Raw genomic sequence first — 144,179 nt, 5'->3', positions numbered from 1 at the left:
GCAGATGAGTTTAGCACATTTGGGTCCTAGTTAGCTTTTGTATCTTGCTTTCTCTCCTCTTTTCCACTTCATGTGTTTATGTTTATCTATCTGTTATCTAGCTCAATCGAGGTTTTTCATCTGTGTGAGTTAAGGGCTGACCTCCGCCCGAACAGCTGTCTTGAATCCCTGTTTTTCTTGGTCTTATTTTTCTTCCCCCACCCTCCGTTGCATTCTCAGCTCCTGGATTATATGGCCTGGGCGATGTCAGAAATGCACCATGGGGGCTGAAATTACGCGAAGCTGGGAGATGATGGCTCTCGGGGACTCTGCGGGTTCAAGGTCTGTGTAAGACCTTCGTCTTCCACGCGGGTTCTCGTGAAGCTGAAGCAGAGGATAGAGGCAGAGCTGTGGTCCTTGCGTTGCGCGGGTTAAGGGGCTCTTGCACATTCCCAACTGGAAGGTGGCAGCCGTGGCTTATGAGGATTTTGAAGTTTCTTGGCGTCTTTCTCACAGGATGGTGTGTGCTTCATTATAGCAAAAGTTGCACTCATTAAATAAGTTTCTTGACTGCAAGATGCCTGCCTCGTGCTGTGCCCGTTGTGTGCTTGCTGATTCTTCTGTAAGGCAAGTTGTGCTGTAAGTCGGTTTTTTGGAGCCATTGGTTTATGGACCAAAGCTGCAGAGCTGTGTTACTAACTGAACTAGTTTTAGAGCATGTTATAGGAGTACTTTGACCAGTGTACTTGGTGACCTTTTTCGCTTTCATTTAAGAGGTTATATGAAGAAAAATGGGTGGACATGGGTTGACAAACTGCAAAGTGAAAAAGAGCTGTAGGAAGTCTGTGGTGCAGTGCTGCCTTGTCACAGATGTCCTTGGTGTTTTCTGAGAAGTCAGCTACATGTGTTATCAGTGAAATGCTTGTATACTTCTTCATGTTTGATGTCATGTAAATTTGTTCACCAAGATTTCGGAGCAGGTCAGTCGTACTGTAGTGAAGAACAAAAAACGAGCCAAGGCAAGTGTTGAATGCTGTGTAAGATGAAAAACAGAAAGATAAGAAGGAATACTGAATCTTTGCCTTAGCGATGTGAGCGCAGTCCACCCTGCTTGCTGAAGGAGTGGGAGGTTCTGCAGGAGAAATTGTTCAATTATATAGAGAACCTGAGGATTACGTTTGTACCTCCTTTGAATGATACTGTCATTTTGTAAATGTGATACTGTATTTCAGTCTCTGTTTCCAAAATACTCTTCAGCATAGATTTATGGCAGGGCTTAACACCAGGTGGAGATCCTGTGTCAGAAGGTTGTATCAGAGCACTTGAAGGCCATCAGCAATGAATGAAGATGCTTTAGTGGAAAAAAACTTGCCTTTACATAGAAACATTAAGGTGAATGACTCCGTGTCTGGAAGTACCCTGAAAATTTCTCAGCAAAAGCAATTGGCAGGAAAACGGATGTTTTTGCTAGAAGGTGCTATTCCATCGGCGTCAGAGGGCTCGGTAAGAAGGGACTGGCTGAGCGGTGGTGGCTGACCTCTGCGTGGAGCAGAGGTGGGGGCAAGCTGGGGTCTCGTTCCTGCCCAGAGAATGGGGAAAGCAGCAGCGACCCGCACTCTGCGAGACAAACCTGCGAGCCGAGGAGCCCGCAGTCAAACCTCTTGTTTTGGGAGGATGATGCTGGCGTTTTAATTTTTGTGTGAAACGTAGCAATAGGGGGCAAGGTGAAGAGATTGCTGAGTATACAGTTATATGTTTGAGTTTACTGAAAGGTGTAAAGGGCTCTTAGGAGTTTTGTCAGGATTAGCAAGAGTGGTGCATTCAAAGTAGATGGAGCGCTGCGTAAGAAATTGCTGCTTGTTTAAAATGGAAGGCCTGTTACCGTAATCATCATGTTTAAGTTTAGAGATAACCACGTGGTTTACCTGATCCTGGAATGTAAGCCGTACACTGCATTTCAAGGAAATACTTGTTTTTGTAAATTCATGTATAAATAGCGTAGTAAAAACAGCGCAACGCGGTGTTTCCCAGTGAATAACGTATGCAAACTTAAACTTGGTTACTTGCTCCACATCCAGCGCACGCTGGGCTGCTGCGGCTTTCCGGCGCCGCATCCTTGCAGCTCGGGAAGCGGCAGCAGCGGAGGAGCCAAACCTGAGGGCTGCTGTTGTGATGCCTGCAGCGAGCAGGCCTTTGTTTCTTGATAGGCATTTCATTATTGATTTCTTGATACAATATTAATGAAAGCAGAATCCCTCTGTAACCTAAAATATAATTTGGTGCCCCGTAATCAAAAGTATTGTAAATTGAATTGATACATTATTAAAGAGTTCTGAATTACGTATTCTTTGTGGAGCATCGTTTATGGGTGCCCTGTATGTGATGCTCGTTTTATGGGTTGAGAGCTGTCTTAGGGAATGATTCCAATATTGCTTTAACTGATTTGTGATGTGATGCAGCAGAATTCAAGCTGAATGAAAAGTGGCTGTAGCCACCAGGCTGCTCTGCGCAGGCTTTCTGCATCCTTTTTAACTGTAATCTTATCTTTTGTTTCTCATTGCCTATGACCTTCTGCACAAGGTTTCATCCAAGTGTCGTCTTTGTCCTGTCTGATAACAATCTGTATTGTATAATCCCAAATGTTATAAGGGTTAATATTTAAAAAAAAAAAAGTGCCTGTATTTATTCCAAACTTTTTGCTGAAATGTAGATATCTTTTAACTATATATGTACAACAGACCGGAAAACTTGTGTAAGCCAGAGCTGAAATGAGCTACTGATAAGATGGGGATTCGGAGAAGCTCGGCAGCAGCAATTTATTGAAGTATTTGTACAGGATTTATTTTTGAGTTATTCACAACATGGAACATATTTTTAAGGCATGTCCATTTTAATTCAGTCGACTTACTGCAGGTATAATAATTCCATCAATGATATCCTTTTGCCTGCCAAAATCCTCTGCGTTGTCTGCAGAGGATGCCTCTGGGAAATGGAAGAATAGATGGGAGATTTTCTTGCTGATAGGAGAGGGTGATGCTGTCGGACTGTATTTCGATTGCAGCGTGCTCAGATTTTTCTTCCTAAGTAAGCCAGCCAACCGATTACCTCCAGTGAAAGAGCTCCCTGAACAAGTGTAGCATTAAAGGCTGCTGTTTTCTGTCCTCCCGGTCTTGGCAGTGAGCGAGGGGACAAGTGGCCTCGCTGACAGTCTGTCCTGGCACCTGCGGCACAGGCACGGGAGCCCTTGTCCTGCCCGGTGCCGTGGCTGTCGGGCACGGGGGGAGCTGCCTCTGCTCAGCCTTGCCCGCTGCTCACCGAGTACATCTCCTGTTGAACAGCGATGCCCTAAAAATGCCCTTTTTCCTTTGACTCCTGGCTGGTGACTCGCTGTTGAAGTGGCAAAGTAAAAAAAGCTGCTTGCAGAGATGTAGTGCGTGCCCACGCAGAAGTGATGTATCTGTGTTCAAAGGTGTTTCCGGGCTAAGGGAAGAAATAAAACAAGAAAGAAATTTGCTGGGGTAGTTTGTTGCTTGCAATGACAGCTTATTGTCACTGGAAAATGCGGCACAACTCAGTTGTGGGGTTTTTTATCCCTTTTATCCCCGCTGTAAAAAGTGCTCAGTCCTGAAAACTTGGGTTATCAGAGATTTTCTTTTTCTAATGTAAAATAGTAGTTTTCGGTAAGAATGAGAGATCCGAGCAGGTAAAACCAAAAAACAAAGCTGTCAGTCAGGTAGAGGTGAGGTGAGATGAGATACAAACTAAAAAAAAAAGTATGAGTAATGGAAACGACAGTTTTTGGATTATTGCTGTTGAGCAGAGGCAGCTATTTCATGCGGGAGAGCCAGGATGCGCCAGCAGCTGGATGAAGCTGTACCAATCGCACTGCTGTTCTCTGAAGATAACACACACAAACAAGGATGCAGCAACATCAAGAATCACTGGGAAGAATGCAGTTTCGAAAAGGCTTTGGGTCAATAGTGCTATGACTTTTTAGAAAAAGCAAATAGGAGGAGATTTACAAGGGAAGCAAGTGAAAAGTGTGTTACTCATGTCACTTAAAAAGATCAGGACAAAATAATTTAGATAAGCTGGAGGATAAACTTTTCTACCACAGCAAGGGAGTTAGATGAACTAAGAGGTCTCCTCCTGCTTCTAGGTTTTGTTGCTCTGGAGGCACTAGAGGATAATTCAGAATGAAATATGCAACTCCACATTCATGACAAGATCTTACTCTTTGGAGACCAATCGGTTTCAGGTTTCCTGATGGTTGGGTGTTTCTTTGATTGTCGTGGTTCTTGAGTTTTCTTCCTCTTCAGTAAAATCAATATCTCTTTCATCTGAAATAACTTTTAAAGCAAGCTTAGCTAAAACGGAGCGCTGCCGTAGTTCGTGACGATGCCCCTTGCAAAGACTGATTGAAGACTAGCAAGGTAATTTTGATTATCGGCCAGCATAACCAGACTGAGATGAATTGTGGGAGCGTGATGCTTTTAAACATCACTTTCCTGTGGATGTGGTGTAACGTGGATTGTAATGAGGACAGAATAGTTTGGTTGTTGGTATGGAGCTAGTACTTCCCTGGCCTGTGGTCTCGCAGCCTAAAGGTCATGGTGCCCCGTGGTCTGCTGGTGTCCTGTCTATGTATCCCCAAGGGTGGGACCGCACTCCATGAGGTTCATGCTGTGTCTTCTTTTGTCTTGGCATTTGCTCCCATAGTTTGTTACCTCTCTTGGTTCTTTTAATGAAAATTTTTGTCAGAAACAAAAGATAACTCTTTGACGAATGAGAGAAAGCCCATGTAATTATAACTTGAAGCCAACGATGAGAATTTCTGGTTAAAGATCCTCTTGTTTTCAGTATATTTGATAAAGGATCTGTAAATATTTCCTTACCAAGAGCTGTAATTCTTTAGCTTCAGAGCAGTTTTCACTACTACATGGGACGCATTTTAATTTGTTTCTTAGAGGGGCAATTCACTTTTCAACCAACCTTTCTGTCTTTTATTTTTGGTATGATGTGGCAATTTGTAAGCATATCTGTGTGTAAAATCTGTGGAGAATTTACCATAACTTATTAGGATACTTTCTTGTCTCACTTGCCTGACTAGTGCTAGGTCTGCTCTCGCTCCTAGTGTGCTTCGGTTGCAATTTTTAGACTTCCAGTGCTGTAAGACTGTGGTTAGAAGAGTGTGAACCTTTCAAAGCGTACTTAAAACACTCTTTTTCCTAACAGATTTTATTGTTAAACATGCTGATTTCTTTACCTGTAGCTGTTTCCCAACTGAATTCCAAACTAACAGTGCAAATTAAAAAATAAACGAGCGAACAAAAACAATCTTGTCCAATACAAATGTATCTATTAACCCTTCCTTTGCCTTGCTTACTGTTTCTTTTAGTAAATTCCATTTTTATTGTCTTTTGCCCTTTAATCTGGTGGTCTTTGCTGTTTGTCCTTTGATTATTTTTCTTTGCATTCCTAGCCTTAGTTTCTGCTCTAATATGCTGTGTATTGCTTCAGCTACAGTGCTGTGCTTTTACATGAGTAGTAGGCTATTGCTTTAAACAAGCAATGAATAATGTTTTTATCCCATGTTCTACGGGTTTAGATGTCTCGGGTACTTTCTGAGGTTTTTTATTTAGATTTGGGTTTCATGAATGTATTTAATCGTACTGCACAATGTCACTTAAAATATTTAATTACTCAACAATGTTAATTTATCTGCTGCCTGTGTTTCTACTAATCTTGTACAATTGGGCAAAGTTTGCAAATTGCTACTGAGAGCACGATCGTGGTAAAAAAGCTTTAATAATGCAGAAGAAAAGCCTTTGTATAACCAAGTTAAAATGATATATGCTTTTCCTGTTAAATATAGGGATGAGTTTAAATGGGTTCACATTATCATTTTGTTTGCAGTTCTCAAAAGCTCATTAATTTTAAGTCAAACTACCTAGCTTGCTGCTTCAAATTGCTTTTAAATTACACACGTGCTGATCAATCTTGAAAAGCCAAATTAAAAACTCAGCTGAGGGCACATTTCAAGGCCACAGATACAACACTTAATTCTAATCTGTTTTTCACAGGCTAACCTCCCACCTCCAGCACCTCTCCGGTTCCCGGCAGAACTGGGGGGAGAGGAAGTTTTAGTGACTTAAATATTTCTAGGAAGGCAAGGGGGAAAGGAAAAGATGGAAACAGGGATCTGTATTTAAATAATGACCTATTTGCATTGCTTAGTTTAAACTGTTAGAAACAAACTTAGGAAATGTGATGTTGAGATAATTGGTACTATCATAATGCGTGATTTTTCAAGGAGACCTGCTCCTTTTCCACTCTAAGTCCCTCTCTGTTTTACCTGAGCACAACATGGCTTGACCTGGGATACAGAATGATGTGCAGTCAGGCAGTCAGGTTCTTCAGTTTTTCTTTTTTTCATATCTTTAACTAGCAAACTGCAGAAGTTATTTAGAAGTTATGTGTACATGTAACTTGGCTGAGTTGTAATTTGTACTGAGAAAGCTTGAGAATTGCTGTACTACATCAAACCCTTGAAATATGGCCTCATTTACCAGGATCTTCACAGGAAGAAACTTGAATAATTTCCTTGAAAAATCACTGAAGCCTCAAAACTTTCTCTGTAAACAGTGTTTTACTTTTCTAAAGGCCCTTGGTTAGCAGTTTATTCTTTAAAATGAAAGCTTAATGCCTTCCAAAAGAGATTACATATTTTGTCTAGTGTAGCTCTGTGTGCAGTTAACATCTTCAGGCTCAGTTCTGCCAGTCTGCTGCTGTCCCGCCAGCGGGTCCGCATACTGCTTTTTCCTCCGGTAGTGTTCTATTTAAATATAGTAAATTTTAGCAGGTTAATTGTGCACAATATCTTTTTTTTTTTTTTCTTTAGCACTCAGTCCTTCCTCATCTACCAGGCTCTTTCACATCAGTTTTAGCAGCTGTAATGTCTATATTCCTGATGTTGGTTTTGCTTTAAAAAAATGGCAAGAAAAGATCCTGCAGTGACTGAGCCTCCGTGGCATCTCCTGTATCTTAGGAGAGAAAACCGGTGTGGAAGTACTACCGTACTGTTCCCTGATAATATACCGACTTCTCTGGGGCATTGACTTTCTAACTGATATTTGACTGCAGCTGATACTTTCATAGCTGTCAGCCTCTGTGGGAAATGGAGATACCTTCTGTTCCTCTTTGGGCATTGTATAAAAGAGAACTGAAACGCCGGGACTGTCAGAAGGAAGAGAGCGCAGAGCCTGGGAATCGTTGCTGGTTTATCTCCAGCCTGCCCCTCTGATCCGTACAGTGCTAATGTTTTCAGTAATTAATACTGTGCAGGATGCTTTGGTGCTGAAGATGTTCTTTAAGGACAGTTTTGCTCTGTGTACTTTTGTTGAAATTGGACTTAAAGGTGGCTGGTTATGAAATGCTGAAGGGAGAAAAAAGATGATGTTAGGAAATTCCCTCTGGGGGAAGGCTGTGATTTTTATTTTTTTAAAGGAGAAATTATCCTGCTTGGAAAATGAGGTGAAAGGTATGCAGTGCTTGCTCTTCCAGCAACAGATCAGCAAAAGAAAAGTCTTTTGGTTTTTGAGACGGGGCATTTATTTACCTTAGCCATTGTGGCAAGGTAGGACCCTCAAACGACTCTATGTTTTTGGAGACAAAGCTTATTTTGGACTTCTTGGAGGGTGGATAAATAAGAATCCACTGTTCCCATCCAGCCTGGCTGTGGTCTGCCGAGACCTGTCGCCTCCGGAGGGAAACTGTTCAGCCCCTTAAGAACGATACAGTGTGATGTGGGGACAGACCGTCCCCTGAGCTTTTCTCCCCAGGGCGCCTCGTTCCGAAAGCCAGGCTGTGGCTGCCTGCCCCGCGGGACGCTGCCATCGCTGGGAGCTGTAATCGGAACCAGCTCCGGAGCGTGGGAAAGGAAGGAACTATCCTGCCGGACGGCGGTTTGCAGAAATATGCCCAGCTGTCAAGGGGCCGGCGGTGGGGAAGGCAATGTTTTGTCCATTTTTCAGCTAGAAATGCATTCACAGCTGTGTACCAGTCTTCAGAGGTGTGTTATATGCTTTTTTTTTGCCTTCATACCTGAATTTATATATATTTCAAACTCTTAAATTTAATGACTTGTACTAAACATAATCTCCTTCAAAACCTCCAGGCTTCCCTGTTCTCTTACAGCTGAGCATAATCCATGCTGTCGTCCTGTGCTGTTATACAGCCCCATATCTATCCAACAGTGCTTTGGGCGGCTTTTAACATCTTAAATGATGATGATGTTATGCAAAGACATGTTGAAAAGTTGGTGGATTTCTGCTTATTCATTTAACATATTGCTCAATGTGCAGTAATGTTTTTCACAGCGTTGGTGTGTGGCTGTCCTGCAGGAGCTCTGCCAATGCTCCGTCCCACTGCTCTCAACCCTTGTTGCATCCAAGTAATTAATATCCTCATCACTGATTGAATCCACCAGGTTTGATTTTTATTAAGGTGCTTGCAAAATATGTTTCTGAAGCTGTGACTCAGATGCGTGACAGTTACTCCCCAAAATACGTGCACTACTGCCTGGAAGTGAATATCTGCGTTCTCGTCCTCAGCCCTGGGCTTTCACCCGTGGTCCTAAACCCCGTAATAACTGTTGCATGACTGATAACGGAAACGTTGTCTTTGGAGCAAACACAAAGTAAGAGCCTGACGTGGTTCAAGTGGTTTTCAAGTGTCTGGGCTGTATTACAGAAAATAGCATATCCTCATTTACTCCTCTGTGTAGGTGTGTGTTGTTATGGCCAAGAAATAGAGGCTCATGATTCAAGGTCAATGGGACAGCAGACCGGCGAGATGTGTTAATAGATATGTTAGTAAAATTTGTGGTAGGATCACGTCATCTACCTGGACTTGTGCAAAGCATTTGACGCTGTCCCGCACGACATCCTTGTCTCTAAATTGGAGAGACGTGGATTTGATGGATGGACCACTCAGTGGATAAGGAATTGGCTGGATGGTCACACTCAGAGAGTTGCGGTCAACGGCTCGATGTCCAAGTGGAGACCAGTGATGAGTGGCATTCCTCAGGGGTCGGTATTGGGGCCGGCGCTGTTTAACATCTTTGTCGGTGACATGGACAGTGGGATTGAGTGCACCCTCAGCAAGTTTGCTGATGACACTGAGCTGGGTGGTGTGGTTGACACGCTGGAGGGAAGGGATGCCATCCAGAGGGACCTGGACAGGTGACCTTGAGAGGTGGGCCTGTGCGAACCTCATGAAGTTCAACAAGGCCAAGTGCAAGGTCCTGCACATGGGTCAGGGCAATCCCAAGCACAAATACAGGCTGGGCGATGAGTGGATTGGAGCAGCCCTGAGGAGAAGGACTTGGGGGTGTTGGTTGACGAGAAGCTCAACATGACCCGGCAATGTGCGCTCACAGCCCAGAAAGCCAGCCATATCCTGGGCCGCATCAAAAGAAGCGTGGCCGGCAGGTCGAGGGAGGTGATTCTCCCCCTCTGCTCTGCTCTCGTGAGACCCCACCTGGAGTCCTGCGTTCAGCTGTGGGGCCCCCAACATAAGAAGGACACGGACCTGTAGGAGCAAGTCCAGAGGAGGCCACGAAGATGATCAGAGGGCTGGAGCACCTCTCCTATGAAGAAAGGCTGAGAAAGTTGGGGTTGTTCAGCCTGGAGAAGAGAAGGCTCCGGGAGACCTTGTAGCAGCCTGCCAGTACCTAAAGGGGTCCTACAGGAAAGCCGGAGAGGGACCTTTTACAAGGGCAGGTAGTGATAGGACAAGGGGTAATGGCTTTAAACTGAAAGAGGGTGCATTTAGATGAGATGTAAGGAAGAAGTTCTTCCCTGTGAGGGTGGTGAGGCACTGGAGGAGGTTGCCCAGAGAGGCTGTGGATGCCCCATCCCTGGCAGTGTTCAAGGCCAGGCTGGATGGGGCTTTGAGCAGCCTGGTCTAGTGGAAGGTGTCCCTGCCCATGGCAGGGGGGTTGGAACTAGGTGATCTTTAAGGTCCCTTCCAACCCAAACTATTCTAAGATCACTTTGAAGACATTCCTTTTATAAAAGTACATTTATGGAAAATTTTTGTATTGTGTATTACTTTTAAAAACATTTAAAAAAAACCCCTAAACCTAAAAGGCTTGTCCTGCAAAGAATGATATGCCCTTTAATGGTACTTTAATGCTTAGGTTCACATGCTCTCTTATTAAGTAGATGGACAAATTGAAGTTCAGTGGAGAATAGGTGCTGTGTCGCAGTTCCTCACACATGGAGCATCAGAGTTAAAACTGGAGCTGTGGTATTCTGTCTTCCTGCTAGTAGTCAAGGAGAATGAAACATGCTCTGCACCCCTCAGAGAAATAGCCCTCTTGCACAGTGCGTGGGTGTGAACTTGTATTATTTTTCGGTGTTTGGGGCCAGGTCCAGCTGCTGCGGGGATGGAAGGAGGCTGTGCCCCCGCCTTCTGGCAGAGCAGGCTCAGGCCCTTGGACTGCCTCTCGATGGTCGTTTGGTGTTTGCATACACAGAATGCTGAATTTATGTATATCAGAAATGTGTCTTCACACTGGTTGTATTTTAACACTACTGCTTTTGCCATGATCAGAATGGAAACTTGGTGGTTGGGTAAATTTTCCAACTGTTGTATCTGTATATGAGGCATACTGCTGTTAATACACTTATCAGCCTCAAATCTCCTGTTTAATACTGTGTGTTTTCCAGGATGAATTTAATGTATTCATGTGTTTTCAAAGGCAAGTTGTTTGTGAATGTCATATAATTAAAGCCCCTAGGAACCTAGATACGTTGCTATTTTAATATTACTGGAAATTTGAAAACTTATGTTTCCCAGTTTATAAACTTCGGTATGTGCACTCCCCAGCACTGTACCCCTAAACTAGCAGGCTGGTTTACTTAAGCTCTGTCTTTAGTTGCTAGAGGGAAAATTCTGCAGGGATAATTCAGACAACCTGTGGGCTTCTGCCCTGTACTAAGGGCACTTCTTGTCTCGAGACACTTGTCCTACCTCGTCCCTCTCTCTGAGGGAAGGGAGCATGGGGAGATGAACTGGTCAAGTTCCAGTGTTGGGTAATGTACGTTTTATATATCTCTTTGTGTCTGTAGTTATATAGAGATTGATTCTTACAGCTAAAAGAAACTTATCAAAGCCAACAGAACAAGACAAATAGACTAAAATATTTTTGATGTGTTAATTTCTTGTACATGAATAACAATGATAACCTGATAAAATATTGGTAGACAAAGTTCATGGACAGTTTGAATGGGAATATAACGAGGTGTGATTTTAAGATTTGAAGTGAAACTTCAGCCTGTTGATGTTTAGTTTCCGGGGATGGAGGTGGCTTGTGTCAGGAAACAGAGCTGTTTGGGGAAAGGCAAGATGAAGAGAACAGATAATCGTGAGTTCAAGAGAGGGCTGTGGTGATGCCCGGGTCGAGTGGCAGATGGGTGAGGTTACAGAAAACCCCCAGAAAGGGCAGGGTTTGTAAGGTGGAAGTGGGCTTGTGAGCTCCTCGCTCTGCTGGTCATCACCTTCTCAGTATAACCAGGTGTAGGGCAGAAGTTGCAGCTCGTAAGGGTGATGGGCTTTCCTGTTTCTGTTTTGAATGAGAAGAACCTGAATCCAAAGAACACCTTGCAAATGTATCCTTACGTGCGTTAAAGACTTTGTCAGAAAAATGATTTTTATAGCAAGATCTGCCCTCATTTTTGAATGACTTGAATCTGGCTGTGCTGTAGCTTTCACTTGGGTAAGCACGTTTCCTGATTGCCTTTCATTTCGAGACACTCCGTGGCTTTGATGGTAGTTACTGAAAGTTGCCTCAAAATGCGAGAGTGAAACGAAAAAGCTGAAATTTTTAAGAAAATATTGTATTTCTTTTGAGTATTTTTCACTGGAGGTGATACAAGCACATCTGTTGATGTCTAGTAGGCGGCTGCTCAACCCTGACTTGAGGAACCACAAATAACCATTGTGCTGGACAACATGACTGGCTCCGGAGCTCACTCGTCATACAGCGCCGAACACTGAAGCTATTCACGGTGTCTGATTCAAGGGGCTGACAGCAATCTTTATCTTTGCATAGAAACTAGAATTTTCCTCCGGGACAGAAACAACAAAGCTTGAGGGGAGGAATGGCCGTGTTCAGCACCGATACGTTTCATCCTGTCAACGGCAAGGCTGGAGCGTAGGGAAGTCCCCTCTTCCCTGAGCCAAAGGCAGGTGGTATCACCTCTTTAGTATCTGGGGCTTATGGCTGTGTTTTATATATGTTCATCTTTCTCACAAGTGAGGTTTTTTATTTTTTTTAATCTCATTAGGTCAGAAGGGCATAATACTTTTCTTAAAGATTCCTTGTAGTATTGGTCTTTTTATTATCATCTTATTTTTTAAAAAATATTGTATCGATTATATATGTATTGATGAATTGTATCTATGGAATATAAATGCAGTTTCAAAATATTGTTGTGGTCTCAGGTAGAAGGAAAGAGGAACTTTTTTGGCTAGTTTCAGCATCTAAAATCAACAGTTAGAGTGATACAGCATATAAATATCAGAAGTAGTACTGCATTTGCTGAGACTTGGTGGCACGTCAGAATTTGCCGCTTCGAGGTTTGCAGCAGTTGAGCAGTAGCTAATGAATTTTCAAAAGTATTAAACAGATTCTGTTAATTTTCAGGGCCAAAAGGAAACAAAACTCAGAAACCGCAGAGGCGTTTGTGTAATTTCTGACTCGATGTTTAAGGACTCCCATGGGAACCTCTTAAAACCAACAGGTGTTTTCTAGCTTTTTAGGTCTTTATTGTTTTCTAACTTTTTAGGTCTCCCTGGAAACATACAAACAATTGCGTCATGTGCCTGCTCTTTGATCAGAGTCTTTAAATACCGAAACTCTTGTTTAATTGCAACATACGCTATTTGGTAATAAGAATTTGTGAAACAGTGTATCCTTAAAATAGCTTCATACCTAGGTCATGGTAAATACATAATCAAATTCAAGCTGTACCAGGATAGTAAGTGGTGGCAATTGGTAATTGTTGTAGTAAAACTAATTTTGGAATTGTTGGGACAGCAATGTTGTTGTGGTTTTTTTTTTTGGTTTGGGTTTTTTTTTCCCAGCTTATTTTAATTATGACCAAAGTTAAATAATTGAGCAAGGATGATGTTTATGGCAGCAATTCCCTAGTGTTGCTGGGCCCCAAAATAGGAGATTTCTCCGTACCGAATCCCTGTAGCCCATGTTGCTTCTGGATTGTTCGGCAGCTGTTCGTTTTATTTTATTTTTTCCCAAGGCATGCAAGCAGGTATTGAATACGTTTATGCTGTCCTGTCTTTCTGTAGGAAGAATGGGCAAACGAGGCATTGCCTGTTTATAAGGTTTCTGGAACGTTAGAATCATTTGTCTGCTTTGTTTCCAAGCAAACAAAGTCAGGACAATGGGGAAAGGATATTGTTATCGGGCCTCTGGGACTTTGCTACTGCATTTTATTTTGAAATAGCCTTTAATATTTCTGACCTGATATCCTGAGCAATATAAGAAAATTCCAACTGGACAGCTAGCTTTCCTTATTTTGGAAATGTCTCTGCTTCCCCCCATATTTTTATTTTATTTTTTTTTAACTTAAGATGCAGGTTATTTTCTTAGTGGCAGAAAAGCTTATCTGCTGGTGGTGCAGCACTGTATCTGAAAAGTTCAGCAAAAATTAATTCTCAACACAAATCAAACGAGCTAATGTAGTGTCAGTGTCCTGCCAGAAGGTAAAGCAGAAAGTAAAAAAGGGAAATAAATTATGCAAATAAATATCATCGCCAGAGGGAGCATTGAGCATAGGGTTAGATGATGGATGTTGTTTGAGACTGTCTTGAGTGTCTGTCCATGAGCTTTCGGCCAGGTAGCATCAAGTCTTTCAAAAACCGTTTCAGATATTCCACTTGCATCCGAATGAATGAGGAACCTTTATAGTGCTGGATCCTAGAGGGGACTAAAATTACGTCATGGCATTGTGGTCCGGAGATCCAAATCCGCACTATTTCTCCTTCCACCCTTGAATAATGTTAGCAGGCGTTATTCCGTAGATGTCTGTTAAAACTTTATTTTAAAATGTTGTTTCATGTTAACTGAATGCCCCGGGGCGGGCAGGGATCCCTTGCTCCAGCCTGAAGGAAAGCACTTGAACAGCACTTCAACACAACAGTCTGGTTTGATGCTGTCTGGGTTTAAGTTAGCAGATTTGGGGCATTTTCCAGGGTTATTTTTACAGGAGAAGGAACAACTTTCTTGCTGGAAATGCTGAGCAGTTGTTATTGCGCATGGGTGGGCTGTGTCTGGGCGATGTTACGCTTCATTTCGGTTCATCTCTTGGGGGATACCTTCTCTCCATTTATGTCTTCAATAACATGTTTACTGTTAGCATTAAAAAAAAAAATTGTGCTGGCTTTCATTTTCCTTTTACGATGTTTCTGCATAACAAATTGAACAAATTTATTGCATATTCTCGCCGAGTTAACCTCAGTTGCTGGTAGCCCACGAGGACCAGCCAGGAGCCAACTCAGTCTGTGCAGACTCTATTTCAGCAATACTTCTGCTACCCTTGAAATAAAAAGTTTACTGATATTGTGAAATAATGCATGGTATTGTGAACATACCAAGTATATTATTGCATGGTATTAAGACACTAACAGGGATAGATATCTGAGCTAATGTTGTGGCATTCTATGCTGTTTCCTTTCGAGGCTTAGGCTGTGTAATTTTGAGAGTGCCTTTGATGCCGACCTGGTGGGGGTGGTTTGTGCAGGAGCTTTCTTAAATTTTTGACTGAGGCATAAAGTGATCGTTCCTGGTAACAAAAAAGAGATTTCTGTCGTTCATGTCTGTTAGAGGGACGAGGATGCTTGTCAGATAGGAAATGACCATTAAAAGAAGAGGTAAGAGTTGCTGTCAAAAATCTTTTTCATGATCATGTATGGAATTTGCCACATGTCTGAAGAAATCTCGTTGGCAAACGTAGGTTTTTGGAGAAGAGGAGCTACAGAAAGGTGCTGCTCCTTACAGTAAACGCAGGAGGAATGAAGAGAGAAAAATCCTTCCTTAAATGCACAGATGTTTTTGCTGCCATCAGTAAAAGTGACTTAGACGTTCTGCGTATTGTCTCAAAAAATTAAAAAAAAAATTGTAATAATTAGAGGAGCTTATGACGACTTGGTAATAATCCTCCTCTTCCAGCATGCGTGCCATCCTTATTTCATTTCTGAAGGCTCTGGGCTGGGGTGTGGTTCTTCTCTTTGGTTTTCCCCTCCAGCTGTGGTTTAGCTAGCGAGAAGCTGCTAAACCAGTCAGAGCTCTGAGGGCCCTGAATTTTAGGTTGAAGGATGAGAACAGTCGGAGGTATTTAAAACTAGAGCCCTTCGGTTTCTGTCCCCCGAAACAGATCTCCCTGGGAGCTGCGGTTGCAGCAGGGGCACTTTACGCTCCACAGGGAGATGTGGCAGAGGAATGTGCACGACCCAAGAGACTGCGTGTTGATTTTCCTGCCGCATCCCTGGAGCGCGGACAGGCATTCTTGGTGTGGCCTGTCAGTCTCTTGCGCGATTCACATCGTTGTTGCTGGTTTGTGGACCTGCCTGCCAGGTCCCGTCACCGTCTCTGTCCCTCCTGTAGCTTCAGCCTCGGAGCAAGTGGGAGAGAAGGGCACGTGAGGAGAAAAGGCCTAAGCTGATTGATTTCTAGCTCTGTGGCATTTATCGTTGAATTCATCTGTGTAGGCCTGTCCAACCACCAGTATGGGAGGGAAAGGTTCACCTGAAATCCAGGCGCTGTTATTTGAGCCTTTTGAAGGCCAGCAAGTCACAGAGGGTGTTTTCTTCATGGAAAAATAGACAGCCTGTGCCAAAAGCTGGGCATAACTCTCCACTATTTAAAAAGTGGAAGAGACTGGGGCAGCAGAAGAGCTCATGGGGAGTCAAGTCTACCTCTTGACTTTAAAACCCTGTCATATATGGACTTCACTCTGGAAAAACATGTGTATTATATGCATTGGAAGTTATGGGACCCTGGAGGTGGCAGGAGTCACTGTACTGGTCATCATCCTCAGCCTTGAGCAACTCCTGGAGATCTCGGAAAACGTATCGGTGTTCATTATGTGTTTCAGCTTGGAGTTGTAGAACTCCTTCCTCATATTTTTGCAAAATAGTGAGAGTCCATATGAAATCTCGTATTTTTGAAAGGAGATCTATCTGTTTTCATTTCACCCTCCCACCGGTAGTCTTTGTTTTGCATCTGGATTTCTGGTTGTTTTTCCAATCTTCAAACGTGAACATCTGACATGCTCCTGGAGGCAGTAGTAATAATGACTTAAGGAAGAAAGAAGTTCACCATTTCTTTTCGGATAATCGTATGGAAGAATAGCTGAAATAAGCGAAAAATGATACAAATTTGAGTTTTCATCTCCCACATTAGGCAAATAGTGGTTCTGAGTTTCTACAGGAAGGTCTTAGGATACCAGCATCCAAGCAAAAAGGTCAAGTCCCTGTAGGACATATCCAGTATATTCAAATGAAGGAAATGTTGTATAAATGCAAACATTAAATGCTCCCTGAGGGCAATGGTTTTTATTTATCCCCTCAGTGTTACAGAAAACAAACTTGGAACCAATTTCTACTCTTTAAAGCATCACTGCGAGTCTCTGGAGGATGCTATCCTCCTTCCTGCGCATTTACAGGTCTCCAAGGAAGAGTCCTCGCCAGTCGGCTCAATATGTGAAGTTGGAAGTTTCTTCTGCGCTAAGGCAGAGAAACAGTTTATTCGCATCACATTTGTTCTTAAACAGAAAGGAAGAAAAGGCCATAGGTTAACTTGGCATCAAAGCACATTTATAATGAAAATTGGCAATTGTAAGGGGGGAGAAGGGAAGTCACGTCCCCTGTACTGCAACGTTAGACAACAAAATAGTTACTTGAATCTTACTGATTGATCGTGGAATGGTTAGGGCTAAGGTAAGGCTGTGTGACAATGAAGATGAAGGTGATACTTAAATGTTTCCTGCTGTTGAGGTATATGTGAGAATCCCGTTGTGATAAAACTTAATGCCTCAGAAACAGGAGATTGTATGTGCTTACCTAAAAGTTACCTTTCTTTCAAGCTGATAAAATTCTGAGGAGAATAAAAATAGAAATTGCCGTCCACTGACTTGTGCCATCTCATTTGGAACAGGTTTTCTAGGCACTCTAGTTGATGGAAAAATACATTCTTTAAATAATATTTAATGCAATCTATCACGTTTGTGAAGTAGAGTTGCATTATATGGGCTGTGGAAGAGGGAATTGAAGGAAATAACTTGTTAACTCTTATCAGTGATCTGAGGGTGTAGATCCTGCTCCCAGGCTGCAGACGAGTATCCACTGCAGCAGACGTGACCTGGCAGCGCCGGTCTCCGGGATGGGAGAGAGGTTAATGCTTCTGTTTGCATTACACTGGAAAAAACTATTCTGAAGTCTGCACAAATGATTCACAATTTACTTGAGTGCTAGATGGAGATGACTGCAGGACCCGCAAGCAGAGCCTGTGTTTCCCTGGCTCCGCGGAGGAGCTGCCTCGCTCATCGTCGTCCGTCTTTCTGGTCTGTTTATCTTCCCTTTTGCCCACAGGGAGCCATTACGTGAAGGAGATTTTTGGACAGGAAAAGTTGCAAACTAAACAGAGAAGATAGACAAAGGCTGAAATAAATGAACTGACGGTGGTTTTGTTTTGTCGGTTTGAATGAAGGCTGTTGTGGTTATATCAATGTTGTCTCCCAGCAAAAATTTGTTAATGGGTTTCTGCCTGTCCTCAGTTACTTATTCATGCTCCTGAGCTGCCACTCACTGAAGACGTATAATGTTGTTATTTGCGGGCTGTAAATCAGATCAGGGAAACTTTTCCTTCTGGAGGGCTCTTGCTTTAGTATTTTATTTATTTATTTTAACCTAGAGAGTTTCTCAGGCTGGCTTACAGCAAACAGTTATGCCAACACCAGTGGTGGTGTGGTGCAGAGCGGCTGAGGTGGTCCTCAGCTATGGAGGGAGGGGGAGAAGAGACAAAGGAGGGGGGGAAGGAGCCTCTGATCTTGGACATGGTTTTTATTGCTGTTTGTATTCATGCGCATGCTGCACTCTTGTTTTTCCGATGCCGTGAGCTGTGCTTCCTTTCAGTGTAATGTTGAAAAGAAGATCCCCTATGGCTATAGGGTGTTTTAGGTGGCTACATTGCAGCTGGTTGTCATGTCTTAAAGACACCACATAAAGACAGAAGTGAAAAGAATGACCAGGAAGAATAATAAACTAATTCTTGCTAAATCAGTATGAAACTTGATGAGGAGAACTGTGTTTCTGTAAAAGCACGGATGGCTGTGAAGGAGCTGCGCTTTCCTCGGGCAGTGGCAGTAGGTGCCATAGCCAGTACTGCCCTTGGGGTAGAGGGAATTGGCATTGCCCAGTAACCTGAGATTCTGACTTCAATTTGTTGCTTCCCCTGGATATCCCTGTTTGAGAGTACACTCTTGTACCACTTAGCTTGTCGTGTTTGTGCTTCGTGTGACACTTCTCTGATTGTCCCAGGGGGAAATTGCCTCGGTCTCAGTAATCCTTTCAGAAGGAGCATGTTATCAAACCCTAACGTTGTTGCCGGATGTTGCAAAATAAAGTTGTTTTCAAGACATATATTGCCACATGTTGATGCAGAGCCTAGTCATCAAGTTTTTCTCCTGTTAATTTGTTAAATAACTATTTAAAAATCTTCAATAACAAATACATCTTGGCTATTTAAAAAAGGAAGAAATCTCCTATGTCCTCTGTGTATATCTCCTATTATCTTCTTCAAAATTACGATGCCTCCTCCGATGCAGAGGGTAAATCCAGAGCTTCTAAAGCAGAACCCTAAAATGTTTGCTGCAAACACACATCCCTTGTTAACCAGTATTTACATAAAACATGCTGACACCACTTTGGGGAGATTGAGTAGGATGCTTTCTCAGCTGTTGAAATTTGCACACGAGATGGAAGATGTTTTGATTTAAAAAAAAAAAAAAGGGCTAGCTGAATATTTTTTCCATTTATTCCCATGTGTCAAAATCAAAGCAGCGTTTCTCCAGGCGTTTTGCCCATTTTCTTTTTTTGTTCCTCTTGTTCGGTTGTTTGGATTTTTTCCCTCAAGGTTGGGATTTGGCTTTTTTTTCTCTTAATGGAGGAATTCAATCGCTTAATGAGATAAATACGTGTAAAAATGCCTTTTAGACAAAAATGAACATAATATTACTAGTTTTAGATTCCTGTTTATTTTTAGTAGTATTTGTAAATTCATTCTTTTATTTATTGGTATAGGCAATGGTGAACTAGGGCCAGACGGTGGGAGACCTGTGAGACTTCACCAATAATGTCCTCCTGCTGTAAGAACAGTAATGAAAAAGATTGCAGTTATAATGTCTATTTTACTTCTACACCTTCTTCTACCTTGTGATTTTTCTAATATGAAGCCCTTTCTGGGGTAACATTCTGGTATGTGGTTGCTCAGTTTATTTTTGAGCTATATTGCAAAAGCCTCCTGTTGAGGAAGAGAACTCCCAACTTTCTTAATCAGTGTTGAAATGACTTCTTAAAAGCATAAAATGGAATCTTATCTTTTTTCCCTGCAGTGAGGAAAAACATTCCCGTTCTCACTTCTTTGTTTTTATTTTCTCCGTGTGGATGCTAATGCTTCTGGCCACTCAAAGTAGAGCAAAATCTTTTTTTAGAAACTAGAGCAGAATTCTCATAATAAACCTGATCTCGTGCAGATTCAGAGCCTCCTTTGGGGGGAAGTGAGGGGAAGAAGCTGGAATTAGGGAGGGTTATAAGCAATGTAATTTCAAGGTTCCATATTCTAAAAAGCCTCCACTGATTTGCTACTGCTGCCTGGATTAGTAAGCCCTTTAATTTGCTTTTAATTAAAATGATTTTCATTTATTCTGTGCCTTCTTCAGAGGTCCCAAGGCACCTTTACAAACTTGTGATTATATATATAAAATGCAAAATCCATATTCATGTGATGCTGAGGTTTCACGTTGAAGTATGAAAAAGTTTTACCCTCCTTTTTTCTATTAGTATTTTTAGAACCTCAGTTCCCCATTACAGGGCAACTTTTAAAGCACTGTAGTTGTGTATGTTTGTTTGATCTCAGTGAGATTGCAGTCCAAAGGGTAAACATTGACCTTCCATAAATATCTTATCTGAATAATATGTTTAAAGCCAAGACTTTATTTTTGCAGCCTCACTAAGTTGGAGGAAAAAAATCATGTAAATACCTTTTATTTTTTAAAAAAAGGAAATGGACCTATTGCAGAAAAGTTCAAGCCAAAATGCTATGAAAATGATATAATAAAGGGGAAACTCTTATATAGCTCGTAAATATAGTTAGATTATGCTAGTTTTCTTTTAAATAGCTGATCTTAATACAGTGTAAATATTCGGAAATGAAGAAAAACCTTTCCTAAAGATGACTGTATTGTACTACATTTTACTTGTGTACTCCACACTAACTACTAAAGAACAGAAGAAACAGGGTCATCAACTGGAAAATGCCCATATTTTAAATTACTTTGGTGGTGGTTTCTTTCTTTTTGAGTATTTGCTGTGGAATTAAATCTGATGATCAGCACGGAAACGTGAAGAAGTCCAAGGAGTAGTATGGATAATGCAGTCTCAGGTAGGAATTTGATGCCCTAGCTAAGGTGACGGTGACGGAGCCAGCACTGGGAGAGAGGAGCAGCAGAGAAGGGCAGGCTGGCAGGAGTAAGGATGCACAAATGCTGAATTTTTCCAGAGGCTGGAAAAGTTGCTTTTATGTTGGTTCTTTTTGTTTTGGAAGAAGCATAAACTGTAGTGGCAGAGATGCTAAGTTGGTTTTTTTTGGTTTGGGTGGGTTTTTTTTTTTTCCCCATGCTCATGAGTTTAGACAGCTCTGAATTAACGTTGGGATGTTTTGTAACGACCTGCAGTCTGCTGGAGGCAGAAGTTCTCTGTGTGCTTTTGCACGACGTAGGCAGTTGTACAAATTCAGTAACTGTACCATAAGTTTTTAATATGCGGTAATTAAAATGGAAAAACAGAACAAAGTCCTTAAAACCAATTTAGACATACTTATTTCATAATAAAATCATGTCTTGAAAACATGGGTCTTCTACTGTCAAAGAAGAAAACCTGAAACTTTTGCTTGTTTATAGAGAGCCAGAAATTTCACTGTTCCAGTTAGGGTAAGCAAAATGCCATTTTTAGCATTACACTGTTGTGTGAGGATCTTACACCAGAATTGGGAGCAGCATATTTTCTTATAATACCGTTTTTGTTTTCTAAATGAATACAGCAGTGTTCGTTTCTACGGAGGAGTTATTCATGAGGGGTTCACGGAACTTGCTCAGGATCTGGGAGGAGGGTAGATGGCTGTGCTCAGCAGTTTGACTGAGGATGGGATTTTGGGGGGCTTTGGGGGGTTAACTTTTAAAAGATTGGAATCTTTGTGTGGATATCTAATGTACAATTTTAAAAACCTGATGTAATTGTCTACAGCAGGTACAATTCTGTAGCCTGTTGGCAGTCATCTGCCAAAGAGGTCCGGGTAGGGTAGAGGTGGTGCTGGTGGAGACTGCGGTTGAGTAGCAAGAACTGAGTGATCCCAGTGAACGGACATCTTCAACTTGCAGGATTTCCATCCCTAACACTTGAATGATTCAATTTGAGGCTTATGGATTTTTTTCGTTTGTTTTTCTTCTACCATTATTTCCCAAACCTGTTCCTCATCTCTTGCTCTACAGTTAAAACCATAAAGTCTCAGTGTTATTTTCTGGTATAACTGGTCAATAAAGGTGGCTGAACATGCGAAGGCTGGTATTTGGTGAAGCATTAGTGAAACACGTTGTAAGGCAAAGTGTCTCCTAAGGGCAGGTATGCCGCCTCCTCCCCACTGTGTCCTCTTCTGTCCGCCGTGGTTTATGGAGGCTGTGGATTTCTGGCGGTTGAGTCTTTCTTCAGACCTGGAGTGGCTTGTTTCCGATGAGAAGTTGCTTGCAAACTTTGGCCTGAGAATCCATGGATTTCTGTTTTCTGGAAACATGTTAGGCAGTAGGAAAACTGTATTTTAAAAGTACAAATGACAGTTGCAAAGTAAAGCTGAAAAGGCCTTTCATTTCTTTTCTTTTTTTTTTTTCTTGTTTTTAGTTGACTCTTACCTTGAGTAAGACGTTTGACTGAATTAGAAAGATGGTTATAACCATCTTATGAAACCACTGTGTTCTGTTGCTCTGTAAATACATTATAATAAATCACTGGTTTGGGATTGTGTTCATCTGAGACCAAGAAACATGCTGCTGCAGGGTGATTTCTTGTGAAATTGTAGGCCGTTAAGACGATGGACTTAGCGGCAGCTATCCACATTCAGCTTTATTAAGTGCCAGTTTATGCATTTGTGGTGAAAACCATAGCAGTGGTGTATTTTAAATGACTTTGCAAGCCATCTGTATTGCATCTACTGTGCTTCATTGTTTCATTTAGGCACAGATGTTAGAAAAATGACTGAATGGAGTTATGCAAAACTCCAGTGCGTATTGTTATTCTCTTTGAAATGAGGATGGTGTCGTCTTGTTTTGGCTCTGGGGAGGTTAGATGAAATGGGCTTCCTTAGAGGAACATCAAATACCACAATTTGCAGCTGAGTGTGACCCCAAATGCTTTGTGAGAGCTCGCTGCTCTCCATCCCTTTAGTAGTGCTACCACCATGTGGCATTGGCATGAATTTATGATCCCTGGGAAGATGGCATTAACGCTGCGTGTCGCTGCCCCATGAGAGGACGTCAGCATCAAATAAAGTGCCGTCGTGTTGGAAATCCAGTTGAAGAGATGTATCCTGCTGTCCTGATGTGCTGCTTCAGGACAAAAGAGTGTAGAGAAGTGCCTGTAAATTGTATAGACTTAATGAACAGCCTTATAGGCTTCCCACAAAGCAGTGTTCACTGCTCTAGAGGCAGTGCTGTTGTACTTTGAAGGGGAGGGGAAGGTATGTGGAGGGGGGATTCCCGAGATAACCCATGTAACTGCTGAGGGTTTTGGCTGGGTCTGGTCTGGTGCACCTTCACCTCTCTGCTATGATCAGGAGTTCATCTGTGAGTTTATCTAAAGCTGGATACGCAGCCAATGCTTCAAAGTTGTTGTCATCTCGTTCGTGCATGAAAGGAAGTTCCTTAATGAGCACAGGCTAAAAGTCATTTTCATAATTACTGTTCTAAAATAAATTTAGGAAATACTCATGACTTCGCTTGACGGTCCCTGGAAGACCTAATCTAAGGCCCAGCTTTCCGCAGAAGATTGGACCAGGTGGTCTCCAGAGCTCCTTGCCAACCTCAGCTTTCCTATGATCAATTTTAAAATCACTTGGCATGTTTCTTTCAGGACTTGCAGACTTTTCAGTAGATGCAATTAATTAATTTCAGGTGGAAAAGGGTGCTTAAAAGAAGCCTTTGGGGGGCACATGTAAACTGATTTCAAGCATTTTTCTCTTTTTTTTTTTTTTGGGGGGGGTGTGTGTGTGGACTCTTTTTAATGCATGCATTAATGCAGAGTGAGTAACCAGTGTATTAGAAACAAATGCAGTTGCACACCCGTCAGTGAGCCTGTGAGTTGAGCTGTTGGTATTTCTGCTGCATTGAGGGGTAGTGACGTTTGCAAGTTCGTCTCTCTTGAGTGCTTGTGGCAAATGGTCAAAACATCAGCAATTGAAGTCTGCTGAAATAACTGCAGGTCTTAAAGCATTTTATCTTCATCAAGAAGCAACTTCTGTTGTTTTTTTTTAAGATGCGGTACAAGAGTTGGACGTTAGTTAACGTAGTCCTGATTTTGTATTCTGTATACATCTGAAGCATCCTGACAAACATCCTTTGTACATCAAAAACATAGAAGGCATGCAAAGCCCGACCTCTGAACACAGTGTTTTTTTCCTGTTTATGTTGGCCAAGACCCTTAAAAAAAAAAAATTATTTATTTTGTCCTGAAGAAGACTACCAAATAAGTTCACATCTGTGGAAGCTTGTGTAAGGTAGATAGTGAAACTTGGCATGTTCGGCATGTTCTTGGCCTTCCAGGAGATCATTCGGGACTTTTGTGTGACGTCATCGTCTTATCATTGGAGACACGTGGGATCAAAACGAAATGACTGCTACTGCGCTCTAGCAGGGAGCAAACTCTGAAGTCAGCTTTGCCCAGCAGCGGTTCCTCATTTAATCTGAACAAACACGAGAGCGAAGGTCTTTGTACGTCATTTTCCACTGGATACTCTTCAGCTGTGTATTCATATGTAACCTCTCTGCCAGTGACCTGGATGATGGGATGAAGTGCAAACTCAGCAGCTTGGCAGATGGCTTCGGTTTGGGAGGAGCGGTTGCTGTGCTGGAGGGCAGGGATGCTGTGCAGAGGGACATCAAAAAGCCTCCTGGCGTTGGCCAAAGCCAAATGCAAGGGCGTGAGGACGTGAAGTATGAGCCCAGAGGAGAGGGCTTGCAGGGTGGGGACTGAACTGCAGTCTTCAGCGACCTGGAGGAAGGTAATGGAGAAGACCAAGCCAAGCTCTACCCCGAGGTGCGGAGCGCAAGGACAGGAGGCAGTGGGCACAAGCAACTGGTTATATGGGGGGAAATTGCAACTGGTTATATGGGGAGAAGAAAATTCCCCGTGAGGGTGGTGTGCAGCACTGGAGCAGGAGCCCAGGGGGGCTGCAGCATCCCTTCTCGGAGCCCCACCAGCATGAGCACACGTCCCAGCAGCCTGGAGCTCGGCTCTGCTTTCAGCACGAGGTTAGGCAGGATGAACCCGAAGGTCCTTCTCAGCCTAAGTTATTCCATCTCATTCAGCGTTGATGCCCACCTAAAATCCTTGCCAGGAAGCAGCTGTACGTGCTATGAAGTGACTTGCTATTGTTAATTGTGAATTAAGGAAAAAATGCAAAAAATGAATCCTCTGAATGACTTATGAAAGGGAATTCACATCTGTGTGCAGCTCCAACTGCACTTGGGTATATACAGCGTTATTTCAAAACGCTGGAGATCCTGACACTTTTTATCATCAATCTGCTGAATTTGTTCATTATTATTAATAATTATGGTTAGTCTAAGAAAGCATTTAACATTTCTGTTCAGAGTCTGTATTGACAGAATAGCGTAGCTTATCACAGCAGGTGTTTGTGCTGTTCTGTGGGACTGCACTGCTTTAAAACATCCCCCGGTTACACTTGTTCATTGAGTTATATTTTAAATTGATTTTCATGAAGTAGGTGTACTGTTATGCTTCTGGTTTTAGCCATGCTGTTAGCTGGTGTAATACTGGAAATCAAAAACAATTCTGTTGATTCAAAGGAAAGTAAAATTTTACATTTATGTAATGCTTAAATTATCAGTGCTTGTAACAGACTATAGGGCAAAGTGAGAGCTCAGCTTGAATGTGGAAAGGGTTGTTTTCCTGTAGTGTAAATCTGATCAGTATGCTTGACTTTGTGAAGTAAAAGCATCATTACAGTCCATAGTTTACGGTTTTAAAGAAACTAAGAAGTGAACCCATTTTTCAGTGATGGAAAGATAACATGTTTCAATACTGGTCACTCACCGCCACCCGTCCTCTGGAAAGAGCTTATCTTCTTGAGCCATCCCATCGTGGTAGTATTTATATCAAAAATAGTGCTGTTCCTAGCCCATTAAACCAGGTTGTGTAACGCCAGAAATAGTTTGTAAAGGAAGTAACATATAGATCTATATAGCTTTGTGTGGTAGCTATGATACATGTAGGTATACTTAAATATACGTACATGTATTATAGTTGTACATATATGAAGACTAACACACAGTTCTACTCTGTTTTGAATTTTCAGTGTTGAAAAATAAGTCAGTTTTGGTCAAGTTGGTACAGTTACGTCTTACAATACGTCTACTTTTGTGGTTTTACTGATGCATTTTGCATATGTGGATGAGCATGCACTAATTAAAAGTCAGAGAGTGGTAAAAGTCATGGATCTTTAATGATTTTCTTCAGATCTTTTTGTTGAAGCAGGAAAGGGTTCCCCTCTGCAGAATAGAAGGAGGAACCTCTGCAGGCATCAAGTATCAACAGAAAATGTATTTAGATTTAAATCTTCATAGAAGGAAAAGGTTGGGAGGCTGCACAGGAAGGTATGCAGATAAGTTTCGAATTATATTCTGCTGGGGGAATCATGTTGGTTTAGAAAGGCTGCTGCTGAATGAATCACTAGAAGAGCTCCTGTGACCTCTTTCGGGCAATATTTAGAAAAGTGCTTCCTTAGCAGTGCTGGGAGGTGGAGGGACACAGCGGGCTACAGCCGTAGCTCTCGGCCGTTGCAACCAACTCCCATGGGTACCGTACCGTACATGGTTTAACTGAGCACCAAAACCTCTGCATTTTGGTCGGAAATCGCTCTCTGGTCTAGACAGCACATGGCAGCAGCCCTGCCTGGGGACCTCCTTGCTTTCATCGGTGCTTGCGCAGGTAACTTTGCAGATTGTTTGGGTTTCTGGCAGGGCCGCGAGCCATCGGTGCGCCTGGGTGCAGTGGGTTGGTCCTCGGGGATGGGTAGGAAGCTGGGGGCCTTTTCAGAGCCAGCAAGACCTTCTCAGGATCTTTTTATCTGCTGAGTTTAGAGATGACCAGTTGTGTGTATAGTCAGCATTTCCCCCTATTTTACCAGTTTGCATTGGCCATGATTGAGTGGTGTGATATCTTCCCCCGAAATCTGATCAGGAAATGTTAACTTTGACCAAACTGAGTAACTCCAAACCTGCAGATTTTGTCACCTCCCTATTTATCCTTTTTCCAGATCCCTGAAGAATGGCGTTTCTTTTATTTATGTTGTCCAGGCGCCAGCACAGCTCCTTGTGAAACACCGTTGTGAAAACCAGTAAGTAGTTAGAGCAGAAAGAGTAAAGGGCAGAAAAAGTGATTTACCTGCTAGCAGGTCTTCACCTGTGTCCCATGGTTAAAATACAATGAAATCAAGAACTGCAGTTTTATATTTTTCCGAAAATGATCTTTTGGATGTGTCCTCCATCTCAACGTTATTCTTAGTGATCACTGTTTGTGAAATAAGGAGGAAAAAAAGCCAGTGTCTTGCCGTTCCACCTAACTTCACACTTTTTGTCATTACTCGTGAAGCAAAAGTTTTGCTTTATTACTGAAGAATCGAGTTGTACATTGTTGGGAAAATACTCCCTGCAGGTTCACCTTTCACTAGCTCAAAGGCAGTTTAAAGAAGGCATTGCCTTATCTCATAACACATCTTGGAAAGTCATTGAGTGAGCAAGTTGCCAGATAATTGCATTGATCTGCTGTTGAGAAAAATGCTGAAAACGAACTGTTCTTAATCATGATATCAAAATACTGGTTCTGTTCTGTTAATTAGCATACTGTGAAATAGGATAATTTTTTTTAAGGAAGCAACTTAAGCTGATCTGGTTTGCTTTTTATTTTTAGTTAATGCCTTTAGTTGGTTCCCTGAAAGAATCAAAGCTCTGTGCCTGTGTGTGTGAGAGGGAAAACAAAGTTTCTAGGATGTCAGTGAATGAAAACACTAAAGACTTTTCCATAAAAGAAATTTTGAGGTATATCTTGGGACTTTTTGTAGCTTGGCCGGAACATTTTTCTCTTTCCTTCAACACCGCTGTTTTTCTAAGAGTTGCCCACCAGTGACAGCATGCATTTTGCTTTTGATCCTGTTGTTAGCAGCAAAAAGTCTGCGTTAGGCTGTCGTCGTACGTCTGCATTTTCTTTTGCTGACCTGATCAGAGAAGGTGATGACTGAGCAGCCAGGATATGCAGAAAGGCAAGGAGTTTGGCTCTTTCCATGAAGTTTTCAAGCTTTCTCGGCAGTTTTGGTGACAGCCAGAAAGCTTCTGTTCAGACATGGAGGAGTTCATTTCATAGGATGTTTATGACTTGATTTGCTCTTCTCCCACAAATACACTTTCCTTTATAGTCTTTACTTGACCTGTGGACAAAAGGTCTCTTGGAAGCCAGTGTGTTTTGATTCTTGTATGTTGTTGGGTTTTGTTCTTGTTTTGAAGTGCTTTTTTGCAGAGTGCTATTGACTTAGCATTGACCTAAGTTTAGTTACCATCAATTTTGTTGATAATTAGACTTGGCTCTATGCTCTCCAGCAATCTTTTTGCCCTTTTTTTTTTTTTTTTTAATATCTTTACGTAGCTTAGTTCTGTGATATGGCCAAAAAACTAAGACAGTGAAATACGTGCAAAATGAGTTGGAGCCTGGAAATGAGTTACAATCCCATTATTTTGTCTCATTTATTTTTCAGCAACACGACTATGGTTCTTTGGTGGCCTTTCAGGAAAGGCATGTGGTACGCTTGAGTATGAAGGGACAATAATTGAGGATATGATTTCTTTTGGGAATTGCTCCGGTGCTACTTCTGATAAGGCTAAGATATGTTTTATGAGGCAGCTAACTTGCACTAAATTGTACATTAATGACTTCAGCTGGAAAAGCAGATCATAAGCACAAAATATGCATGCCACAGGGCAGGTTTCTGTAGCTAATGCCTGATGTGATGGGAAAGGAAGGGATACGTTTCAGACACAGACTGCAGAGCTGCTTGTAAATGCAGTTTGGTTCCATTTCTCTCCATCACTGCAGTATGCCATATATAGGATGTGTATATATATGTGGGTGTTTTTGTTTTGTTTTGTTTTGTTTTGTTTTTTTGCTGTTGAAAAGTGTGTGAGATGGGGAGAAACCCTTGGCACCCTGGCAGTACCTCCTGCGGTTGAGGGCTCTGGGATAATCCTCACCACTGCAGGAGCGAGTGGTTCTGCCAGGCGTGCTGTGCTCGGAGCTATATGAGCAAATTATCCTCATTTTCTTCTCTCGATGTAAAGAGGTTGACTTCAATCTAGCAAAATCAGAGCTACCCGTTGTTGGTTTTGCAGCTGCCAGAAAGATTTCTTGCCAAAAAATCAGTTCAGGTCTTCCATCTAATGAGGCTTCAAGTTCTTCATGAGGCTTCCTGAGACTTTATTAACTCAAGTTTACCTGCTGCCTTTCTGAGTTTTCCACAATTAGCAATTGCTAATCGTGCCTAAGAAAAAGACCTTGCTGTTGTTGTTAGGTGAAACACACAGTCCCACAAAGCACATGGGTGAACTCTTACCTTTCCTCTTCCCACCACCCCGCTCGAAATGAGAGTTACACCGTCAGTTGGTGTGGCTTCCCAGAAAGCCATTTCCTTTCTTTTGTACATCTAATAGGCTTTAAATTAGCTTTGCCATCTCACAGGGCACGACTCTTGGTTCTTTCAAATGCCTGTAAAAAGACAGTCCTCCGGAGCCTGCTGAACTCTGAAAACAGAATATGGTTAAAATTACCCTGACTGGGAGACAAAAACCTGGTTACTTTTTCCAAAAGTACCTGCGATCTCAGGTTTGTGCGTCTTTTTCAAACACAAAATTTCGGTTCTTTTTCCTTCTCGTGAGTTGTTTCCCTACACGTATGAAAAAATAAAGTAGTTGGAGATGGGATTTTGAATTTAATCTTGTGCAAATAGGGGGCAGGGAGCGAGGGCACCCGCGCAATGTGAGCAGTGCATCAAAGCCAGCTGTTAACTAGGTTTAAAGAAGTTGCGCCCCAGTTTCCCAAGCTGGGTTTTCCCACGGCGGGGGGGAGGCAGCCGGCGTGGGAGCACGCTGCCGGTGCGCTGGTAGGGAAGAGGGAAAATTGCAGAAAAAAAAAAAATTCCTGCAACTTCCCCTTCCCTTCTCCCCCAGTATTTGTAAGTAGGGTGTAACGAGACTGAGGACTGTCTATTAAATATTTTGTTTACCTGTACCACAAGTAGATTTTTCTCTGTTATTTCCTGGGATAGAAATACAGGGCCAGGCTCTGTTGGAAAAAAAAAAAAAAGAGGGGACTTCACTTTGTTGCGGCTTCAGCCAGTCATTGATCAGCCTGGACGTTTCCTTTTCCAGTCACAGGAGGAAAATTTTGATGTTATAACATGGCCAGAGCCTCTCAGGTTATTCCATTGAGTCTGTGGGATGAGCACATATCACATGCTAAAGCCACAAGCAAAATACTCAGCAATCAGGGTTTCCATCACCAGGGTGGGACTGTACAAACACACTGAATTTATGCTATAAAAAAGCTCACCTTTTTTTTTGGCTGATATATTCTGAAAGACGAGTTTGACAGCCAGCAGCATTCGACTGATCTGAAAAAATGGATCCCGTGGGGCAGTGGCGTTTGTTCTTGGGCATCTCTGCATCAGCTGGAAAGCAGGTAAATAAAAGGAAAATAAAAATGATCAGTCTGTATAATGCAATTTAACAAAATGTGCCTGTATTTCTAGATGCGTGTCGTCTTTGGGACCACAGAGGGGAAATACAGGAGATGTTGTGTGTCTCCTATTTGGCCATGCAGGGGTAAATCTGCCCAAATGCTGCGGAAGAGGAGGGCATGGCTGGGGGCGCAGGGAGGCAGCGAGGGACCGGCAGGGACAGGAGACGGGACTGGGACAGTGGAAACACATCTAATAGGCAGGTCCTGCTGAAATAGAACTCAACTAGTGTTTTTAGATTGAAGGACTGAAAATGAATCAAAATTACTCTTAGTAGGCTGTCCCTTGATTGACCTGAAATAATCTCTCCAGGAATATTAAATAAACAAATAAAAAAATTGGGGGGAGGAGTATAGAACAGCAAAATATTAATTACTTGGGTGAAAAGAGTTGGAAGTATAATTTGGAGGATCTCCTTCCTTAGTCTCTTGGGCCTATATTTTTTTTACCCTAAAAAGGTACATGTGTGTGACTCGTCTCTATGAAGCTGGTACTATGGCTTGGGCTTAAAAGTACGGGTGTGTATTTGTGCTTTGAGTGATTGTAGTCCAGAATGTACAGGGGGAGGAAAACCAAGATAATGTTCCCTGGACCAGGAGACGGAGAACTAGGAAGGTATTTTAAATATTCACTGCTTTGAAAGATTCCTTGTTTTGGAGTAATTAATTTGTTACAATGTGGTAACCGATTACTCATAAGATTAAAATGCAAAGCAAACAAACAAAAGAAGTAAAAATATTAGTACCTATGTGTTTGTAAATTATACTGCTTTTGTACTGGAGATTTTGGTGATGCTATTTTAAACCTGTTTCTTCAGAAAGGGTTATTAAAAGGAAGTCAGGTTGACTGGTTTAGTTTCATATCCTCTGAGGCTAAAGGTGTCATTTAAGTAATTTTAGGGTCTTTTTGTGTCTGACAGACTCAAATTAAGTGTTTGTGTTTCTGTAGCCTAAGGCAATCGGAGCTCATCTGAAAGTTTTATAGTTGTCTTATTAAAAAGTTACTGTTTAATTAGCTATATCATACTGGCAGTGTATACTTATTACGTCAGAAGTAGTAATGGGAACATACTATGATGCATGAAAATCTGGCTGGATACTTGTAAAATTGTACTTCTAGCGAAAACTTCAAGTTCTTTTCCATATGAGAAGAAAATTCATCTTCTGAAATGGGCCTTGAGGTGTATGGTATCTATATGCAGGTGCTCGGTTGTTCTGCAGGTAAGTGGAAGTATGGGGTGGGGGGGGTGAATTTTGGAATAACAACTTATTTGTGTAATTTTCCCCGGTAAAAGCCTGAGAGCAGCCACGCGCCGTGCAAGCGTCAAAGTTGGATTAGCAACCCTGGCGTGTACATGCGTGCTGTGTCTGGGACCTCGGGGACCCCTCTGTGTCCCTGTAATCCCTCAGGGAGGGACAGAGCCATTCCTGGGAACCTCTTGGTGCCTTGGCTCATGCTCCTCCTGTGCTGCGAAACATGCTTTTCACCTGTCCTTGCATTCTCCCCCCAAACACACCCCTGCTTGTATTTTATCCTCAACGTGTAATGTGAAATAAGTGACCTAAACGTCATGTAAGTGAATAACTGGACGCCAAGCCTGTCCGAGGCGCGGGGGAGCGTGTGTTTGTGCATCCTCCACGTGAGTCTGGGCTACCAGCAGGTTTCCAGTAAGCAGAAACAGATGGCTCGGGCAGACACAGAGCTCTTGCCAGCTTCCTTTTTTTCAGAGGATGCCATAATAAACACTGGGGCAGAAAAAAAAAGTCATTTTTTTATTTAAAAAAAAAAATAAAATCTGCCCTTTCAGAAAACAACTGGTTTTACGACGGGAGGAGCTTTCCTACCCCTTTATTTTGGTGGATGCTGCTGGTGCTTGGCACAGAAGGGGAGCAAGGGCAGGACATGTGCCTGCCAGACAGTACCAGGTTGTAGGCTCTGTTCTTGCTGTTGTCTGCTGTTGTGTTTGTGAAAATAAAGCTTGCAGATTTGGAACTGAGTGTCCAATACAAATGCTGGATTTTTTTTTTTTTTTAAGTTAACATACTTCTTTACTTCCAAAAGAGAAATATAATTCTCTTTGATCTTAGGTCCAGGATACAGTCTCAGTCCAAAAAGCTATTCCCATGGTAACAAGCCACATTTGACCACGGGGTATTTTCCACCAAATAATATTTTTGGATGAAATAGGCCAGGATGTCTAAACATGATGGTCAAATACACAACTTTGTTACGTGTTTTGCTCCAAGGAGGTTCCAAAATGGGACCTTCTTCTGTATTTTCTACACATGGTGTCTTAGACAAAGCTGTCAAGGGCTGGTGGGAGACCACTCTGCCTTTTTTCTATCCCTGACCTCAAAGAAAAACATTCCTTTATGCAAAAATCCAACTTACGGAGTAAGGAAGAGAAATAAATGTTTTTAGAAATCCTTGCAAAATTGTGTTTTTGTCGGCTATAACAAAATCTGCTGTAAATACCCCGAGCAGCACTCAGAACTCGCTTGTGCTAAATATTTCCCAAGAGTGTGCTTCTATATTATTGCTATTATTATTGTACTATTAATCACATACAGTTTTTTCTTCTGTTCCTTAGTAAATATGTTCAAGAGTAACAATTCCTTTTAATACCGTGTCTTGAAAAGAATTGATAAGAATTTGAATGCTAACTGGCTGTGGATGTTCAGTGCTTTGCCAGGGATTTAAGATAAATGTACATTTTATCAACAGTAATGCCATCAGGGATTCCGGTGATGATTTTAAAACACATTAAATAATAAAATATCCGTTTATTCTGCAGAAAGTATGACAGTAAATGCATACTGTTGTTGACACCAGCTGTCATTGGAAAGCAAATATTCTTTAGGTTGTTTATTTGTAGGCAGCAGAAGTGATGACAGCAACCTATAGGAAAATCAATAGCTGGATTTTCCATCAGGCACTGCCTCTTGCCAAACTGCTACTCCTGAATGAAACGGCTTCAAATTTGCATATGTTTGCGCACTTCTTTTGTTAATTAATGTTGTCGATATCCGAGCAAAAGAAAAGGGGATTGTGTATTAATAGCGGATGGGGCAAATGGCAAATGTAAGAGTGAGGACTGCTCGTGGCTGGGTCGTGGAGCATCAGTGTTTCGTACCCCGGCGTGCTGCAGCCGTGGGTATCCAGGAGGGTTTGCCTTCCTCGCTGTCAGCCTCCGCTTGTGCTTTGGGGAAGAAATCCCATCATCTCTTGATTTATTTCTCATTGTATTTTCCCAGTTACCATACATTCTGCCAGTTCCTCTTCCTTCCCTTTGAGTGATGCTTTCAACCTTTACTGCTTGAAATTGTCTGCTGATTAAACACTACCTTGCCATTTTTTGATTGAAGTCCAGCCTCTGCCAATGTCTGTCTTGTCTCCTTCCAAAAAAAAAAAAAAAAAAAAAAAAAAGTTGAGAAGGACTTACGGGGACTTCATTCATTAATAAGCAATGGCAAACTGTAGCCTTTTGGCCCTGTCTGCTAATGCTGCTGTGGGGAGTTCTTGTAGAGGCTGTAATTTTTCTCCCAACTTGAGTTGAAAACTGACTTTAAACCTCTGATGCAACGTGGTGTTCGTACCTGGTAAGGTCCCAGAGGAGCCACCAGCCTGCTGGTACCAGAGTTGCCCTGTTTTCTGTGCTGAACTTTTCCTTCAGTGGGTCTTCCTGATTTTCCTTAAATACACACAATTACAGCTGTGTCTCAGAAACTGGCTGGCATCCATCTGGTCCCATCCAGTGCAAGTTTTTCCTTCTCTTAGTCTTGTTTACATGTGTTGGAAATGTATTTTTCTCTCTTCTTTCAGCCACTCACTCCCTTCAAACCATATTTGAAACAAGTGAGGCAGTGGTTTACTGCACTAAGGGTCAGGCAAAAAAAGGGACTATAGGAAAAGGAAGGAAGAACTGTCATTAATTGTGGAAAACAAGCACTTCTTGAAGTTAATTGAGGTGTAAGTGAACTTTTTGCGCACATTAGCATCAGAGAAACTGAATTACGCTATTTGGTAATTGCGGTGAGGGCAAGCAACTCTCTAGATCCAGACTACTTCAGATATTTTTGGTTGTTCCTTTGGTCATCAGCTTCCACTTTTTCTGTTCCAGGCACCGGTGGGAAAATACAGCAGCTCTTTTCTCCACAAGGGTCACGCTGGTCTGAGGCGATATGGTTTCTTTCACTTCTTTTTTGCATGAAGGGAAAATGCAGGGTTTTCAGCTCTTGGAATTATTCTGGTGAATACTTATTCCCATCACAAAATTATAATGTTTCTTTCATTTCTTTCACACTCAAAAGTGTCAACTTTTTGAGGATTACTAGATAGGTGTTAAGCAGGTCTGAGTTGAGATAATGAACCATTGCTCATGATAAGTAGCTGAATATCTCCTCTAATAAATTATCTTCCGTCTGAACTGCAACATTGGGCAAAACACGAAGTAGCACGCCTGGAGCTGTGCCTCCATCTTCTAGCAATCTGCGGGGTTTTGTACTGAACTGGGTAGCTACCAAAAGTCCGAGCAAACTAAACCATTCTTGACAATTTCCAGTGAACGATGGAATTGCTTTAAAATGACTTTACTTTAAAAACTTGTCTGGGTGAGGGCAAGTGTTATATCCAAGAACTGCCTGGTTTATGGGTCTCCATGTGGTTCTGCCTTCTTGTGTGTCTCATTAGATTACGGGGGAAAAGTGTACAGTGAAAAAGCTATAAAGGTTGTAAAACTCTTCCTTAGCTTCTTTCTTTCTGGAAGGACATTCTGCTAATTCTTGAGGAGTCTTGTTAACTGGAGGCAGGAATACGATGCTTTCCTGGAGATGGTGGTGTTGACGTGAGCGTAGAGGGGAGAATCTGGAGGAGGGAGGAGGTTCCTGAGAGCATCTGCAGACATGAGGGAACGTTGGGTTGACTTTCCTTTTCCCTCTGTTGTTGACTTGGACTATGCTTATCTGTATTATGTTAGTGGCACTAAAAACCATGGTGGTGGTGGTCTGAGTGAACTTCTACAGTGAACTCTGCTCATCAGAAGAGTTTGATTCAAAGATCAGTTGTATGCCAAAGCTTTTTGTAGTTCCTTAAATCTACAAGTCAATGTTAAGGTGATGAAGAGGCAATTCAGTATTTTAGCAGAAAGTCTCAGGTACTTGGACACTGATGGGGTCAATGTTTCAGGGCTGAAGCTCTCCCTAGCTGAACAACCATATTGTACTGTGGCTCACCCACAGTACAATAATCTTTATCATTTTTAAAGAACTCTGCTGGTTTTCTTCACGTAAAGTTTTTCAAAATAGTTTGAGGTTGCTGTACAAGTTAATAAACCCATACTGACTGTGATCAGAAGTGAATGGGAGCAAAGATCAGTCACAGCTAAACCTGCGCTGGAATGGAGCGAGAAAATGGCAGAAACAGAAACTCACAGTTTCCCATGTCAAGCTGCAGCAATAATTGAATATAGTCAACTGCGGTCCAAGATCTAAAGCAAGCTTTACAGCTGGCAGGCAAAGTTGGGATGAGAAAGGGGAATGTCACGCACAGAATAACGTACCAGGCGTGTTGAAATGGTGTAAACAAGGTCTGGAGGAAGCAGAACCTGCCATTTTCATTTGCTCTTAGTCTATGGGGTCAGAAAAGACCTTGGTATTGTAAATAAGGGATTACCTACCTTTCAGGTCGTTATTCATGATGATAATCCTGTACAGTGTTTGTCTCCTTCAGAAAAGCAGCTGTAATGTCCACGTGACGTTCATTGATGTGGACGCTTACTGTAACTCAGTTGTGTACAACTGAAATACAAAATAAAAAATATTACAGTTATTATGAAATAACTGTTTAGGCTTCACCGTCTGCATTGGCAGTACTTGAACATATGTTTGCTGTCAGCTTGGCTTGCAGATGAAAACCTTAATGTTTCAAACAAACCGACTCCTGTGGGCTCGGTACGTTAAGGGGAGATGTAGCAGCCCCGAGAGCCTTGTCTGTGGTCGGATTCAGCAGTGGTATTCTTGTTTCAGTGCTGGGAATTCCTTTTCCTTTAGCTTCTTTAGTATTTTCCCAATAACACTTTTTATACCCCATGATTACCAGTATATAATTACATAATAAGTTTATTATTATTTAATTATTTGTATTATTGCTATATTACCTGGTTTGCTAAGCATGTTGCTTTACTCATCGTGCTAAGGCGCAGAAGTCACTTTGCTCAGCAAGCCAAGGCGGGGTTTATGCCGAAGCCCAGCCGGGCATCTGCGCATCGTGCTGACAGTGCTGGATGGGCAGGATAACCTAAATACACAGTTTTAGCCAGCTTCAACTGAATCGATTTGACCTCTTTTTTATTTTTTTAAATGTGAGCAGCAAAAGGAAAGGAGGCAGCTTTTTTTTTTGTTAATTTTTGTTTTCAATCTGTTAAGCCCCCTCACATTTGTATTCGAAGGGCATGACATTAAACAGTCCAGTTTGTTGTTATGTGCAGATTGGTACCAGCGACACGTTGCTGCAAGGAACTGCACACGCAAACCAGTTCATTAAGAATATATAATCAGGTTTAAAATCATTAGATGTTATCTGGATGACTCCACTGGTGTCATATGACTTCTCATTATTATGAAAGGAAGAGAACAAAATGAAAAACCCAGCTTGTTGGGGGCTTTTTGGTTTGTGGGGTTTTTTGAGTTGTAAATTTGTAAGTATGTCTTGGCACACAATTATTTTAAGTTTGGCATCAGGAATTGTTGGAGAAGTTTGCGCTGACTCTGACTTTCCTTAATTTAATAAAATATTTTCTATTGAGAAGGTGTGACTCTAGGATGTAAAGTAGTTTGAGTTATATTTTCATTTTGGACTTCATAGTCTGAAAGACAAATAATCTGTAAATAGTGGGTGGAAATGTACGTGTATGTATGTACAGGCCATGGATCTCAATGCAGTCGTACTTGCAGGATGAGGAAAAGCTGTTGCAGCCTCATTATCTGTCACCCGCCGGAGATCCATCTTCTGCCCCACAATAGCTCCTTCAGGAAACGACAGACCTTGCGTCTGGGGACTTGGGGATGTTGCAGAAGGGAAGCAGCCCTCTCCTCTGCAGAACAAGCCGCCGTCGGGATGCTGTGGAGGTTTGCTCCAGCTGTGATTTGTAACCTGCAGTTTGCTGCTCTCGCCAAATATTCCCATTCAAGAGCAGATAAACCTGTTAGTAAATCAGACTGCTGTCTGCTCATTTCTCTTCCGTGGGGGACAGAGCATGTTTTGAGAGCACCAGCCCCTGTTATACTCTTCCAGAAGTGAAGACAAATGTAGTAGCCAGCTTATATGAGGCTTTACTTCTCCTGAGTAAAGCACTGTGGGTGATGGGACTTTGTACCTTTGTCTGCTGGAATTTGAGTTGAAGCTTGTTGTCCTACGCGAGACCTCTTAGCAATGGTGTGGTCCAAAGTCTTCTGAAAGGAGAAAAGATGCTGCTTAGGGTGCGCTGAAAGCAAGCCTGCCTGGAAGTTAATGTAACATCAATAATGTGAATAAATGCATCTCTTGTTCTGATTCAGCAGTAACTTTGCTGGAATAAATGGAGAATGTTCTCAGGTAAATATTTTACTATGTCCAAGTTGTGCAGAACAACAGGAGCGATGCAGACCTTGTCTTGTCGGTGGGAAATTAGAGGATAAGAAGTGAATGAGGGTTAGTTTCATCTCTTTAGAGGTTTAGGAAGGTGTTGCTACTTGGAGCCTACGTGAAGCCGCTGGAGAGAAACCTCCAATTAACCTGTGCTGCAGGGGCAGAGGTTTCTGCTCGGCGGCATTTCCCTTGCCATTTCACGTATCGGCTCCTGGCAGCAGCTGTAACACCAGTGGGTTGTAGCTCTGTGGTCCTGCCCTGAACCCCCCAGCAGAAGACAGTGGTTCGCTTTTATATTGAGCGGACAGGGCTTGGTGAGGGAGCTGTACCCTGCCAACCAAAGGGCTCCTCTCCCCAGTTTGTACCATGACCAGGTGGGAAGCTACAGAAACCCATAGCAGCTATACTGCAACATCGCCATGGCAACCAGCGAAAATAAGGGCCCCTTCTGGGAAAACGAGAGATTTCAAATTTCGTTGCAGCCAAGAATTATTATTAGTGTTTGGTTGCGGCGCTAGCACATCCTTGTCTCAAAGTTTCTCGTCAATAAAAACAAATGGCAATGGCTGTTTCTCTGATGCTCAGGTGAAGGTACTTGCAAGCCTGTACTGTTGGTTCAAGAAAACTGAGTGGGACTAAGCCAAAAAATATAGAAGAAATACTGCATTAATTACATTTATAAAGCTACTAAGTGCTACATTAAAAACTAAAAAAAAAAAAAGTCTGCTACAGTCCTCTATTCTGTGTGTAGCCCCCATGAAATGTGTGTACCTATGTGTGTAAGGCTGTGTATAAAATCAAAACACCTTGATTCTGTAAGTGAAGTTTAAGGTCTAGTGTTTTGGTTTTATTTTAAGAGAATGGAGGAAGTAGCCATGCATCCAGTCATTTTCTGAATGTGAGAACTCTATTTTTAATATTGGGCTCCTTTGCCAGTCCTCAAGACTCTAGTTCTTTGTACACAGACCTCTGAAATTGTTGGGTTTTGGTGGTTGGTTTGTTTGTTTGTTTGTTTTACCAGGAAGTTACTAAATTATTTAAACTATTTAACAAAACTCAAAAAGTGTAAATAAAAATGCGGAATTTGATAATTACAAAAGCAGTGAGCTGTTGAGTCAGAGCTTATTTTGCATAGAATTACCATTTCATGTCCTCTTTCGCTAAGAAACTGAACTATGTAAGAAAATACCATATGATATTACATATGGCATTTTAATAACACCTATTTTGCATAGCTTCTGCTTAGCGTAACTGACAAATGTGAAATGTAACATTTCAAAGACATCTTTCCGTTTCTAATGGAAAGTCAAGTTCGATTGGCAAGCTTTTTTTTTTTTTCCCCCCCCCCCCCCCCCCCCAATTTCATTTTAATTTTTCTTTGAGCAGAGAGGTGAGTCCTGTGCAACTGGGGGACTGTTGCCCCATCAGCGTAGTTATTTGTTCATCAGCTCTTCCCGAGCCGGGTCGCTGTGCTGTGCCCGCAAGCAGCGGGGCTGTGCTGGGGCGACCTCCTTCCTTTTCTTCCTCCTTTAATCACACTTAGTGACAGCTTCTTCTTAAACATGGGTTCAGGTGAAGGTTAGGGATCTTTTCATGTTATTTCTGGCTCCTGCATTTTAACTATTGATCTGTGTTGATGAGGGAAGGGAGGAAGAAGGAGAGTAGATGAAAGCCAGCAGCCAGCAAATGGAGAAGGCATAGGAGACGGGAGTGATACATGAAGATACTATCCTGCTTGGATTTTTGTGTGTGTCTTATAAATGAAGGCTTAGGTATTTTAACTGATAAAAGTTGGTTTTATTCTAGTTCATAATGTTGGCGTGGGGAAATACATGGGTCTCCCAATAATACTGCCCACCAGTCTGGGTGGTTGGAGTCTTGGGTTTATCTTCTGGCTTTACACAAACTACTCATATGTTTTGGTTTGAAAGCCTAAATCCATACATTTTTAGGTACTTAAAGGCACTAAAAGTTGCCCAATGAAATTTTCCAAAGCATCAAGGCGCCAGACTTCAGATGTAAGATATAGGATTTTTACCCTTCCACAATTCCCATTGTACTTCATTTGAAGACCTGATATGGTGTCTTAATCACACTTATGATATGTAGAAGTAAATATGAACTGTTTTTAAATTATAGATATGGATACTGTGAATTTATCTGTGGGAAAGCTACTTTTCTCATAGAAACTTTAGACTTTGAGGGAACTTGCTGCAATATTTTTAGCCCTCTACATAATTTGGGAAGTACTGCTTCCACTGTGGCATATAAAAAGAGTTTCCAGGATTTACTATGAAGTCAAGAAGATAACGAGCAGTCATTACTCAGAAAAACATACTAACTTTTTTTCATAAGTGTAATCTTAGCATTAGGTTATTTTAAAGAAAAATATTGTGGTCCATTAAATCTGTCTTTCCTAAGGTGGAGAACTTGGAGTCGGCAGTAAAGACCTGACCTCTACCTCTTTCCTCCCATTATTAACATTTGAAGCCTGTGATGGTTTTCCTCTGTTTGTTTATACGTGGAAAAAAGTTGAAAGTGGGATAGATCAGCTCCATAGGGCATTTCCTTCCTGAGAAAGTGGAATGTTTTTTTTTTCTGAATGCATAGATAGGATGAGTATTAACTGTACATCATTTTGATCATTCAAACCTATTATTTTAAAAATTATCATCGCTACTGCGATATTAAACCCAAGGATTAAGTTGCATTTATTGCAAAGTAAGCAGTCACTTAAAACAAATATTGACAATTAAAGAATATTTAAAAATACAGAATCATGCTCAGCTGCAGAGATTCAGCCTTGGCTATTACTTGGGCAAGTAATACACAAGTAAATAAAAACTTTTCCTTTTTAAATCAGAAGTCAATGTGGTTGAACCCTGCCCAGTGTTCCCTTTTGCAGTCCAGTATAGTTCCCTGTCGTTAAGAGACGGAGAAGAATCTCTGGCCACACTTCTAAAAGAAAGTTATTTAATGATTACTGTAATCTTAGGTTGTACTGCATTTGAACAAGCAGGTCTCCAAGGACACTTTACAAGTATGGTAGTGGTAGATATCAGACTTTGCTCGAGTGTTTGAAGTTATATTTTTTTCAGAGAACTGTTCCCAAGTTAACATCAGAACGGAACATTTTCAGATGATCTTGAACATTTCTGAGAATGCTCTGTGAATTTGTAGTTGAGTCCTCAGAATTATTGTAGATTATCACATTACTGATGAGACTATATAAAATACATGTCTAAAACAGCCCCAAAGAAGACTTCAAGATAATTTTAATGCTTTTGGCTTAAATTTCAAGGGCTTTGCTGGGTTTGCATGAAGAATTTCAATAAATATGTATTGGCTGTATTAGCTTAAGTGGTTAGAAAAACACAGTGATGGGAATGGATCGTAATCCTTTGGTTAACAAGAATGGAATAGAAAAGTATTATAGGCTTACTGCTTCCATTGGCAGGAGCATACGCGTATTAGGCTGCTTTTCACAATATGATACAGTCTTTCCCCTAAGTCGATGTACGTGTTGCATATAGGGTATCCCTATTTTGGGGTATATCTAAGTCCATTCCAGCATTCAAAAATTCTGCACGGCTGCCATTTTCCTGAAGTTATTCACAATTAAAATAATATAATTAAATCATTTAAATGTGGTCACAATGAAAATATTTTTTGTACGGTACATTTACTCTCCAGTCTGACTTCAGCGTGGGCTGCAGAGCTATTCTGCAATGCAAATGAATATTCAAGTGTTTCCTGTTCGAACTACCTGGAGATAGCCGCATATGTTCACCTTCCTTGGAAAGCAACAGATTGCCTGGATCAAAGTTTTTGTCCTCATTTCCAATGTAGTCCTTTACCTTTTACCCCTCGTTTCTTTGGTGCCTTGCTTTTCTCGTATGTATGATGCCGCCTTATTACCAAATAAAAATTGGCTTACTTTCAGATGAACAATGTATTTCATGTTGATTAAAAGGAATTAAAGATTATAGGTGTATAAAGACAAATAAAAATCCTGACAATGTCTTAGAAATGAGTGTTCATGCATCATGAAAGTATTCTTTGACAGTTATTTGTATATAAAGACTCATTGTTTTCCAGGTAGTTTTCATTTTGATGAATAAATGAGGCATAAAGCTGTACTTTCAGACCCATATATGCATTTTAGAAATAACATGTGAACATTCTCCTTTTTCAGGGGTTATAGCGAAGTTGAGTCCAACACATTGCAGTTCAAAACACTGATGTGCTAGATTTTGCAGCCGTTACATTTTGGAGGCTGTTTAATTTCTTTGGGATTAATTTTGTTGGTGTATGTGAAATACTAATCCTTGCCTTTTGAGGCAATATCTTAGACTTATTGAAGTGATAAATTTTTGCTTGGAATCATGTGTTTAGCTAACTTAAATGCCAAGAGAGCTAAACCGAAGATTTATCATTTATCACTATAGCTATGATTGAAGAAAAAAAATGTTAGCACCAAGTGCCATAGATACACTTTTAGGAGAAGGATCTAAGCTTCACTTTAGCAGGTCATTATGTGTATCGTACTGTTGTTCAGTTTTCTGAGCCAACAGGATATAAATATCTAGGAAGGAAAACAGAAGGTCAAGTGTAAACCTCTCGCATCAAAGGAGGCCATCCAGCATCTTCCAAGCTTCATTCTGCTGATCTCTGATGAGAAAAACGTATTTTTTTTTCTTTCACAATGCAAACAAAGCAACCAAAAAAAAAGTCTCTGAATTTAATGGGGCTAGGAATAGTAAAAGGTAGGAAGTTAGGAAATGGGTGGATTGAGAAGTGTCAGGGATGCAAGGGTGGTACAGGCCAGGGGCAAGAGCAGTGACTGACACTGGATCCTTATGCCGGATTTTCATGGGAGGGGTTTTTAAGCTATACTCTTTGATACAGCTGTAGATGTAAGTGAGAATGTGCCATGTTTAAATTTTTTTTGCTGCAAATAATATTTCCAAGGAAGCTCAAAATGTTATGACACTCACATAATTATAACTGCAGTGGAAAGAGCTTATTTTCTAAATATAGTGATGGTATTTAATTTATAATTCTTTCCTCTTCTTTGGGGCAAGAAAAGCTCACTCTCCTGCTCAAGTTTCTGAGTTGGTGAATATGACTACTGAATGTGTAGGCAGTGATGGAAATAATTTGTAGGCATGGAGGCTATACATAAATTTTACGTGCTGTTCTCCTACCCTACTAAAATGCTGTGTGATTCTGAGGCTGGGCAATGGGGCAGGGCACACCCTTGCCCAGTTTGCCAGCAGCACCCAACTGGAAGGGTGGCTGGTAGACCTGATGGCTGTGCTGCTGTCCAGAGGGACCTGGACTCGCTGGAGATGTGGACCAGCAGGAACCCAGTGAAGCTCAACAGAGATATGCCAAGTCCTGCTATTGGGGAGGAATCCTGCCTGCGGGAAGGCAGCTGGAGGAATGCCGCTGTATATTTAAATCAGCTTTAGGATCTAAGTTTTGAAAGCTACCCTTTGGTTGACTAACATTATGCATACTTGGCTTAGCCCTGTGCTGTGCATTAGCATTTTAAACCTAGGGTTTTTTAAACAGGAGCTCTTGCAAAAATGGCTGGCATTTAAAATTTGGCTGTGTGTATGCAAATACTCCTTGTGGCTTAATGACTTTGCTCATTTTGAATAAATCAGATTGTGATGGGTTTTTTTCGTGATTTAAACCTGCAAGCAGAACGTATGCGTGCAGTACACTGCTTCTGCATTTGAGTTGGAAGTAAAACTTGTGGGAAGGTGGGTGGTAATAAGCTGCAAAGTCTGCTGTTGTCCAGGGGAAACCTTCTATGTCCCCCAGCAAACTCCTTTTGTTATCTTGACATCTCTTGGACCGAATGGTCCGGCAGTGCTGTAGGATGGCAGTCGCACAAAGATGAATGTAAACGTTGAAATGTCTGTTAAGTGCTATAGGTTGGCTTTGCTGTCAATGCTTATGATTGCTCTTCCCGGCTTTCTTGTTAATAGATTCATGCATTTCAGACAGTTTGCACCCTTTGGCACAATTTTGTCCTTTAAGGATGCATAACGTAGTAGGCTGAAACACTGAATAGTCAAAAGTAAGAGATAACATAGCAATCAACATTTTGGAAGCAGGTCTAAAATGGATGAAGCATGCTCTTTTCTGAATATTCCAGCAATATAAGCCTTGTGAAGGTTGTGCAGTTACCTTGCATATTTATGAGAAGATCGTCTGTCCTTGCTAAAGCAGTGTACGATGGACTTCCATAGCCGTGAGGTCTCTGGCACCTAATCAGATCTCACAAACACAAAATTTGTGGCATAAATGTGTTGGTTTAAGCAGCAGTGAGTAACATGGGTTATTTTCCTGAAGGTTTTTAAGAAGAACCTTGCTACAGAAGTTACAGTATTATTAGTTCACAATAAATATCACAGTTGACCAGAAAACCTGTTTCTGTATTGAAGGTTGCTATTTATATTTAGGTGGCATTGAAGAGAGAAAAATCCTGATGTAATTATTTAGCGAAGCAATCAGAACAGAACAAATAACATGACCTTGGTTGCCTGATCTAATGATACCTTTTCTCAAGAGACGCAGGAGCTCCACCGCAGAGAGATTCCTGTATTTTAGGGAAGTAGCACAATTTTTGGAGAAGGCGGGGAAGCCACTGACCTAAATGCATGTTTATCTGAGAACTATTCCATTACAGGGAGGTTTTCAAATAAGAGCGATCTTAATCTTAGTCCTCTAAATCAGTAGGGGTTTGGAGATTTTTAAGATTATAGGACCCAATAAATTTGCAGGGACTTTTCTGGCATTATTCTGTATTTATTACACAGTTTCTTTAATAATCTTGCAACTTATCATTGTCTTGGATGTTCATATATTAGTAATGTGAACTTAGCGTGAAGGTATGGAACAGATTTAAAGTGCACCATGTTAGACTGAATATTATACCTCATTTTCATTAATTTTTTTGAACGGATATTTTAAAGGAGATGATTTTCTGGCTGTAACAGTTCAAATTCCTTTAAGGCTCAGAAGCACTAGGTAGAGAAACATTTTTCTTTACTCATGAGATGCTGTCAATAATTTTTATATACTATGAACAGCGATTTTTTTTTTTTTTTCCTGATGCTCTCACATTTGAGAGTGGCATCTCTAATGCACTAAAGAGGCTGCAAACGTACCCTCTGTTGTGTGTTTTATTTTTCTTCTGCTTGAACTCGCTTGCGACTGCCTGCCAGCCGCTCTCTCCGGTATGAGCTCTGTAACCTGCCTTTCCCCGGAGGGCCCCGCGGCTGCTGGCTTGAGGTTTGGAGAAGTTGTGGTGATCGGGGAGGTAGAGGAGGCTGGAAAGGAGGGGGCAGAGCAGTGATGGGTGCGTTTGCAAAGGCCTTGTTTCTTCTGCAAAATTACAATAAAAAAAAAATGGGAATATCAGCTGAGGATTCTCTCATTGCCTGCTTCTTCCCTGAGCATGAAGAACCATTTGTCTTACAGGGCATGGCTGTAGGATGCTGTTAATAAAATATTTGTGAAGATGAAAATCAAATTAAATAATAATTTTGGCAAATTGTACTGCCTGCGAAGACTTCTGCAGCCATCAAGGACGAAGAGAGAGATCTTGGAGGCAGAGTAACTTTTTTTTTTTCCTTTAAGCATGAATTGAGTGGAAAGGAGCAGAGGACTATGTAAGGCAGAAACTTTGACTGTCACAAGGCATCCTGTCATCCTGCAGATCTATGGAGAAGAGGTATATATTTGGGGACAGAAGTTTTGTCATGTCACTTCAAGGAGAAAAAGGAAAAACAGTGCAGCCATCAGCCCTTATTTAAGGAAAGCTTTCTGTTGACTTGCATAAGAAATCATGAACGTCGGCTGTACTCTGTAGTGCAGACACTAAGAGCTGCTCACAGATATCAGGAGTCACAACCCTAATTTTTGCAAATATAATAACTATAGCACACTATGTAGCATGTGTTTTACTACTCAGCTTTGTTTCCGATTAATTACTAAGTGGTTAAGTTCTTGCGGATCAGAGCCTAAGGCTGTTGTCATTAACAGCTGGGATGCTCAGACGATGATACTGGTTTTTCAGATAGGAAAATAAAAAAAAGTTTAATAATGTTCCAGTAATGAAATTGATATTTTCATTCAGAAGAAAAAATTAGAAGCCATCCAGCGTTAGACAGAAGAAGTTAGAGAAGAAGAATTATCTGTGTGCTTCTTGATGCATAAAGGCTTCAGCCTTAAGCTTTCTGCCTGAAGTGCACAGCTTTGGGGCAGATTAATTATAGAAGGCAAATGGACCTTTCTGAGTTTGTCTGTATATTTTGAATTACAGCTGAGAATGTAAATAATTTTTCTAATTAACAGAGTTTAAGGTTGCCAGTCTTCACTTAAGATACTCGTTGTCCGGGTGCTCCTAATGGGCAGGGACATTATTACACATTGTCTTTCTGCATCTGGGAGAGCCCATAATTTCTAGCAAATTTGAGATGAAGAGGTAAAAAAAATTGTTGCCGTTGTTGACCTATACGTGCTCTGCAGTTTAGCGAGGGGGCTTAGCATCGTTTGAGAGAGGGTCTTTCTATCCTGGAGATACTGCAGATGCTTTTTAAACATGGTTGGAGGCAACCGCTGCTTAAAAGGCGGTGACGGTGCTGGTGATGGTGCTGGTGATGGCCCGGGCTGCCGAGGACAGCCAGCGTGGGCTGGCACCGGCTCTCAAACGCAGGGCAGGGGCACCCAGCCCACCCTGCAGAGCGGGCGCTGTAGTGGAAGAATTGTGGGCAGGCTGTATTATTTTTTTTTTTTTCTGCATTTAAATTGCTGCTAAATGAGTTAGTGAAGTAGCAGACCTGTGGGTCTGAAATGGAAGTCGAGAAAATTATTATCCTTTCTGCATACGAATGAACTTCTGGTTAGAGTTCTTGAGCTAAGGGTGTTAGGAAAGGGCACTGTGCGTGCAGAAAAAGGGGAGTGAGCACTTTGCTGCTGCTCCTTAGGGGCTTTGCCTCTGGAGATGGAACGGGATGCCCCGGAGGGATGCGGCATGGGCACTGACGTGGGACTCGGTAATTTTTTTTTTTTTTTTTTTTTTTTTTTGAAGAGTTCCTTGCTTATGGTTCCTCCTACCTATTGCCTCATAGACCAGAAACACAGAGTATATTTGGTGTTTATTTTCCCTAAAAATACATTTTTAAAAGATGGTTAAAATGCTATAAGTTGATATTTATTGGGCAGTTAGGTCTCGCATACCTCCCTTGTGAACAGTAGCGCAAAAGCATTGGCCTGTACCAGCTTTTCTGAATGACTAGGAAAATAGGTTTGGGTTAGTATTGTTTATTTTGATAGTGCTTTAAATATGCTTAGGGCCTCAGTGTAAAATGTGGTTCTGCATGTGTTTCATTATTTGATGCTGTGATCCTGCTTTTAGTGACAATTAGCAGAATAATGGAAATACCATCACAGTGTTTATTCTGAAGATAAATTAACTTTTTTCCCAATGTAGTCTTTGAACAGGATTACTGTACCTCTGCTGAGAGCAGATGTGTAACACCAGCTTCCTCAGCGGGGTACTTGACATGGAAGTTAAAGGATTTTGTTCAGCGCACCATTGTCAGATAGCTCAACAAGCTATTGCTTCAGTAACTCCTTGGATTCATAAAAAGAACTGGATGTCTGTCTTACCTCCGTATCAAATATAAGTACAAAAATGTAGTGATTTTTTAATAGAAAAAAAGGCAACCTTACAGTGTTTTAGCAGCTTCTGACCAATATTATGACAACTGTTGCTAAGCCAAAGCAGCGGTGTGCTTGGTGGCGAGCGAAACAAAAACAAAAATTGGAAACCTTCAGTTTCGTTTGGAGCTATTTCCTGTATTAGAATAACAAAAATGCATGAAACTGGAAGGATTGTTTCTGAGAAAACCATTGCTTCGCAAGGCTAGAGGTTTAGAGAGCGCGGCTGGAGAGCGGCTGGGTAGGTGGGTCGGCGGCAGGACGAGAAGGTTTGCAGGGAGTGCTTCAGGAGCGGAAGGGTCAAGCCTAGGAGGAGCGGAGGGCAGCTGAGAAATAAGCACAGGTAACTCAGTGGGGCAACAGGGAACACTGGCAGCAGTAATTTTTTCAAATTTATTTTTTTAGATCTCCTTTTGGTGTTCTTTTCACAGGTTTCTCAGACTGCTTCACTTTTACTCTGTATATTGGACGCTTTACCGTTCTTATTTATTGTATGTCTGTGTAGATTAGGTTTGTACACAGTCCCAAAGTGCGGCCCAAACACGAAGAACAAGGGAGATGGTTAACTGGCTTGTTAGGGTGGGGGGTGTTGGTTTTTGTTTTTGGTTTGTTTTTTTTTTAAACTTTGTTTTAATTTCTTTTTCCCCCCACGTGAATTCTTACCGTTTGATCAGAGCATCATCAACCCGAGGCTCAACCCAGTTTCTCGTGGGAAGGGCACGCTAACTAGGAAAGTGAGCAGAGTGGCCTTGCATGAGAGATGCTTATGCTTTTGCGTTCACCCCAGAGACACCCGAGCTGGCTGTGGTGGTAGCTGTGGAGAAGAGTCCACGCTTCTGGGTATAATTTGGAGGGGTGACAAATCGTCTTTTATAGCTCATCAAGAGCCTGGCTTTGCGATATGAATGTCATTGCCTCAAGGAACTAACATGAATCCATCAATTTGTAGGGCTGTAAAAGCGAGATGATGATGATGAATGGGAGGTGAGTTAGGCACGCGGAAAGGACACGTCCAGCGGTGTAGCTGTCGATAGTTCAGGCAGCTCTGTGTCTGTTATCAGTGCAACCATCAGAGATCATCCTCTTTCTTGGTAGATTTTACCCCAACTCTCTGTATCTTTGATTTCAGAATCATTTATCTGAGATGGTGTTCAGCTGTCGTGTAATTTGAAGGTGATACCTAGCATCATTTCTAACTGTATACAAATTTACAGCTCAAGTTTTAAGCTTAACTGTGCAAGTAGTGGTGTGAAGAAAAACTTGTGCAAAGCTTTATCCTTTTTTCTATGCTTAATGTAAAATTTTTAAAGCTTACTGTCTCTGTCATGCAGCTTATACTAAAGAGTGCCTGTATCCTTTAGTAATCAGTAAGTACAGGGAAAAAGATACGTAGCAGTGCAGGATGTTTCAGGACCCAAAATCTTGCCTAATATTTTCTTAGGGCCTCACCTCCTCCCAGCTACCTGTTTCTTGGTCCCATTGCAAGGAGACTTTGCTAATAGGGTGAAAAGTTATACTTGCCTATGCCTGTTAGTTAATTCAAGAGTATTTTAAAGCCAATTAGATAACACAACAAAACATTTGGCATGTTTAACTCCAGTGCGCTGGGGGGATATTGTAATCTAGGGAAAAAGAGTGAGTGATTGAAGTCATTTGGTTGAATACAGCCTAGGTTGGTCACCTGCTAAGTTGGGCTTGTAAATCCAGCTCGTACCAAACAAGATATTCCGCTGAGTGAAGTCTTCTCTTCAAAGTTAATGCAAGTTATACGACAGAGCGGGGAGAAGGAAAACAAGGTGGTGCGTGTGTATTTTGGGTGAAACGGCTCTGTACGAGAGGAGCAGAGTTACGACACGTGAAGGAGGCTTTGAGAGCCCAAGGACTGCAAAAGCAAGCGCTGTTTGCTTCCCCCCCAGGCGAAGCTTCACGAGGAATCTCTGCACATTTATACTTAGGAGGGGGTTGGTTTTCCTCTCCTACTGACATTTATATACATGTTGTGAAAGTCAAGCTATAATCTTGGGTCAGCTAGAGAAAAGGAAAGATGTTTTTCCCTAGTGATAAAGGCATTGGATCTCTCTACTTAAGGCGTTAAAACAAATATCCAGGTTCTCATACCTTTTTCTTACATTAATTCTGTAAAAAAAAATTAAATTTTTTAAAAAAAAAATCTCTTTTTTTAGGAAGCTTGCTGCCATTGTGCAGTGCTCAAGCTGTGCTTTTTAGATGACCTGTACAAAACTGAAAAATCTCACCCATTCCTTGCAGTTTCGCTGCTGAGCCGCAGGCTGGCATGAGGGGAAGCTCTCCAGTTCTGCCTTGGCATGGCCAGTTCCTGGGGGGTTATCAGCAAAGCCCTGATCGCTTTTCACTTGCTGCCTGTACAGAGATTATCTTTTGGTTTGGGGTTTTCTTGGTGATCATTCTTTTCTTTGAAGTGGTTGATAGATTTTTTTTTTTTTTTTAAGGTATAATGTTACATGAAAAAAGCAGAATTTTGAGTCTTGACTCCTAGAAATGATTCATGTTAATATAAGCAGCTGCAGGCTATGTGCTGCCCTTCAGAGATGTTGCAGTACTTTTTTTATCAGACTCTATTTTCTTTTTTTATCTTAATGGGTTTTATTTTTTTTATTTCCTTTTAAAACAGAGTTGACTGATTTGTGTCCAATGATCTGAACTTGGAAAATATTCTCTGAGCTCCCACTTACTGAAAAATTTTTTTAAGAGTATGTGGCCACCATTATTAATCTTGACTGGTATGCAGGTGTTTTAAATGGAAATTCAAACTCTTAAATTGTGCCTTCCTGCCCTGCCCCTTACTCCGTCATTTTTCTCATTCTATGAAAAAGGTTAATTTTTGGCAGGGTGCCGGAGGGGAGCGGCTGCCCAGGCTCCGAGTACCACACGCGTCTCAGGGAGGACTTCTCTCCAAAAGGATGAAAGTAATTTGGTTTTCTGTTTTAATATCTTTCAATATATTTCTGTTTCTCCAAATCCAGGACAAGCTTAAAGTTCGAGAAGGCTTCAGACTTTGAAAGGTGCTCCAAGGACTTAGCTCAGCCTAACACTGTTTTGTTGGGTTTTCTTGAATTTTCCCAGTCCAATGCTGATCTGAGCTGAAATGATGGAAAATTCACTGCATTCCTACAGAGATGGTTTCAGTGGTGAATTGCCCTCGTGGTCTAGCATCAGTGTTTTGCTGTCACAGACGGTATTACGGGGAGGAGGTAGGAGTTCTTGCTGCATTTAACCTTCCCCGACTGCTGCAGAGCACAGGGTGTTAGAGAGCTTGTTACTAACGTAATTTTTCTATCTGGTGGCTTTTCCAGCCTGCATCAGCATTTTCCTCTTGGGGTTAACTTTTTTTTTCCCCTAGTTGTTGTTCCTCTTTTACGATACTAATTCTTCTTTTTCAGACACGAGCAAAGATAAATGTTCTCCCCCTCGCCAAGAAACCTTAATCTTCTGTTATGTCATGAAAAGTTGCAGATAGCTTATTCAGGAGGGATTTTATTTTCTCAGTGCAGAACACCATGTGTTAACGCTTTCAGCGCTGTTTCTGGTGATGCTGAAGCTGTGCCCGGGGCGATGATCTGTCCTCCTGCAGCGACTCGTCGGGGTGGTGGTGGGGAGTCCCAGGGATGCTGCCCATGGTTTCTGTGGGCAGGCTTGAGTGCCTGCATCCCGGGGACTCAACGCAGGCTCTGAGAGCTGCCTGCACAAACCACGCCGCGGGCTTGGATTTTACATTTCTAATAACTCAGAGGCTTGCTAGTTTAATTTTAATAGTAAATGCAGTTTCTATTTATTTCTTGAGACTCTAGGCTGTAAAAAACTTTACTATCCGTAGAAATTTGCATTGGTAATGATCTTTTTTTGAGATAAATGGCTTATTAGCAGGCCTAGAACTTAATAATGGATGAGAAAATCAGATGCATTTCATGTCCCAAAACCTTATTTCGAATTAAAGCTGCTGCTGTCGATACCATAAATTTAATCATGTAAAGTAAATATATCTGTTAACTTAGTGAATGTCACAGGAGAAGAGAAGTACCGAACACTGGTGACAGATGCTACAATATATATGTAATGCAGGCCCTGCTGTTGCTTTAGTTCTTAGTGCAGGGGAGCTGGAAGAGCAGAGCGCTGCCGTCTGTCCCCGAGACAGCGATGTCTTTCAAATAAATAAGTGGAGTATCAGGCTTTTGATGAATGCTCAGCGAGCAACTAATATAAACCCCGATGTTACCCTTGAATCTCTGTGCGTGTTTCCGCGCGCTGTTACTGTGGTATGACACCAGCCACAGAACAGGTGTTACATGAAATTATCTGGGGCCTAAGTTCAACATCTGGCATAGCTTGCTTCATTAGTTTTGTAATTGTTTCTTATGCATTTAATTTGCCGCGTAGCCTGGCTGGTCAATGGGAAGTGCTTTTGGTTGGAAGGTACAGGTTTTCACAAGTAGCACGTGGCCATCTATTTCATTAACCTTTGATTCGGTTGCTGTTTTGCTGTGACTGCTGTCAGTCTCAGGAGACTACTAGATTGTATGAAGGGTAAACGTTATGGGGTAACTTTTAGTAGTTAAAGTTTTAGTGCTTCTTTGTAAAAAATTGGAGAGATATATATACACGCGCGCACACACACACACACACTTCCTAAGTGGAAGCTGCAGAGGAAAAAAGGCAACAGAGAGTATGGATTTTTATCTGTTGTAAACTGCAATGTGTGCTGTTTTGAAGCTGAGGCTTTCTGCAAGCCCCTGGGATGTACGAAGTGAGCATGGTCCTCTGCTCGCCTTGCGTGATGAGTGGCTTAGTTTGAACGTCAAGAACTCCTGTTGCTTTAGCTTTAAAAATAATCCCCAAAGTGACATTTATCGCATTGCTCTCTTGTATTTTGAAAGATTCTGGTTCCTGCTCTTGTCAGCGTTTGGATCCAGCTGGCTCAGCGTGAGGAAGCTGTATCCAAACACCCCCACAGAGGGGTGTTTTCCTGGGACAGTTTGGGTTCCCGGCCGTGGGGAATGCCCCTGGCTCAGTGGCAGTCACTGTTGCCTGGCTGGCAGCTCGGGATGTGGATGGTGCATCCTCGCTGCTGACACAGGGGTCCACGTTGGCCAGGCCAGAGATACAGACGTACGTCATAACAGGAGTTGAGGAGAGGGTTGAGCATGGTTATAGAAAATACTCTGTGCTTGAAGAAAGGGGAGAGGCTGGGGTGGCCGCCTTGAAGAATAAGGTCTGTTAAGGCCGTATTTGAGCCTGAAGAGCAGGTACCTGTCTGTCTGTCTGTCTGCAGGACATCAGCAAGGTCCAGAGCTGCGCAAGCTCTGCCAAGGAGGTAGCGAAGAAGCAGTCCTTGTCAGCGAGCAGAGTCGTGGAAACCCCCCTGCAGTGTGTGCGTCATCTGCAGGCATGGCCACGCTGCTCCTGAGCGGGCTGGGTCAGACACCGTTCCCAGTCTGCGATGCCCTGTATTTGCTGCTGCTGCTGCTGCTGCTCTGCAGTCCCTTGCCTGTGCTTGCTTTGCAGTACGTGGGCACCTCAGTCTCACTGGCTCAGCCGTTGGTTGGGCTGTGCTTGTGAGTTTAATCATTCAGCTGGTTCAGATTTAAGAAAAAAAAAAACCAACCCAAAACTTTCTTTCCTTCTCCCCCTCGTTTTAACCTGATCGGTTGGCAGTATGATGTATGGTTGTGTTGGCGTAAGTAGGAACAAGTGGGGTGGTAGGAAGACAAAAGGTATGAGAAAGTGTAAAGCCTTGTGCTGTCAAACCCTTTGTATTTTAGAGCAGCAGTCATGAGGCTGATACAGCCCCTCTGGCATTGCCTCCAAGCTGTGCCCGTGTGTGCTGGGAGGAGGAGCTTTCATAGAATCATAGAATGGTTTGGGTTGGAAGGGCCCTTTAAAGGTCATCTAGTCCAACCCCCTGCAGTGAGCAGGGACATCTTCAACGAGATCAGGTTGCTCAGAGCCCCGTCCAACCTGATCTTGAATGTTTCCAGGGATGGGGTGTCTCCCACCTCTCTGGGCAACCTGTGCCAGTGTTTCACCACCCTCATCATAAAAATTTTCTTCCTCTCGGTCTTGGCAGCTCCGTGCCCCAGTGAAGCTGCTGGAGGAGGGTGTCAGCCACGTGCAGATGCGCTGCAGAGCTGATGAGAGTAATTATAAGCATTGAAACACATCGGTGCCATTACTATTTCTCCAGTTATACAATTTTTAAAAATCTGTATTGCTGTACATGGGAAGCAGCTGAAGGCTTAGAACCAAGAACTTATTCTACTCAAAGTACACAGCGCACACGTTAACTGCAGAGCCGGGGAATCCCGGGAAGGGTGCTGAGCAGGAGGAGGAGAGGAGGGCGAGTGGGTTACCTGAAGCAGCTGGTCTGAGCAGCTCTGGAGCTAGCTCCAGCAGTAAATGAGGGGAAGGAGCAGTTCTGAGCTCTCTCAAGCCCTGCCAGCTTTGTGGTGGGGCTGGAGCTCCTGACCTGTCTCACCAGCGAGCTGACCTCCCACACCAGCTGAGGAGAACCTTTACTATTAACTTTAGTGTTGATAGTGTCCATTTCAGTCTTCAGCTTTGAAGAAATACTTCTGTCTTTAAATTTTGCCAAGCGACGGAGTTGACCCTGAATAATATGCCCAAGGCTTGGCTGCTTACCTTTTCTTCAGTCTGACGACTGGTTTACCAGATCAGCTCTGAAGAGTGCCTCTGGTGCTGCCTCCCGCCTGGAGGGGCTGGGGTCTTCACAGTGGGACGTGGGGCTCTCTGCCACCGAGCTCCGAGGACCTGGTGTGGAGGGAGCTCAGGTCATGGTGAAGTTGGAGAAGCAGAAGAAGGATCAGGAGAGAGCTAGCACACTGTCCGTGCGTTATGGCCAAGACCAGTGCCGGCACCGAAAGCAGAGTCTTGAGTTCCCTGTGTCTGGATGCACTGTGAAATCCACCTTTTAACTTGGGAGCTTAAGCGTTGCTTTTGCTGCAGGGACGTTGTTTGGGTTTGAATTTCTGCAGTGCAAAGCCATGCTAGACTTTGGGTATACCCGTAAGGTTTCAGCTTAAAGCTGAACAGCTTTAAGCCATAACGCTGCTACCTTCCTTTCTGTATTACACCTTCTTGATGTGTTACGAATGAATTCTCAAACATCCAGATGTCATGTTCTCCTTCTCTGCTTTTTCTGAATATGTAGACAGGGCACACACTTGTGCTTTTGTTTTTTCCCTTTCTCCCCTTCTCTCCTCCAAAATGAAATACTTTGCTGCTGAAACACAAGCATTTAATCTGGCCATTATGCGGTATATAATTCTTCTGTATGTATTTTCCATCTTATATAATTAGCTTTCGTTTTCAAGAAGCAATTTTAAATATTCATATAGATCTATTACTAGGGAGCATCTGTATGATGATATGTTTTCTGCAACTGAAGAATAAAAGGACCACTGGGATGGAACAAAAGGCAACTTCTCAAGTTAATTGCAAGATTTTATTGGTATTTCACTCCGCTGCTCGAGGGTTTCTCCTGCGAATCAATCGCTGACTGCCTAATTTATGTATGAGCCCTGGTTGAAAGGCGTCGCAGATTGATTTGCTGACAATGCATGGGGAAAGGTGACCCTAAATTGTGACTTCAGTCACCAGCACAGGCCTGTTGAGAGAGGGGGATGCTGGAAACCTGCAAAAATGTAAATGCAAATTTCTGTGTTTGCTTGAAAGGTTCTCCGTCTGTGTTGAGTAAAACATAATTAATTTGGGGTATGGGTAGCAATTGTTTAGTATTGTGGAAGATATTAATGAGATTTTAAAATCAGTCGAGGTGTTTTTGCTGAAATGTTTGTTCCTGTAAGATTTTATAAGGAAGTCCTGGAACTTTTTTGTTCACCAATGTTGAATTGTTTGATTAGTGCCCTGAAAATACTAGCCTGATAAGTCTCTTTTCCTTCTCCATGTTTCTGTGTTAATGAACTCACTCCTTTGGTGACCTTGCAGGTAAAATAGTAAATAATTCAAAATAGAGCCTTGCTGCGGAGATCTTTATTTATCTAAAATGAGACCAAGAAGGATGGACAATGAATATTTATGCAGCGAGACACACATTTGGATATGAAATAGGAATGCAAAATGGCTGTGGCATACACCTAATGCTAGACAACGTGTCTTTTTAAAGTATCCAGTGTTTTTTCTTTCACCATAATAATTTTCTGTGCTTTAATCTCAACTCAGTCTTTCATGGCTTGATCCTCCGCTTGGGTGTTGGGCGAGTCTTAACGCCGGGGCTGGTGCAAGCATCCCCTGGGGACCGTGGCTGCCGCGAGGCGAGCTGGGGCGTGGGTGTGCGGTTGTGACACAGGTTGTGCGGTCAGGAGTCGGAGCTGCTGTGCGAGGTGGGCCACCACCAGCCCAGGAGTCACAATCGCTTCCTTTCTGTGCGCTGCTCCGGGCCGCGGGGACGGTGGCAGTGGCCGGAGCGTGGGCTTCCTGCTGACTCAGCACCGGCATCCTGCCTGCGCTGCTCACCCCGCCGCTGCCCCTCTCATTAACCGTGAGTTAGAGCACGTCCTCGCGACAGATTTGCCCAGGGTTTTTCACTTTCAAGTTGTAACTCATTATCTGGATGTAATTTCTTCTGCGCTGAGTATCTGTCTCTAAGGCGTCTTTTAGGATTTAGCCTCTGATCTAGAGTTTCTAGTGATTCGGGGTAGGAAAGGGATTGGCGAGGCAAGCAGTGAGAGCCCAGGCAATTTATAAATCTCCTCTGCCAAAAATAAGATGAGGCCTTTTCTCCCACACTGTCTTTTGAATAGATTAGCTCCTCTTTGTACACTCCAAAAGCTGGGGTTATTCAATCGTTCATCAAAACGCTGATATAATGCTCTCCTGTGCCGAGGAATGGGGGCCAGGGGAGGGCTGGCTCCTCGGTGATTATAAGCTTTTCTGTATATAAAATTGTGTGACTGGCTCATGATACCGCTAATACGATATGAAAAATTCTGTTAACTGTTTCATAAGTTCTGCCATCAGCAGTAGCTAAAGCATATATTGCTAGCTTTCCATAAGTCGTTTTGCTAATGACTAAGAGCAAGGCGTAGTTCTTAATTTTCATGCACGCAGCCCTGCGTTGCAGAAACCGCTGCTGCAACTGGGTACGTTAGCAAGAAGGAAATGGTGAAAGTGGTCGTAAAAAAAGGGAATAAGTCCAAGCCCAACTGCACGGTAGAAGTAAGAAAACGGCAATAAACTGAAGATAGTTTGTTCTTCCTGTAAAAATGTCATACAATGGAGATTCACATTAGAGGATTATCTGATGAGCCTGCAGAAATACTGCAATTTAAATACTGCAGGCAACTAATTCAGCTCTTTCTTTAGCTCAAGAAATATCCTTTAGCCCAAGAAATACTTTTACAGCAGCTTTTGGGCTTTGCATGGAAGTAGTTGGTCGAGAATCGCGCCTGCGTATGGAGTCACCTGCCAGCGGCTGGCGTGTGACGCTGAGCATGGACGGTGGGTAAGATGAGGTTATGGCGGTGGTGACACTGGGACATGTACAGGTGGAGTGATGGTGGCATCGAGCTCCAGGATTTGCTGTTCTAGTTTCCAGTTTCTGCCTCTTCTGCTCCGGCTGAAGCTGTCATGCGGTGGAATTTGGGCTCAGACCTGGCATTTCAGGTCAAGGTTGTTACTGCAGCGAGGAGCTCTCTCCCCAGAGTTGCAGTTTGCTGTTTGAGGGCAGGACTGGGCATTGCAGTTAAGAGGCGAGGGAGAGCGTCTCTCCCTGGGACCAAAAAGAGAAGAATCAACTTCTCGTGTATTTTCTGGTTTCTGAAAAGACTTCTGGTTTTGCAGAGTTGATGTCGTTCTGCTCCTTTACAGCTGTACTTTCATGAGATGACTGAGAGTGGTTGGGCTTAAGCGTCGCTGAAAGAAATGGTCCTTCAGGGGCTGCAGATGTGAATGCTGAAGGTACGTGAGAAAGAACGTATGGAAGAGCAGTGGATTAGCTCTCCTCCCTGGCAGAGGATGCTCAGTGCGTCAGGCTCCTGCCCTGCCTGGGGACAAGCGGGGAACAGGCAACTAAACGCAACGGGGGTGCAGGGATGGGAACTCGGGCTGCGACAAGGGAAGGACAAATTCGCATTCAGATGAAGTTAGGTTATTTTCAAACTAGGTGGCTTGTGTGAAATTCTCATCTGAGAACAGGCTGGAGCGATCTCCAGGTTTGTGTTTGGGAGCTCGCAGGGACCAGGAGACGTTGTGTGAGCGGGCAGAGGGCTTTATGTGAGTCCACTTTGGGAAGGAGACGAGGAGGAGCTGGAGGTTTCACAGCTTAACTCTGTTTCCAGGAAAAATACTGAAACAATTAACTATCAGTACTGGAAACTGTTGGAAAGATGCGTAGGGAGTGACATGTCCTGTCGCATCAGGCTTTTTCCTGTGACAGTGTAACATGCCTCATGGATTTCAGCAGAGTCTGTAGATGTTGTAGTGGGGTTTTGACCCTGTCTCAAAGAGACGATGCTTTCTCAGAAGCATGTTAGGAAAAGATGGATGTGATGAAACCGATGCTTTCAGAGCAGCTATTAACTGGAAGAACTCTACCCTGAAGAGTGCAGGTGTGTGGCCTTCACAGCAGCCTGTATGGGATTACGTATTGTGTCTATTAATGGCTTGGCTTGCATGGGAAGTATTGAATTAATGGCATTCAAAGCAATCTTGACTAATTAGGGAAACACTGTGGAGAGGACGGCATGCAGATGCAGAGCAGTCGCAAAGTCTGAAGCAGGAGTCATCAGCTGCAGCGTGCGAGTTGGTGAAGTAGTTTGCCTCCACAGGAGAACTTAGGAAAGGACCTGCCTGATCCCTTCCCATGCCACAATGCGTAAAATATATGAACTTATGAGATAGCAAACTGATCGTACCCCTGCATTTTGGGCTGAGGAGGCCTTACCCAGAGCATCAGGGCTTTGGGAAGGATCTTGGGCTGAGAGAGTCCAGAAGAGAGTAATGAGAATTACTGGGGTTTAGAAGCGATCTGTTTGGAGAGGCTGAAAGAATTGCTGCTGTTAATGGGTTTACAGAAGAGATGATTAATGGGAGATGCCTGTCTTCAAGCATAGGAAGCTCAAATGGGTATAGTTTGTAATCCGTCTTTCCGGGTGGGGGGAGAAGGAGCAGTGAGCGGACTCTACACAGGGAGAACAGATTTAAAAAAAAAAAAAAAAGGCAAAAAAGTGAAGGACTGGAATACAGGGCTTGAGGGATGCTGAAGAACTGGAGATTTGGATGCGCACTTCAGAGTGCCATGAAGAACGGGGTAGGTGTAGTCAGTCCAGCCTATGGTGAGGGAATGGCCTCGGTGACTTGTCAAGCACCTTTTGCAAAGAGGGCCCTTTTTGCTCCGCCGTATTATTGAGCGCTTTACAGCTATATTGGTTGTATTTAGGATTAATCCTCTTGCAGTTGTGTAAACACCTAAATAAAACATGACTCATTTAATGAATTACACTGGAATCACGGGACTTTACGCTTAGCTTTAGATAGGAGTTATTTTAACTTCCTCCTTAATGATTGAGGCCTCAGTTCATGACATAACAGGTATGAATCTTTTAAAAATATATTATTAAGGGATTTTTTTAGTTAACATAGGTATTTGCGTTTTTTTTTTTTTTTTTTAATAACTGAAGGAACTACAGGAATTTTGTTTAAATTTTCAGGAATATTTCAACACTTTTCTGTACATCAGGTAAGAAAGTTGTGAAGTAGTGTCCTCGGTGCATTGACTTTGGAACTATAGCTCCTGGTTATAGCAGTCTGGGCTTGACAGACAGACATCCATAATGATCCTCATCACACCTGCAAACAATGCTGCATCTACAAATACTGTTAGTCATTGCATCATCAGGTGGGGGGCTATCTTATACATTATAATTTGCTTGCTGGCTTCATCCTGATTAATTATATTTCATTTATTCTGGTTAGTGTGGACCGGCTTACCCCAGCTCAGTTTAAATCGATATTGGTCTCAGCGCTAGGCAGTGGAGGTGGATTATGACTACTTCAGAAAGGCACCTGCTGAGACTGGTGTTTCCTGCAAAAGCTGGTCAGACAACTGCAAAAACTGGTAAAAGAGTTCTTTAAAAAGCATTTGAGAGTAAATGTACATCTGTGAGAGAGAGAATTTATTAATCATCCTGACCTTTTTTATTGCGGCATGGAAATATAGTTTTGAATTTGAAAATAATTTTCATCTCTCTCTCGCTCTCTCTGAAGTTGTAGTTCCTTCTCTTTTATTGGGTGCTCTTTTCCTAATTTTGAATTTTTGTGATATGAAAGCTGACTATTCCAAGTCCAACCTGTGTAGTTTTAGGTATGGTGTTCCAAAATCTTCACAGCCTTTGTATTGCTTCCTTGAAAGCCTCTCAGCGCGTCATGGAAAAGAAATCTCTCTTTTTTTTTCTTCATTTCCAGAACTATGGGGCTGCAGATAAGCCATATATGTAATACGCGAGCAGGAAACGTATACTTTACCAAAATTAAGGCTGCAGTCAAAGTTCATTATGTTCCCGGTTTGAAACACATCTAAACCAAACCTCTTTTTAATACAATTTATCACATAGCATATCTTCATAACTGCTTTGAATCTAATCCTGGTGAGCAATAGTACCAAAGAACCCAAGCAAACAGAAGAAAACAGATCGCTATCATACTCAACGCTGCTGCCTCCGCGTCCTGGGTGCATTTGTAGAATCCAACTGATTGAAAAATTCCTCACTATTTTTAACGTGGCAAATGTCGCTTTGTAACGGTGGCATGTCAACCCCACTGTCAACACTGTCATTTAATCCTTTTCAGAGCAGACCTGCTAATGCGGTGCTTAATCTGCTGGTGACAACCAGTGATTTATATTCACTAGAGATCTCAGCATTGCTAATTGAAATGGATTTGAACTAGTGTTAGCCATGGTAGACTGGGTTTTGAGACTTGCTCATGATACTGAGAAAGACAGATAGGACCAGCTGTATTAGGTCAGCAGAATTTAAAAATTACTATTACCAAAGTGGTAATTTTTGTCTGTATTCAGGTATGTATCTTTGAACATAACTTTTTTGAGCAGATAACGTATTTTCTCTATAAATCCTTATTAAGCTGCATGTAGTCCATGAATGCGTGGGCCACGCAGATTGCTAGCGTGCTTACCCGAGAAGCTGGCCTCTGGCCCATCAGAAATGGTCATTTCTCAACCCTGCTGTAACTTCTTGTCACGCACGTACTCTGTGCTGCATATGCTGGCCTCTTACATGAAAATGAAAGCAAATGTAATAATTTGTCTACCTGAATTAGAGACTAAGAGACTAAGCAAGTAAGGCAGTCTATCAAGCTTGATTATTCTAAATGGGAATTCATTTTATTCAGTTAATTGGTACTTTGCCTCACTCAGTCTCTTAACGTGTGATTATTCTAATTTGTATTTTCTTAATCTAATTATTTCCATCTCCTTTAAATGATCTTTATTGCACAGAATACATGACGAATTGTAATTGTCAGATATAATTTTGTGAGCGGTTATGTTAAATTATACATGATTTTAAATATTAGATATTTATCCCTTAAATTCTCTTGCTATTCCTGAACAGGTCAGAAACAAAGCTTGTATTTATATGTACAAAAAAACCCAACAGTGAGTGTGCTGTAGACAGTCCCATAAAAAATACATTTTTATGACGAAATTTAACTTTTCATCACGGGGTGTTTTCTAACTGGCCTCTGAGGAACGGCCGTGCAGCAGACCGCACGGCTGAATTTCGAGGAACATTTCTCAAGCAGAGAGGTCCCTGCCCAAGTTTCTTTCTGCTTGCCGAGCTGCACTGAATGCGCGCGCAAACATCTCAACAAATACCTCAAGTTCTTTTCTTTTTGCCTCTGGATTCTAGGCCATCATAAGTCTCTGAGCCAGAATTACAGGGATTCAAAGAAAGAAAAGGGAAAGATACCATATATATTCATTTTTTTCTAAAGCTCCTAAATTTTAAAGCGGGTCAAAACACATAACGTCTACCAAACTTCTGGAAATTTGATTTGGAGCTTAAGGTATGACTCCAAGTAACAAATTGTTATTGAACGGTTACCCCAAACGAGAGGAACACCAAAGAGCTGTTGCCAGCTGATGCCCCGTGGAGTGGTGGGGTGCCGGGTGGGAGCCTGAGGTCCCGCTGCCCCGCAGGCTTTGATGCCGACTGGTGCCAAGGTGGAGACGACAGTGGAGAGCCTGGCCTTTTGGTTGGAGGGTCCGCCGGGACTCGGCGCTACCCTCTGCCGTTTATTCAGTTATCTTGCAGCCATGTGTCTTGAACTCATCTTCATGCAAGCTCCCACTTTCCCCCTGTTGCTTTGGAACGGAAAGGAGCACTTCTTTTTCTAGTTGTTTTGTAAAAACATAATTCAAATGAATAATTTTCTTTGAAGTGCTGCAGTAATGCTTTCTTACCCGCCTTATGACATAATGGTGCAATAAAGTCCTAACCAAAAATGAAGTCACGCAAGAGCTGTTCCAGTTAAACTATAACTCGGCGCTGCCTGGTGTGCTAAGGTGGGTCGGCAGAGACGCGGTGGGAATGCCAGGGCTTCAGGAAAGAGAAGGTAGCTGCGGTCAGCTCGACGGAGATGAGAGCTGCTCCCGGTGCCCGGGGTTCCCGGCCGGGGGGGGATGCCACCGCGCCGGCTCGCCTGCTCCAGGTAGGGGAACCCCCCGGCCGGCTGGAGAAAACAGACGCTGGGGCTTAAGTCTCTTCAGCGGGACCAACTGTGTTTGGGGTTTATGGGTGAAAAGCAGGCAGAGCAAACGGAGAAAAGGCAGAGCAAGGAGAGAGGGTGGCTTTACCCCTTCCCTTTTTGGAGTTGGTTTGGGTTTTTTGGGTTTTTTTTTGTTTTTTTGTTTGTTTTAAAGTATCAATCTTTTTGGGTAGGCGCTTGCTCTTGGTCTGGCCAGCATCCCAGGTGCCAACGCATTTGTCAACCTACAGTGACAATGCTTTCATGCCTCTCATTTTTAATTATATTTCCTGAATTGATGGTGCTTTACTTTAGAATATTACTTTTTTTAGCACTAAAAATCTGGGGCATGACCTGAGCTGCATGATACTAAAGCCTGGGGAAAAAAAACCAAAACCCAACAGTCTCTCCACCATCCTCTGTATTAGACGGGATGTTTTGCTGTTTTATTCCTGCTTTAGGAGGATGCAGGGCATGGGTATCTATTTAACCCCCTCTGAAGCAGCTTGTGCATCAGGCTCCTTGAAAAAAGTCCCACAGGTTTTGCGGCATGACACAGGTTTTATTAGCATATTTTCTTAAAACCCAGGTTTTATTCTTAAGCTGTCAGGTCAGATGAGGATTCAGTTCTGCAGCGAAAATAAACATTAAGCATGTGTACTAATCCAGTACCTCCCTGAAAATAATGTGGTTTTCTCACGTTTTGGGGAGCTGGGCCATCCCCCGTGGCGTCTCCTTGGGCTGTGCGAGAAGCGGTGGCAGCGATCCCGATGCTGCTGTGCACAGGCTTCACGTGTTCCCCTGATGTCTGAGCCGATCCTTATCGGATTACATTTAGATTTCAAGTCCTTTGCCTCCTTGGCAGGACTTGAGTTAGCTGTGCAATTTTTTTTTTTTTTTTTTTTTTTGGTCATGGTATCAAGTTCTCTGTTGGACATAGAAGCATTTCTCTATACCAGTGCAGACTTTTAAAACTGTGGTTGTAACAGGAATCTCTGGCACCTTTTTAAGGCTTCAGATAATGAGAAATAGCTAAGAATCCTTCACTACAAAAAAATATTAGTCCATGGAGTTAAAGTTTAAGTGCCTGAGCCATTTACCCATGCATATCCAGGAAATAAAGGCTGGAGGTAGTAGGATATAAGCAGATAAAAATGCATTGTATCCCCCTACGGTTATGAAAGCAGTTTCTATTTCTTTTTCCAGGCGGGGCAGCAGTTGCCTTACAGCAAAGCCGTGTAATAATGACAGTGTATGTCTCTACCTGGATCTTTTCCTTTCCGATTTTATCAACGAGAGGCTTCTTTTGTAGTACGCGGTTGTCCTTTCTTGTTCAGCAGTGCTTTTCTGCCTGCCTGTTCTCTCTGGAGAGGAGTTGTTATTATTTTTCACTTTTTTTTTTTTTTAACAGACTCTATCATGACATTGTACCTTCTTGAGGATGGAGAATGCTGCTGTGTCTATGGTGGTGGGTTTTTTTGTTTCAAAAAATTATATAGCTGAGATCCTGTATGTGAAGTACATAAATATACACATACAGTAAAGCTTACAATGTTTTTATGTTATTGCAACTTCCTCACCTCCCCATCCACCCCAGTCTGAAGAGGAGTACTTACTACTTGGTTGTACGTAGTGTTTGGTTGTGCTAAGCTCAGTCTCTTGCATCTGCCTCCGTGCCGCGGCACCTAAATTTGCTATAAGTTTTAATCCTTCTTTCTTTAGCAAGCAGAAATGCGAAGTGCTTCAGACAAAAATGAGATCCCAGAATTTGCATAATCTTTGTAGATGTGTTTATTTCTGATAAATTGTGGGGCATCGACTGTATACTCAAGTTGTACTTTATCACGTTCAAGAGAACAGATACAAGATGTCTGGCGTGGTTTTTGCGTCTGTGAAACCCTCATAAACAGTAATTTTGTGAGAAACGTTGATGTTCCTTACACTTTCCAGTCTCTTGGAAACCTGCCAGCAACGTCAATTATTTCATTTCTTTAAGAGCTGGATGTATTTTAACGGTGAGCCGGTGAACTCAGCGCTGCTCTGTAAAATCGTTCAGCTCGCTGCAGCTGCCGGAATTGATTGCTGGAAAGGCCAGTGGCTTGAAGCAGCCTTTGCCGAGGGTGTAAAGCATTCGGGTCGGTGGAGTGCAGCATTCAGCACCTCGTTCCTGGCACTGCCAGCCCTTTCCCTATTGATTCCACTTTTATTCTGGCTTTATTCCAGATTTCCAAATCCTCTTCCTTCCTTTCCCCTCCCTCCAGTTTACGTAAACTGCTGCTGCATGTTGTGAGCTTCCAGCGTACTATTGCTTTATAATTGTAAATTGTTAAATTTTGGAAGGTTATATGTAATGCTAAATACAGTGGAGCCTTACTGGGTTTTTATAATATGGGTTGCTTCCAAAATTACACTAAATTCCACTTAGGGTGTTTGTTTTGCTGAACAGAAAAATTCCCAATGACTTGCAGGTTTTTAGGACAGGGGATTGTCTTAAATTCGTTTTTGTTTTTAAATACAGCCTGGTTTTTTTTTCTACAACACCTAAATATTAACTTCTTACTCAACTGTTACAATGGATAGACAAGACTGAAAAGATGTATTTGTTTAACCTAGCCCAAGTAGCCTAGGTATAAAACTTCATATAGTTGATAGCAATATGGGCCCTTACTACGGTGACTGTCATACAAAACTGTAAATGGTTTTGATTTTACCTAGTTAGACCTGGCTAAAGCGATTTCTCGAAGCTGGAGTGTTTCAGGGTAAGAGGATGGGTCTCCTGCTGACAAAGCTGGGTCGCAGTTGTCAGAGCAGGTCTGCATGCGATGGTAACGCCGATACGTTTTGCAATAAGCTATTATGCATAACTAGTTGTCTGATCCTAAGAACGGCTAGTTCAGGGTTAACCTGGCTGTTGACTGAGCCTGTTAGTGTGAGACATCTAGTCTGCTTAGATTATAAACAGTAGTAGAAGGAATTGAATGAGTAAATCTGTCAGTAGGGAGTTGGACTGGGAAAAAAAAAAAAACATTTAAGACAATCAAGTTTGATGCTAATAATACTTCTTATTATTCTTTCTTCACTCATTACGTTAGAGAAAAAATCAGCTAGATCCATTGAGCTTCCAAACTGTAAGAAAGGGAGCAAGAATAAAGAAGTGCTATTAAGTGTGTGGTCCCGTGTAAGAAAAGTTTTATACATTATTTTTTTTCTCAAAAAATATATTTTTTCTTTTTACTTTCATGTTCATTCTTTTCTTACTCCTGTATCCTCGTAACACTTGGAAGAATTTAAAATAGCATCCTAAGGGCAATGGATAGAAAGCATCCTGCAATCCCTTCTGGAAGGGGGTTACCTTGGCAAACTGAGCGTGCTTTAAATGCTTTCAGGGGGCGGAAGGGCTGCTCTGTATCTCACAGGGCCTTGAAAAAGAAAACAAATAATGAGCTGTAATACCAGATGAGCTTACTTGATGCCCTTCCTTTAAGGGTCTGTGTGCTCCCTAAGGCAGCTGCAGTTTCTGGTGCCCTCTGCTGAGCAGCGCCCGGGCTGGCAGCTCCTGTGCCCGGCTTGGCGAGAGCCTTGCTACTGCTGACATCCCTTCAAAGCACGAGAGAATGAATTTTTAGGTCTGTTTCTCTTTTTTTTTTGAAGAATACCAGGTGTGTTCCGAGTTTGGATTTAGTCGTGGGTATAGCGGCGAGGCTGGGAATAAGGTTCACTTCTGAGTAACACATGTGAGAGTGGCGAAAAGGTGGTGTGAAAGTTGTTGTTACAGAAGTTTTTTATACATTCGAGCTTATCCAGAGATTATTTCTGGTGGATTATCCCATTTTACATTGAAAGGAAGGATTTTCTAATGGTTATTCTAATGACTGCCAAGTTGCTGGATTTTTTTGTCCGTTATTATGCAGTACTATATAATATCCTGTGGAAATTGTAATATTAAATATATTATACTGAACCATCGGGGAGCTTTGTTGTGCAGTATTACAATGGTTATAATTTTAGCAATGGATGTAGAGCCACCATCTGGATGTGTTCTGCCATTTGTAAAATACAGAAAGTCATGTTTGTGCGTTACGCCAAAGAAAATATTTTTAAGTCAAGCAAGACTGGCTAATGGCTGAGATGGCAGCCTCTTATAATTAATATGTTCATTAGGGACTGGATAAAGGTACAGCAAATTAATAACAACATTTATTTTTTCCACATAAGCCTTGATTAGAGGGACTAGAGTATTCCTAGACCAACTCATTTATCTACAACCATTAATTTCCTTGAATTTCTCTATAGTTTTCAAAGCAGCAGTGCGTTCTCATCACACCTTTTCTCTCACCTTCTCTACATTGGAAATTATTTTCTGGTCTCACGAAACCTGAAGTTCTCTGTGCTTGGAAGGCTTTGGTGAAATGCTTTATAGCTCACAGACTCATAGCTGTGGCACACGTGTTCTCCAAAGGAATGTATCTGTGAAGCACCGTATGTATGTCTATAGGAAATCAAGGTGGGATAAAGAAATTCTGGGAAGTGCTTGTTACAGGTACTTTAAACTTTATGGTTGTTACTGGTCTGCTTGGTGGGAAAAGCTTTTCCTCTTTGTTTCGGTCTCCAGGCATCTGTGATGCCAAAATTGTGTGTCGAAGTTACACGCCGTAGAAGTATTGGGCTTGTGGAGGAAAGTCACTGGGACCCTTAAGACAAGGTCGGCCATGCTGGGGTTTTGGGCTGCTGTCCCCTCCCTGCAGCCCACGCTGCTCCTACTCGTGCTCTTTGCAGAAGGTATAATACATGCAATTATGGCAGGAACCACCAAAAATACGTGATTTTTGCCTTTATTGTCAAGATTTGCATTTATTCTTAAGAAGCTGCTGGTACTTATGAGTTTTCTTCTCGTCTATGGAAATGACTTCCAGACTCCTTGCCTCAGTGTCCTCAGCTGCTGTGTTTTACTGATGTAGAGTAGCTTTTCTGGCCTGCTTTCTGTCGTCGTCTTTGAACGATGGCTGAGCGTTATCTTCCTGTTCTTGGATTTGAAACATTCTTAATGAATTCTTAGTGCGCGCAACTGGTATTTTCCTTTTCCTTCTGCATCAAAACTGAAAGTTAAGTGATAGGGCAATGGGAGAATATAAAACAAGTTTTAAAACTTTCCCTATCTAAAGTAAACATTGCTTTTTCTTTTAGCTTTGTTCTGACCTGAGGAAAAAATGTAATAGTAATTTGACCTGAAAATTTATCTTTCGCTTTTGTTTTCTTTTAGGTCCAGGATGGAACATTCCTGCTCGCTCCTGCTGCTCTGTGTTAGCTTTGTGTTTGCGCAAGCTTTACCACCCAATGGAACAGAATTGCCAAAACCAACAACAACAACAAGTAAGGACATCACTTCATTTGCGGGAATGGGAGTGGGTGTGGAAAGGGACTTCTGGTGAGGTCCCCCTGGTGACATAGTCCTGGATATTTTTCCAGGACTTTGACCCTGCTAATGTGCTTCTAATCTTGCCAGATGACCTCTGTATTTGATCTCCATATGACTGGTGCTGTGCACTTTACTTTCTCTTTCCCATGTATGGGAAATGCAGAGGATAGCTTGGGGAGAGGTGGAGAAGCACAGGGTGACTCCTCCTGCCTGGGCTGCAAGCTCTCTACGCCCCAGGAGCTGTCACTGTGGATCTCCAACATGATGGCACCTGGACACAGATAATACGAAATAAAGAAATTATCAATTAGACAACAGAATGAATGTATTTAAACATCATGAGGAACTACGGTCTTTATATGTGTTCTGTGTTTTCTAATGATACAATCTGTCTAAGGTAAGACTTGAGGAGATGGATAATAGTGCAGGTGTCCTGCGTAAGATTAGGTCAGGTGAAAAATAGAAAAGCCTTTTTCAAAGACCTGAGAGTAATCTTCTACTCACCAGTCCACCACAGCATCTTTTATTCATCCTCATTTGTATTTTCGGAATTTCTTCCTCTTGCTTCAAGCCCTCCTACAACTACGTCGTAACACATTACCATCCTGGAGAGGGGCTCATTTAAGTCAAATAAGGGTTTGTTGGGGTTTTTTATTTAAGATACTGGTTCTGCTATTATGTTCTGTGATGGGATGATATATTTTACTTGAACATTGTCCTTATCCTTCATAATCCTAGCTAGCTACTTCGAAATCCCTGTGCTGGGTGGTGGTGTTCATCAGGCAATGGTTCGCTGTTTAGGCGGTGGCAGTGCGTGATGCCGTGCTCACGTCAGAGGGGGATTTCCAAAGGGATAGCTGCTCCGTGGACTCAGTTGAAGGGAAATAAAGCTGATGATGCTCCATATAAACAGTGTGCTGAAATCTTGATACGTGTTCCGGTGACTGCTGTTGACACCCAGTCTTTATAGGAGGGTGTTTTTGTGGGTCGGTCGGTTGGTTTGTTTTTAATCTGCCTGTGAGCTTTACACCCGTATGGAGGGAGAGCCACGCAAGAATCAAATGCCAGGCATGGCTGGTGGCCACTCTGATTGTTTTGGCCCTTAGTTGTAGTAATTTAGGTGTCAGGCATTTGTTTTCACCAAAATCTGAGGCTGGAGAACGGCGGAGGTGCGGCTGAGCACAGACCTCCACAGGGGAAGCGGAGGGTTAGGGGAGCAAGGGGCTCTACCATTAGTAATGACTATCATAGTGTTGTTCGGCTTAGGGCTTTCAAAATAAATAAATTGCTAATATAAACAAAAATTTAGCTAAGTATGAAATCGCTAATAAATGACTCTGCAAAAATATTGTCAGGTAGTTGTCAGTGCCCTGCTTCTTGTCTGGCACCTGGAGCAGAAGAACAACAAGTTGCTAATACTGGTCTGAATATGTAAGAATATGGGAATTGGGAAAGGGAAGTAACTTGTTAGTTGTATCACTTCCCAGAATTTTAATAACATTAGTAAAAAGGGAGTTTTTCCATAGATGCTGTTCATCTTCACAGCTGAATTCAAAAATGTGTTGAATTTAAGTATGTTAATATGGATAAGAGTAATCTTATCATCTGTGTTTTAGTTAAATCTTAATTTCAGTGATATGATTTAGAAATGATTAGTACAACTAAGCTGTTTTTCCCTGAATATCGAAGCCTTCATTATTTTGCAGTGAGAAGAAGAGTTTTGTCTGATAGACAAGTACGTGCACACTGAAAGTATATTGCTGTATAGAAAGTTCCAAGATAATAGGATTATCTAATGCATTTGATAGCCATTGAACTAATACAGTATTTTTTTAATACAAAAATAAAGATTTTTGATTGTAGTATCAAGAAAACTCCATTTAAAAGAATATGGAAGGAACTGAAGGATACTGAAACAAATCCAGCTTTCCTTTTGCATGCTAATTTGATGAATGATCCAAAAAGATAAGATGCTTTTGATTCTGAAAGGAATAGCTGTAATTTATTGCACGTCATTATTTTGGCTGACTTGATTGTTAAAACATTCGTTGAATTAAAATGTTGGTTTTATTCTTACTTTAAACATGGATACCTAGTCTGTATGGCTCAGTTTTTCAGCACTACTGCCATTTTGCTTCCTACAAGAGTACCATGAAATTGCTACCATGAAATTTCCCTTTCATAAAATCAGAATATTCTGAGTTTTATTGCACTGCCATTTACTGCAGAAATTGCACTGCCATTTACTCAGAGTATTAAACTGTATTAAATAAATATAAACCAGTATTTATGTATTTGGATTTGCATAAATAAATGTATATTTCAAGTAGATAAAACTTTATGCTATCAAATACGTAACAAACTTTTTATACATAATACTGTCTGTAGCGTTCAAATAATTCCTGGTTACTCAAATATTAATTAGTTATCCAGCATTAATCACAGTCAGGATTCTTTTACTCCCCTTGTATTTTTACTTGTTAGGTAGTTTAAATGTGAAAGCAGCCTGGGAGTTGCAGTAGTAAAGCTTTTAAGTCTTTTCCAAATGTTTAAATTCCTTTAGTGTTTACTCCATGAATATTTCATGGGTTTCATGCCCATCTTTACAATTTCTTTCCACTACCGATGTATTAACATGCAGAGGTAATGAATTTAACGGATGAGTGGGAGGTTGAAAGGCAGCAAATGGTGCAGCTTTGATGCGCTATTTATTGCTGGTTTAAACTTTCAAGAAGTTAGTGGGTGTCTTTGAAGGTGACTGAAGCAATGTATAGAAAGAATGAAGTCTTGCTGTACGATAGCCAGAACGGGACCCAGAGATGGGAACTTTCACGCTAGACTTGTGGTGCTTCTTCCACGTAGAAAATGAGGCATCATCAGAAAACTGAGTTTTGAAGAAGGAGGCTGGCGCATTTTACTTAGCATTTAAAAGCCAAAGGGATGCTTTGCTGGTAGATACTCAATTTCAAGAATTCATTTGAAAAGCAGAACTTCAGAAATAGGTGATTTTGGATTGGGGGTTGGACTAGCTGACCTTTAAAGCTCCCTTCCAACCCAAACTATTCTATGATTCCATGATTGCGGTGGCAGGCGGGGCTGTGCTCGGTCCGGCTGTGCGGCGTTCGGCTCTGAGATGGCAAACGCAGGCGCGATTCTTGCATTTGCTGCTGCTTGCCGCCTTGTGTACTGCAGGCTGTGGACAGACTGGTTTGTCTTCCCTACCCGTCTTTTTCCTTTGCCCTTCCTTTGTTTTGTTGTTTTTTTTTTTTTTTTAATTTGGGTTTGTTTTTCATATGTATCAAATGCATCTCCTGGTTATCAGCTGTGTATCTGCTTCCTCTCCGCAGTCAAGGCACGGTGAAGCACCGCGATTCTCTGCAGGGTGGGGATTTTCTCTTCCAAAAGTAGCGCGAGAGGGCTTAGTCTGGATATCCCCGTTGGCGTGGGTGGACTTCTCGTGCCCAGTCATCGCAGCACAAGTTCAGCCAGGCCTCAAGGAGACAGGTTGGCTAGATGAAAACTGAGAAAGGAGGAGAGTTCTCCTTTTATTGAGTTAACTTGTAGATTTTCAGTGTATAGAAAGCACACACTGATGTGCAAGAGACTTAACTATAATAAATCAATCACTGTTAAATCTGAACAGAAAGTTCAGCCTTTGCTGAAGCACTTGCAGAAGTTTTTACAACAACAACAAAAAATAATTTAAATACTCTGCTACTTACCCAATCCAGACATTTCAAAAATGCCTAAGTCCACAAAAAGTACGAAGGACTACCCAAAATACATCACTTGAGTGTGTCTTCACCTTAGCATCAGTCCAAATGATGGCAGGAGGACAGCCTGCACCACGCACGCATCTGCACTGTGAGTAGCATCCCAGTACCCCCAGCAAGGTGGTAACACGAAAGGGTTTCTGTCCTGTGCCTGCGTGTGCGTTGGTGAGCTCTGCCGCTCCCTGCAGATGTTCTCGGTGAATTTTGAGAGTTACCTGCTCTGTGGGGCACGTGAGGAGCGTTGAAGGACTACAGTAAAAATTGAAGATGCTTCGTTGCCCTCTGAAACGTGACCAGGTGAAGGAGTAATATGGAAGATACTCAACACTCTCATGCACGATAGATTATCCGGTCTGAAGTATCCCCTAAATTAACGTGTGAGGTCTTGCACGGCCACCAGGCAAGCTGGCTGCAGAAGGTGATGCAAGCTGGACTGAGCTCTTCAGCAGAGACATGGCTAAGAGTTCCTGCGTCCCGCACGTGGGGGATGCGTTACTCTGACAGAAGTTGTGTGTAAGTACCAACATTGTGGTAAACTGGGAAGCACTGGGTTTTTGTGCCTGCAGGTGACAAAACACCTCTATTAAAATCTGACCACAATTCTATTCGTAATCACATATTTTATAACGTGGCACTACTTACGATTGCGTGCGCTGTGTTTGCCATGTGATGGATAAGGTCTGTGTCAAGATGTTGTGACAGCCGCTCTTCATGTAAAATAAATGTCGGAGGAGGTCGGGATCCTTTGCAGGGCTGGATGTCTGAAAGAACAGTTCTAACCCACAACAGAGGCATGTGTCACTGCCCAAAAGCCTCTGTGGTCAGATTTGACTGAGCACTGTTTAAAGGACATTTGTGTGTCTGCTGAAGGGACAGCAGAGATGAAGGATGCACCTTGAAAAAAAACCCACTTGAAATCTAACCCAAATAACGGGTGAGAGCAGTTTAGTTTTAGTTTTGGAGAGGTGGAGGGTTAAGTTCCCTGTTTTTTGAAAAGAAGTTCAGACCTGTGAATAAATAGAGCCTGTCGTCGTGGGATTTCTCCTGTGCTCAGATAAACAATATCTGGTCTGTTCTTTGTCAATTGCCAGGATAATTTTAGGTACCTGACTTGCTATCTAGGGCAAACCACGCACCTTGCCTTGTTAGCTTGCTTTTGTGGAGGGAGAAAAAAGTGTTTTAATCACACTTTTATTCATGGACTGTTTTACTGTTCAGGTCCTACTTGCAAAGGAACCGATCCAGGGATGAAAAAAATCAAAGTTTGGGAGTGAGTGTGGAGCGAGGATCACGGGGCAGTTACTGATGCGCCTGCACTGCTGTTAGTTCCCTTTTTTTCTTGTGGGTGGTTTTGTTTTTGACACATACGGAAAGTGGGAACATCATAACCCTGAAGGAAATGGTGATACATTTCCAGAAAGAGCCGTTCAGACGGCTGGGCCAGCAGCACAGGGAATGAAGCCGGGAAGAACCCATGAGTTGGCCTTGGTGGGTGGCAGGGGAAGCACAAAGGGTTGCCACCATCCCCCTGGTGATAATCCACCTCTCTTGTCAAGATGAAAGTCGCTATTTCATTGTATTTCTGAAAAAATACCCTCAGCATGATCTTTTTTGTGTGGCTGCAAGCAGAAAGCCCTGTGGTTTTGGACCACAGCTCTCTTTGTGTTGGAGCAGCAGAAAATTTTCCCTGGCAGTGGCTGCAGTAGAGATCTGCTTTAGAGGACATCTGCCTCTTCGGCGTGCATTTACTCATATGCTTCAGTTGTCAATTTTTGAAGCAGCACTGATTAAAAAAATATTTCAGGTCTGTCTTTTGGTCTTCCCTTAAAATCCCACTTAATATGTAGACAGTTGTGTTGGCCAAAGATCTTTCAGCCTCTGAGTCTACAATGGCCTAAGCCCGGAAAGGAACTTTCTCTTACAATTTTTGGGCTACGTTTGTAAAATTACCGATGCAGATATTGAAGAAAATACAGGTAATAAATGAAACTGTTTAAAACCCCACTGTGCCTTACACACAGGCTCTGCAGAGGTGAAGCCACTGGTGAGCCACTGCAAGGCTTTGAAAACAGATGTGCCCGTGTACGAGGAAGAAAGGACTGTTTGTGGTTTTTGACCTAATTTCCTTGTGAAATGGTAGGAGGAGAGGTGAGACCTTGATGCAGAGAATTGCATCAGTCATTGCAGAGCTGCTCTGTCCTTAACTAAAGAAATGTAGAGGGTAGTCTGGCAGGAGGTTGAACTTCTCGTCTCCTGGGTTGGATTGAGGCTTTCTGTGTTTGTCTGGGAATCAGTTTTCCGAAGACACCCCAAAAATGTGGTGTGAGGTATATCAGTTCTTCTGAAAGGAAGAGATGGGTGATTTTTGTATTGTGTAATGAACTGAGGGAAATTTTAATTCCCTCGTGACTCAAACTTGTTGGTTTTCCCCCCTTGTGTCATGGGTCTTGACACAGAGCCAATGATGAGAACTAACACAGAACCCCTAAATCCTGGAGGATTCCGAGATATTGAGTCTGAAATTTCAAACTTCAGAAGTGGGCTAAAGTGGCTGCTTTTTGCCTATGAGGGGCAAAATAGATATTTTGTTTGTTTCTTTGTCAGACCTTGGTTTCTATACAGAGTGCGGTATTGCTAAATGCCACACAGAAATTGTTAAGCTGGTTTTTGGTGATGCACATTCATCCAGACACTCCTTCCAGTAGTGATTTTCTGAAACCCTGTCAAGTGATGGTTTCTGATTACAATTTTGTCCTGCCTGTCACTTTTATCTACCACTGAAATGTCAAGTTTCATGTATTTTATTGTGTTCCCTTTCTTTGTACTATTATGTTGCCTTGAGATACCTTCTTTCCTTGTGTGCCCCTAGTGCACCTGTGCCTCTAAAGGAAGTTTTTTTTCCATGGACTAATACCCTGTTTGAGCATCCAGAGAGTTTCCAGCTGCTCACAAGATACAAACCAACGCTCAGATGGTTTTGCAGCGATCAATTCTGGACAGTCCGTTTATCCATATGAGCTCTTTTCTATAATACTGCAGGTGTTATGTACTCCTGTGTATTTACTGTAATCTTGTGCTTTCGTGCTATTTTATGTCGAGGCTTGTGGCAAGATGTCTTCAAAAAGCCTTTGCTGCAAGTAAGCGAAAAGAAAGAGTTTAGGGACGTGTGAATGCAAGAGCTGTTAGGAGAATCACTGCTGCAGTTCTCAAAGACCACTGCAAGAATGGTGAAGAACTTGTTAAAAGTGTGTAAATGTAGTTTAAAAAGAAAAAAAACCCACACCAGCAGCAACAAAAATTGCCTTAATTTTGGAAGAGTGTACATCGATAAGATTTCTAAACAGTGCAAATGAAGGAGGCTGAGGAAGGCTGGTGTAACGATGGGGAAACTGGGGGGTCCGGACCCCCAGGGAACCATCCTGGTAGATGCCCTAAGCATGGGCTGCTGCCTCGGGTGGCTCCTTTGGCCGTAACTGAGGAAAGATCAACCTCTGTCTGTGTCCTATGGCGTGGGCAATAAATTCCAGGTGTGAAGGCCTCATCCTTCCCACTTCGCGAGGTCTCTACCACCGCTGTTACACTGACTTGGATTTATTCACCTGGTTGGAAAGAAAAACAGGTAGCAGGGTTGTATTTTGCTTGCTGCAGGCTAAGGCTCAGAGTTTTGCTTTCTTAAATAAAACATGTTGGGTTTTTAATGATTTTAATGTGTTATATATTGAATTGCTCAGTAGAATTAAAAGGTTACAGAAGCATAATGAAACTGAAATGGAAAGGGTCACATACATAAAACCACTATTAACAGAAGGATGAGACTCGCGATTTATACTAGATATAACAAAGATACATTTTTTTTCATCTCCATTCTGAGTATTTGTTAAAAGTCTCATCATTCCTACTTGTTCTTATATATATAATATGATACATATGTATTATATATAATATAAGCCATAGAAGACGCTGCAGTTTGCACTGTCCCCTCCTGCCTTCCCCCTCCGGCATGCTCAGCGTGTGCTGTACAGCCCAGTACAGCCAGCAGCAGTGTTTTGGACTGTTAAATGAGTTTAAAACACATGTCGCATCTCTGGAGTCAATAAAATCTATACAAAGGGTGGCATTCTTGGGTGATTTCTGTCTGGCTGAGAAACAGCTAATGTGCGTAAGGGTACTGCAGCAAACCTTTTGAATGGGCTTCAAATTTAGCTTAATACCTCGTACCCATTAAACTTACACTAACTACAAGTAAATTCTTTGCTTGACCAGTCATTCCAAAAAATATCCGTGATATTCTGAGCAGCAGGTTGTGCTTTTGAAGGGGGAAAAAAGCAAAATAAAAAAATTGAACTTTCAGTTTCAGCTTTGCATCTATTAAATAATTTGTGATGCTTTCGGTAAGTACAAGCAGATTATTGCATAGAACCACAGATTTTTTGATACACCGAGCACAGTCTCTGTACCAGATTAGGCAATCCGTGTCTCTAATCTTTCACATTTGCTGTGTTCGATCCACAGACTCTACGGAGGAGAACAATTTACACAAGGACGTACTGACTTCAATGTTGATTCTGCTCCTGGTCTTCATCATTTTCATTCTGTTGGCTGGCTATTTTTTCAGGTAGGTCTGTGCGGAGCTCTGCCTGCAGAGCTAGCTCAGTCTTGTTTCGATATGATCTAACAAGGAAATGAAATGCGTACTTATGGTGAGGCAGGAGCCTCCATCACAGCGTAGAGGAGGGTGCTGCGGCGGTGGTGGTGGCTCTCACTGTGAAGATGAACAGAAAGAGTTTCTCCAGAATTACATGGTTGGTAAAGATTGGTTTGGGAAAATGCTTTCGTTACCTTTCAACATAGTTACTCAGATTAACGTGGTGTGTGTATTTCAGGTTCAGAAGACATAGGAAAGCTGTTGTGAACTCTGGGGACAAAAAGATGCCAAATGGGATCTTAGAAGAACAAGGTATGGAGAGATTTGCTTTCCTTCTCAGTGTGAACTTTGTGTACGCACACGCTTGTTCACTAATTAAGAATTCAGTTATTCAGTTACGTTTGCTTTTGATTTACAATGTAAGTTATAGGATTGTTATTGAAGAGAAGATAGTTAAAAAAACCCAGAGGTCCATATTTAAGTATATGTATATATAATCTTAACTTTCAGTTGTTGGTTTTAAATAATTTTCCTTTAAGTTGCGATACAGCAAATGTTTCTTTGTAAATGTTTCTCATGCTCTTTATGTATGTTTTATCAGGGTGCCAGCTGAGATCCAGGTTTCTGGCGCTGTGATCTTTGTATTTAGAGAAAGAATTGCAGCATTTCTTCTTAAAAGGGGGGAAAAAAGGGTCCTTAACTCTTTGTGAAATTACTGGCTGGTTTCTGATCGTAAAGAGAAACAAGCAAGGGGATGAGATAGGGCAGTATCGTAAGCCGGCGGCAATAAATTAAAACACTCTCCGAAGCTGAAAATGTTTTCTGCTGGCTTTTTCAATGTGCTGGGTTTATTTCCGTCAGCGGGGAGCCCTTTGCGTGCGTTGCTCTGTGGGGCTCAGTTCCAGCCTAGCAAACATGGAGGGGCCATCCGTTTCCTGCTTCTAAATTATTTTAGCCGTAACACGGAGAAAAACTTCACGGTAAAAAGAATTACATCTTCGTGCCGGTTCCACGTCGCCGCGTATGAACTGGCGAGCGGGTTAACAAACACGGTGGCAGTCATAGAGAAAGTCAAACCTCTAAATATACCCGTCGGCTTCCTGTTCGGTTGGTGCTGGTGCACAGGAACCCCGGCGAGCGCGGTTTAGAGATCCCCGCGGTGGCCCGGCGCCGAGCAGTGCCCTCGGGCGATGAATAGTTAGCGCAGCCACCAGTGAGTTCTCGCTGGCAAGCGCGGCTGCTGAAAGTCGCCCCGTCGTTATCGGCGTGTGAGGAAGCGGTCTGCCTTTCTCTCCGCCTTTTGGTTGTCAATAAAACTTGTCTTCACCGAACAACGGGCTTAATCCCTCCGCTTCTTCCAGCCGCCCGTGGGGTGCTCGTTTCAATTTCGAGGTGGCCAGTTGTGCTCCCGAGGGGCCGGGAAGGCAGCGGGTGAAGGTGTCCTGGGGCTTTATTTCCCTGTCCGAGCCGAAGTCTAGGTGGCAAGAAGCGCCCGCAGCAATCCCCGTACCAAACCGTGCTGCCGCAGAGCGGTTGCGTGCCGGGGCTGGGCTGGTGCTGGGGTCATCCGGGGCAACTGAGAGCAAGAGCTCATCTTGGTGCAGAGTTTCTGTTGTCTGCCAAGTGAAAGCTATTTTTTTATTATCATTATTTCCCCTTCACAAGTGAAATAATCTAGCAGCATCTCTTTGGTGATAGATGCTAAAAGCTGTCCCTGCGGTCCGTGCCCTGTGATGGAGCAGCTCTGGGTTGGTACGCTCTTCGTCAGCAGAAGGACCTTCTTCCTTTCTAAATAAAACTTGGTCACATTTTAATCTGGTGTAAATACAGAAATCATTAATTTTACCAATAGTGGTTCTACATGAATTTATTATGTTCTCAAAACAACTACTTGGCCTGTGGTTTTGGTTTTTTTATTTCATTTAAATCAGCTCTATCACTGATTGAAGTCTCGTGTGCGAAGTATGTTTTGGCATCTTCCAGCCTAAAAATTAATTTGTAGTTGGAAATAGCTTGTTATCTGTTGCTGTGGACATGCCTTTAACACGTTCTTTCCTTGAACTGACAGAACAGCAACGGGTCATGCTGCTCAGTAGGTCTCCCTCGGGCCCAAAGAAGTATTTCCCTATTCCAGTTGAAAATCTCGAGGAGGAAATACGGGTGCGATCAGCGGATGAAGGGAAGCTCTTCCGGGAGGAGTTTAATGTAAGTCCTCACGTGTGGAGCGAACGGCTGCGTAGCGAAAAGGGGGGGCAAATCAAAACGTCTGCAACGATTAACAATTCTTTTAAAAATGTTTGGTGCGTGATGCTGGTATCTCAGAGCCTCAGCACTTGTTGTGTGAGCGTGCTGGTACTGTTCGTACGTGCTCCGTCGTGCGTGGTAACCCTTCATCTGGACAAAATCTGGAACGTTAATGGCTTTATGATACGGTGATGCCAAATTGGTAATATATAAACTGTTTGGCACTTGCTAACATTTAAAGAAGCTCTTTGGTGTTTGCCTGAAAGCTGGAGGAGAGGAAAATTGAATATGAATCTCTTTAGCATTGATTTTCTTGGTGGTGGTGGAGGGTTTTTTGGGAGTCTGAGTGTTTCACCTCTATGGGAAGTACTTAGAAGAGAAGACACAGTGTGGCCTTTAATATTGCCCTAGTGAGGTTTGACTTTTTTTGTAATTTTTACAACCTTTTGCTCTTTGTTATCATCCCATCGCGTCTCTATTTGCAGCGCCCTGTGCCCTAGCACATACGTTTCTATGAAGTATCTCAACTTTAAGGGTTTTTCTTTAAAACATTGCCTTGGTCAGAAAGGAGATTTTATTTTCTGCCCATAAGCCAAGCTTCAGTCATGTGTGGTCGTATAGATGAGTCTTAACCGGAGTCTGTGGTGAGCTGCTGCAGAGCCCGTTTCTATGGAGAAACCCAGCGCGATGAGTCTGCTCTCGCACGTCTGCGTTCGGGGGCCTTTTCCATACTTTTTATTATTTCTTTTCACTTTCCTTCACAGCAGAAGCAAGTTGCGCAGAGCAGTAGCTTAAATGTCAAATACGGAGTTGTCAGAGCCGATGCACGCGTTGATTAGACAGTCTGTTAAGTTACTTTCTTAATTGGTAGCATATTTATATCTGCAATTTGTTTGATGATATATTTAAAACACATAATTTCTTTGCCTTATTAGAGAGGGAGCATGGTGGAGATATTTATCGAAGTTGACAAAATGAATGTGAAAACTAATTTGACAAGATGCGTGCTTGTGAATTTTGACTCTCCTGATTAATTCGTTCTGCAGTTCGGAGCAAAACAAGCCATCTATTTTTATTTTTAAAACCTGCTTTGCTTGAATCATTTTCTGCACCATGCTGTGAGCGTGTGAGTTTCTGTCTGCACACAAGTGCTGCGTCGGAAAGCTGGGGTCCGGTCCCCGTAAATGAGCAGTCTGAGCAGTGACGGGGGGTGATGGTACAGAAAGTCTGCTTGATGCTTTATGAGGGTTTTTTTCCCCCGCTGTATCTCGTGTGGCTGCTTGCGTGGACACATGAGCTTGTTTGCTCAAGCCTGAGAGGGGGAAGAAAGGGTGAAAGACAGTTGGAAATCGGATAGCATAGCATAAACCAGGAAAGCTGACAAACAGAAGTCTGTTAGTGCAGCACTGGAAGGAAAGGGGCTGAGAAATCAAGACCCTTCAGCGCAGACATCTGTGTGATGACCTCTCCTTCGGAGCATCCCGCAGCACGTGAAAGCCCTGAACTCAGCTCCGTCCTCCACCAGCGGAGGTTACACCTCTATCTGCCCCTCGAAGCCGTAGCTGCCAAATCCTGCAGTTTTTGGATGGGTCCAAAGCTGTCCCCTTGGCACAAGCCGTTGGGTGGGAGCTGCTGAGCCGTGGTGGACCCTGAGGGCAGCCCTGGGCTGGGGATGCTCAGCTGATGGGGATGCGCCGGGGAATCTCTGCCCGCTGCGGTGTTTGCTTCACGCAGCCTGACCGAACGTGTCAGGGGGTCAGGCGTCTGCGGGAACGCAGGTACAGGGTCTCCGTTGTGAATTTGAAACGGATTTAGGCCGAAAATGGTGAGTCTTGTGAGCCAGCGCTGGCCAGGCGTGTGCACCAGCCAAAGAAGTTAGGTCCAAAGCGATTTTTCTGGTGAAAAGGAAGCAGAGCAAGTGCTGATAGACGAAGACACGCAGCGGATAGAAAGGGTTTGTGAGGACAGTTCTCTTAAATTTATGTGCCTAACGGTGTTCTGCAATACTTTTGATTTTATCCTTAAAGCCTAAACTACGCTTAAGAAGTACCGTGCACTTGCTGCACTTGTACAGTAACCAAAATAGCAGAGGGTCCTTCTGCCCTCAGTTGCTTCATTTTTCTTTATTATTTGATTTCTTTGTGAGCATAGAGCAGTAGGAAGAGTGTGTTCTTTCTAAACAGCAGAAAAAGGAAAGAAGAAGAAAAAAACCCATATTCCTTTCTGTATGGGCCCTTACCTCTATTTGTCATCCATAACACAAGATGAGCTGGATGTTTGAAGTTTATGATGGCTGGTTTATTGCCTTGATTTTCAGATTAATGTCTGAATACCTTCCTCTAAGAATTTGCTTTTGAAATTTTAATTTTGGCTTGATTAAGACATCCCTGTGGTTCATGCAGTGAAAAAAAAAGAGAAAATGCGCCGATGCTGGGGTAGATCGAGCCCCTCGGAAGCTAGGATTCCTGCGAAGCGGGAGCCGATAAGACTGCGGTGGCAGCAGATGACCCAGCACCACCAAGACTCATCGGTTCCTCGTGATTCGTGGGGTGATGGAGAGGACGTGATGAAGTGCATCCTCGATGAATCACATCCTCCCCTCTGAAGACGAGTGGGAGCAGCAAAACGGGCTGTGTCCTTGCACCGGGGTTCAACACCCGCTCTAAGCCATGCGGCGTGACGTTAGGAGGTTTCTAGGGAGAAGTCAGGGCCTTGCAGGAGTAAGGAGCGGGGAACAGAGAGATTATTTTGCCAGAGATAATTGCTTTTCGTGCGTTTTTCACGTGAAGGTGCAGAACTTGTATGACTGCTTATTGGGAATTTGTTGCCTGACTTTTGAAGTTTGAAGAAATCATGTTTGACGTGCTAATTATTTCTTTTTACGCAAAACATAAATTAAGTTTCTGTGTTTTATAAATTGTAAATGTATTTTAATTAGCAAAACTGTGGGCTTCATTCAAATAAGGAATTAAGCAGTTTGCTAAAAGCGGCTTTCTTTTTCAACTCTTTTTTTAACCTTCTCTCTCCTTTCTTTTACTTACGTTCACAAGTTTAAGTGACATTAAAAAAAAAAAACAACCAAACAAACCCACAAATGCACATTGCTGTTTCCTCTGTGGTGGAGGAGAGTCCTCCCCGCACCCCCCCCCTTTTATCCTGTCACCCTGACAACACGGATTGCTGCTTTTAAGGGGAAATTCCAAGCCCTGCTCTCTGCCAGGCAAGCAGGGATAGTTGCTTTAAGCCGTACAATCGGTTACCATTTTTTTCCCTTCCCCTCTGTGATTCAGACTGAGCGGTGGGAGGTAGAAGAAGGGTGGGAGAAGGTGATTGCGCATTCCCAGACCACTGGGATTTTACCTCGATGGGATCCAGCCGCTAACACGGGGGTTTTTTTAGGAGTTCAAGACAAGAAACTTGATGAAACTCGGTTCTCGTTTATGCATTTGCGGTGGGGGGCAGCCAGAAGCGCAGGGCAGGAGCCTCGTGCCGCGTCTCTTGATGAACGGTGCCTTTTCCGACTCTCGCCTCAGCCCGGGCTCCCCACCGCAGCCCGAGCTCGGCCGCTTGGCCCCCGTGGTGGTATCTCAGCAGCTTCTGCCATGGCGGTAGAGGGGCTCCACCTCGGGCACCTCCTTGTTTTCGTCTTCACCCTCTTCCTCTCCGTTTCTTCCTTTCATTTGATTGCTCTGCAAGAATGTGGTTTGTTTTTTTTTTTTTTTTTTTATAACTTGACTAAATTTATCTGCAGCCTTAGATCTTGCTGATTACTTGCAGGATTCGACTTGTGCTCATACAGCGACTTTCAGCGTAAAAGAATTGTGATTTTTTTATTTTTTTTTTTTCTTCCTCCCCCTCTGCCAGAGTTGGGCCCTCACCTGCGGATCTCGGCAAGACGTTTGCTATTTCGTGTTCTTAGCAGTGAGCTGTTAACAATCAAACTCTATTTATGCTATTGAACCAACTGTTATTGCTAAAAGTAGCTGTCGGAGCCGAGCTCGAGGGAGCGGCGCATCCGCGCGGCTGGGTCACGGCGCTGTGAATCACCGCGGCAGATGGCAGCTTACAGCAGCAGCTCAGAGTTTAACAATTTTCTAAATAACTCTGATCTCTGGTGGAAAAATTACTTATTTTTCCAAAACTGCTGAACTCGTTTTCTGTAGCGAAATCTGCCAGGATGTAGTTTCCTGTTATAGAGTAATGAAAGTTATTGCGGAAAAAAAAAATAAAGTATGTTTAATTCTGTTGGGTGCAAGGCAATATGTGTAAATGCAGATTTCCCCGAAGCCATGTGCAGTCAAGAGTTAGCTGTTTTCTAACACATTGACTTCTGTATCTTTTTTTTTTTTTTTAGTCATTAACACCTGGATATGTGCAGGGAACATTTGAAATGGCAAATAAGGAAGAAAACAGGGAGAAAAACAGATATCCCAACATCCTGCCATGTAAGACATTACCTCTTCTTTTAAATCAGACAATCAACTCTGGCACTGAGCAGGCTGGTAGTAGTGTTCATTTGCTGAAAATATTCGAGTAATACAATTTCCCTGGTCACAAATGTTCTTCATACGTTGTATGTGCAAAGCCTGTCGTTTTGTGGCATGTCTCTAGCTCCTGTTAGGTTTTTCTGCAGCGATTGTCAGGTGCTGTGCTGTAAAGCCTTAGCTCTCACGGGGTTCTACCAAATTACACGATGTCAAGTGGATATTTTAGGATCTCAGGTTAGTTTGGGGCAAGCAAATAAGGAGAAGTTTGGGCTTCCAGTATTGCAGAGCTGCAGTCCCGGTGACCTCCAGGTGTGGGAGCAAAGCAAGACAGTGGTGGAGAAAGTTTCTTGATGAGAACTAGGGACAATACAGGAGAGAGCTGGCTTGGGAAGTGGGTGCTTAGCCTGGCCTCCTGCTTGCAAGGAAATAACATATTTCAGATTGATTAACATGCCTGTAATGTGTTTTCTTCCAGATGATCATTCCAGAGTGATTTTGACCCAAATCGATGGAGTCCCACCTTCAGACTACATTAATGCGTCATATATAGACGTAAGTTGACGGTTGTCCACTGTTGGCCAAACTGAAAACTTTGACGGTGAATTAAATAAGTATTTTTCTGCTAGCATATGTTGGCATTTCATCTTTTAACTGCTGTGATATTTATTTCCATAGGGTTATAAAGAAAAGAATAAATTTATAGCAGCACAAGGTAATTTGTTCTCATTTCTCTATTCTGTACCTCTTATGGCCAAACCGATTTAATTTGAGATGTGTTTTAAAGGTTATTTTCAGCTGCAGATGGTGGCCAAATGTGAGGTGGGATTTCGAGGTTACAGTTTAAACAAAATTAAAGTGAGCATGAGGTAACCCATACCCTTTAGACCTGCAGATAGTGCTCTGAGCGAAGAGACTCACCTTCCCCCCTCCGCCCCTACTTTGCTTCTCTTTTTTTTTTTAATCTGCTTACTGGGGGTTTGAAAAATGATGTCTCCTGATAATACAGTCTGTCTAAGTGATCTTGATTTAGAACTTAGCATTTTCACATGAATTCTTACGCTGTAATTAGTCACAAATTTGGGGAACTTTGTCACCGCAATCCCAGACACAAAGGGATATCTGTCCCTGCCCTTCAAAAATACTCCTGTCCTGCCCAGCACGATGAGCAGCTCTCAGACCGTGGTTCATTGTGGTCACAGGTAATGTTGGACCTTGGCAGGGGAGAGAGCTGCAAAGCAGAAATCCTAAACGATGCTCCTGCCATAGCCTGAAAATTAATAATATTTCAAGAGAGGAGGTATCTGCTAGAAATGTAGATTTGAGTGCATATGATTGCATAGAAGAAAATATGATTTTTTTTTTTTTTAAGAAATATGTGGTATATTCAAAACCTGAGCAGTCTGTAGTAAACCCAGATCTGGTGGGCACCCAGCGCGCAGGGGCAGGGGTTGTTCGTGCATACTGCGATATGCTGCGCTCCAGCACCCCTCTTGAGCAGAGCTGTATTCTGTCCGCAGGACCGAAACAAGAAACAGTTAATGATTTTTGGAGGATGATATGGGAGCAGAAGTCGGCCGTTATCGTCATGTTAACCAACCTGAAAGAAAGAAAAGAGGTAAAGAGCTTTCAGTTTGCCCTGGGATGCCTCTACGAGAGCGTGCTCCAAAAGCAGTCGCGGCTGCTCAGCATCTGGCCAGTCACCTTTCTGACCGCTTCTTTCCCCAGTCCCTGTTAGCACATCTGAGTTTCTACTCATAAATGTAGTTTTCATTTCCAAAATACAAATTCATATAAGTTGATCTCAAGGAAAAAAATTCTGGTAGCTAATTTTGTCCTGCATAGCCCGGAGCCAAAGGCAAATTCTCATGCCTGTGTTTTTATCGCAGCGTGAGGCTGCACTTGTGGGTGGGTTTGGTTAGAAATGAAGATAAAAACTCTATTCATTTTTCTGAGTATTAGGTTTCAAAATTCTTTCTGGCACATGCACAAAACAATTAAAAAACAAAGCTGATTCTCTGTGAGAGTGATGCTGTTCCTCCCTGTCCCTCCATTCCTCCTCGTACGCATCTCGCTCCTCCCGTTGTGCGAGACTTTCTGCGTGTACGGGCTGACTGCTGAGACGCACACGACAAGCGTAAAACACTTAACTTCATTCCTGCTTCGCAGACTTGAGAAGCTGAGTTAAAATATTAAGGAAATGTACCATCTGAAACATAAAAGATACTTTTTAATTATTTTCTTTTCCCCTGGGGGACAGTTTGCCACACTGAGCATGCTACATCCTTATTTGAAATATATATAAGGTCCTCAAAAACTTATGCCCAAGAAAAAAAACCTTGTTTCCCCGGTAGTTGTGGGAGCGAGGAGAGGGAGGAGGAGGCAGAAGCCACCGAGTGCCGGAGAGCCGGGCTTTTCTTGCCCCCCAGGGGTGACCTCTCCTGCCAATGGGGAAATATGGGGATAAGCAGCAATAGTTGGCCTTGGGAAGGAGATGAGGATGCACTTGTGAGATGTGGTGTGCCGTATCGCTGGGTGAAAGTTGGCCTTCGTACCTATTTTGTGCATTTTTTTACAATAACGAAAAGATAATTCAGATAGTGTCAGCTCACCGCAGTGTCGTGGTTTAACCCCAGCCGGCAGCTAAGCACCACGCAGCCGCTTGCTCACTGCCCCCCCACCCCTGGGATGGGGGAGAGAATCAGGAAAAAACCTCGTGAGTTGAGATAAAGACAGTTTAATAGGACAGAAAGGAATGAAAAACAATGATAATGATAATAATAATAATATGACAATAGCAATACTAAAAGAATTAAACTATACAAAGCAAGTGGTGCACAATGCAATTGCTCACCACTCGTTGACCGATGCCCAGTTAGTTCCCGAGCCGCGATTCCCCCTCCCAGTTAACTCCCCCAGTTTATATACTGGGCATGACGTCGTATGGTATGGAATAGCCCTTTGGCCAGTTTGGGTCAGCTCCCCTGGCTGTGTCCCCTCCCAGCTTCTTGTGCCCCTCCAGCCTTCTTGCTGGCTGGGCACGAGAAGCTGAAAAATCCTTGACTTAGTATAAACACTACTTAGCTACAACTGAAAACATCAGTGTGTTATCAACATTATTCTCCTACTAAATCCAAAACACAGCACTATATCAGCTACTAGGAAGAAAATTAACTCTGTCCTAGCCGAAACCAGGTCACGCAGTTATGAGGACGGGCATTCCTTGTCTGCCTCTTCCCGGTGGTACGTCTGCGTTATTTCACTGCCATTGGAGTATTGCTTGGCGAAGCTCAAACAGCAACGGCAGTCCACAAGAAGAGCCCGTTCCCAATATGAGAAGCCAGAACTGTTAAATCTGGATGTTCCTGATGACTCCGAATGAGGACCGCCTCGCATTTCTCACTGACTACACCTAAAGCTTAAAAATAAGGTCAAAACATCACAGTCCCCAGGGTTAGGCACCCCCAAACAAAAAACCCAAACGAAGCAAAAGCTGTTGAGGTCTGGCTAGGTTAAAAAACAACTTCAAAGCTGTTCTCACCTTCTCTGCATAAATTTCAGCATCAATAGCACTAGCAAAGTGTTAAAGCTGTTTTGTGCCAGATGAGAAGCTCTGCATACTCACGTGCATACTTACGTACACTATTTTCAAATAACTTCGTTGTTTTATGAGTGACCAACAATGAAAGCAGACTGAGTGTTATAAAAGTCACTGTGTGTCTGTACAGGAAAAATGTTATCAGTATTGGCCTGACCAAGGGTGCTGGACTTATGGAAATATCCGCGTGTCGGTGGAAGATTGCATAGTTCTGGTGGACTACACCATCCGCAAGTTCTGCGTTCAGTCGGTAAGTAACAATAATGCTCTTGCTGGGTCTTCATTTTAATTTTGAAAGCAAATTGTTACAATGCCAAATATTTGCTTAAAAGAAATTCAGGAAATTAGTTCAGCACATTTGCAAATCGAGGAAGGCTTGGCACCTCTCCGAGGCCGGGAAGCAAGCTCCGCAGGTCAGCATGCATCCCATCCGCTACGGTTTAATGGATCGCAAGAGGTTCTGCTCGGTTTCTTCTTGTCTGTAGCCAAGGGCCACAGAAAGTCATTCCTTGGGACTGTCAGGGAGGGAGCAGGGGAGCAGTGTCTTCACCTTTTTTGGGACAAATTGCATGGATAAATAAATGAGTGAATTTGGATATGTTTGCGTATTTGGAGTAGTCTGTGGATATTAGTTGGCCAATGTTAGCCGGCATTACAGCTTGATTTCTGTTGTTCTCCGGCACAAGTTAAAGCTTTAGATCACAAGAGAGATGGTGGGGATGACTTTGCTCTTGTCCGCAGTGTGTAGCCTTGTACGGGAGCAAATTGCTAGAGATCCTCACCCCTAAAGGGAGGGCTGCTGTGTTTGCAATGCAATGACCATCTAATTCAGATTGAAGACTGAAGATAATATGGGCTGGTGAGAGGTGATAAACCACGTGTAGCTGTGTAGAACTACATGGAGAGCTCAGAACCCCTCAAAATAGGGATGGATTCATTCAGCATTAGTTACAGATTCTGAACTATGAAGCAGTCTCTGCTGATCTAGCTTGGAGATCAGTTTGGTGTGGCTCGTGATCGCCGATAAGGCATCGCCGATAAAAACGCTCAGAGAAACTGTGCTCAGAAAGCAGAATGGGAAAGAAGGAACGGTACAGAGATGTATGTACTGTGGATAAGCTGAAGGGCTGGAAAGTTTATGGATGGACCAGACTGCCTTTCACTTGTTGATCTCTGCTGAGTATGTGTTTGTAGGTTTTGGTTATCCATTGACGGAAACAAGGCAACCTTACAAAACCAATTGGCTTTCTCCAGTTTGAAAGAAATGGCCTTGACCCTGGCTAACAGGCTGAAAGCTTGTGAGACAGATGCGCTTTCTAACCTTAAGGATAGGTTGTGGTTAGTGAATGCAGGCGAAACGATGCTGAGCTCTGCTGTCGTTGCTTCTGCAGCGTCTTCTCTTTTATTCTTGAAGAGGAGGTCAGATCATGAGCCTGTCAGTAGCTGGCCGTGAGAGGTGCAGCCCTTCTTTCGTTTTTCGTACGTGATATGGCAACAGCTGGCATTTGGCATCTCATAGCGATGCAAATCCTGAATGTTTAGACTGAATTTTGTGAGCTTCGTCTGAGGCTGCTAAAAGAAGTGTTGTGAGGATTTCATAAGTGAAAAAAGAACTTAAGATTTGATCTGTTATTAACATAAATTGTGAGTCTTACTCTTTGCAATCCTATCCTGGGATTATTCCAGTTTTCACTGCAAAGATGCATTTTAATAATATATGGTAATTTTACTCTGTGTTTGTATTTTACATACACTGTAAACTTCTAATCCTTGAGTCAGGCTCTAAGTGTTGCAGGAATTAAAGTCATAAATAACCACAGCAGTTTGTTTATAAATCTTTGCATGAAAAATGAAATGTCAAACTCGGAGTCTGTGTGTTCCCTGCAGCTTCATGACGGTTGTAAAGCTCCCAGGCTTGTTACGCAGCTTCACTTTACCAGCTGGCCTGATTTCGGGGTGCCTTTCACACCTATTGGGATGCTGAAATTCCTGAAAAAAGTCAAAACGTTGAATCCTGCCCATGCTGGACCGATTGTGGTTCACTGTAGGTATGTATGTGCTCTTCAAGCCGTTCTCTTAGCTTGGCCTGGAGTTACGTGTATAATATCAAGGCTAAATTTTAATCTTCTGTTCACAGGCTATGAAGTTTGTGTGTGTATGTAGGTGTGTGTGTATATATATATATTTACTTCCGTATTCATATATATAAAGGGCAATAATATGCTGAGCTTTTTGAGAGCCCGGGGTAAAAACAATTTCAAAAGATCTGTCTTTGCTGTCACTTTAATGCTCCACCAGAAATTGTTGTGTTGTGTTGTTTTGTTTTGTTTTTTATCCATGAGTGATATCCAGTGTTTGGTATAAATATGTTCTTTGTCAGAAAAACAGACTTGTAATACAAAGCAGTGACCTTTGCCACTAAATGCTCCTCTGAGAATTCATCCCCCACTTCTCCCACAGTAAAATGGCAGTTTGCTATGTAAATTATCCATTAAATGCCTAGAAAGTTTTGAATAAAGACTTGCATTTAAGAGACTTAAATGCTGCAATTTTAAAAATGTACTACATACCAATACAGAACATATTCCCACTCTTTCGGTGACACACACATGAACGTTCTGCTATTAAAAGCTTGTGCTAAACTGTTTGAAATCTTATGTTAATGAATCCACAAACAAACTCCAAATCAGTTTTAAGAGAATAATTACAATCTCTATAGCGACTGTAAGCTCGCAACTGAGGAAGAAGTGTCTTTTCAGGAGCAATTATCGTAGCAAGGTTAGAATAACAAGAAAAGAATAGCAGCTTTATCTTTCTGGGTCTTGTTTTTAAGGAAATGGTTGTAGATTCATGTGTGTGTTTCTTTTTCTCTTGCTTGTGTCAGACATCTAGAAATGCTCTCCAAGAGTCCTTGAAGCGTGTACTATTGAAGAAGAGCGTGTTTGTCCTGACCAAGCCAGCTTTTTTGTTCCTTATTTCCATCCAGATCTTACCTTGCTAGGATTCATCTTCTCTCCCAGGTGTCATACATAAGAGGCTTAAAGAAAAGCTTTAAATGGAAAAAGAAGATTTTAGTAGTCTCACATAGTCTTTCCTTTGAGAAACCCAAAATATTTTTATAGCCTTTTGCCGTGACGTTCTGTGGAGACTCATACTGGACTTGAGCTTTATTTGCACCAGCAGGAAATTCTGTACTTAGTTTAATCAGCAGAAGTAGAGACAAAATAAAGGAAAATATAAAATATCTTAATAAAAATCTGCAGAGATTTAAATATAATGGTCCAACGGAATGCGGTAACACTGTTATATGTCAGTGCTGGGGGCTAGTGCAGTACTTGAGCCTGCGTTAGAAATAAAGAATGAGAGAGGTGACACTTAATTTCCGTTACAGTTCAGGATATGACACTATTGAATTGTTGAAAAAAGGAAAGGGAAACTCATCGATAGTGAGTAACCATCCATTTTTAGTGAGCTTTTATAGAAATATCATCCAGTCGTTCTGACAAAAGCTGCTCAATTGGAATCTTTTGGAAGTTAATAAAACACTAATTCAGCATTTGGAAGTGAAGAAGAGCAGATAAAATGGGGGAGGGCGAGCAGAATTTCCTGCCAATTCTTTTTTTTTTTCCAGAAGTTTTCAGAAAGATCTTTTTTAGTGAGCAGCGGGCTGCATGGAGGAATAGCTGAGTAAGGGATAGCCTAGAGTGGGTTAAGGATGGATAAAATCAGGGAACTTCCAAGGCAGATTTCACCGGGTTGGTGAAATTACCAGCTTTAGCAGGAACATGCATGGATTGAATTAAGCACTGATCTGAAGTAGGGTAACCTTGGGGCAGAGGCGCGGGGAGGGAACAAGGATGTGTAAAAAGGGATCGTATCTGTAAAGGGGAGAGAAGTGAGGAAGCTGAGCGCGGGGCTCAGTGGGTAAAAGCTGACAGGACTGAGCAATGAAGGACAAGTGTGAGCTGGCGATGAGCGACCCATGCTCGGAGGTGGTTTCCAGGACACGTCAGGAAGAGGAAAATCTCTGTAAACTGAGCGTCAAGACAGTAGGACTCGAGGTGGACCCGTCCGCGGCCGCAGAGGTCGAACATGAATGAAAGGAAGCGAGAGGGCAGGGAGCCTTGGCCGCCACGGGGTGGAAGCTGCAGCGGCCCGTGGTCAATGGCCGCCGAGGGGTGGGAGCGCTGGAGCGGGCCGCGGCTGGGCGAGGAGAGAGGGGAGCCTGCCAAACCGACGGTGAAACGCAAAGGGATTTGGAGGCAGAAGGTTACAGTGGGCTTGTTCACTGTGAAGGAGTTGCGTGAAAGGTTGGTGGAGGGCCGTGGTACTCCATGGGTCTGCTCGTCTCCATCGTCCCTCCGGACCTCTGGAACAGGAGGACTCGGGGGCTTTGGTTTCACGGGGTGTTTGCCGTTAAAAGTATGTGTGTGTACATAGAAACTAAGTCGTATTATGCATGCAATCATTTATTTTTGGTGTTATTTAAAACCTAATGTTTCCTTGCTGAAAATTGATCTGTGTCTTTGAGCGCGCCGGGATGGGGGGAGAGATTTTTGTCGCGTTTCAGAAGGTGTTTGTGGACATGACTGCAGTTGCTGTACAAAGTAAGCAAACAGAAGGTTAAAGGAGAACTATTAATGCCTAGCACAGGATGCCATGCCCTTTTCCTCTGAAAGGAAGAGCTGAAAGTCGCTGGAGTTGTGTAATTTATAATGATCGTGCTCCCTCTCGTGGCTGTTGAAGGATAGAAAAAAAAAGATTTTGGGATGGCACTGCTAGGAAGTACAGAACTTGTAACATGTAACTATTATCTAAGTAGCATGCGACAGCAACCATGCAGAAAAGAGCTAAAAATTAAGGAAAAAATATTTAAAATTTCATCTTAGACTGAACTATTATAGCTAGTCAAGCAGAATTTTTTTTCCTTTTCTAATATAATTCTGATGTCATCATTTCTGAGCTGTTAAGAGGTGACTCTTTATGTTAAAAACGTACACACCTTTTTTTTTTTGCTATCAACGTTAAAATAAAAAATGAAATTTTATGTTTCACAGTGAGTATTTCAGTCTGGTGTAAACCTGGACACCAGTATTCTACCTGTGTCATTGCTGCAGCAATTCCTGTAACTCAGTTGAGCTTTTTTTTGTTTTTATTTCCTTTTCAAGCGCTGGTGTGGGTCGCACAGGCACGTTTATCGTTATAGATGCCATAATAGACATGATGCACGCGGAACAGAAAGTCGATGTTTTTGAGTTTGTTTCCAGAATCCGTAATCAACGTCCGCAGATGGTTCAGACTGACGTAAGTGGACTTTAATCAGTTAAAATCACAACTTTTCACAGTCGAAGAAGAATATGCTTCTGTATTTCCACTCTGATATGCATCCCAGTATGTCCCGTTCTGTTGCACACCTGGATAACTGGAAAATGAACAGAGCCCAGTAGAAGGATGGGGTTGGGGAAGAAGGTAGAGGCATGTTAGGGCTGTGAAGACGACCAGAAGGCACGTTATCTTTAGGTATCATGTCCAGGTCTCCCCATGCACAAGAGAGTGGAATTTTAGCGAATTTAAGTGATGTAACAGGAGAACTGTTTTAGCTTAGGGTGTATTCTGATAATTAGTCGATGGTAGGCCAAATGAGATAGCTGGAAGTGCCAGATTTGATAGTTTCACTTCCTTGCTTTGCAGTATGCTTATATGGCTGGGTTTTGTTGGTTCCAGATGCAATACTCCTTCATTTATCAAGCCTTACTTGAATACTACCTCTACGGTGACACGGAGCTAGATGTGTCGTCCTTAGAAAAACATCTACAGACATCACACAACGCGGCGCCAAACCTTGTCAAAATAGGGCTAGAAGAAGAGTTTAAAGTAAGTATGAAAGTCCTTTGCCATAGGATTTCTAAGTGTGGAAACATTTAAGCCGAAAAGATACTTCAAAAGCAGGCAAAGTGTAACCTTAAAAGAAAAAGTCCATCAAAACAGAACAAGTTGTTTTATTTTGTGCTTGCTGTGCTTGGGTCCTGCGGAGTCGGTGAATGGGGCCTTGCTTGACATCCTGTTCTGCAAAGGCTCATTCAAAGCTACATCGTTTTACGGACCTTTTCCTATATGCTTTCTGTTTGTTTATAAAAGAAAAATGGAATTATTCTTTCGGTCTGGTACTAGATGCCAGATCAGATAATGCTGGAAGAGGGAGCTGGATTACGTGCACCTAATTTGCATCTCAACGGGATTGTTAACTCGGTGATGACTGACGGCAGAGGGAATTGCACAGAATTTACACATCTTGTGCTGAATATCCAGACCTGTCAGGAAAGAAAAGAAAAAAAAGCATTTCTGTTTAGCGGAGAAACCCCAAATGCAGAAAGCAACCACACTGGCTGTTTGTGATCATTGTTTAAAATAGACTTTATTGCCTTGAGGAAATGTTAGAACTTTTCTATGACTTTTGTTATGCTAAAATATTTATTCTATATATAGGTCTAAAGCATTAAGCGACATATAGGTGTTAACTGGAGTTCTCTCTTTCCTTTAAAGGATTAATTTAATCAGAAATTGGGAAGTGGGAAGAGACAATGATGTAAAAATAAGTCTGATGATATAGCCACAAGTTCAAAAATTAAAAGTATTGGTCTGTCTGAGGGAAGGAAGCAAATGAAAACATCAAGTATTCTACTTTTTCCAGAATTCCTAGGTTTGTTTTTGCCGTCCACTGTGCCAGCCAGGCTGCACTGAAGTGCAGAGAGCAACGTTTAGTTCTGCCGTGTATTCTGAAAAGCACTTAGATGGCCCAGGAGCACTGAGCCCACCTACACCAAAAAAAGAGTAGAGCTATGTGGGAACCGGTATGAGAGTCTCTGACATAAAGTCTGTTGAACACAGTATTACAGAGTAGCTGAAAATGATTTCTCCGAGGGTAGGGGTTTCTTTTTTAATAGTTTGTTGCCAGTACTAGAGATTTTACTGGAATTGAGGTAGGCTCCTGAAACTCAGTACCTGGCAAATACATGCCTGAAAATCTGCTTGCAGTTTGAAAATTAAATTAATTTTAATGTAAGTTGAATTTATATTAAATAGTTGCTGAAATGCAATCTATGATCGTTCTCTGGTAAGTCCCACCCCAGCAGAAGCAGCCTATTATTGGTATCTTGCACAATCTTGCGGGTGTGTAATCTATACTATAAAAAAATTGTTGGGGCAAGAGCAGTGTTTGTCTTCTGTGTCCTGGGAATGCTGTCAGCACAAACTGAATCAATAATAAGGAACATTGGTCCCTTCACTAGCAAAAGCTTGAAAATGTGTAGAGCCAAGTTGCAGGGTTTGGTGCGCAGCCGTCCATAAACTCGTGCAGCCTTGTTGTGCCAGAAGCAGGGTGGTGTGCCGCAGGGAGAGCACAGTCCAGGACTAAAGGACCAGAGTTTTAATACTCTGAACAGGATTGTAATAATAGCAATATGAATGAAATTAAGATGAATATGAATTCAGTTCGTGTGTTGACCATAAAGGAAGTGAAGTCTATAAAAGAGGATATTTTTCAGTACTTGAGAGCAGTGTGGAAATGAAGAGCCTGTTACTGGAGTGCCTCTTGGCAAAGCTCCTGGTCGGGGGCTGCTGCTGCTGGAGGTAAACGGTGGCCGGTGTGCTGGGCAGTCTGCCTCTGCTTACCTAAAGGCCGGAAAGACAGAAATAAAATTAATGCGATAAAATGGTGGGCAGACCTTTTTATTAAAAGGTATTTTCAAAAGTGGCTAATTTTATGAAACCAAATTTCCAAATGTCAAATTTAAGAAACTTAGACCTTTTCAAAGGGAAGGGGTGCTCTGTGCTTCTGAAAGCCAGGCTCAGACAGTCCAAAAGTGTCTTAAAAAAAAAACAAAACCAAAAACCAAACCCAAACAGACCCAAAATGTTAAAATCTGCTGTCATTTTACAGCCCTTAAACTTTATTGATATGCTCTGGTCATGCGTTTGGCTTCTTAAATATTTATCGGTATGAAAAAATTACATGACTGTTCTTTTTAATGATATTTTATAGCCAGGACAATGAAATGGCTTTTGTCTCACTTTGACTGTGTTACTGTTTTGTACCCGATAAAGACACGCAGGAACCTTCTGAGTACAGGATATGGTGAGCGAGAAACCGCTTCTGTTCCAGTGAGTTCTCATCCTCGTTTGTGTGTTTTATTACAGAAGTTAACCAATGTTCGCATAATGAAAGAAAACATGAGAACTGGCAATCTTCCAGCAAATATGAAGAAAGCTAGAGTCATCCAGATTATCCCATGTAAGAGATCAACTTTTTACATATAGAAACAAGTGCTATAAATACCCGATTATCCTAAGGCTGTTGTGAGTACACACTGTATCTATATGTTGGCAACAACACAGCTCGTATCAGAATACAGCTCTGTTGGGATAACTCAAGAGTAGAGGTCCTGCCCCGATTTGGAAACTGGAATTCTGCAAATAATTACTGCGTATGTCTTAAAGAGAAAAAGTTTTAACTTCTCTGCCTGTAAAACTCAAATGCTTTCAAAACCTGTTGTACAGTCCAGAGTGGTGTAGTTTTTGGTTTTGCTTCATTTTTAGCTAGAACACTTTTTTGGGGGTGTTTCCGTTAGCCGTCCCCTTGGTTTTGTTGTCCTCTCTGCAGGCATGTCTGCTCTGAAGTTTCTAGAGAACTTACGGATACGAACAACACTATCCTCTCCTTATAAAGTGTAATGCCCTGCTAAAGTGTCTGCAAACAATTTAATGAATTGCTTTTTACCTTATCAATGTCAAATGTATTACAATCAGTTATTTTTCAGGACTGAATTAAATAATTCAGCTGTTTCACCTTTTAAACCAAGATATTTTGTGTGTGATTCCTTGCATAGTCTGGAGCAGCACTGTAATGTCTGCACCTGAAAATGAAAGTTTCAGACCTTGCTGGCCATATCCTGTGTGAATGGAAAAACAACAGCAGAAAAACTAGCGCCCTCCTCCACACACTTACTAAATCCTGGATAAGATCTTTGAGACACTCTTTGGCTTTCAGATAAAAGATGTTGTTGGTTTTGTTCTTTCACAAATGTAATCGTGGAGCAGTCAACATACAGTTAGCAAAAGTAAGAGTAGACTTTTTTTTTCCCCCCCAGATGATTTTAATAGAGTGATTCTGTCGATGAAAAGAGGGCAAGAGTATACAGACTACATCAATGCTTCCTTCATAGATGTACGTATAAATCATTTTCATGTATTTAAATTGCAAGTCAGATATTTTGCTGTTGCTGATAAGTCTTTTTAAAGAGACACAATCAACTTGGCATATGAAGAACATTAGCTTTTTTGTTTGGATTTGGCTTATGAGAGTTTCCAAATACATTTCTTATCTGGTGTTTTGCAATTTCAATTTAAATGGTTGTGTAATTTAAACATTCTTCTTGTTGTTAGATTTATAAACTAAGGCTTTTATTAAATTCTAACAAACAGGCAGCGAAACAAATTAGCTATACAACTAACACCCAACAGTTCCACTGTCTGCGTTCAGGTTAATGGATGTAAATGTGTGCTCTTCTGAGGAAAGGAAAAAGAAAAGTCCATATTTAGCATGGAGAAAGGCTGTCACAGTGTTTGGGAGCCAGGGTTTACCTGGGCAGACCTGCGGTAATTCCTAACTTTCTTCCCGGCTTCCTGTTGGAACCTGGGCCGCACCTTCCACTGCGTCTTGTTTTTATTTAAATATGAGAATGAATTATATCCTTAAGCAGTAAAACCCCATTAGTGATTGAGGACTGTGGATACTACAGCTGTGAAGATCACATCAGTATGTAAATAGAACTCAAAAATTGAGTTAAATGTTAATTCTGTAGTAAAGCTAATAGCGGCAGTTGTTATAATCTCATTGTGAAATCCTTCCAGTTACCTATTACTGCAGAATTTCATCCCTTCAGCCATGACTGTAAAAAGTCATAAAATAACACTCAGGATTGTGAATTTGGGGGATTTTTTCCTGCGTTTCTAGCAACGAGCAAGAATCGGGTAGGCTCAGTGTCACCAGATTTCCAGTAACCATCACATTGTCAAGCAGCGGGGCTCACGGGAAGCACCAGTTTAAGTAGCCATCTCCTCTCCGACCATCACCTTCCGTCCCTCGTCACTTGTACTCCCGTGTCACGATGTAAACGCATCCTGGTCTTTTCTCCGCAGGGCTATCGCCAGAAGGATTACTTCATTGCCACCCAGGGACCGCTTCCGCACACGGTGGAGGATTTCTGGCGGATGGTGTGGGAGTGGAAGTGTCACACCATCGTTATGCTCACAGAAGTTCAAGAGAGGGAGCAGGTATGCGTCCCGCAGCTGCCAGCTCCAGAGCAAAGCAGTTACTGTTAACACCTGTAAAGTATGAGCATTAATATTAGATAAACTCTTTGTTGCCCACAAATTCTAGCGATACGAGATTTTTTTTTTTGCCTTTCCTAAAATAAGCACGTGCTTCACTATTTGGTGTGGGGCCAGTGTTGCTGCTTTTGCTTGAATTTGTCAGAAAACCCACCAAAACTACGGAAAATTATGGTTTGGGAAAGGGCCCAGTTCACGTTAAAAAGCACAAAATTTATAGGGATGCCTGACATGGAACAGCGGTTTGGGATTTGGGAACAGCTGGACAACGCTTTTGTGAAAATTTCCCTCCCTGTTCTGCCAGTATAAGCTCCAGTGGCTTATTCTGAACCTTTCCAAGTACATTATTAATTGATGAAGGAAGTCCTGTATACCTCTGTGTGCTGCAGTTTGAAGATTCAGGGTTCAGCGCTGCAACCAGGGTGTTTTAGTGCTGTGAAATGGTTTTTGGTGGTGGTTTTGGGAGGCTTTTTAACAATATTGCATTGCTTTCAGGAGTTACGTATTTTATTCTAATCTGTTTTAAAGCAGTATTTGCCATCTATGACTCCTGAGCCCTTTTCATCTTAATGGTTTATATTATAGAAATACTTTATTACTGCGTTCTTGGTTATTAGCCTTTTCATTACAAAGTGTTTAGAACGTGTTTCTTACGCTGTATGTCACATCCTATATCAGAGATTCGTGACAATGTAGATAACTGGAAAAAATGTCAAGGAACGTTTACAATTCTCTCTCAATTTTGCAGGAGAAATGCTGCCAGTACTGGCCATCGGAGGGCTCTGTAACTCACGGAGAGATAACCGTAGAAATAAAGAATGACAGTCTGTTAGATGCCATAAGTGTAAGGGACTTCATAGTTACATACAATCAGGTAATGTTTTTAAATCACATGAGGTTTTGTTGCATTTGAAGGCATTTACACATGTGATTACGTAACTTAAATGCTGGAATTTCTATCTAAAGATAAATGTGGTTAATCAACATGCAGCATTGTATCAGTCCAGAGGGAGCTTATATGAAACGCTTTTGCTTAAAGCCCCATGAAAATTCTGGTCAGTAAAACATGTCGTTGATCAAAGTGGGGTGTGGGTTTGGGGTTTTTTTTTTAATGTTTTGTTGTTGCTGTTATTCTTGTATTTTCTACCATCTCCTACGTATCTATAGAAGAAAATTTGATTCAAGATTTTTAAATCCTATGAAGCATTTTACAGCACACGTACTTGCCTCTGCCTACCAGCTCTTCCTTTATGTTGCTCTGCTACAGGCATGATCTACTCAAAACCTGGTTTTGATCTTTTGGGCATGCATCTCCTCACTCGCTGCGTCATTTCTTTAGCATCCGATTTGCATTGCTGTTTTTTGGGACAAAAAGAAAAAAAAGAGAAAGAAAAAAAATTACTTGCAGTTGAGAATATCATTAATTTAACTGCTTACTGCACTGCATATAATTTAGGCACATGCAAAGCAAAAGGACTTTAAAGTACTCTGTCTTTCCTTATGAAGGAGCGTGGTGGATTAGGCGTGAATACACCTCGTGCTTCACAAAGCAGAGAGTCCTTGTCAATGTGTTGACTTACGTCACGCTGGAAAGTATTTAAAGCTCAAGTAACAGCATTTTAGATAATATCGAAGCAGCAATGTTTTGGCACTACAATCCTGCATCGTTAGAAGTGTTTGCTGCTGCGGATGTAAGAAATCTGAGTAACTTCTGTATTGTGCCTGAGTCCAGCTAGACTACATCAATGATACTTGAAGCAATATTATGTTAAAAGATCTCCTGCAGAGCTGGGAGGAAGGAGGACGGACCAAGCCTTTTTCCTTGTAATGGTGACGTCTTCCAGGCTTCCAGTACAAAACGGCGTTTTGAGGCTTCCCATCAAACTCGTTAACCAGATGTCCCCTATGGTGGACACGTTGAAAGCACCTAGCGTCAGCAGAGACGTCGTGTTTTCAACTCTGTGGCTTGCAAGAGTTGATGATATGGAGTAAAATTGCCAGAATATTAATGTTGCATCCATACACTATTATAATGCAGTCACGGGAAGCAGCAAGCAAAAATTTCAGGGTAGTTAAAGCGAAGAGCCTTTGTGAATCCAAAGCTGTCTAGAGCTACCTGCGTTAGCATGGCATTAATACCTGTTTGAACTTCTAGTGTGCTTTCAATCGGCAAGCATAGAGACAAGGCAAATAATCGTGAAGTCTCAAAGTGGCAGGTAGTGTTGTGCAGAGATGAGGGCATTTCATGAACTGGGTTGTTTTAATGGCACTTTGGATTTGGCCTGTGCATGACGAAAGCTTTCAACCGTTGGTACTCTGGATGAATAGTCTTTAAGTGTATCCTTAGTACTACCCAGATGAAACAGCTGCGCAAATCGAAAGGAAAATTACAGGAGTAAATTATCAGCATAGTGGATGGGGAATTTAGAAGCAGAACTATCAGGTCTGCATGACCAATATGTTACGGACCAGATTGCAAATAGCCCCCTCTACTATAGTGGTGCAAAATTTACGCTACAAATGTTTAAGGTGAGGACCGTGTTTCCATTGTGAAGTGACAACTGGATAAATCTGGTGTTTTCCTGCACGCAGAGTAACCAGGAGAAGCAAAGCAGGCTCGTTCGGCAGTTCCATTTCCATGGGTGGCCAGAAATCGGGATTCCTGCAGAAGGAAAAGGGATGATCGACCTGATTGCAGCTGTCCAAAAGCAGCAGCAGCAAACAGGCAATCACCCCATTACCGTGCACTGCAGGTAAGAGTCGCCTCCTCTTCCCACCATTAGCTAAGGAACCGGCTTGCTTTTTCTCCAGTCTGGTTGTTTTTACGGCAGCTTTCCTTCGTGATGGAGGAGACTGCATCCTTTAAAAAAAATAAATAAAAAATAAGAAATATGAGAAAAAGATAGGAAAAAAAGAAAATCTAGTATTGCATAAAGGATTTTTGACTTGTCTTTTCCTAAATCAGCAAAGTGGATTCCTTAACCGCAGCCTTAATGGCTGGGAGTAAACAAATGCATTCTTAACTTGGGGTGTTGTAGTCTTGCACCTGAGTTTTGCTAAACGCTGTGATTAGGAAAGTAAAGGTGTAGGTTTATTGTAGTGATGTGTAATACACCCCACCAATATAGTGCTCAAATGTTCTATCAAGATCAAAATGCTGTTGGCTTTTACAAACTATCAGGAGAATAAAATATATCCCTAATCTAAGCTGAAGGCAAAATGTACTCCTGTCCTTGAAAGCAGAGAGAAAACTATATTTACATTAATGCTAAGAGGTAGCTTCTGTATGACTTGATACATGATAACTAGAATATATCTTTGTCCTGTGCCAGGTTTTCAGTTTTTGGTTTTTTTGGGGTTGTTTTTTTTTAATTGTACCTTTTTATTGCAGCATCTTTTTTTTTTTTTTTTTTTTTTTTTCTTTTTAAAAGGTATACATTGGGCTTTTCCTCTCTTTTTTCAAATTGTATTTTTCAGAGTATGGGGTTTTTTAATCAGTCTTTTAAATTTGTCTTTTCTCTTTCTGTACTACATCTGCTCATTTGAAAAAAAAAAGTAGTAGTAAAACTAGTGTTCTGCCTTTTCCTAATTCAGAAATCATACCTTGCTTTGAAAATATTTTAAATTCGATAAAGCAATAAAGCTTTCCCTGTTTTCTGGTCAATACAAAGTCAGGCTCGCAGTACACAGGGACAGGGTCAGCAGGGTTTCGGAGCCCCCAGAAGAGATGTTCCTATGTTTTGTTTTGTTTTTTTTTAAATAAGAAGCTATTAACCTCAAGAGGTCACCCTTTGACATGAAGCTCTTTGCTGCTGTGGGCTGCCTGGACCTGTGCTGGGAGCTGCCCTGCCTGCCTCCCAGCCGCTCTCACCCCGCACCAGAGCTTTCAGAGGCCACATCCCTCCGTACCGTGTTCACGTAAGACCTCGTGCAGCAGAGTCTCTCTTGCGGTTGAAGCTCGCAGGCTCAACCACGACATAAAAAACAATCATTGTTTTGTCTCTGATTGCCCTGAAAATCGATTATTTAATTCATTCTAAATACTGGCCTTTTAATTTTTTTTCCTCTTGGGCCTGTTGTACAAGATAAACTGGTTTTGCTGGACCATTGGTCGTCTTCTAGCAATACATGGAGGTCAAGTTCCTGGCATCTTTATATCTAAAAACATCTGTTACATTAATTGTGGTATTTTTCTCTACCTGTCTGTGATCCCACTACTGAGAAATGCTTGGCACCTACACTGTGATAGAGACCCCTTATGACTGACTACTGCATGGATAAGCTTCTCCAACCTTTTGTCACTGAGCTAGATTAATATGATGGTACTTCTGGATTTTTCCTGCATTTCAGAGAATATCCATCTGATTTTGAATGAGTAACTGATTACTTTTTCTTCTGAAAACAAAATAAAAATACTATATTGATTTATGTGACACTCAGATTGTTCTTGTAGCATTATCTATACAGGGAAGTAGACTCACTGACCATTTGGCAGTATTTTGACAGAAGAACCTTTCTGCTTGTTACTAGAGTTAGAAACAGGAATGGGCATATTACAGCTGTTCTCTGCAGCGTACACTGACTTTTATTTTGCTCTGATTTGAGTTTCAAAGGTGCTGTCTCAGTCTCTGGTTTGTGTTTGGCTGTCTGCAATGTCACCTATATTTTCATGCACTGTTGAAGCAGAGAGATCCTGAGAGCTTGAGCCAGGACTCAGATTTGTTGGTGTTTTGGGACGTGATCTTGTCCCAGTGCGTATTCATTGCTAGAAGTTTCTCCTCCTTGCTTCGGAAGTGTTTTGCTCTTTGCTGTTTTCATACGTTTTCCCTAGGGGACTGTGGGTTCTCCCACCCTGTGGTGGCTGCACTCCAGGGTGATGACATTTTGTGTTTGATTCTGCAATTTGACAAATTTTAACAGCCACTTTTTTTGAAATGCTAGGGTGTTAAAATTCTGAGTGATAATTAAAGTGGGTAAAATATCAAGGAGTTCTAGCCAGTAAAATAAGAGAGAAAAACTAATGTCTTTGATATGCACAAATCAGATGCGTAAGAACTATCTGAGCTATATATTGCTTCTACTTTTTCAAGCTTTTAGACCTGCAGCCTGTCTGAAGCCTTAGCTTAATCATTGGGCATGTATTTTTCCTAGATTTTTTAAAAATCTACTGCAATCATTTTAAAATGGGTTAAAAAACAAAATAAAACCCAAACCACACAATGGATTCTAGAATTTTTAATGTTGAGAATTCTCTCCTGTCCCAACTTGGACAGCCTGTACATCACAGCTTTTGAGTTACTTGAACTTCTCCATGAAGTCCTGCTTGAGTCTTCAAATATAAATGAATGTAAGTACTTTATGAATAAGTAAACACACTCCAAGTCTAAGACTGATTTTTCAGAGTGTTCACATGAACTTGCGAAAACTTCTGCTCATTTTTTCCAACTATTTACGAACAGGTTAAGGAGCTGCTAAAAAAGATGATTCTTAAGTAGAATCAAGACATAACCCTAAATAGTTTAGAAGGGTTTTGCTAACTGAGTTGCCAACAGAATTGAAAGCCAATCTGTTCTAAATCCCAACTCCCTTCTCTTCCAGTGTCTGCAGCTGCCTGCTGTTTAGTTCATGGCTACCTACACTTTGTCTCTCTTCACCGTCTCCTCCTTTCCACACTCGAATAAACTATGCAAGGCTGCTGTGTTATTTAGAGATCCCTTACTTCTGCCTGTTGCCCAGTCTTTGCCCATTCTGCGTGTCCTTTGCCTTTGAACTTTCTGTCTCAAGAAATGGCGTTTGAGTCAAATTTAAGTTATCTTTCTTAACTTTTTTTTTTTAAAGGGAATTGCAGAAAGAGAAGCGAGTATGCAAAAAGTAGTGCTGTGTTCCTATGAGACAACACATATTTTCTCCTGCATTTCAAATGCAGTTTAGTTTTCCATGCATCCATACTAAAAATTCTTAAATTAATTAAAAAAACCCAGCTTGTATGGGCTTTAAGGATTTGCGAAAAGCATGTTTTCAGAAGGAGGAGAGCAAGCCTAGCGCAAGGAGCATTAAAAATGGAGTGCAAAGCAATGCGTACCTGCCTCTTCTAGGCATAAATGAATAAGCAACGTGTGCGATGATGTGGGTGTACAGGTTTGGTTTATATCTTTATGCCCTCATCTTTTGATAGTTGCAGACCTATTCTGGAATGCATCACTCGTGGGTTACTCTAGAAACCACAGATGGCTACTAGAGATTAGCTAATGACAAATAAACCTGAACCCTTTTAGATTTTGTATTTGTCTTTAATCTGATAAAAGTAATTGTCTAAAAGGAATAACGCATCTAATACAGTGTACCTGTTCATTTTTCCTCCGACGAGACTTTTAATGTATCCAGCTGAGGATACATGCATTTGCACTTAATCTTTTCATAAGGCTTGTGCTTATCAGATTTTTTTGCATTTGATAGAAATAAGGTAGAAGCAATGACATGTGATTACAATTCACCTACTTACGGTTAAAACACATGAAAATTTTAAATTTAATAAATTTTGTGTTTATCTTTATTCAGCAGTCCACTGAACCTTACGCTCCATCTTACCACTGATGGCCAATTTCCCAATCCCATCCTGTTTTTAGTAACTATTCCCTGTCAAAGCCATTGGCCTTCCAGTGCACAGCCACTGTTTTGTTGGTGTCAAATAGTCCCTAATTAGTGTGATTAGGGGAGAGAAAGAAATCTCTTCCCCCCCCCCCCCCCCCGAGTTAGGCATAATAAATCAGATAATAACTACTGAAATATATTTTGGTTCCATGGAATCGTGATTTGAAACAGATACAAGGACAAAATACACTGAGTCACACATACTGAAACAAAAGAAACTAGTTACTTTGGAGTACATTAGGTTGCTTATTGTAGTCAAGATAGAGGTGGAACAGTCGATTTTAGTTTCTTGTATGTACTATAGCCTCATATGTAGTCTTGCTTTAGTTTGTCCTTATATTAATACATCTGTTTAAGAAATGGCTTAGATCCTAAGAGTCATTAAAATCACTACAGTTGGATAGGACATTTTCCATCAAATTGCTTTGGAGTAGTAATAATAACGATACTTTCCTATCTGTCCACCATGCAGAAGTAGAAATCACAACCTAATACAAAAACGTGAGTTTGATCGCACAGCGCTTCTTTGTGTTATAACCAAGTTTTGCAACTGAAAGTCTAAAGATTGTGTTCTCCCCCATCGAGAATAAAACCGAAAGCGGAGTGTGGGAGCACCGAAAGTTGTCTTTGTTGAAGAGGAATGCAGATTTGAGTAAGCAGCTTTGCCAGGTCATTATTTGAGTCTCAGGCTTTGGCTGAGGGTGTCCACGCGCTGCCGCAGCCAGCTCAGGATCTCCCACTTGCGTACAGGAGCTGTCACTAACGAACCTTCGTTGGTTCCAGCCTGGCTCCGAGTTAATTTCCATTAATTCTGGCTCCCTTCTAGCATAGCTGAGGTGACAAAATAAGCACAAAAAATGAGTAGAAGTTGGCTAATGGTAGTATTTAGCTATTCTATATCGCTGTTATTTCTCTTTTAACATTTTTATCCTACTGTATGTCAAGCAAATGTGTTTACGTTGCAGTGCTGGCGCGGGAAGAACAGGTACATTCATAGCACTCAGCAATATTCTGGAACGAGTGAAGGCTGAAGGGCTCTTAGATGTATTTCAAGCTGTGAAGAGCTTAAGACTGCAAAGGCCACATATGGTGCAAACACTGGTATGATATTTAACAACCCGGATCTTTGTCAAATGATGTCTGTTTGTAAATATTCTGTGGGAGGAGAACAAAGGATTTTTTTTTGCAGGTTGAAATAAATTATGTATGATGGCTGTGTATGTACAAGGTATTATCAGAAATCCGTATTTTTACAGATTTTTTATTTTTTTCCTAGCATTTCTAAAAATACAACTTGGCTAAACATTCTGTGTCTTTTAGGAACTGGACACAGTTAAACCGAAATCTTTTGAGTGTTGCAGGTGACAAAACATGTGAAGTAAATGCCTTTTAGGCTATGTACCAGTTGTTCTCTCTTACCTTAAAATGTCTGGGCTTAAATTGGCTTGCAGTTGGTCACTGAAAGGGAGAAAAGTCATCCACAAGTAATATGTGAAGCTTGGTCCAGACACTTTTCCCTATTGAATAAAGGTTTTTTTGAGACTTATGTTTTTGGAAAATACGCAAAAATGCTGATATTTTGTATTTTGATAGCAGCTTCCATTCAGTAATTTGAAACTTCTTTAGAAACAATTATCTCAAACACCTTTTTCAGGTAGATGTTTTCTCCATACTACAGATAGGAAGAAAGGGGTTGAAGAAGTAGAACTGGATTATCCGCAGTCAGGCTGAGACAGGGATGAAATATTTCTTTTGGGGTTCTGGCTTTGTGATTTAATAATGTTGGTTAAGGGTGTAATTACCACAGATATTCCCAGCTGAGCCTGCGGAAAGGCTTCTGCTAAACTCTGCTTTCCAGCATGAGTGAATTCAGATGCCAATTCCATTTATTATCAGTGTTGTTACAGATTTTGTAATCCAGCAAATCATGTCGAAGGCATATCAGCATGCCTAGAAGATCAGGATGTGTCCCATCTTTAGGATGCAGAGGACTAGCCAGCAGGCTAACGTAGGCAGTGGCTAAAAGGACAGCCTTTGCAAGGGGAACTCCATTTCAGAAAAAAGGAACGTGGAGGTTTTTTAATGTTCTATACATCTAAAGTTACGTTGTCAGAAGTTACATTGTCACTTAGTTTCTGCTGTAAAGCTCAGAAGATGGAGCCCCAAGTTAAATAGCCAGGCTCCCTGGGGAATGCACCGGAGGAGTTACCTGCTTTAGCGTGAGCCGGGTAACAGCCAGGTACAGTAAGCTGCTTAATTTAAATGAGAAGACAGGTCTGAGAATGGATTCAGTTTAAGAACTATCACCTAGAAAGCTTAAAGAAATGATTTTAACTGAAGAGCAACAATCAGCCTGTATTTGACGAAAGAACAAAGTACCATTGCTTTTATTTCAAAAAATCAATACATAAACAAAAATCAGAACAGACCAGTCCTCAGCTACTGGCCCAAGCAACGGCCCAAGTTAGAACGTGTTGCATTTATCCCTAGGATTTGCATACGTATGATTTTCTCCAGTGTAATCGTACGATGCAACCAAAGCACATTTTGATATCTTTTTATTGTTTTTTCAGGAACAGTATGAATTCTGCTACAGAGTGGTACAAGATTTCATCGACATATTTTCCGATTATGCTAATTTCAAATGAAAATTCCTGCCTTATTTTTTAATTTGTCTGTATAAATAGTTGTATATTCTGTTAATTTATTCCATGTCATTTTGATTGTTGACTTTACTGTAAATATGACCTTGTGTTTGCTCTAAAAGTTGCATTTGTTGTATAAAGTTATTTCTTAAATATAAATATCTTCTAAAGCGAAGTATAATGTTCATATACAGTATATCACTATAAGATGGTATAGAAATCTTTATTCTAAATAACAGTAAATTAATTCTTGAGGGTCTATTTCTTTGAATTTTTCCACTTATAAATATTTATCAATAATGTTATCTCCCAGTTCTTGAAACTTTACACAGGTGATTTACAGTTCATACTAAAAAAAGTGAATTGTGGTACATATGTTTAAACTAAACATGTTTTGGCCATAAACCTTTCTTCACTATGAAAATAGATGTTTATGTGGGGACGCATTCTGATAACCTGCTCATGCTTACTTGTAATTTATTTCACAAATAGTCTCATTGAAGGCAAAGAGACTGTTCGAGTGAAGTGCTATTAATGATAAAGGTATCAGAATATGGCCCTTCATGTCTAATAATGTACAGTCCAACTGAAAAATATAACTGCTTTTAAAGTCTGTTTTTAAGAACCTCCAAGTTGATGGCAGTTCTATTTTGAGTCTTACTGTCAATAAGATATAATCAGTATAAATACAGATGTGAATGTTTGATTTAATATAGCTTTCAAAGTCCATGTATTTTGTTCTTTCCTAAATATTACACCAGCTTAAATCAATTTAGAAAGACAATAATGTGAGTTTACCACTATTTTGAGAATATTTTGCATATCAGAAGAGTATATTTTGCAGCACCTGAACTTGTCTACTTGAAGAGGCTTTATAGCCATTGTCAGAAACGGATTTAAAGCTTCTCTATATACACGTGCATAATTTCCCACTTCTTTGAGAAAAGGCGAAAGAGATGAAGATGATATCTTATTGTTTGATTTGACTCAACAGAATAATTAACAGTATTTGCTAAAATTTTGAAAAAACATTTTACTAGCAGTGTAACGCTAGCAATATTAACCGTTGTAGCAAAAAGCTCCTCTACGTTCTTACCCTCCCATATATATTATCAAAAAAGGAATGATTCCTTTATCTAAAAGGGGTATATGATTGTGTATATAGATATATTTTTAATGAAAGTACTACTGATAATATAATTGGTGAAATAAAGTTTAAAAGTCTTTATCAGAGCCCTGAACAGGATATGCTTGGGCATTAGAAAATCCCCAAGTCACAGGGCATCCAAATGTTGAATAATTAAAAAGTATATCTTTTCCACTCTTTAAAATGCATATATGAATTAACGAGCACAAAGTATGCGAATATGTACTTTAATTACGTAACTAATATGCAATAGTTCTGTCTTGTCCAGTTGGTTGGGTTTTTTCAATGCAAACATAAAAGCCTTATTTAAAATAAGCAATTTACACTGATCATTTCACTATTGTTCTTGCACTATTTTATCCCATGACCAGTTTCCATTTCCGATGACAAATAGCATTATACTTTGTAACAATGCAAGGAAACGGGAAGGTGTTCATGCCTCTCCTTTCATTTCATACTGAATGGAAAAGGTGCAGTTTAGAAATCTCTAAGCACACTGTTCTGAACACTGCCATTTACTGCTTCTTGTCTTCCCATCGATGCACTTCTGTATTTATTTGTACAGTAAATTATGCACTTAAAGATTGTTTAGAGACTAAACCTTTGTTGTGAGTTGCTATGAGAAGATACACTCATGCTGCAGAAGGTATTGAGTAACGAAAACGAATGCTAAGTAAGTTTACATTACTACGGCACGCTGAAATTTTATCAAATTTTTAAAAGCCATCAAATAAATTCAGTATGGAAACCAATACAGTGGGGTTTTCAGTATGATCATTTGTAGCACAGGGAAACTCAGAGAGGTTAAATGATGATAGAAAATAACGCGAAGAAATTCCCACCGTTTCCCAAAGAAGCGTGTTTTATGGTCCCATTAGGTCCCAATGTCAGGATCTTTAGCCTACATTTGAAAAATAGTTTGTCTGTTGGACAGCCTTTTGGGTCCCTTAAATAAAAGCTTGGATTAAGAGTTGCCTTGTGAAGCAAACCTCCTCAGCGCAACGGCAATGCGGTGTGGTGTTAGCGGGGACCCATGGCCCCCCGACAGCGGCAGGAGCTGCAGCAGAACTCCAGCTGCCCACGGGGTTTACTACAAGGGATCGTTCTGCAGGGCACAGGCAGCTCTTTGTAGTTGCAGCAAGTAGTAGGATGGAGTTAAGCTGAAACATCAAATACTAAGTGGGTACTCAGATTTTAGTTGCTAACTATATTAAGATATCTAGGAGGAAACAGAAATACTTATAGTATATTTCAGAAGTCACAAATATAGCTACATAATGACTTTTTTTATAATTTGAAAAGCTTGCTTTCCAGTTCTTGTGTTTAGTCAATGGACTGCTCATTGCAGCAGCCTAATAACTGGGGAGCTGTATCTTGATATAGATATATATGAATTTTCTTTTAAATTTTCCTATGTTGCATGGAATTACTTTAAAATGCCAAATAGTTGATTAGAAGCTGTACATTCTGATCTGTCTGTGGTTTTGGTCACTATGTGACTTGACTGTTTGTTTTCATGTGTTAAGATAGGTTCCAGTTCACCTAAGCATTTAAGCATTTGCTTTACGACATCTCTATTCCACAAAATTTAGAACATCTCTATTCCACAAAACATTGAAGTACCATAGGTTCTTTGTTCCTGAAGCAATCCCTTAAGTGCTTTGCTGAATTGGGCCTTAATGAAGAATGCATACTGTAATTACCAGTGGTTTTTTAGGGTATTTTTACGTATCAGTTTTTTAAACTTTTAAAATGAGCCTGACCACCTGTGTTCAGTATTTTGAAATGTTTTCATTTCCCTAGTACCATTTTTAATGTAAAGTTATTGAAACTTTTCTGTATAACCAAATTGTATTTAATTTGTCAAATCTTTATAATATATGTATGTATTATACAGTTTCAGCTATTATTATTTTCTTTTATTACATTTATAATTTGATCTTGCTGTGTTTTTAATGCCAGTGAATGTTGCTGAATTATTTGTATATGCAAATTGCAAGATCTAATACATTCTGATGCAAGAACAAAGCTTCGTTTTTATTCTCAAACTGTATTACTTTCTTTAAATCTTTTAATTTCATTCCTGTACTGTGTGTTCATTTAAATTAAGTGTTCTAAAAGAGTTGAAATCCATTATCTAGATAAATAATTTTTCACTACTTATCTGCTGCTCTTTGGAAGTAATATTCTGATTCATGTCGGAACTGAAGCATTGTGCATATAAAGTGCATATAAACTCCTGATAGCAATTGAAAGGCCAGGTCTTCCCAAACTGTATTAATAAGTCAGACCGGACAATATAGAGCTTTGACATGAGTTGTCCCATTGCAGCCTTCCCTCATGAGTATAAATGTGGTGATTCAAAGTCTGACCCCGCAATACCATATATTATATATGTTGCAATACTCAACAACTGTTATTCCTCCGGTATATTCGTACAGCACCTAGCACAATGGCTTTTTGCTGAAGCCCTTCTAGCCCGCCCTGCCAGCACAGCATCAGAGCGGGGCAGAGCTGCAAGAAGCTGGGGGTTGTGCTCCCTTCGAGAGAGGCGGGGAGGAGCGGGGGAGCCCAGCGCCATTTTGCACTGCAGGCTACTCCGTGGGATGCAGGAGCGGGTTTCGGTCTCTGAGGGAGACGGGATTTCACGAAATGGGAAGGTTAGTGAGAGCGGAGAGAGCTCACTCGCAGCACACGAAACCTTTCTGTTCTTTTGTATGTAAGTTTTAATAGTGCTGTGGTACACTATGGTATCATACCAAGATAAAAATAGTAGCTTAACTTTCAGCTATGTCACCCATCATGAATTGAAAGCCCACTCTAGTTAACAGCCATTTCTTCATTAATTTCAACAGGCTTTATATTGGGCCTCGTGCCAAAAATAAACAAGATGGCCCACTGTTGTAACAAGTGTCAGGGGAGATTGAGGTAAACCAGGAGTAGCTATGCTGAAAGATTACAATCCTAATGTCAAGGTAGTGTCGCTGAGATTTGAAAAGATTGAACGTTATTTGTCAAGTGTGATTTGATGAAGCAATATTTATGTGTTTGACCCCTTTAGCCCTGTTTCATCCTGGTACACCTGACACCTAACATTTGGGAGGTACCTTTTCAGTGTAGATAATTTTCTGATTATTTTTTCCAAACTTTTTTGGAAGAACTTTTAGTTTGCATATCCTTCTTCTGCACTGTTCTAACATGGAAGTCTTTGTGCTTGGTAATCACCCTGCTTTCAACACAAATTGAACCATCCAGGAATAACTGTAGCAACATGGTTGCCAGTAGTAACTTAAGTGTTGCTTCCTAAAGATAGGAAGCATGTGCATCCTGAAGAGATGTATTTGCTTCATCGAAAAGATAGATTTACTAATCAAGAATTTGCCTGCAGAGTTTTGAATACAGGGATGCACCACACTGAAATACAGAGCCTTTAGGAAATTAGTGTTCAGGAAAATATTGCTGTTTCTTACTGTGACGCTAAATAGTACCAAGTTAAGAGTAATCTTTTTCATTACATGTAAAAGCTATTAATTTTTTTTAGTAATTCCAGATGAGCTGATAAAATATTTTGTGTGATTGAATCGTACACTTTTAGCAGATATCAAGATGCACAGCTTGTGAGCCCACTGAAAGTTAACTTTCTGTGAGAACAGGCAGATGCCTTTGTGTGGTTTGAGAAAATAGAAGAATGTCAAGTATTAATCAGTTATTAATTAATCATTGGTTAATTTAAATTATTATTGGTTACTACAGATCTGCACAATTTCTAGTATAATAAGGTTCTGTCTAGCAGTATAGTAGGATCACTATTTTTAGATTATTCAAGCTAAATAACGGAGATTACAAGCTACAAGATGAAGAATTACTTTCTTCCTGTGTTCATCTTAGTGCGCTTCTGTTGGTCTGTTTCTGTATCAAAGATCAACAATAAAAAGCATCTTTGTTAACATACAGCCAAGCATAGTGGGTTTATTAGCAACAAATCTGAAGTGTAGAAAGGACTTGGGATCACTTGATCCTCACCTCCGTAAAGCAGCTAACATATGGCTGTTTAGATACTGTATTGATAATAAAGTTTTCATATTTGCCTCTAACATCGTGTAAAAAGAGATTTCAGTGAGAAGGTGACAGTATAATTACGATCCAATGAGTGGAAGTGTTTTTCTCACAACGGATACCCTCTGTTCTCTACTATGTCCCATTTTAATGACAAATCTGTAACAAACAGAAGAATCATAAGACTTTGCTGGAATACAGAAATAATACAACTATACAGAAAGCAAGAAACCTGTATCTTTTGCAATCTCGTTTATACATACAGATTCTATTTAAGTACATGTAAGAACTAAATTTTATCGTTGTGCACTTCTCTAGTGATTAATTTTTCTTGGCTCATCTGATGAGAACGTGCACGTGGTTTTTTCCTACTTCTAAGCATTACAAAGAAATACCATAAAGACCTTGTGCTGCTTTATCGAGTTTTTGCATTTTACATCTTGTGATGCTGAAGATGGTTATGTTTTTAGAAACTCAGCTTTTAGAAGAAACACACTGTCATTGTCAACTGTTCATGAAATATATTTATTTTAATAGGTTATTTAAACAATATAAACTAAGCAAGATCAAAGACATGTTTGTTCTGTATAGGGCATGTACGTCAAGTCTAAGCTTTGCTTTGCTTTCCTTAAAACAGAAATTGTTCAATGTGTCTGAGATTTTTTCAAGCAATTGAACTTCACCGTGAATGTTCTTCATCTTAGGTATTAAAGGATTATGTTGTAATGTAGGTAGTTTAATAAGAGCTTTCTTCTAATGACTTTTATACATTTTCTGTGCTACTTTGCACAGAGTAGGAGAATTACTAAATTATTAATCAAGTTGAGACTTTGTCAAGGAAGTTCTTTTCACAAATAATCATTTTTAATTTCACCTGTTTCCATTGCATTAGAAAGTGTTCCAGTGTTTTCCTGAATGTCACACTCAAAACTATTTATAAACGTTGAACAAAAGATCTAAGTTGTGACTTCATGCCAGTTGAGTCGACACAAAGAAAGCAAAACTATACCAGTCTGGAAGAGCTTGAGAAGGAATTATTTAGCACAGTTGCAATAGTATCAGATTATGAAGCTCAGTTTGTGCTCGTGGTGGCAGTGATCTGATACCAGCAGACAGGGTGTAGCAGAACAGGCTGCGGGCCACATCTTTCATGTTTCAGTACAACAGGCAGTGAGTGAGCAGCCACAGGGCTGTCTCTGTCCTGCTCATGGTATCTGAGAGAGAAGATTACGTTCCTCTCTTCTTGGAGACACCAGTACTGTCTTAGTCTCTATGAAATATATAATTTTTTTTTGCTTTTACATTATTTTGCTTCAAAATTTTATACAAGTATTTTCTAGTTGAGATTTTTATGGCAACCATGTGGTAGCCTATGGATCAAGTACAAGCTGTTTCCAAGGAAGCAGCACATGGAATAGCTTTCCTCCCTTGTTAGAGTACTGCATACTTGAATAGAGGTTGATGTAATTTGCTGAATACAGTGGAATCTTGCCCTGGTCATAATGAAGAAGTGTACAAATCACTAACTCTTACACAAATAGCAGATGTGCAAAAGGGCTGAATGGGCAATGCAAAATCCCTCTTATAGTCACCTTTAGGATTAAAAGTGATCTGTTGAAGTTAATGGCAAAATTGCTTAGAGGGAGAATTTTGTTCCCAGATTAGAGGGTTTTCACTGTTTTAGTATCCAGAGTTGTCAATGATACATTTCTTGGTGAGCAGTACGCTCGCATATTATGTGACCAGTTCTGTAACTTTGTAATTGGCAAGTCTGTTCTGCAGTCACAGAACAGAGACATGCCCAGTCCCAGATATGGGCTACAAAGTACTAATTTACATTTAAAAATTATCTATTTCACCATGACTTTGTGTAGTTTGCTTTCCAGCCATCTTTCATGGCTTTGAAGCCTTTATGTGCAAATAGCCAATAAGAAAGCTAGTTTTCAAGATGAACTTTGATTTTGTGAAATACAGAAGTTTTTGCTTAAAAGTATTAGTGCTTCATATCATATATGGAAGTTTGATCTCTTGCAATTTCTTTCCCTTAGTAGTTTGTTATGCTGTGTTCTTTCACCATTTAAAAGAAAGAGAAACTCATTGTTTCAAAGTATTTATTAAAGGTGAATAGAAACCATTTTGGAAAACTTATCCCATTTGTTCATAAACTCATGCAGATTCCTCACACATAAAATAATTTGTCAAAATTAAGTTCTGCGTATGAATACAAGCATTCAAAAAATCTTAGGTGCAATAATGTGTCAGTGTAATAAACCACCATTTTAAGACAGGAAGTCTATTGCAAAACATTACATTTTCAGGGATTCATCATACAATAACTTACTAATCTCTAGACTTTGCTTTACATGGTGTGAATAGCCTGAAGTATATATTTTTTCAGTGCCCCCCAAAAATTCATAAATTAAATCAAATTGAAAACTCATCTGCGATGACAGTGCAACTGAATTTATGCTACTCACATCTACATTAACACTTTTTTGTTAGAAGCTAGCCGTTTAGTCATCACTTACCAGGTATAATTCTGTCTGAACTTTTTTAGTTTTGGCAATTCTAGAAGCAAGTCTTATCGTGATTGTTTTATTTGTGCCTCTGTTCATTTCCCTGCTGTGTCTTCCGGATCCACTGGCCAAATTACAACTGCATTGAGAGGGCACTACTGTATTCAAAGGTAACTCTAAATTTAGGTTTTCTAAAAATGAGGGCCGATTGGTGGTGAAGGCCTTTCACTAATACTAAAGTTGCTGCCTGAATTTAGTGCCTTATTTACCTAATACCTACATACCTTATAAAAGCCCTAATCTAGTAAAAGCTTTAACTGGAACTTGTGCTTTCTTAGGCTTTCAGTTAAAAAACAGTAGAAGTACAAATCTGTGAGAAATAAGCTTCATTCATTCAAGTGCTTCCAAACCACCTGTTCAGAAACTAGAACAAATGACCTTGTATAAGGATCTTCATAGGAGGAATTAAGATGCTAATTTTTCTAATTCTCTTTATTTTGTTGTTGTTCTTGTGCTCTTGGCTCAAGACTTCAGCCCCAGTATGTTTTAGTGATTAGGGGCCTTTTTGTATTATTGGGCTACTGTCTTCCATTGATAAGCCTGAACATTAAGTCCTGAAAAGGCTCACAGATCCATACTGATGGATCTCTGTGAAGTAGCTTTTTCCTAATTACCTGCTGATTGGTTGAATAAGTTAAAAATGTCTAAACAACTAGCAAGGAGATTCAAGGACTGATTTAAAATGAACTATTTTTCAACACATTTTTGAAAGTTGACAGTTTTAGTTCAACATGTATGCAGATGTATTTGTCAGCTTGTCCTCCTAGTGAATTAAATGTTCACAGATACAAATTAACCTAACAGAAAATTTAAACCTTGAAGAAAATGTCATTTTTTCCCTCCTATAGATCTACTTTTGCAAATATTTGTATATCTGCTATTTAAGAGAGCACTGCTGCTCTTGAAGACAGATTTAAAGGCACGCTTAAAACCTTTATTATAATGTGTGTTTTCCTGTAAGTATTGCTGTGTTTGCAGAGACATTTATCACAAAGGATGTGACAGGATTCTGTGCGGTAAGTGCACTAATAAACCACTGTATGTCATGCCAGAATACACAATTATTGGCATACTGCAGATTTTTTTTTTTTTAAATCACCAAAGCCCTTGTCAACATGACAATGCCCATATAACGATAGCAGCAAAATTGCCCTTTTGCTGTCCAGCTCGGTTTGATCAGATGTGGGCTAGTAGAGACTAATGAATTAGGCTTTCAAAGAGTTTTACTGGTATAAGCTGTTTGTTTTAGATACATGGTTCAGGTATAACTGCACTTGTAAAGACCCCCAGGAAGGGTCTGACTTTAGTATCTGTTTATTGGCAATGATAGGCAGTGTTAGAATTCTGATTTTGTTTGAATGTTTTACATCTAAGTCCAAGATTGTCCAGTAGCATAAAGCTATCGTGACAAGCTGAAGGTATAATAATAAGGTCATGACTTAATATGCTGAACTAAATTAAAACCCCACCAAAGCTTATAAAATAGACTTCAGAGTAATTTAATTCAAAGGAAAAAAATAACATTGAAAAAGCTGCTTACATCTAACTGTGTCACATCTAAAGTACCCTGAAGTCATCATACCACATAAAATAGCATTTGAGGCAAACTAGATAATTAAATAAAATAGTAGTAATATCAAAAGGAGTTCTGCTTTGTGAAAGATCTGAATAGGAGAATTTTATCCCCTAAAGCACAAAAGACTGGATGACCTTGTTAAAAGGCGTTTCTCCCTTTGTATCTCTTTCTCCACCCATGCATGCATAGAACTTTAACTTGGAATTAAGGTCACCAGATTCCATATCCCAGTAATGCATATTTATTATAAAAATAAAAAATCAGGCATCAACAACCTGTCTATTTTCCCGTGGAGTTTCCCCAGCCATCTTAGGGGGGAAACGGTAGAAGTGTGATGTTGGGGTAGAAAGAAAGGAATTGAGGGAGGCTGTCTTTGCTGTAAATTAGTTATGGTAAAAATAAGGTTTGCTTTTTGAAGGGGTCTGATAACTGAAATGTTTTGGTTTTATATGTCTTTGATAATATGGTGTGTATCAAAAATACTGTGCAAATTGGAACCCACAATGCTCCTTCAGGATGTTTTTCCTGTGGTCATCTTAAAAGATAAAAACTAGTTTTAAGTGTTAGTTACCAGTTTGTTTGGTGGCTAGGAAATAGAGGGGGAAAAATATCAGAAATTCAAACTTATTTAGGTATGTTATACAGGGTATATTTTAAATATAATCTGTAAGAGTAAATTGCTCTCCCTTTTTTTCAAATTACTCAGAATTTCTGGAAGTACTTTGTGCTTATTTTAAATTTCTATTTACTTCTTCAGCAACAGAGATTAATTTGGCTTAGTTTTTTGTGGAAACATGGCCTGAAAATGAGGTTTCAGACAGTCTGAGCTAACTGATGCCAAAAGAACAGTCTTGCTCCCTGTCCCCCTCAAGACTGGCCTGCCAGGGAGGGGAAGTGTTAAAGTCACCTGAACCTTCAAGTGCTGCCTGGCAAATCTCTGTTCCCTTGGGTTTTAAGCACTTTCCTATACTGTTTTATGGTGGCAAAAACAGCACCTTCCAATCTCTTTTCTGGAAGTCCAAATGCTTTCATGACTCCCTTGGACATCAAAAAGAATGAGAAAGCAAATAGGTAGCTTGCTTTTAAAACTTAATATTGTGCATCGCATAGAGGAGACTCTGGAGAATAAAATGAAGTGGTTGGGGCCTGTATTTTGTAATTTCAGACCACTGGTGCAAATGCACAGGAAGAACTGAACTTAATGATGGAAGTGCCATAGTCTCAGCATGATCTGCATTTTTCTGCAGAAATTTTTAAAAAGATATCTTGTGTGTTCTGGAGAGGGCTATGGTTAAGAGCCTTTCCAATGTGAAAAATGTTTCTGATCTGAAATGATATTCAAAGGGCTCAAAGGTACCTTCCTCTCCTTGGCTATTTTCAAATTAGGGCTGCTTCTCATTTTTAATACCTGGAGATTATCACATTGATTAGAGATTAATTTTTAAGTTTATACAAACATATGACAGCAATATCAAAAATACAAGCTTCATCAAGGATAAGGATGGCAATGACATTGGATTTGTCTAGGAACAGCTCTTTCTACCTTTGTGTGATTGAGCTAAGTTCTGGTTACTTGCCATTTTTGGTTTGTTTTTTTTTTTCCTTCTGTCTTCAAATACAGAAGAGCACAAAGTGTTCATCTTGATTGTCTTACAGATGCTCAAATTCAAGTCTTAGTAATGAATTCCTGTCAGGGAGCAGAGATGGGAGTCAGTTTTTGTACATAAATGAAGGTAACTAAATAGCTGATTAAAATAGACTTGGAATGCTAGTTTAATTTTTACTGCTGGTTTCTCTCTCCCATCCTTGCTCCCTTTTTTTTTTTGGCCCTTTGAAGCCCCTTATTTGTACGTGTAAGAATATTTTAATCTAATTACCAAAAGACCAGCGCAGAAAGAAGATACAGATGCTTAAATTAGTTTAGAAAGCCTAAGTTAAGCTGAAGCGATATAAACTGATCCTGGATGCTTTTTACTGACCTGAGGAGTTGTCATGAGGCTCGAACAACATTAGTAACTCAACAAGTGCGTACTTGGGACCGAGCTGAGTCCCCTATGAATCCTTCTCTCTCACAGAGGCGCTGAAGAAACCCGCCCAGGTGCAGGCCCAAACCTGCGCCCGTGGGGTGGGGGTCCCTTGTCTCGCAGGAGCCCATTGACAGGGCTGAGGGAGGAGAAGGGTTTTAAGCGGAGGCGTTGGCGGGAGGAGCCGCCCTGAGGCGGGGAACGGCTCCCAGGGGCGGTGCCTTCAGGCCGGCGCCGCCATTTGAAATCAAACCGCCTCCGCGCGCCCGATTGGGTCCGCCGCGCGTTCACGTGACCGCCCTTCCACCAACCGCGGGCTGCCGCGCGCCTTTTCGAAAAAAACATCTCTCGTGAGTCCGTCCGTTCTTTTCTCCTTCCGCCGAGCCGGCATCAGTTAAGGCTAAAAGAGTCCGGCCGCCGAGGGGCGCTTGTCCCAGCCGGCCGGCCGCGGTGTGTCCCCTCAGCCATGGCAGCTACCAGCAGGTGAGGGCGGCGGGTGGTTCCGGGGCCGTCTGCCCCGGCTCCCGTGCTCTGTCGCGGTACGGCGCAGTGATACATCCGCGGGCACTGGGGGTGCGAGGGCTGCCGGCGCGGCGGGTGCTGGCGCGGGCGGGAAGGCTCAGTCGGCGCCGCGCACTGACAGGAGGGACGGCGGCGGCGGGGGGCGCAGCGCCGCTGCTGCCACATCGGCCCCTCAGCAGGCTGCCAGCGCTCCGCCGGAGGTAGGAAGCGTCTGGGTGGGGGCTGCGGGGCGCGGCGGTGGGCGAGCACGGCTTCGTGGAGAGGAAGGGCCGTCCTGGGTGTGTGTGTGTGTGCGGGGGGGGAGGATCGGGCCGGGCGGACGCGGCTTTGGGGCTCCGGGCGCCGCGGGAAGGAGTTGGGCCGAGTTGCTCCCCTCGGTGGCCGTCTGCTTCCCGGCAGCCGCCCCGTCCTGCCAGCGGGAGCCGGGATGCACCAGCCCCGGCCGCGCCGGTGGCTGTGGCCGCCCCGTTTGCAGACGCGGCCGCATGGAGCCTGGGCTCGTAACGGCGGCGTAAACTTCGGCTTCTGCAGCTCGTGTGGCGTTTTTCGCTTGTAGGAGTTGGGGGAAACTGTGAACAGGGCACTTCGTTTGGGTAAGGAAAACTGAAGACTGCGGTTTCCTGTAACGGACAGGTAAAGGCTTTTCTTAAGGCTGTCAAATTTGTCCTAGGGTGTGTTTTGTTTTGGTTTTTTTTTCAGCAAGTGTTTTATCGTATGAAACTCGGCAAAAAAGTTCAGAAGGATCGCTCTTAACTACATTAGGTCCCTTGTTTTTAGCTTGCCACTTTCAAATGTGTGATATTTGATAGTGCATTTTATATATGCTTTTTCGAGGATTCCTTGTACTTCGTGGCACTCTCCTATTTCTATATGAAAGAAATAGCGTATCTGGTTGTGCAAACGCTGTGGGTTTAGGTTGGGTTTTTTTTTTTTTTTTTGGCAAGTTAAACGCCGTTCCTTCCTTTGCTTTCTTTGTACGTGCACGCGGAGATGCACTTGCCACCCTCAGCTCTGTCGGCGGCCTATCACGAGATCCTAGCAACCGCTCAACTTTCAGCCTTCTTTTCAGCTGTTTTCCTGCGAGTGCTGCTTCGTGGCAATGCCACCGTTTCCTCCTTTTTCAGGGGGATACAACTAGAGTCGGTTGGTCGCTGTTTACTTTAAAAACAAGTCTGAGAATTTCCATGTGGGTAAGAGAATGTCTAATGTCTAGGTTTAGGTGAGGAGGAGTGACTGTTTACATGAAAATAGTTTTAAGTTGCTTATGGGATGAGATATAGTATGTGTTGCCCCTGAATCTTTGCAAAGGCTCTGATGGGTAGCAAATACCTATTGCGTAGGTAAAAGTAACATAACTGAGTTTACATGAACACGTGATGACTGCTCTTGCCACCGTGTATAAGCATCAGTTTCTCCAACTACGTAGTGCCTTCAACTTCCCGTGTATGATTACAGTGGTTGCTCACGGTAAGTAGGTCCCAGTTTTCTACACAGGCGAGCACATGTAAATGGCACTGAGATTCTTCTGCTGTACATTGGAAAATGTCTCTTGAACAGAAGTAAAAAATAAAAAGTTTACGTTGATTTACTTTCATAAATATGTAAAGCGTTATTTGGATGAGTAATTTTGACGTTCTTTTATAGGTAAGATTCCTTACATTTGAAGATGCCGCTCTTTGGGAATATTGTTGTAATTAAACGGAATGGGACTGATGGAATTAGTTTTCCACTCACTGCAAGTTCTTGTTTATTTGGAAGGTGAGAATTAGCTGAGTGCTTGCAGACATTGAAATAATATTAGTGATATTTTTCCTGCAGATTGTATCTTTTAATACTTACTTGCAAAAATAAGTGGTTTTTTGTGAATGATGTACAGGGGAGGGAAGGTGATATTGGACTAAGGTTAATCGTAAGACTAGAAAACTGAACTTAGTTTTTGTTACTGCTTTTTGTCCTTTCCTTGCCAGAACTATTTTTTTTTGTTGTTAAAGTTTCTGGCCAAAGGAAATCTGGGGAAGGGATTAAAAGTAATACACAGTTGATAAGCAGGTGATGGCATTCTTTTATCCAGGGGCAGATTCCAGATAATTGACTAGTGAAGAGCAGCGAGGTACATGGCTTGTATTCAACCATCTTCATTACATCAGTGCTCTTCTCAATTTTTTTTCTTTTTTAAATTTTTTTTTTGGTTCTCCAAAACCTCAGTAATGGAATATGTCAGCCAATATCTAGAATTAATATTAAAAATTAATAAGAACTTATACCTCCTCCTCCAATCTTGAAACTCACTTTGACTTATACAGTTGAGTGATAGTGGGTTTTGAGCTCGATCCAGCTATTTCACATTAAAGGATAAAATTAATATACCTGAATGATATATGTGAAGACTTGACTAGATGATCTTACTATAAATATACTTAAAATAAAATGTTTTTACTTCTCTTAAACTAGGTCTGTTCAGCACTTTACTGACTGATAGATATCTTAAATATTATTCAGTCCGGAATCAGATTCCATAGTGAAAGTCTATGGGAAGCACTCCACTGTCAGTAATACTGTTCTTTGGCTTCAGCAGAGCTGCCCAGACAAGTGATACTTAATGGTACAAACATTAATTTCTGCCAGCTGCATCAGTGAGAGGTGTCAGGTACTTCTGTGAACAGTACTTCTGGTATGATAGTTCATATGTTTGCTGCCTAAGACCTTCAGCATGTCAAAAGCCTTAGAGATTAGCTTAAAAAGAAAGAAAGAAAGAAAAAGTCTGTACACTTAGAAACACAGCTTTCACTTACTAACAACTTTTAAGAAGGTAGAAATGGCTATCCAGGTGAGACCAAAGGTCCATCTACGTAATACTCTGAGAGTGATCAGTAACGAATGCCTAAGAACGAACTTAAGAGCACGTGCTGGTATTTTCTAGAAATATTCCACAAGTCTTCGGCAACTTGCAAGTTGGGAAACAAGTAATCTCAAACCACCAGATGCCTGTTGTAGAGTTGTCTCTTTCAGCTTGTTGTGAACTGCTTTTTTCAGAATTTGAGTATTTCACGTATTTTTTCTGATATGGATTCTCTGATGTTGTAGAAGTGTGAGCTCCTGTTATTTTTCGCCACAGTTGAAAGACTTAGGTAGTTCATTTTCTTCATATTACCAAATTTAAGAAAGTATCAATTATTAGCTGAAAAGTTGGGAAATCACCTATTTCTATAGCAGTCAGATTTTTCTGCCTTTTGTGCGTCTTGAAACTCAAATTGCGTTTTCACCCACAGGAGAACAGAATGTGATATTCGCATCCAATTGCCTCAGGTCTCAAAAGAACATTGTAAAATTGAAGTAAATGAAAACAAGGAGGTAAGGTACACATATTTTAATGACATATGCATTGCATTGTTGCATCTCATCAGGCTACTAACATGTTTGTTTCATTTTTAGGCAATATTGACTAATTTAAGTACAGTAAATCCTACGCAGCTGAATGGCGGTTGTTTTCAGCAACCTGTACCTCTGAAGCATGGAGATGTGTTAACTATTATTGATCGTTCTTTCAGGTAAGTGCCAATGACAAACTGTTAATGCCTCAATCCTAGAATGTGTTCTGCAGGCAAACAATGCAGAGAGCTTTGTGGACGCCGGCTCTTACTGCTGGATGAAGATACAGAAGATGGCTGTAGATAAATGGGAAAAATTAAAATGTCCTTTTACCATCTTCAGAAACAGAAGTTAATCTAGTTTATTTCATATTTCTTTACAATGTCTTATAGACCTTCTTCAGAAAGCAGGATTGCTTAAAGATATTTTTTTGTTATCACTTTTATATTACGTTAAGCTAAACCAATAAAGATAGAATTGTCTAGAGAGATCATTTTGATTTTGTTTCTAGGGTAGTCATTTTTAGGGGAAAATTTAGAAGTATTTTGATGTAGTTAAAGCCTTTAAAAGTGATATGTGTGTATTGTTGGGAGTGGACAACTATTGCTAGGTCATTTATCTTAGTAATGGGAATTTAGTCATCAGCTATTTGACAAAAAATGGTTGTCTTACTTTTTAAATATTTCTTCCAGATTTGAATATCCTCTCCAATCAACTCCAAGAAAGAAGCGTTCTAGATCTCCGAAAGATGAAACACTGCAGGTAATTTTGTGGCCATAGGCTTATTTATTACAAGTACATTGGTATTAGTAGTGATATGGTATTCTATTTCCTTGTTCTGTTTTCTTATTAGGAATAATTTTTCAGCCACAGACTACCTTTCTGTTTGAAAATACAAATAAACTCCTTCAGATAAATACTTTTTAAAAAATTAATAATTTATTAATTTTAGACTTGTCAGTTTCTGGTAATAGATACTTAATAATCCGTGATGTTACTAATACAGGTAAAAATTAATCCTTAGCTTTTTCAAAGAGAAGATGGGATGTAGGAAATGCAGAGTATGGGCCTTGGATATCCTTGTACTTTAAATGGGGAGGTTTGCCCTAGAGAATGAGCGTTCTTTTTTCAGAAATAATTTGTTGTTCTAAATGCTAGTACACTAATGTATTGTTGGAATTTATAAATATCAAACTAAGCCTATCTTTTAATAATTTATTGTCATTAGTTTCTTTTTTTGTTCTCAGAAAAGTTTTCTCCCTTAAAGGAGAGTACTGTGGCTATTGAAATTTTTTTTTTCTTTTTTAATGTTATAGTTCTCTTATTTAAATGAAAAATTTCCACTAGGTCTGGTAAAAAGGTGAGATTCAAATGTGCTTGTATATATTCTTATGGTACAGCTGCTTTTAGAGCTAATAATTTTAATGATAAAGCAAGACTTAAACTCTTGCTATATAGGGCCTTAAATGTGTATTGGTCAATGTTCTTAAAATTTGAAATATTCTAGGATTTCATGTTAATACTTTTAAGCCCGTTTAGTAAACAATGCATATACTTTTATAAATCTAGTGTCTTTCAATATACAGTTGAAAGCTAAACTGTAAAATATTTGTTGCTCCGCTGTAATATTGTACAAATTTACAGGTTCTTCATGTTCAGCAGGTGGCAGAGGTGGAATTATTACACAAACAAACTTCGGGATCTAAAAGTCTTCATGCTTCAGGTTGGTACCTGTTTTACGGCGGCTTTGTTTTCTTCTTCCCCCTTAACTGCATTTATTCTTAGCATAAGAGGAAAAACAAGGTTGAAAAGAGCAAAAGAAATGTATTTTAAGACTTTTCAATCTGAGTACAATATACCTTGCTATGTCAGTGTACTGTCTCATCATACTTAGATGCTGTGATTTACCAAAGCTAAGTCCTGCCGGGAGAATTCGGTTTAATTGCATCCTGATAAATGGGCAGTAACTGTTAGCCTAGAATTGGCAAAATCCATCTATATTGCTTTAAGTGATTTGTGCAAACTCCGTTTATGAAGATTATAGCTAAGAAGGGAGTTCAGTACACCAGCTTTGCAGATGTGATACAAATGTCAGTTGAAACTGATAAGTGAAACAATTGCCTATTATGTTTTACTTTTCAGCGGCATCAAGCAAGTATAACACGGCAAATTCACCTTTGATTAAAATTTAACTTGCAGTTCTCTGCTGATCTAGAATACAGCTAGATCCCTTTTGAGCAAATATTGCATTATCTCATGTATTCTTTCCTAATAAGAAATTGAAACAGGTATAATTTTGGAGATATATAGGAAGGGTTAATTTTGCTGATTGAAATAGTAGTTTACAATAGCTGTTTCATGTAGACCCAGTAAAAATCTTCTAGAGCTACTAAGTCTGGGTAGTTATAGACCATGGACTGGTTAAATACCAGGACTTCACCTTCCTATCCTTCTTGTCTTAAGTAACGCTATTTTCATGGGAAGACACAAACCCAGGCTGTTCCAAAGTGTTCCATTTCAGTGGGTTGTTGTGAGCACATCTGTATTCACAGGATTTGGGTGATAGGCTCCCCAACACCGTCCTACGATACAACGGTCTTTGCTTCGTTGTTCTATCAACTTTAAGGGAACAACTTGTCAGCTCAGTAAAAAAACATACTGATGTATTTGTCTGCAGTTGGTAAAAGCTTTCGTAGAAAGATCCAATTTCCTGTTCTTTTCCATGTCTCTCTTTGCCCCCCCTCACTCCTTTTCCCCTTTCCTGGAAGATAATTGACAGGCTTTTCCTTGTATGTCAGAGTCTCTACCTTCATCTTTACATGGATTATTTCCCATCACAATTAAGCAAAGTCAACATGTATCAGCATTTGTTCCGGCAGGCATTCATGCTGACATAAAGTAGAGTTGAGAAATAGACCTTGTAGATGCACAGATGTACACGAGGTCTCAGTTTCTCGTGGCTTACAAAGGCACTTCTCATCAGATGAACTCTGTTAGCTTGCACATACCCCTTGCTCACGGAAAACGTGAAGTGAAGCATGCTACCTCAAGCTTCCTTGGATGCGGTGGAATGGCAGCACACATGCAATCACTTGCTGTGTCTCATCTGGGAAGTGGCCGCTTGCTTTATTGTCTGGCTTTACCCTAAAGAAGCATTGCCACAGTTCAAGCAATATAGCACCTATGTAAATGCAGGACAAAAACCAGGTTGAATTGTGGTAAGCTGACCTAAATGGTTGTTTAATTCTATGCTCATAGATTTGTCTTGTGGCAGCCCAGAAAGATGTATGTGAGCCATTGATTTCAAAGAAAAACGAAAGTGTGAAATACCAAGTGCCTTACTTGAATATGGGATAAATTCCAGATTACAACTTAAAATTGATGTTAAACATTTAGATACTAATGCTTATATTATGAGAGAAATTGTTATTGTTAGCAGAGCTTTATTTACAGTAGTGTATCCTGGACCCTGGTTGACAGTCTTGGGAGAGGACAGGAAGGAATTTTTATCTGTATTTATGGAACTCATATTTGTAGTTCTGCAATTTTTAAGTAACTCTGCATCTGTATTACTTTTTGTTTTGCTTTGCTTACTTTGTAGGTAATGCTGAGTGTGAAGAAAAAAATGCCAATGAAAATAAACAAAATACAGAGGAAAATATTTCCAAAGCGTTACCCTTCAAACTACAAACACCCAAATCTTCACACAGAATACATCAATCTAGTAAAAAGCAAAATGAAATGTCTCCCTTTAGTAAACTCTATGAAAAACTGAAACATGAGATTGAAGTAAAAAAACCTGTGCAAGAGGGAAATGGATCTCAACAAGCTGCAAAAGAAGATGGTAAGAGTGTTCTGCTAGAACCAAGTGCTCAGATTTCATCAAGTTGCGTTTCTGACCTGGGAAGCCTGACTAAAGAAAAAGAAATAGGCAGAAGTGAAAATGTTGAAGAATGTAAAATAAAAATAAAGCAAGAAGTAATCAGTTCAGAATTTAACCAGATCTCAGCTGTAGGAAGTGCTACCAAGAAGAGTTTTACCAGAAGTCCTCGAAATTCTGTTTCAAAGGAGATGTCAAGAGATATTGGTAAAAGAAGTCACCTGCAGGATCATAAGGAACTAGGTACAGCAGGCAAATCTAAAGGTACTGAAGTTGCAACCAAACCCAGTAAGGAGAATGATGGAAATGCAGTATTTTCACTGAAGCAGTGCTCTATAGAATGCTTGGATTATGCAGATAAAATGAAAATACACAGCTCTGCGATAGCAGTAGATAAACTAGCACAAAAAACTAACACGACAAATGTTTCTGAAGTAGATAAATATGTTCTGTCTACACCAACGCCCAGAAGGAAGAGTCCTCGGTCTCATTTCATATCGCCTACCAAAGAAACTAGTGGAATGAATCCTGTAAATACTGATACTCCAACAACTCGACGAAGCGTGTCATTGAAACGTAAGTCTTTTTCAGAAATTTCAGCTGAAACTCAAAGGGAAGATTCAGCGTGCAGAAATGATAGCCTCAAACAACTGCCTTTGGCAGAAAATAAGTGCTTAAAACAAAGACGAAATAGTAAACAACATACACCAGGAAAACCTGTAAAAGAAGAAGTGCTGAAAGAAATTTGCGATCAGGCAAACTTTAACTCAGAAGAGGGGCATTCTGAATCTCCTACCTCTTTTTCTAACTCCAAGAGTCCCAGAAGAAATAACAGACAAAGTAAAGAATTATCAAACAAAAGTGTCCATTCAGAGACACTGGCTTCAGAAGAGTTAACATCAGAACTGGCATCTCCTGCTGGTCAGAAATCTGATTCTGGAAGAAAAAGGGGTAGGCCAAGGACCTCTGGACTGCTAACTGAAAAAGCATTGGAGACAAATACTGTTCAAGAACATCACAATAAGACTACAGACAGAAAAGACAGTGGAACTAAAGAAGAGCTGGCCGCAAAGGCGTATCCCCAGGAACAAGATTTGGAAGATGCCAGTGTTATAAGACCTCGTAGATTGTCATCAAAGAGAAGGTCTTCTGGAAGTGCTACTGTACTGAAAGACGATGAGGCTGTCTCAGAAATGAATATTTCTGGCCTGTTGGCTGGAGAAGAATCAGGTATATATATATTTAATCCCCTGCCTTGTTTTTGTATTTGAGAAATTCTCGTAGCATTTTTATGAGAATTTTTCCACTTACATAAAATGCGGAACCCATTGCTGACATATTAGTTCTAAAGTATTTGTCATGTAGTTATATTTGACCATAAAAATACACAATAATATGTATAAAAGTTTACTCAATTGAATCTATTTCTCTTTAAGGTAAGTTACCTTCTGATATGTTTCCAACTTTAAAATGCACAAGTAAGCACTGTTTTCTATGCTGGTTAAAGTGTTGACTTGGATTCTTAGATAGATAGAAATATTTTCAATTGTTATTTTTAGGCAAGACGAAAAGAATATCTCAGAAGAGGAAAAGTGGTGATTTGTTACTTCAGCCTTTAGGAAAAAGAAAGAGGGTGTCTTTTGGTGGTCATCTAAGTCCAGAGCTTTTTGATAAAAGTTTGCCTCCCAACTCACCCCTTAAAAGAGGCGCGATTCCTGCGAGACTGAGCTTACCGTTTGGAAACTCACCGCGTGCCGTTCTGAAAAAGGCTCAGGGATTGAAGCACTTTGCAGTCCAGGTAAATGTTAAGACTAATCAAGTTGCTAAGACAATTAATGTGGACAGAATTTATAAATTCTAAGACTTCTAAAAATTAATTAAAAATTAGTAGTAAACCTTGTTAAATGTATGTTGGGAAGTGGAAAATTTAATTGCAAATTCAAATCGTATTTAAAATTAGCAAATTTTAATCAACATTTTTTTAACTCCTCCATTGTAGGAAAGGGCTCAGCTTACCCTTTCTATCTACCTGTCTTTATACAGGAGGTGTGTTTTTATTCACCTCATGCTATTGCTCATTCTCATGCATGTACGGGACTATATTTGTGTATGTTTGTGCTTAGCAGCAGTGTCTATAAGCTCCAGTTTACCATAAATAACAGAAAACAGAACAATAGTTTCTTGCAGACTGCAAGCTACTGCCACGTGGTTTGGCTAGAAGTTTGAAAACATTTGCTGTTGATTTAAACTAGTTAAAATGTGTGTAGTGTACTTGATGTGAACAAAACTTTTGAATAAAGTAGAATTATAAATTCAGTTAATTTATTCAATTGAATTTGCATGTGTCTTGTCAGACTTTTGAAATTTAAAACTTGTTACAAGTTTGTTTTCAGAGAATAACATTTCAGGCTTTTTCAAATGATCTGATGATATTTTATACTGTTGTATTTACTTGTCAGAGATGTAGATGAGCATTTGTAGTTCAGCTATGTGCAGTAACACTTTATGTATTTTTTTTTTCTACCAGGAACTTTCTGAACATTTGCAGAAAGAAAAAATTTCACCAAAAAACTTGCCAGCCCAGAAGTGCCCAGATGCCTCATCCCCTGCCTCTGGGAAGGCAACACCTAAATTTAATTTAGGCTCTCCAGCACCTTACACAAAAGGGCGTTTCTCTGTTTCTCAAGTCACGACACCATTACCAATTGCAGAAGAGAAGGATGCTGTTGCAGAAGACATGAATACAAAGGAGAAAAATGGTGCCCGAGTGAAAACACCCAAATCTTCTCACGTTAACCAAGATGATAAAACCTTTTTAACGGCTACACCTGACAAATTAACAAGCAGTGCACAACTCGCTTTGAAGGTCACTCCCATGAAGAGGAGAAGTGGGGCTGTAGCAGTTATCAATGCAAAAAGAAGAAGTGGTGCCTCTAGTGCCAATTTACTAGGTTTGTTTCAGCAGTTAATTTTTAATATTAATTTTAATGCTTTAAAATGCAGGAACAGGACTGAAGTAGGCCTATTATTTTGTTATGCAGAGGCCACCAACTGATTGGCGTATCTTCTGACTTACTGGTTGTTGGACTTATTGGAAACAACTGGGAATTGCAAAGTGTTAGATTCGCTCGTATTCATAAAGCAAATTACTAAAGCATATATAAAACCGTATTTAGAACACATCTTAATGTTCAGAAGCTGAAAAATGGTGGAATTAAGGTTCTCTTTGCAAGGTTAGTTGCAATAGTGATCCTTCAAGTTCAAGTAGTATTGACCTAAATCAAATTTTGTATCAATTACATCAATTTTGGTTTGAAAACGTGCACTTTATAGCAATCTAGCTTCAGGTTGTCTTCTTTGTGCCTTTTTCTATAGACCGTTCACAACTTTTTTCCATGGGCTGGACTGCACTTAACTGTTGACAGTGGTATAGAACAGATATAATTAAAAAATAGGATGATGACTGGATGTTAATTTGAATATTTTGAAGTTGAACATTTGGATTTGAATGTTGAACACTGGTTTGAAATAGTTTTGACAGCATTGGAAACGTTATGATAGGGGAGCTCTGGTTCTTGAAATTTCTATCTTTGAAGAAACTCACAAATAAGGTGTCTTTTGTCATCTGTTCTCGGAAGTTAAATCAATTTGACTCTTGAAAAAGTCAAGTGTAAAGCTTCCCACCGACACCACCATTCACCCAGGAATTTTTATTACCCTCTACTATCTCCGTTTTTTTGTAGTGTCATTTCGAAATTTTGAACAACGTACTACATACAATGTCCCAATGATGGTCTCTTGTTATTATTATTACATGATGAGATAAAATCACAGACCTTCACAATACTTCCTGGTTAATACAGCTGAAAGTTGTATTAGTCTTTTAGTGAAATAAGTGGGTTTTTTTTTCCGGTGGCTTTGGTTTTTTTCGTTCATTTTAGTAGCAGAAGAGTACTTTGCAAATATTAATGACATACCATTTTTCACCACCTCTCTTTAGTGTGTAAGTGGTTTTTAATATCAGTGCATCAGTTTCTTCTGTAATATGAAAAGAATACCACAGTTCTTAAAAAATTTTGGATGTCTACTTTGTATCCAAAATAAAACTCTTTGTGTTGCCCGTGCTTTTTCAGATAATTTGCTGCATGCTTGGCATTTTTCTATGTATTCTGAACACCAGAGCAATGACAGCTTTTGAAAGTTCTTTTTATTTACAGACTTCCCCCAACTTGCACAGCAATTCTGACAAGAGAATAATAATATCCTTTTCTTCAGGAATGGCATTCCCCTTTTTATCCCTACTTAAAAAAATAATAATTTCTTTTATATGATCCCTGTCTTCTCATAGCCTATTTCTGAAGTAAACGAGGCAGATGTCCTACCAACTTACAGCTTCATTTATTACACAGCTGTAAGTAATTCCCCGATTCCTCTGCTGTGTACAGAATGATGCTGTGATAAAGGTAACCTTGCTTTGGGAATTTTCAGAGTATGTTATAAGGAGAAGGTGATATAAGAAAAAATTACGGAAGGTCTGTGTAGATCTAAATGCTGTAAGCAGTATAAATAAATAATTTCCTGACTATGAAATTCCTTGGGAAGGTGGTGAAAGAAAAGCTGGATATGGTTCACTTAGAAGCCATTTCTCTGATGTTAAATCTCATGTCCCACCAGGGAAAAGTTCAGGTATAATAATGAACGAGACTGAAAGACTCACGGCAAGTTTCTGTTGGGAAAAATTATTTCCTTACAAAAGAGTGAGGACAGAATTGGGTCAGCATTGAGTTCTAGGATCTAACATCTATTTGACACTGTATGAAGCTTTTTGTTGTTGTTTTGTTGTGGAAAGCCATACTGGGTACTTGGACACTTGTTAAACTTCAGCTGAAATTGGGTCTTCTGATTGAAAGCATTTCACAGAGCACTTCAGTATAGGTGTTGTCAGATGATACAACAACTACTTTCCTATGCCTGACTGCAGCAAATCCGTTGGAATCAAAAAATAATTGTGAACTTCCATTTATACAGCTGAGAATTCAAGCAGTTATTTTTTCTTCTGCTTTCTAGTTGCAAAATCTTGGGCAGAAGTGGTAAAATTAGGTGTTGCAAGACCACAGTCAAAGACTGTTAAAAAAACTGTCAGAAAAGGAAGATCCCTAAAGAAGATAACCCAATCACCAAAGGTATTCTTTTTCTTTTTCATGTTTCTTTTTTTTTTTTACATAACCACAAAACAGCTTGTAGGTATTTTGCTACAGAAGCTGGAAGCTTCTGAGCTTTTAGTATGATATTACAATGGGTGTTGATGTCTTTATCACAGTGTATAAGAAATGTAGATTTTATATATAAGGAATATTTGTTTACTAACTTTTTTTTTCCTCTGTGCAGACTTCAGAAAGAAAAATAAAAGGTCATTTTAGCACAGGTCATGCAGAGTCCCCTGCTACAATAGTTGTAGGTAGAGCTTATTCCACCACAGTCAGAACAGCTGGACGGGTCCCTAAAGTGGTAAAAAATCCTATCTTGAAGCTAAACATGAATATGGACGAAAGCTTCACAGGTAAGTTTTTTAAAGTCTGTTGCTCACACTGCCAACTCTGTAGTTCTTTTATGAAAGCATATGCTCATTTCTCTGCATATAATTTACAGGAATGACTGAAATGTTTCAAACTCCAGAAAATAAGAGTGGAAAAACGTTACCTTTGGCCACTGTTCAGAAGACTGATTTTACACCAACATGTAGCGCAGTGGAAATTTCTGAATTGCACACCCCTGAAGAATCTGGTATGTTTGTTATTTGAAAAGAAAGGGAATGTTTAGGTATATTTAGGGGTAGCAGTGTAGTGGTGTGTCTGCTGCTTGAGACAGTAAGTAGTCTCAGCCTAGGCAGACTTGATGTATTGAGATGAAGCGTCTGGCAACCCATAAAAGGAACCATTGATTTTTATCACGTATTAAAAGACATTTTTGTAGTTCCAGTTGATTTTTGAGTAGGTGTTATTTTCTTATTTGTTCTATTTGGTATGAAACTTCAAAATGTTGAAGTATTGTTTCAGGCAAATCTTGTGCTGAAGCATGGCACTCTCTTAATCAGTTGTCTGTGGATACATCTAAATCCAGTGACAAAGTTTCATGGTAGGGAGAGGTTCCTGTGTAATCTTGCAGAAAAAATCTATTTAAAATTTTTTTGAAAAGGTGTCAGATTAGAAAGATTTGTATTAAGATGGTACTTTGCTGTACATCTTTTGCTAATAACCTTGCTTACAGTCATTGTGTCCCTGTATGACTCAGAATTCTTGAAATTAAAATTCTGTTTTGCTAAATTAGAATTTAGCAAAACTGAGCATCTACTAAAACACCAAGAAAAATCAAGAATAAATCCTGCAATATTTAAAATAATAATAATGGTTGAAATGTATTTTGGTTTATTTCGGATGTTGTGGAAGATAGGCTTAGGTATAACAAACCTTGTTACAACTTCAGAAGGGAGTCCAGTACAAAGTGTTTTCTTTGAAAAGGAGAACTAGCAGAGTGATCTTCATCCACTTGAAGATGTCTGTGATCAGCTGTTATTTATCCTGTTATTTAGTGCTTTCCTTAAATCGGTGGGCAAGCCCTTAATCTTAGATTCTATACACATCGATCCTTTTGTACGTCATGAATGCTTTAGTTTCATAATTTAGGGAATATGGATTGGAAAAACTAGTTTATTTCTTAATTCTGCTGGACCAGGAATTTGGAAGGACTTGAACATCATATGATTAGGACTTGACAGGATAGGAACTACAAAGGCAAGTTATAGCTAGATCCTACAAGCCTTGATTAAAAACTGACATCAGCAGACATGCATACTTTATTTCTAGTTTGAAGATGAGGGTTATGCTTTTAAAACAAGCAAAGAGATCGTTTTAAGATTAAGATTATAGTTGTAGTTAAGGATAAGGGACTCCTAGAGTTAGCCTGTGCCTCCAGCCTGCAGTACTCTTACTCATTACTGGCCTGCAGGTAGAGACTCATTAACTGCAACTCTCTGAGCCTGGTCATCCAACCAGTTCTTTATTCAACCAGCTGCCCATTCATCTAGCCTGTAATGTTCTTGTTTAGATACCAAAATATTGTGGGAGACAGTGTTGAAAACCTTGTTAAAGTCACATTAAATAATAGCCACTGCTCTCTTTTCATCTACAAATCTGTTCTTTTCATCACAGAAAGTAATTGGATTGGTCAGCTGTGATTTTCCTCTGATAAATTGATGCTGACTGTTCTGAATCGCCCTGTTCTTCCTGTGCCCAGAAGTGTGTTTCAAGAGGACCTGCTCCACTATTTTTCCAGGGACCAAATCGAAGCTAGCCTTTCAATAGTCAAGGCTTGGTTTTGAGTATATTGTCCTGGAAATAGCATTTCTGGCATTATAAATTTGGTCTAAATTGTGTTTCAGGAAGAAAATACAACTTCCTCTAAAACCTTCTGTGAATTGTTCTGACCAGACTTTTTTCCATAATCTTTCTTTTGTTTCAGTACTCTTTTGCTAGTGGGAGGAATGATGGCTGCTTCTATTGAGCAACAGCATGGTTATGCTTGTTCTAATGCTCATGCTTACTGTGCTAGGGAATAGCAAAGGAAAATAATTAGTTGGCACTAAACAGCCAGAGAAATTCACTTTTTCCCAAGCTTTTCTCTTGATTATCCTTTTCTGCTATGCATGATGAGCAGGGCGCAAAAGAATTCAAGAACTCCAAAAGTCAGTGCCTTTACAGGGACCATAATGAGTATTTGTGAAAAGTGTCTTTCCAAGTACAAGCCACGTGCAGCCTGAGTGTAGCTGGCCGATGTTATTGCAGGATCCTCTATTATTTTTCGACGGTCTTGGAAGTCTGGAGAGGTCACAGTTGACTGAAAGCTGGCAACTGTTGTCCCAGTTTTCAAGACGGGTAAGAAGGAAGACCCTGATGATTACAGGCCTGTCAGTCTCACTTCAGTGCCTGGTAAAATTATGGAGAAGGTTAATCTGGGAGTTATTGAAAAACGCTTGAGCGAGAACGCAGTCATTGGTTGTAGCCAGCATGGGGTCACAAGGGGAAAGTCCTCCTTAACCAACTTCATTTCCTTTTATGACAAGGTCACCTATGTAGTTGACCAAGGGAAGCCAGTAGATGTGGTGCTTTTGGATTTTAGTAAAGCTTTTGATACTGTCACAGTATCCTTCTGGATAAAATGTCCAGCACGCAGCTAGACAAGCCCATAATATGCTGGGTGAGCAATTCGCTGATGGGTCGGGCTCAAAGAGCTATAGTAAATGAGGTTACATCAGGCTGGCGGCCAGTCACCAGTGCGGTCCCCAGGGCTCAATTTGAGGGCCAGTGCTCTTTTAATGTTTTTATAAATGATCTGGACGCAGGAATCAAATGTACATTAAGTAAGTTTGCCAATGATACTAAACTAGAAGGAGCTGTGGACTCCCTTGAGGGTAGAGAGGCCTTACAGAGAGGTCTTGATAGACAAGAGAGCTGAGCAATCACCAAACGTATGAAATTCAACACGAGAAAGTGCCAGATTCTCAGCCTGGGATGGGGTAATCCTGGTTATACATACAAATTGGGGGACAGAGGCTGGAGAGCAGCCCCGTGGAAAGAGATGTGGGGTTTTGGGTTGATGGCAAGTTGAATAGGAGTCAACAGTGTGCCCTGGCAGCCAAAAGGGCTGACCGTGTCCTGGGATGCAACAAGCACAGCATCGCTAGCCGGTTGAGGGAGGTGATTGTCCCACTCTGCACTGCACTAGTGCAGCCCCACCTCGAGTACTGTGTGCAGTTTTGGGCAACTCAATAGAAGAAGGACATCAGACTACGAGAGTGTGTCCAGAGGAGGGTGACCAAGATGGTGAAAGGCCTTGGGGCAAGACTTATGAGGAGCAGCTGAGGTCACTTGGTTTGTTCAGCTTGAAGAAGAGAAGGCTGAGGGGTGCCCTCATTGCAGCCTACAGCTTCCTCAGGGGGGGCAGCGGAGGGAGAGGTGCTGATCTCCTTTCTCTGATGAGCAGTGACAGGACACAAGGAAATGGAATGAGGCTGCATCAGAGGAAGTTCAGGCTGGACACTAGGAAAAGGTTCTTCACTGATAGGTGGTCGGTCCCTGGAACAGGCTCCCCAGGGAAGTGGTCGTGGCACCAAGCCTGTCAGAGTTCAAGGAGCATCTGGATGATGCTCTTAGTCATATGGTTTGGTTTTAGGTAGTCCTGCGAGGAGCAGGCAGTTGGACTTGATGATCCTTATGGGTCCCTTACAACTTGAGATTTTACAAAAATCTCTTGTCATTTTTTTCTTCCTTGGTGTCGGAAAGGTCAAGTGTATGTTCTTTAATGTGAAAATTTCTGATTTATGTCTGGTATTGCTTCAAAACACAAAGGTAATTGCAGTAAAAAACTTGCACCACTAGAAATTTTAAGGACAACAGAAAACATTAATTTTTATATCAGATTAAATAAGAACAAATAATCAAATTTTTTTATAGTCAGTTTTTTAAATGTATGCTGTGCCTTGTAGAAGCTAATTACCAAATCAATTGTTGATGCACGTTTTTGGATTTTGATTTGTAGAAGGCTCCAGCTGTTTGAATCCATTTTACTTAGTTACGCAGCAATTAGAATGCTTGGATTTTCTGCTTAATTCTTTTTCCAATTTACATAAATCTACTACTTATTTCAGGAGAGATGCTGGTGTCACCGTTAAATAGTTCAGATGCTTCAGAACAGAAACAAGATATTCCAGGCATTTGTCACTTTCTGAGAGAGAAGGAGTCTCTAAAGTCTATGTTTGATGCAATATCCACAAAAACTCCTGAAAAAAGAAAAGCTATGCTGGAAGAAAATATTAGTAGTGATAGTTTGTCCATAATTCCAGAAAAACAAGCATCTCAGGTGAAATCAGGAAGTAAAAGGAGGACTCCAAAGCAGAAGTTGGAGCCAGTTGAGGTCGTGTCAGGCATCAAGCAGCTTTTAAGGACCCCAGAGCAAAGGTCAGAACCAGTAGAGGCCTTGTCGGGCATCAAGCAGCTCATGAAGACCCCAAAGCAGAAGTCGGAGCCTGTAGAGGCCTTGTCGGGCATCAAGCAGCTCATGAGGACCCCAAAGCAGAAGTCGGAGCCTGTAGAGGCCTTGTCGGGCATCAAGCAGCTCATGAGGACCCCAAAGCAGAAGTCGGAACCTGTAGAGGCCTTGTCGGGCATCAAGCGGCTCATGAGGACCCCAAAGCAGAAGTCGGAACCTGTAGAGGCCTTGTCGGGCATCAAGCAGCTCATGAGGACCCCAAAGCAGAAGTCGGAGCCTGTAGAGGCCTTGTCAGGCATCAAGCGGCTCATGAGGACCCCACAGCAGAAGTCTGAGCCAGTCGAGGTCCTCTCAGGCATCAAGCAGCTCATGAGGACCCCACAGCAGAAGCCAGAACCAGTTGAGGTCCTGTCTGGCATCAAGCAGCTCTTGAGGACCCCACAGCAGAAGCCAGAACCAGTTGAGGTCCTGTCTGGCATCAAGCAGCTCTTGAGGACCCCACAGCACAAGCCAGAACGAGCTGAGGTCCTGTCTGGCATTAAGCAGCTCACGAGGACCTCACAGCAAGAGTTGGAACCTGTTACAGATGAAATTGCCTTTAACAGATTGCTGAAGACTCCAGTACAAAAAAGGGAAGCAGTGAAAGATGTGGCAGGTGTTACTTTAATCGAGAAAACTCCAAAGCTGAAATATCAACCAGTAGAAGACATGATTGGGGTCAGCCGTATTTTCAGGACACCAAAGGAAAAAGTTGAACCCATAGAAGATATGTTTGGTATTAGTAGATTAATGAAGACTCCAAGAGAGAAGTATCAACCAGTTGATGATTTTGTGGGTCTGCAAAGGCTTATGGCAGAACGCAGGCAGAAATGTTCCGATTTTGAAGTAGACTATGTTGGAGTTACAGAAATGTTTGATATACCAGAGGAAATTAAGGTAAAATACTTTCTTTAGCTTTTGGAAGGATTGTATTTAGACTTTGAAGTCTGTGGTTGAAATGAATTCTTAGACCTCCTAGTATGACATATTGTATGTTACAGTACTTCAAATATGTCATGCCCATAACCTCTGGAGGAAAAGGTACCTTCTAGAAAAGCACCTCATGTTGATTTGAAAACTGTAAAGATGGCAGTCTTTTTTCCTTGGTAGCTTTGTCCAGGTGAATTCTCCCCTGCTAGAAGACATAGCTTGTTACAAATTTGAATTTGCTCCTGTTACGTTTAAAGCACTCTTTAAATTGCTTACAAACTATAAGCAAATTCTTTCTCAGCCTTCCTTCTCATAAGCAAGGCATATGGTTAGGTGTTTTGTTTTGTTTTGTACTGCTGCTTCATACCCTGTAGATTTAAGTTTTAAGCTTTCTTTTGTGTCTTTGAACACATCCAAAAGTGTTGAGCTTTTGACAAAACATGTTACCATGTGGTCAGTTGATTGCTCTCTATGCCCCTAAGTCTTTCATTCATTGCTTCCTGAATGGATGCCTATTTTATAGAGATAGCTGTACATTTGCCTGTGTTAACATGTATTTTCTTTGAAGGAACCCTGTCTAAGTAGTTAGTGAAGTTGCTCTGGGTTACTGTTCTGACCTTATAATTCACAGCTTCATCACTTTTGTCGTTTGTGAATTTTATTAGTATTGATTTTTATGTTCATTCTCAGATCCATAGGTAAAATGCTGAGTATCGCTGGGTTTAGTGCTCATCAGTGTAGAACTACGGTAAAACGCTACAAAACACTCAAATGATTCGGCTTCAATACCCCGAATTCCTTTTGAGCACTCATTTTAGACACTTGTCAGCCAATTTAATTAATACTTTTTTTAACTCTGTGCAGTGTTTGTTATCTTTCACTTTAAAAGCTGCTACACTAGCTTAGATGGCAAGTATTAAGTTTGATATATTTGTGTGCTAATATCAAATATATGGATGCAGTTATAAAACCAAGTTGATTTCATTTTTAGAGAAAAGTATTTGACAAGACTTTTTTCAAATATTGCTATACATTAATTTTGTATTGGTTCACTCCATTATTTCTTGTCCTGTCAGACATGCATTTATTGATTATTGTTTATTCCCTTAGGTCAGATCAGTAAATGTTACGGATTCTAAGCAAGAAGATACTGCGCCTCCTTGTACTAATTCCAGTCATAAATATGGTAAGTACGAATACTTTTACTTTAACTGGAGGAATAATGAATATACAAGGTAATATATGTTATTATGAAGTTTTAACATATGTTTTAAAAATTCCAAAATATACAGTGCGAAGTGTGCATAGCTCATGGAATTTGTGCAGTCATCCCTAATCAACACCAGGTGCTGGAATTCTATTGGTGTAGAAGTAACAGTGTAGTAGTTTGTTGGTGTGGTAACGCTGGCATCTCCAAACACACCCGTGTAAAAACCTGATGTTAAGGTCTCCACTTAAAATTATCTTTCTTTGCAAAGACTTTCAAGAACATAGCTTAAACCTGTGAATGTTACCTACCAAATAAACTGAACATCTTTGGTCAGAAGCCTGGCCTTTAATCTAGGAATTGGTTAAAATCTTTATTTTAAAATTAAGACTATTGAGTGTGATTTGTTTGAGCAAGATAACTCGTATAACTTCTGTTTGTGCTCTTTTCTATGTAAAAAATTTGAATGGGGGAAAAAAAAACTTGTTTTAGAAGATAAAGGAAATATTTCACAAGGTGAAGATTCTCAACAGAAGGAATCAACTAGTGAAGACCAGTCTACCCAGAGACCAACAAGGGGCAGATCAAGGAAGACAGTACATCCTGCTTCAGCAAAGCAGTGTGAAAAGGATTTGAATTTAAAAGAATTGCAAAGTCTGGAAAAAAAGAGCACCCAAGAGGAGATGGGAGAGACGAGTACTTCAACTTCAGTAGCTAAAAATGAAGGAAGAGGAAGGAGAACAAACCGTTGTGTACAAGAAGAAATTGTTTCGAAGCACCCTGATCAAGAAAAAGTTGAAATTGTTTCATTTGTGGAACCACATGGAGCTACTCAAAGACCAGGAAGAGGTAAAAGGAAAGAACTGAAGGAGTTAAAACATCCAAGTGAGAATCTTGAGTCTTGTGGCAAAGATTCTTCAGTGCTACGAAAAGAACCTGCAAATATGAAACAGATTTTGCAGGAGTATGGCATCAATGACATATTAGAAACTGAAGATGATCCAACTATAAAGACAGTAAGTGTATCTAGTAGCATTCAAAATGCAAATTGTCAGCTGCAAACAGGTTTAAAAAAACCTGAAAACAAATCTAATGAAGGTGGTGTAGAAGACAGTGAAGAAATGCTTCTGTCACCTAGGAGGAGGTCTAGAGGAGCAAAAAAAGTAGAAAACACAGAACCACTGATTCCACCTAAAAGAGGAAGAAGAGCTAGAAATGACCAAGTTAAACAAGCTTCTTCAGAGGACCTTCATGGGACAACAAGGAAGCTTCGTAAAGACCCATCAGCAAAGACGATACAAAGAGATGAACAGACTTTCGACAAAGATACTGAGACTGCCACAGCAGAAGAATCTGAAAATGGAACTAAACTTGAAATAAAGATAACAGAGAAGATGAAGTCTTTAAGAAGTGCCAGAAAGCACTTAACTGAAGTAAAAGCAGACATTTGCAGGATGACACTTGAAAATATACAAAACATTCAGAAAACTGAGGAAACTTCAACTGAAACTGATCCTGAAACACAATCACACATAAAAAATGAGATTAAAGTATCTCAGGGAGATGAAACAGAAAATGCTCAGGAAAATACAAAAGAGGCATCTCAAAGATTAAAGACAGAGTCACCTTCTGGAGAGACAAACAAAATGGCAGTTACTGCTCTGAACTTGGAAGCAAACAGAAGTGCAGTACAGGAAACAAACAGAACTAGAAACAGGAGAGGCAAAAAAGACTCTTTGGAGAAAAAGACTGATGAATTTGCCAAAGATGTGAACAACCTAGAACTAATTGCTCCCAAATTTAAGTCAGAAACAGAAATGGACGAATCTTCTCCCAAAGATTCTTTGGGCTCTGTTTGCGTCAAGAATACATACCGAGCCACAAAGGACCAGAGCAACCCAGCTGCCACGTCAATACCAGCTGCAAACAGTGACAGTCTTGCTCATAGCCGTCAAAAGCGGACAAGAAATGAACAGGGAATACTTACACCAAAACAAACTGAAATCCTGCAAGAGAATCAAGCACAAAAAAAAGGAACGGCGTGTAGAAGAGGTAGAAGTAGAAAAGTTAATTTTGAACTTGAAGAAGCCAGTTCCAAAGCGGTTGGAGGAAAAAGGAGCTTACCTGGGGATGACAAAGGAATGACTTACAAAGATGGTCAACATGAGACTTCAGAAAATCCTTCTTCCCAAGTAAGGAGGAGCAGAAGAAAGCAAGTTGATTCCATTCCACAAATAGCTTGTTCTACCTTTATGGAAAAACAAACATTAATTGCAGATCATAGTAAAGATAAGGCTTTTGTAAAAGAGCAAGATTCAGCTTTGGAAGCTACTCCCTCTTCGACAGAAGACAATCCACTGAGACGAGGGAAAAGACGAGAGGTTGCTGCAGCATCACAAACATCTAGATCTCTTTCTATCAGAAAAAGACGTGGGTTACTAGAAGGTGATGATAAAAAGATGTCTGTGAGAGAAGATCAAAATTCAGCTTTGGGAAATAAAACTTTGCAGGCAGAAGCAAATGCATCAGCAAGGGACAAAAGGAAAAAGATTGATCTAACAGCAGAGGCAAAAAGTTCATCTTCTCTCCAGAGAAAATATGGCTTGTCAGAAACTGATGATAAAGAGGAGGGTACTAATGAAGAACAAAATATGCCTTTGGAAACAGTGTTCTGTGCAAAAGAGAAGCCATTAGGAAGGGGCAGAAGGAAAGAAACTGCTCTGGCATCACACACAACTAATTACATTTCTCTTAGAGGAAAACGCGGTTTGCCAGCAGATAATGGTAGAGAAGAAGCTCCTAAAGAAGATCAAAATGTTCCGTTAGAAACTTTTGCTTCATCTGCAAAAGAAAATCAACTGAGAAAAGGCAGAAGGAAAGAAATTGCCCTCTTGTTAGAAGCCACAAGTTCTACTTCTGTTCAGGGAAAACAGGGCTTATCAAAAGAAAGTGGTAGAAAGAATAATTACGGGGAAGCAAAAAAGCTGGTTTTGGAAAATTCTACTTCCCAAGAAAAAATGGATCTTTCAAAAGGGAACTCGAGGCAAACAGTCACTTCACTGGCTGTTAGTTCCACTTCACTTCAAAGTTTGCCAGAAGATGGTAAGAATGAAACTCCTGAAGAGCAACGGAGTATACTTTTGGAAGTAGCTCCATCTGCAAAAGAAAATCCACCAAGAGTGGGCAGAAAGAAAACAATTTCTTCCATATCTGAAGAAACTAGTTCCACTTTTCTCAGGGAAAAACCTGGCTTGCCCAAAGATAGAGGTCGAAAGAGGATTCTTAAAGAAGGTGAAGATACATCTCTAGAAAATAATTCATCCAAGGGAAAAACAAGGCAATTGAGGAACAAAAGGAGAAAGGTAGAATTCAAATCAGAGGCAGCTACTTCTACTTCTCTCCGTAAAAACGGCGACTTGCCAGAAAACGGTAACACTTTAGAAACTCAAAATGTGTGTTTGACATCCACTGGTTCTGAAAAAAAAAATCAGTCTGGAAAAGGAAAAGAGGTTAACCCTATACAACAGGCAACTTCCACTTCTCGCAGAAGAAAATATCAGTTGCCAGCAGATGGCTTAGCATCCAAAAAATTAAAATCAGGTGAGGCAAGAATTTGCTTTCTATTTTCTAAGTATGGCTTAGTTATGTATAGATATAACAATAATGCGTACAAAATTCTGGTATTACCGTGGGCTGCCATGCTCTAATGTAGAGAGTAGGTCTTCAATATAGCAAGGTGTCTTATATAAACAAGATGTTTTTCCTAAGTAGAAGGGATTGCTTTTATGGGATATGACGTGTATTCTTCCTCTGTTGGGGTATTCAGATGTCTTTGTGCTCTTCTATAATATATTCTCACTTGATCCATGACAATAAATTATAGTTTAGAGTAAATACAGCAACTAACTTAGATGCAGAAGAAGGTGGTAATGACAGAACACAATAATCACATGTTTGTAGCACCCATTGTTCATCTTGTTTTCTCCTAAATACCATCCAAGATCCTGGCTTTATATCTCTGGGTTTTGGAGGACCTTTACTAGTCATCAGCTGTTTTTTGAAGTTGATGCTAGAAGGGCTTGAAGCTGTATTTGAGCTAAAAAGACGGCAAAAGTTTGATGCGTCTCCCATTTCTTCCTTTACTGTTTTGCTTTCCCAAGCCAACAGAACTCTTGCTGCAGACATCTGAAATGTTCCCTGGAATTTTCAGCTTGATGTGATGTAACTTAAAAACTACCATGATTCAATTAGAAAATATTATCAAATAAATGTATGCAAATAGAAAGAACAATGAATCTTTAGAGCTACATCTTGAGGAATTTCCTGCCAAATTGTGTTAAAAACCTTATCGTGATTTGACCATGCCTTTTGTTTCATTTCTCTTTGGCTCTTTCCCTTTTCTATTGCACGTGCTTATCCTCGTATAACATGTACATCTCTTTTGCCATGTATCTGTCTTGGTTTATTGAGTTTTCTTTTGTTTCCTGTTACACGCTTGCTAGTTCCTGCTTCCTGATACTGCTATATGTATTTGCCAAATGATTGATCTCTTCTGATGCTTTACTACCTGCCTGGATAGTTTCTCTTCCGGGGAGGTCATCTTTCCCCACATGGATTTTAGTGACAGTTTGTATGTCTGGTGCTCGGGTTGATGCTTATCTCTTGGAGTAGCTTAACTTTTCTGTGCTATCTCGATACTTACATAGGTGTCTAGTCTTTTCTTTGCATTTAAAAGCCTGACTTGCCAGCTTTATCTGGACCATAAACCAGTTACTATACATTCATTTTTGCAGGATTTTTCTTTGGTGTAGGATATGTTTTAGTTTTACATATCAGTAGAAGGAATTTTAGCTAAAATGGTAGCTAATTGGTTTTGGTGCTCTCATTAATGTTAACCTACTTTCAGAAATAGCTGTAAGTCCTCAGGGATCTATCTTAAAGGATATTGGATGTGCAGAAGTATGGGGTTTGTAACTGGTTTGTTGAATTCATAGATGTAATCTTTGGAATGTAGTCATTAGGGACACTTCCTTTAAAAACAAAGTAACTGAAGATTGAATTTTGTATAAAATGTTTGATTTATGATACAAATTTACAGTTAATTTTTTTGTGTACAAATAGAGAATGATGAAAATAGATTGCTACAAAAAGGAAAAAGAAACAAAACTCACGAAGAACTTGGCGAAGAGGATGTAAGGGCTACTCAGACTGCTGGAGGAACGGACAGGAAGACAAGATCAAGCACAAGAACAAGTGCAAGAACGAGAAAATAGTCTTAATAGTCCCAGAACCAGTTTTTAAATAATTCAGTAGTTGAAATTGCAGTTTTTTAATGTGAATTGATTTGCACTTGGATTTTAAGCTCAGATTTTGTAACGCAATCACTGAATTTTGATATTATCAAAATATATTTCTTAATGTGTCTTCAGATACAACGTAGATATCTGTTTTAATAGATTTGTCTATGTATAGTGGTTCCTAAACCATGGGGTGTTTGTGCAAAACTGTGCAAACATAAAAATCTTTTTGTAACAGTATTTATCCCCCTTTTTCTGTTGATCAGTACGGCAGTCAGGAAGCCATATTACTTTACTGCCAGTTTAATTGTAAGCTATGTTCTGCTTAAATTTTCATGTGCTTAAGTCTTATTTTTCATTACAGTTTTGTAAATATTCTTCTAAAAACTATAGATGTATTAGCAGAACTATTATGCTGAAATTTTGTTAATTTTTAAAAAAAAAATCTTTTTAAGTTCATTATACTGAGAAGTGCAGATTTGTAAGTCATTAAATTTGTAAACAATTTGGGACTTGTGTGTTTTGTGTTCTTAAGAACAGTTACGAACGTGTAATTACTACTGTCCTCTTACAAGCATATTTCAAAGATTCATCCTTCCTAGCCACGTGGCGCGTTTTTGAAAGCGTACCGTGGGTTTTCTGCAGCGCAGACGCTTCTCTTGTGAACACGGCCGGACTGTGCAGCACATCCATGTGTAAGTGAGCGTTGGTGAGAGAGACAGGAGCAGTGAGTGTGTGACGTTGTGATGTTGCCCCTTTTCATAGAGTTGCAATTAATGTGGAGTAGCTAGTGTGGTTTGGAGACCATTTTTAGAGATCAGTGTCTGCAGCGTACGGGTAATAGCCGTGTGCGTTTGTCTTCAAGGCTGGTGGCTTCCTGTTACTGTATTAAATGCAGAAAGGGAGAAAATTAATCTTGGGCATCTGACTTTTGTGCAGTTTTCAGACCAGAGTTAAAAGGTTACATTTTTATTGAGTACATGAGGAGTTATAGACGTTTCTATGGAAGGACAGTTGGATGCTATGTTTGGCTGTTCTTGTTCGCTCTTCTTTTTCGGAATGATAATGGCCCTTTCTTCAGGTCAGTTCTTGTTTGTGAAGTCTGTTCTCTTTCTTCAA

The 144,179-nt window shown here is 41.0% G+C and overlaps 2 protein-coding genes across 2 annotated transcripts; both read left to right on the top strand.

Annotated features, from left to right (window-relative positions):
- The first annotated feature begins 67,899 nt into the window (after positions 1-67,899).
- PTPRE (protein tyrosine phosphatase receptor type E) lies at positions 67,900-106,490 on the top strand. The gene is made up of 19 exons (XM_050898745.1): positions 67,900-67,918; positions 76,250-76,352; positions 76,627-76,694; positions 78,451-78,587; positions 82,981-83,071; positions 83,589-83,665; positions 83,789-83,825; positions 84,631-84,728; positions 86,839-86,958; positions 88,578-88,756; positions 91,877-92,012; positions 92,433-92,582; positions 94,905-94,998; positions 95,855-95,931; positions 96,906-97,040; positions 97,846-97,971; positions 99,690-99,850; positions 104,714-104,849; positions 106,322-106,490. The coding sequence occupies exons 2-19, from the start codon at positions 76,294-76,296 to the stop codon at positions 106,394-106,396; spliced, it is 1,956 nt and encodes a 651-aa protein (XP_050754702.1). The 5' UTR covers positions 67,900-67,918; positions 76,250-76,293; the 3' UTR covers positions 106,397-106,490.
- Positions 106,491-118,886: 12,396 nt separating this feature from the next.
- Positions 118,887-143,572, top strand: MKI67 (marker of proliferation Ki-67). The gene is made up of 16 exons (XM_050899079.1): positions 118,887-118,927; positions 119,939-120,052; positions 121,564-121,645; positions 121,727-121,842; positions 122,356-122,425; positions 123,308-123,386; positions 125,265-126,773; positions 127,103-127,341; positions 128,071-128,494; positions 130,611-130,726; positions 130,932-131,103; positions 131,193-131,327; positions 135,247-136,523; positions 137,667-137,742; positions 138,256-141,363; positions 142,885-143,572. The coding sequence occupies exons 2-16, from the start codon at positions 119,961-119,963 to the stop codon at positions 143,034-143,036; spliced, it is 7,647 nt and encodes a 2,548-aa protein (XP_050755036.1). The 5' UTR covers positions 118,887-118,927; positions 119,939-119,960; the 3' UTR covers positions 143,037-143,572.
- The last annotated feature ends 607 nt before the right edge of the window (positions 143,573-144,179 follow it).

This window comes from Gymnogyps californianus, chromosome 6, assembly GCF_018139145.2.
Source record: "Gymnogyps californianus isolate 813 chromosome 6, ASM1813914v2, whole genome shotgun sequence".
NCBI classification, from domain to species: domain Eukaryota; kingdom Metazoa; phylum Chordata; class Aves; order Accipitriformes; family Cathartidae; genus Gymnogyps; species Gymnogyps californianus.
Note: the sequence above shows the minus strand (reverse complement) of the source record. Positions and strands in the feature narration are given on the sequence as shown.

Bases quoted from the DNA above. Each gene is read 5' to 3' on its own strand.
- PTPRE (XM_050898745.1), top strand. From the start codon at position 76,294: ATGTTGATTCTGCTCCTGGTCTTCATCATTTTCATTCTGTTGGCTGGC. The intron at 76,353-76,626 runs GTAGGTCTGTGC...TTTCAGGTTCAG, and splicing joins TTGGCTGGCTATTTTTTCAG to AAGACATAGGAAAGCTGTTG. The intron at 78,588-82,980 runs GTAAGTCCTCAC...TTTTTTTTTTAG, and splicing joins TCTTCCGGGAGGAGTTTAAT to TCATTAACACCTGGATATGT.
- MKI67 (XM_050899079.1), top strand. From the start codon at position 119,961: ATGCCGCTCTTTGGGAATATTGTTGTAATTAAACGGAATGGGACTGAT. The intron at 123,387-125,264 runs GTTGGTACCTGT...CTTACTTTGTAG, and splicing joins TAAAAGTCTTCATGCTTCAG to GTAATGCTGAGTGTGAAGAA. The intron at 126,774-127,102 runs GTATATATATAT...TGTTATTTTTAG, and splicing joins GTTGGCTGGAGAAGAATCAG to GCAAGACGAAAAGAATATCT.